We start from the raw sequence: 121,896 nt of genomic DNA on the forward strand, positions 1-121,896 counted from the left end.
GACAAGAAGGCTCTGCAGAGAGTAGTGCGTTCGGCCGAACACACTATGGGAACTTTCACTTGCCCCCCTGCAGGAACTATACATCAGGAGGTGCAACTCCAGAGCCAACAATATCATGAGAGACCCCTTCCACCCCTGCAACGGACTGTTCCAGCTGCTACAGTCAGGCAAACGCCTCCGTTGCCATGCGGTGAGAACGGAGAGGTTGAGAAGGAGTTTCTTCCCAGAGGCCATTCGGACTGTAAACGCCTATCTCACCAGGGACTAACTCTACTGAATGTTTTTCCTTCCATTATTTATTATGTAAAAGAATATGTGTGTTATGATTGTGTTTATAGTTTGTTTGGTTGTTTGGTTGTTTGTCTTTTGCACAAAAGTCCGCGAGCATTGCCACTTTCATTTCACTGCACATCTCGTATGTGTATGTGACAAATAAACTTGACTTGACTTGACTTGACTTGACTTGACTTGCACCACTGTGCCACCCACAAGGGGTATGTAAGGGACTATTGTACATGTTCAGTGTTGCCACCTTGTCTGCTGTAAAGTATGAGGGTACTTAAGCAGAAGCAACCTTAAATGATCACAATAACTATTAGAAAGGGAAAATATTGGTTCTAGATTGAGGAATACTGCAGAGGTGCCAGTAATTGGCAGTGAATTTTAAAACATCTTGCACCACACCCACCTCGAATACTGTGCACAGTTCTGTGCCATGTGACAACGGTGACATTCTGGAACAGTAGGAACTAAATCAAAGCAAAGTTAGCACCCAAGTGATGAGGAGCTATTGAGTGTCTCATATGTTATGGCAACACTGCAGGGTAAGGTGTTATGGAGGAAATCTTGCAATATCCCAAGCTAAGTCCATGCCAATAAAAAGTCTCTTGTGGCTGCAAAGTCTACGGGATCACGGCACACGGCTGTGTCAATATTTCAACATGATGCATAATTTGACTCATAGCTCTCTGACATGCCAACACAATGAATCATAAAAGAAGTGACTATTTTTGAGTTGTCAGCAGATTGTAACACGCAGAATCCTGAAATAGGTCTGTGGGTTTATTGGACAGTAAATCCTGCCCATGCAAGAAAACTTCAAAGCGGAAATGTCAAGGACTAGAGGGCAAGCTTTAATGAGAGAGGGGTAAAGTTTGAAGGGGATGTGTGGGGCAAGCTTTTTACCAAGAGGGTGCTGGGTGCCTGAAAGGCACTGCCAGGGGTGGTGGTGCAGGCAGATATGATGGTGGCATTTAAGAGGCTTTTAGATAGGTACACAGATATGCAGGGAATGGAGGGATAGGAGCCTGAAGACAGGGAACATGTACAGGAGCCTGAAGTCTGCAACGTCCAGGTTCAGAAACAGTTTCTTCCCCACAGCCGACAGGCTATTGAACTCAGCTCAAACAAAACTCTGAACATTAATAGCCCATTATCAGTTTATTTGCACTTTATCTGTTTTATTTATTCATGTGTGTATATATTTATACAATGGTATATGGACACACTGATCTGTTCTGTATTCATGCCTTCTATATTCTGTTGTGCTGAAGCAAAGCAAGAATGTCATTGTCCTATCTGGGACACATGACAATAAACTCTCTTGAATCTCTTGAATCTTGAAACTTGATATGGATCATGTGCAGGAAGATGTGATTAGTTAATCTTTGCATCATGTTCGGCATGGACATTGTGGGCTGAAGGGCCTGTTCCTGTGCTGTACCCTTTTGTGTTTCTATGTTAGAAATTTCAAATTATATCACCTGCTGGTATCAAACTAATTTTCTAGTGGGAGAAAATAATTATACAAGGAGTGGTAAGTGTGTGGATCATGGGTCTGGAGGAGGTAGTTGAGGCAGGGATCTAAACGTGCTGCCAGCTTTAATCGCAACGTTCAAGAAACAATTAGACAGGTACATGGGTAGGGTGGGTTTCGAGGGATATGGGCCAAATGCAGGCAGGTGGGACTAGTGTAGATGGGGCATGTTGGTCGGCATGGGCAAGTTGTGCCAAAGGGCCTGTTTCCACACTGTATACTGTAACTCTATGACTATGGGAGTTTGGACTCTCCTCTGTTTTTAAGCTGCACACTATTTAAGCCCAAGGGATTTGCCCATGTTGTTCACAACCCGAGAAGTTCATCATGGAAAATAACAGCTGATCACTCATAGTTCAAGCGCCTGAGATGTATGGGTGTAAAGAGGGAACATCACTACGCAGAGAGCTTTTATGTGGTTTAATAATCTTTCTGTCGAAATCAGTGATGAAGAAAAACAGATGATTCAGATGTAACCATTCTTTAATAGTTGGAAAGACCGTAAATCTTGGTTTTGTTGCATTTTGCCTTTCCTTTTTTCTATATTTGCATTAAGCCAAGAGATTACAAAGTTGATTTTACGTAGGTTGTAGCTTGACACCAGCCATTCTCAGTGGATAGCAGTCATAATGATCAGCAATTGAGCACAATATTTAGGTGTGGTGAATGCTGTGCGGAGGGAGTGAATGCTGTGGTGTCAAAGGAGCCGGATTCTGGACAATATATTAAACTGAGGCCCCATCAGGTGAAGTTAAAGGATTCTCTGCCATTATCTCAATGACGAGTTACAGGATGTTCATCGTGTCCCACCAGTATTTGTTCCTTCACCTGCGCCGCTAAAGACAGATTATTAGGACATTGCATCCTTGATTTTGAACATTGCTAAACACTGGTACTGTTTCCTCTTACAACATGCAAAAGTGTCATTAGATTTGGCATGATATGGTGTCATTTACTAGGTTCCAAGCAACCACCGAAACCAATCACACCAATGACATGTACCTGTGTGCAGTAGTGTCTTTGTGATCTAGTGTTTAAATCGGTAAGTAATCGGTAAATGCTCAAGTAGTTTTGTTTTGTTTATTGTCATGAGTAGCGAGGTATAATGAAAAGCTATTTTGTTGCGTGTTGTCCAGTCAGCGGAAAGACTATACATTCAGCACTCCTTCTATTTATATATAAATGTATCTACTCGTGAACAAAATTAAAGCGATAACAAACAGAAACAGGCCATCCATGCCGACCAAGATGGCCCATTTGCCTGTTTGTCCCATATCCCTCTAAACCGCACTGATCCACGGATTTGTCCAAATATCTTTTAAATGTTGCCTCAAATACCTCCTCTGGCAGCTCGTTCCATTTACCCCCCACCTTCTGTGTGAAATAATAGCCTCTTGGGTTGCTATTAAATCTTTCCATGTTCACCGTAAACCTAGTTCTTGATTTCCCTCCCAAGGGGAAAAAGACTCTGAGCATTCACCCTATCTATTCCTCTTATAATTTTACACACCTCTGTAAGATCACCCCTCCACCTCCTGCGCTCCAAGGAATAATATCCTAGCCTGCCCAACCTCTCCCTATAGCTCAAGTCCTGACAACATCCTCATGAATATTCTCTGCACTCTTGCCAGCTTAACGACATACTTCCGAGGGCAGGGTGACCAAAACAGAACATCATCAGTCTGAAGAAGGGCCCTGATCCGAAACGTTACCAATCCATGTTCTCCAGAGATGCTGCCTGACACGCTGCGTTACTCCAACACTTTGTGTCTTTTCTTTTTGTAAACCAGCCCCTGCAGTTCCTCGTATCCTCAAAGTCAACCAGATTCACTGAATGGCTAATGAGGTACATTAGTTGCTATGTGCTATATTTTGCTTTCAAAATTCAATGGACCTGTTAAACCATTTTTTGACATCAGGTTTAAAGAGTCCTGGCTGAAGACTGATGACACACAGGTGCATCTCCACATCTCCACCCTTGTCTCTCTGCTCCCATTGTCTTGTCATAATACTTGTCTAACATCCCCAATTGGACTGAGACACAAGGAACTGCAGATGCTGGAATCTTTTTGAGCTAAACACAAAGTGCTGGAGTAACTCAGCGAGTCAGGTGGCATCTGTGGCAGGAAATGGAGAGACGATGTTACGTATCGGGACCGATCTTCAGAGTGATGGTCAGATGACCAGCCTAAAGAAGGGTCTCGACCCGAAATATCGTCTGTCCATTTCCTCCATAGATGCTGCCTGATCCCTTGAGTTCCTCCAGCACTTTGAATGATACTTTATTGTCCCATGTACCTAGGTACAGTGAAATGCTTTGATTAGCATACCACGTATGCAGGACACACTTTGATTATTGATCCAGGATTGAATGGTCCATGTGTAGTCTCCAGACTCACCACTGTTATTTCTCAGTTTGAAGAAGGGTCTCAACCCGAAACGTCACCTATTCCTTTTCTCCAGAGACGCTGTCTGACCCGCTGAGTTACTCCAGCTTTAGGAGTCTGTCTACTGTTATTCCTGATTTCTGTAAACCTATTTCCTCGTGGAGAATCTATTATCAGTCCAAAGTAATAGCTAAATTGAAGAGTAATAATGAACAAATAACTGCCTCGTCAGTTCAGGAGGATAAGGAATGTTTTGCAAAACCTGCCATTGTCAATGACATCCCGAGCAGTGAATTAATATAGAATCTAAGTACATGAGAACACACATTAGAAATAACTCTTTAAGAAACCGACAGCCTGGATTGATCTGTAGTGCTGGCACTGAAACCTAGCTTAAGGGCCAACTTCTCTTTATTTGATTGAAATATTTCACCGTGATTTAATATACAGAGGGCTGACTGAGTATTGAGTTACCCGAAAAAAAACATGTGCTATGCCCCAATGATTCCACTTGCAATATGCGAAAGAAAACAGTATGAATGATGATTTCATATCCAAATTATAGTTTAAGGATAAATTGATGCAGTACACACAGTTCCATCATATCCAGCTATGATGTGCTTGTTGTTCTGATTGACCATTAGATTCTGCATGGCAACAGGTCCTTCAGCCCACCGAGTCCACACTGACCCGTTCACACTAGTTCTATGTTATCCCACTTTCTCATCTACTCCTTACACATTAGGGGCAATTTACAGACCATCGACACACACCTTCAACTTCAGTACATCAGCGGGTTTCAGGAAGCTTGCTTGAACGTTTGAAGTGCAAGGAGGACTAAGCAATGATTCAGCGGCACAGAATGAACTGGGGACTCCACGGATGCATGGTTTCCTGCTGTTTATGGAGGAATGGTTTTGGCTCTTTGCCTCGCGCTCGAAGAGAACAAAGGTATTTGTGAAATGTTAGACCTTAGACTTTAGAGATACAGCGCAGTACCAGGCCCTTCAGCCCACGGTGACCAGCGAGCGATCACCCCGTACACCAGCACCATTCTGCACACCAAGGACAAATTGCAATTTTTTACCGAAGCCAATTTAACCTACAAACCTCTACGCCTTTGGAGTGTGAGAGGAGTCCGGAGGAAACCCACGCAGTCGCAGTGAGAACGTCCGAACTCCGCACAGAGAGCAATTGTAGTCAGGATCAAGCCCGGATCTCTGGCGCTGTAGGGCAGTAATTCTACTGCTGCGCCACTGTGCCGCCCCAAATGACAGTGACTATTATGGCAGTGTTCCTGGGTGTGTGCCCAGACTCAGATCATGAACAAAGTGCAGCCAATGCTCCTCTGCAAGTTGCACTGAGTCCCGAACATAGACTATAGAACAGTACAGCACTAGACCAGGCCTTTTGGCCCACAATGATTGTGCCAAACATGATGCCAAGTCCGACTCCTATCTACCTTCTCATATGCATATCCCTCCATTCCCTACATATCCATATGCGTATCGCAAAATCTCTCAAAAATCACTATCGTATCCGCCTCCACCTCTGCCCCCAGCAGCGCGTTCCAGGCATCCACCACCCTCCGATGTAAAAAAATTGCCCCGCACATCCCCTTTAAACTTTGCCCCTCTCACCTTAAAGCCATGCCCTCTAGTATTTGATTTTTCCATCCTGGAAAAAAATGGTTCTGACTGTCTACCCTATCTACATCTCTCATCATTTTATATACTTCTTCTCCAAACTGCAGGCAAGATTTAATGTTTGCTGTGTGGATGACTCATGGATGTGAAGCAGCACGCTACAGACTTTGGCACAATGGGCTGCCGGAGCAATCAGGTGAATTGCCCGCAACATTCCTTTGTGAGGCCTTCTTTACACCTCCCCTCTACACTGTGATCCACACTGACGCAGCACCGTGATGTGGGATGATCGCTGAATGTGAAATGCCAGTTGACGCACTGTGGGCAACAGTGAAGACTTTCCCAGCAGGTAGACTGTTTGAGAACACATCATCGTGACAATGTTAACCTATAGCACACGCTGCGAAAATTATTCTGCAAATACAACAGGGAAGCAATCCAAACCATGCCTTGTGAAAATAGTTTCTGTGAATTAGTCACTTTAATGCTAACTTCACTGAATGTTTTGAAGAGAAGAGTTAGATATAGCTCTTCGGGCGAACGGAATCAAGGGATATGGGGAGAAAGCAGGAACGGGCTACTGATTTTGGATGATCAGCCATGGTCATATTCGAAGGGCCGAATGGCCTACTCCCGCACCTATTTTCTCTGTTTCTATGTAACTTCACATTGAGTAAAACCATGAAATTAGAATTGGACCCAGAATGAACAGAGGACGGTATCTCAAATTAAATTTAGTTTTCCCCATGATACACTGTTGCCCAGAAAGATTAGTCAGCATTAAAATTTAATATAATCTTAATTATTTTATGGATTTTGAATATAAAATCCATCTACTTTGGATATAAATGCTTAAATCTGGACTGTGTTCATAAGTTCGTAAGTGATAGGAGCAGAATTAGGCCATTCAGCCCATCGAGTCTATGCCATTCAATCATGGCTGATCTATCTCTCCTAACCTCATTCTCCTGCCTTCTCTACATAACCCCCTGACACCCGTACTAATCAAGAATCTGTCTGTCTCTGCCTTAAACATATCCATTGACTTGGCCTCCACAACCTTCTGAGCGTTCTCCTCATGAGTTGAATCTCAGTTGATTCAGAACAATGAGCCGGTCTAGTTAAATATAATAGAACATTAATATGTTTGTTTTGCTCCAAAATGCTTAAATATAAACAATAACATAGAACATTAAATGCATACAATGGGATCACTGATATTTCCAATTTGCATGGTGCAGTATATCCGGACACGAAGAGGTGATCACTGAACCAAGAACTAGACTGGTGCCTGATTCATTTGTGGAACTGAGACAGGAGCAAGCAAGAAACTAGCAACATTTACTCTTTCGAGGCTTGTGAGACATTGCCGACATTCTACGGCGCTCCTCAGTTTCAATGAGAAGAAAAGAATAGGAATTTCTTGCAGTTTTCTGCCAACAAGTGATTTTTTGTGCCTTAGGGTATTCAAGTAAGCTGAGCTTGATACATTATATGGGAGACCAATGGATTCACCCTGGCAAGGGGGAATGAAGGAGATGTGACCTTTCGGAGTAAGACATGGAATCTCAACTGAGACCATGTGAGGATTGTTAAGATATCCAGCTGCATGAGATCAGCTGAGTTTGGAACTCAGTATGTTGTACGTTGTCTTCTACTGGGTATAGCCTTAAAAGTCACAGAGACATACAACACAGAAGCAAGCCCTTTGACCCAACTCGTCCATGCATACCAAAATGGCCCATCTAAGTTTAGTTTAGTTTAGTTTAGAGATACAGCGTGGAAACAGGCCATTCGGCCCACTGAGTCCGCACCAACCAGCGATCCCCGCACATTAACACTGTACTACGCACACACTGGTGACAATTTACATTTATACAAAGCCAATTAACCTACAAACCTGTACGTCTTTGGAGTGCGGGAGGAAACCGAAGATCTCGGAGAAAACCCGCGCAGTCACGGGGAGAACGTACAAACTCCGTACAGACAACACCCACAATCGGGATCGAACCGGGGTCCCTGGCGCTGAAAGTGCTATAAGGTAGCAACACCACCATAAACTAGTTCCATTTGCTCGCATTTGGCCCATATCTCTCTAAACCATTCCTTTCCACGCCTTTGTCCATTAAATGTTGCTAAATGTTGCTATTGCACTTGCCTCAACTAATTCCGCTGGCAGCTCGTTCCATACACCCACCACACTCTGAATGAAAATGTTGCCCCTCAGGTTCTAATTCAACCTTTCCCCCCTCACCTTAAACCAAGGGGCGGGACAGTGGCGTAGCGGTAGAGCTGTTGCCTCACAGCACCTGGTTCGATCCTGACCACTGGCACTGCCTGTACGGAGTTTCTACGTTCTTCCTGTGACTGCGTGGATTTTCTCCAGTTTCCTCTCACACTCAGGTTTGTAGGTTAATTGTACAGGTTTGTAGGTTAATTGGCTTCGGTAAAATTTGTAAATTGTCCATGGTGTGTAGGATAGTGCTCGTGCACGGTGTGATAACTGGTCGGCACAGGCTCGGTGGGCCGAAGGGCCTGTTTCCACACTGTATCTCTAATGTTCACTAGTTCTTGATTCTCCCACTCTGAGTAAAAGACTTTGTGCATCCACTATTCCTAAAAGACTCTGCGCATCTACCCTAACTATCTACCCTATCTATGTCAGGCAGCATCTGTGGAGAATATGGATAGATTACTCACAACAGAACTCCTTGCGGAGAATCTAAAAACATTATAAAGAAATACATTAGTTAAAAATTATAAATGCAAAAAGCTGAAAACGATTACTAGATAAAGCATTAAATCTGTTGAAGTTTGAAGTTAAATAAAAATAACAAATATTAAAAGCTGAAAGTTAATATCCATGAATTCATTAGCTTCATGACAAATTCTTCATCTGGCGTTTTTCCAATCAAACAGCGCCTATCTCTGTCAGAGCAAAGTCTGGGAGCTTCATAAGAATTGTGACAATTTCAATTCTTCTTCTGGCCTTGATGAGATCCCAAGTGCTTCTCCACAGGCAGAGCGAGGTTAATAGAAGGACTACTTCTGGGGCCTGTCAACCTCCTGCGCTGAGCAACGTAGGGTTTGCCTGGGAAGCAGATGGCACTGAGCACACATTCAGTGAGGTGGTGGAAATCATGGAGCTAAACACAGTTCACCGCAGCTCCAGATGGATAATCCCAACTGTGTTCCACTTCGGCCTCACCTGAATGCACAAAGCGAAGTGAAATCTTAATGGACGGTGTGATCTGATGCGTTTCTTGACGTGTTTTATTTTTAGCCTGGTGAGAAATTTGTAGTGGGTTCTCCACCTGGGGCTGAGCTACAATGTCATCGGACCCTGATCACCACATCTTGGCTCAGAGGGCAGATTAAAATCAGACTTGGCAGGACTCAGGCAATGTTCCTGCAGGAAGTAGTCAGAGACAGATTGACTGGGCTGGTACTGTAAAGTTTCCAGTCAGCGACAATAAGTTTAGTTTTAGTTTATTATTGTCATGTGTACTGGGTTACATTGAAAAGTAGGGTTTTATTACGTGCTATCCAGTCAAAGAAAAAACTATATATGATTACAAATCAAGTCGTCCACCGTGTACAGGGTATAACACGGGTCTGAAGAAGGGTTTCGGCCCGAAACGTTGCCTATTTCCTTCGCTCCATAGATGCTCCTGCACCCGCTGAGTTTCTCCAGCACTTTTGTCTACCTTCGATTTTCCAGCATCTGCAGTTCCTTCTTAAAACCTACAAGATATAACATTTAGTGCAAGATAAAGTCCGATTAAAGATAGTTCAAAGGCCTCCAATGAGGTAGATGGGAAGTCAGGACGAAACTCGAGCTGGTGAGAGGATGGTTAAGTTGTCGGATAACAGCTGGGAAGAAACAGTCCCTGAATCGGGAGGTGTGCGTTTCAACATTACTGTACTTCTTTCCTATTGGGAGAGGGTAGAGGATGAAGTGGCCGGGGTGAGACTGGCCCTTGATTATGCTGGTGGCCTTGCTGAGGCAGCGTGAAGTGTAAATGGAGTTAATGGAAGGGAGGTTGGTTTGCGTGATGGTCTGGGCTGCGTCCACAACTCTGCCATTTCTTGTGGTCTTGGATGGAGTTGTTCCCAAGCCATGCATCCCAATACATGCTTTCTACGGCGCATCTGTAGAGGTTGGTGAGGGTTGTTGGGGTAGTTGTAGGTGAAAAGGGGGTGGAAGGGAAAAGGAGAGGGCCGCATAGTGGGAGAAATGGGTGCACATCAAGATGGGGCACAGAGGAGGAAAAAGGGGCGGCATTGTTGTTCTTATTTAGTTACCTAAGATTGTAGAGTTCTCTTTCCTTAGCCTAGCAAATACAGATGGAGGAAGAGGCACAGTCTGCTCCCTGGCTTGTCTTCAAAGAACACTGTCAGGGTTCTCTGTTATTGCTCAGCAATGCCAGAACCAGCTACAATTCTGTGTAGGAAGGAACTTCAGATGCTGGATTAAATCGAAGATAGACACAAAATGCTGGAGTAACTTCAGTCTGACGAAGGGTCTTGACCCGAAACGTCACCCAGGGTGACAAAAGCTTTCTTCACTATCCTCTCTACCTGCGAGGCCACTCTCAGGGAATTATGTTCTTGTACTTCTCGATCCGCCTAGGGTGGTGAATCTGTGGAATTCATTGCCAAAGACTCGTGGAGGCCACTGGGTGGCGCCAGCAATGGCTGCCTCGCCAGCAGTCTGTCTGTCCCTTCCTGCTTTATGTTTTAATAGTATGTGTTAAATGTACAAAAGTCCGCGAGCATTGCCACTTTCATTTCACTGCACATCTCGTATGTGTATGTGACAAATAAACTTGACTTGACTTGACTTGACTTGATGTATTTTTTTAGAGTTCTTTAGCTTGTTTTCTGTGGTGGTTGGGGAAATGTTTTCTAATCTCTTACTCCGACGGAGATACGATTTTTTTCCGTATTGTATCTCCATCCGCACTGCGGCCCAACATCGAGGAGTTGGCGGCCTTTGCTGGAGACCGACTTTTGAGAGCTTCACCGTGGGTAGCCTACGGGACTTTAACATCGTGGAGCCCGCGATCCCTTTGGCAGGGATCGACCTCGAAGCTCCAGCCATGGGTGCTTGCGGACTTAACATCGTGGAGCCCGTGGTCTCTGGTCAGAGACCGATTTCAGGAACTCCAAGCCGCAGGAGCTTCGACCCCCCTGACGCAGGAGCTTCGATCATCCCAACGCAAGAGCTTCGTCCGTTGGCTGTGGGAGCTTCGATCGCCCCGATGGATGGTTCGACTGCCCCGACCTGCGGGAGAATAAAGAGGAAGAAGTTTGGACTTTTTTACCTTTCATCACAGTGAGGAATGTGGGGAATCCGCTGTGGTGGATGTTTATGTTAACTTTTATGTAGTTGTGTGTCTTGCTGCTTTTTTTCCCGTACTCACGTAGAGGTGATCATGGTCAACATGGTCGGGGGGGGGGGGCGAAGGGCCTGTGTCCATGCTGTATCTCTAAACTAAACTAAACGGCTCTATGTTTCTCAGATCCAGAGCAGACTCGATGGGCCGAATGGTCTAATTCTGCTCCTATGTCTTACGATCGCATTGAGCAGTTAATTTTCTCAGCTGAAACATTATCCATCACGCTCTGAGTGGATGCAGCATGTATCATTTACAGCCTGCATATTGGCAACTGTCCAAGCTTAATTCAACAGTATCTCTCTCCCAGCCTGAGCCCGAACAGTAAACCTCAACTCACTTAAGCCTGCACTGAGTACTGACTGAGCCTGATGTTATTTTGCTATCCTACCTTATACCTTCTCCATGCCCTACCATGATTATTTACACACAAGCGAAACAGAGAAATGAAAGACAACGAGAATCAATGTTTCCTGATAATCTTCCAACTTTCAAAGATTAAACAATTAAGCGGATTTCTGTTGTGTGTGATGACAGGATGTGCGGGACTAGAATTACAGTGACAATAATGGCTGTGACATTAATCAAACCCAGAAGCACGATAACTGAACACAGCATTCAATGTGGATGCAGGCATCGGTATCCCTTTAAGAAGCTTATGAATGATTATTTTTAGAACGAAAACATGGTGACAGCTGCAGGAGAGAGATATCGACCAGTGTAGGTAATGCTTATGCTCACTGGCCACAATAATATTCTGGAAAGTTGGTGTGATCTGCCAGAGCTGAGAACACAGGAGCAGGAATGTCAGGTCCAACTCTATAAAACATTGGATAGAGGGAACTGCAGATGTGCGTTAACAAAAAAAAAAGACACAAAGTGCTGGAGGAACTCAGCGGGTCAGGTAGCATCTCTAGAGAACATGGACAGGTGATGTGTCGGGTCGTGACTCTTCTTCAGACTGATTGATAAAACATTGGTTCGGCCACAACTTGGGGGTATTGTGTACAATTCTGGTCTCCGCGCTGTGGACCTGGAGGTGGTGCTGAGGTGCCTGGAATGGAGGCTCAGCTGGTCAGTCAGTATCTTTGGAAGGAATGGCTTGGTGTCCTTTCAGGTCGAGTCCATTGCTTCCACATGTGCTGCCTGACCCATTGAGTTACTTCAACACTTTGTATTATACTTTGCATGCCAACCTAAACCAAAAATGCTGGAGTAACTCAGCGGGTCAGGCAGCATATCTGGAGAGAATTAGAATAGGTGATGTTTCGGGTTGAGACACTTCTTCAGACTGAAGAAGGGTCTCGACCCAAAACGTCACCTATTCCTTTTCTCCAGAGATGCTGGCTGACCCGCTGAGTTACTCCAGCATTTTCAGTCTATCTTCAGTGTAAACCAGCATCTGCAGTTCCTTCCTACACATTGAATCTGGGATTTGCTCTGGGAGACTCCCTTTACATTGTGTCCCCGGAGACCAAGACCATTCTATTAAATCCAAGCTGAACATACAGCACAGGGACAAGCCCTTCAAATGATAATGTTTGTGCCAAACATCACGCCAAGTTAAATGAACTTCCTCTGCCTGCATGTGATCCGTATCCCTCCATTCTCTGCATATCCATGTGCCTATCTAAAAGCCTCTTCAACACCGCCATGACATCTGCTTCCGCCATCAGGTCTGGCAGCACATCCAGGCATCCACCACTCTCTGTATAAAATAACTTTCTTCACCCTCCCCCCCCCCCCCCCCCCCCCCCCACCACCACATTAAATAAAATGACCTTAAACCTATGCTCTCTAGTCTTTGTAATTTCCATGCTGGGAAAAAGGTTCTAGCTGTCTATTCTATCGATGCCTCTCTGAATTTTAACTACCTGTACTATTATTAGGCCTCCAACACTCCAGAAAAAAAACAATCTAAGTTTGACCAACTTCTCCTCATAGCTGAGTCTGAAGAAGGGTCTTGACCCGAAACGTCACCCAATCCTTCTCTCCAGAGATGCTGCCCGTACCGCTAGGCTACTCCAGCTGTCTGTGTCCATCTCTCCATATAGCTAATGCTTTCTAACCCACGCAGCATTCTGCTAAATCTTTTGCACTCTTTTCCAAAGCCTCCACATCCTTCCTGTAATGTGGCGACCAGAACCGCACACAAATGGGTTAATCTTCTTGAGCGACAGTGTAAACAGTCATTGCATGGGAATGGTGACTGTGCAAGTATGAGCAGCCACACCACCAGTGCAAGTGTGATTCACAAACAGAGGTGACTGCTTGAATTAGTGGAGTGTTGAGATTTGACTCAGAAATGATTTACTTTCTTATATAAGTAGTGTCAAAAAAGAGAGTATGCTGCAATTAAACTTGCAAAACTATTTTGCCCGGGTGCACTGGGGTTCAGGGGGTACTGGGAAATTTGCAATAGTTATAATGGTGCAGGGAAAAAAAAAAAAAAGACGCAGTCTGAGGCAAGTTCCAACCCAAAATGTCACCTATCCATGTTCCCCAGTGATGTTGTTTGTCCCGTTGTCCCGTTGAGTTATTCCAGCAGATAGTGCAATTATTTTGTAAACCAGCATCTACAGCTCCCTTTGCCAACACCACTGTTGACCATACTGGGTGGCACGGTGGCACAGCAGTGGAGTTGCTGCTATACAGTGCCAGAGGCCTGGGTTCGATCCTGACTACAGGTGTTGTCTGAATGGAGTTTGTACCTTCTGCCCCTGATCTGCGTGGGTTTTCTCCGGGTGCTCCGGAAATCTCCCACAATCCAAAGATGTACAGGTTTGTAGGCTAATTGTCTTTGTTAAAATTGTAAATTATCCCTAGTATGTGTAGGATGGTATTAGCGTGCGGGGTGAATGCCAGTCAGTGTGGACTTGGTGGACCGAAGGGCCTGTTTCCGCACTGTATCTCTAAACTAAACTAAACTAAAAATCACCTTGAGTACATACATTTGTCTCATGGGTGACCTGGTACCATTTATTATCTACTGCATTTTCAGACCCAAGCAAAGAAAGTAAGAGATTTTAACTTTTTTTTCGCCTTCCATCACAGTGAGGAATGTGGAGGAGTCACTGTGGTGGATGTTTATGTTAAAATGTATTTTGTGTTCCGTTGCTTTGTATTGTATGACTGACTTGGCAAATGAAATTCCTCGTATGTTGCACAACATACTTGGCTAATAAAGTATTATTGTGATTGTGATTGTGATTTGTGATCCTCGAGAAATTATAGACAGGGTGGAGAGATTGGAAAGGAAGTTCCCAAATTCCCAATAGGGACGGCAAATTGGCACAGCTGGTTTGATCCTGACCTCAGGTGCTGTCTGTGGGAAGTTTGCACGTTCTCCGTATGACTGCGTAGACTGCCTCCAGATCACATAGAACTGGGTGCGAACAGGTGATCGATGGTAAACGTGAACCCTCTGGGCCGAAAGGAGTCTTTCCATGCTGTGTCTTTGAACTGAGCGAAAAGAATGGTCCTGAACCGAAACGTCACCTGACCACGTTCTCCAGAGATGCTGCCTAACCTGTTGAGTTATTTTGCAGTTGGCGTCATTTTTTTGTAAACCAACATCTGCAGTTCCTTGTGTCTTCTAAACAATTTCAGTTATTTGTATTGATCGTGAATTGTGGATGTAGAAATGGTTCAAAAATAGTGCAGATAAATTCCAAACGTTTTTGTATCATTGTAAGATTTCACATTAGCTCCATTGACGTGCTTTTAATGATCATTTATTATCCAATTGCTATTTTGGCATTAAGACGTTATTGTGCTGGTCAAAACAATTACAAAATAACATCACATGAATCAGTTTTATTGTGCCGAATAAATCATTCAAATCTGTTGAGGTAATCTCATCAATTGGTTTCGCTGGAATGTAAAATAGGATTTAATATGGAGCAAAAGAGTAAATAATCATACGATATGGCTGTCACTGTTTTGACATGGCATTATGTTGCAGGGTTACTGGGTTCAGAAGCTGGTGTATTCCCAGAGTTTTGAGAATTTCTATGAACATTTTTCCCCAGTGGTGAAGATTGGCCTGAATATTTGCTTTGGCAAAGATGTCCACTTGATTTAACACTGGTCATAGCCACAGGAATGTTTATAGTGGCAACTCCCACGGCAGCACTGGAATGCTGACTGCAGTAAAAATAATCTTTCGGACTTGTACTGCACACTAACCAAATTAAGAAAGAAAATATAGCTTGCATCTGTCTGGTGCCCTTACTGACCTCTGGATGTCTTGCAATGTTTTACGGCCAGTGGATTAGTCACAGTTGTATTGTAAACCAGAAACTGTGGGGAGGGATCCTCTCTTGTGTCACCACTGCAACAATCCCTTGCCAATAAGAGTCAAGAGTGTTTTATCGTCATATGTCCCAGACAGAACAATAACATTCATACTTGCAGTAGCCCAACAGAATATGTGAGCACAGTACTCTGTAAACAATATAATAAATGGGAAAAATGTTCAGTATATATATAGGATAGACATAAAAAGCTGGAGTAACTCAGCGGGACAGGCATCACCTCTGGAGAGAAGGAATGGGTGACGTTTCGGGTCGAGACCCTTCTCCAGACTAGTTAAGGAAAAGGGAAATGAGAGATTATAGACGATGATGTAGAGAGATAAAGAACAATGAATGAAAGATATGCAAAAAAGTAATGATGACAAAGGAAACAGGCCATTGTTAGCTCTATGTTGGGTGAAAATGAGAAGCTGGTGTGGCTTTGGTGGGGGAGGGATAGAGAGAGAGATGGAATGCAGGGGTTATTTGAAGTTAGAGAAATCAATATTCATACCACTGGGCTATAAGCTCATATGTTTATATATATATATATGTTGGGTGAAAATGACAAGCTGGTGTGACAAATATATATATATTTGTGTGTGTTTAAATAAAGAATATACATATAAGTATCAAAGTAAATGTTGTTCTCTCTCATCTAAGAAGCACTTAAGAGACACCTGCAGTGCCCAGTAGTCCCAGAGAGTGATCAAGGTGCATGTGGACACTGTGTGCTCCCTCTCCAGGGACCCGGGCATGGACATAAGCCAGGAGGAGCGGTAGGCAGTGGGCCCTCGTGATGCCCTCGGCTACCCGCTGCCATGACCCATGAACTGCCAGCTTGGCTGAGCCAAGCGACCAAGACCTGCCCTTTATCCTTTGTCATTTAATCCACCCATCAGCCAACCAAATAACCCTCAACTATAGCGGACATGATGTGTAGAAAGGAGCTGCAAATGCTGGTTTAAACCAAAGATAGACACAAAAAACTGGAGTAACAAAATGGGTCAGACAGCATCTCTGGAGAAAAGGAATAGGTGACATATTGACTCGAGACCGTTCTTCAGACTGAAAGCCGCCTATCATGCCAGGCTTTGTCTCGTTTTCCAGCTTTCTCAATCGCACTGAAGAGGCATCCTGAACTGAAATGTTGTCTATCTTTTCCCTCCACAGATGCTGCCTGACCCGTTGAGTTACTCCAGCGCTTTGTGTTTTATGCAAGATGCCAGCGGCTACAGTTCCTTGTGTCTCAATTTTAGGTTGCCATTTCCACATTTTTTGTGCTTTTCTTTCAGGGTCGATTTCAGGTCAAAGACCATTGATCAGAAGTGGAATAGAGGTGGAATGAAGCATTCTCAGTTTCGCTTTCCTCAGATGCTGCCAGACCTGCTGAATGCTTCTGGCATTTTGCATTTTATTTCAGATTTACGGCAGCTGCAGGATTTGTTTTTCATTTTCACTATTTAGTTAAGGCCCAGACGCTTTTTACGTCCATTGAAGCCCTGACTGAAAATAGGCATGGACATTAAGGACAAATGGAAACACATGAATTAGGAGCAAGAGGAAGCCAATCAATCCCTCGTCGTGCACTGCCATTTGACCAGATCATTGCTGTTCTGATCATAACCTCAACTTTGCATTATTTTCTAAGTTGGCAATTCTGCATTGTTTTCTAAGTAAGAATTTAGCATTGTGGTCTAAGTGAGGATTTTATTGGACCTATGACACCTTCCCCTAACAATGATCTATTCAACATTTTCCTTGCACTTTGTTCCCTTTGATCTCTCGGATTCACACCTTACCCTTCCGTTACTCTGTGTCTCCCTCTCCCCTGACTCTCAGTCTGAAGCAGGGCCTCGACCCGAAACGTCGCCAATTCTTTCCACTCAGAGATGCTGTCTGCCCCGCTGAGTCACTCCAGCATTTTGTGTCCATCTTTGACAATAAAACACTCTTGACTCTTGACTGCCTTACTTGTATCTACCTCTGCTTTGAATATATTCAGACTCTTCTTCTGCCATCCTCTTTAGGAAGGGAGTTGCAAAGGATCATGATTGTCAGAAATAAAATGGCCTCATCTCCATCTTAAGTAGGCAAATGCTTATTTGTATGCAATAAAATGGGCGGCACAATGGTGCAGCTGGTGGAGCTGCTGCCTCACAGCACCAGGTTCAATCCTGATCTCAAGTACTATCTGTGTGGAGTTTGCACATTCTCCCTGTGATCACATAGGTGTCATATGGGTGATCCAGTTTCCTCCCACATCCCAAAGCAGTGTGGGTTTGTAGGTCAATGGCCTCTGTAAATTCCCCCTTATGCAGCAGGAGCAGATGCGAAAATGGGACATCATAGAACTAGTGTGAATGGGTGATTGATGGTTGGCATGGAATTGATGGGCCGAAGGACCTGTTTCCATGCTGTATCTCTAAATGCCCAGTCCCAGTCTAAATCTCTAAACTCCCAGTTCTTGGATCTTCCGCAAGAGGAAACATGCCTTCCTTACCCACCCTTTCAAGATCTGTCACATCAGGGGGAATTTAACATAATGGGACTATTGATAGAAGAGTAAGGAGTTGTCAAGAATCGGGGTCAACATTATTTCCTTAACTAACAGATCAACGTGCCAACTGTTCAAAGCTGCTATTGTTGTTCCTTGGATTTAGTTGTGTGCCAAATTACTTTTGATGTTTCACTACAACAATCACTTCAAAGCAATACATTGTGTACTATTTCAATAGCGTGGCAGTGCTTCATAATTAGTTTTATTTCAAGAGACATCACAAAGGAATTAACAAATATTTATCTGGGGTGACTATGCAATAATTTAGAAATAGTGCTCAAAACTGCTAGTCTGTAAAAAATCAGTGTCGATCTGAACAAAGATATCACAGTTAGACTATATAGGTCAATGGCCATCAGTTGCTACATGGCTGGGTTTAAACTGGTGTAGGAAGGGACTGCAGGTGGTGGTTTAAACCGAAGATAGACACAAAAAGCTGGAGTCAGGCAGCATCTCAGATTAAAGAAGGGTCTCAACCCGAAATGTCACCTATTCCTTCTCTCCAGAGATGCTGCCTGAACCGCTGAGTTACTCCAGCTTTTTGTGTCTATATTCGGTTTAATGTAGTTTGGCAGGGGGGCAGGATCCAATGCCGGACTGAGAAAGCAGGAAGTCGGTGTGGAAGGTGATGAAAGAGAGTTCAGTGGCAGAATAGGCAGGAGCATGGCAGGGAGGAGGACAAGACTTTTGCTAGCCCTTGCTGTCTCCTCCCCTTCCTTAACCCTCTAGCTGTCTCCTCCCACCCTCCCATCGGGCTCCTCCCCCTCCTCCCCTTTTCCTTCTTTCTCCCACCCCCCATCAGTCTGAAGAAGGGTTTCGGCCCGAAACGTCGCCTATTTCCTTCGCTCCATAGATGCTGCTGCACCCGCTGAGTTTCCCCAGCAATTTTGTGTACCTAGGAGGACAAGACTGTTAGATTGAATTGCATTGCATTGATTTCAATGCATGAGAGCTGAGGGCGGATGAACTCAGGGTGTGGATCGGTACATGCGACTGGGACGTTGTAGTCATTATGGAACCCTGGCTATGATAAGGACAGAACTGGCAGCTCAATGTTCCAGGGTCTACAAGCCTGGTTCACACCTTCCTTTCTTATCTCTGGCCAACCATCCGCATATCACAACCTACCTCGCATAAGTTGATCTGTTACCTGCCATGCTTTGTCCTGGCTTTCTACTTTTCTAGCTTTCTTCTCCCACCCTACAATCAATCTGATGAAAGGTCTCGGCCCGAAACATCACCTATCCATGCTCTCCAGAGATGCTGAGTTACTCCAGCACTTTGTGTCCTTTTGCATATTAACCAGCATCTGCAGTTCTTTGTTTCTGCATTCTTTCATCGATTTAATCTTGTTGTTTTAGTAAGTAAATGCTGAGCTGGTTTAATGAAAAAATAGTCTGTGAACATTCACATTGATACAACACACTAATTTAGGGAAGCAACGTTCAAATAAACTACAACCTTTATTCAAACTGCATTCACTATGCTACACTCTGTGGATCTAACTGCATTCTTTGGAAAACTGTTATCCAATTGTGATGCTATCATGTTCTGCTGCCCCAGCATAATTTAATCCTTGTTCTTTTGTCGTTGTGTGTTTATGCTGTTGCAAGAGCGTGTGTCGCTATAATTAGATAACAAATGACCTCAAAGCAAAGAACCAAGAGCTGAAGTCCCAGTTTCAGCCAACATTGGCCTTTACTGAATAGCATCTGCCAACTCCTATTGAGCTTTGCGGCAGCAGAATAGTTTACTCGTGTTGCCTGAAAGAGAGGAAGAACTGTCACAACCTGCTGTATTAACGGAAAGTATCAATAGAGAACAAAGTTGTTCCAACACTTTGTGGTCCTTTTGTGTAGACTAGCTTCTGCAGTTCCTGTTTCAATCAACTGAGTGCCGATGGGAAAGACAGCACAATAAGGGAGGCAGCAGTGGGAACACTCCCCTCCCCGCCTCCTCCCCCGATGTTGTCAGCCCTTTGTTTTCTCATGCTATTGATCTCTTCATCCCCATAAAGGTTTGGGTCCTTCTGACTCCAATATCCTCACGTTTTTCCAGGTCTGAGTGCAGCCAACTTCCCAAAACTCTATCAAATACCTCCACAAATCCATCAACCACACTTAACACTCCATCAACCACCCCTAACACTCCATCAAACACCCCTAACACTCCATCAACCACCACTAACACTCCATCAAACACCCCTAACAATCCATCAAACATCCCTAACACTCCATCAAACACGCCTAACATTCCATCAAACACCCCTAACTCTCCATCAAACACCCCGAGCAATCCATCGAACACCCACAACAATCCATCAAAACCCCTCTAAAAGTGCCTGCACGTGCAATGATACCATTCCCTGAGATCACTGACACCATAGACCAGCCATTTGTTTCCTGAATCTCTACCACAACCACCCTTTTTCCATCTCTCACTTGTCAAGCTTTGTCCTGCCCCTTCCTTTCTTTCAGATTTCTCCCCCGATACCAGATTCAGTCTGAAGAAGGGTCCTGACCAAAAAAGGCTGCATATTATAGAGTCATACAGCACGGAAACAGGCCCTTTGGCCCAACTTGCCCATGTCGACCAAGCCGCCCCATCTACATTAGGCCCACCTGCCTGCATTTGGCCCATATCCCTCTAAACCGTTCCTATCTGTATACCTGTGCAAATGTCTTTTCAATGTTGTTTATAGTACCTGCCTCAACTACCTCCTCTGCCATCAAGGTTCCATATACCCACTATATGAAAAGTTGCCCCTTTAATCTTTCCTCTCCCACCATGAATGCATGCTCGCTGGTTCTTATCTTTTACTCTGGGTAAGAGACTCTGGAATCCTCGTGTCTTTTCTGCCTGCTCTAGAATGGCCTTCAGACTTTTGCATGACAGATTTCTGCTTCTGCTATTGAGAGATCTTGCACAAAAATCGGTGACTTCCCACCCACCCCTACAACCCCGGGCAATGTCACATGAATGCTGTAGAATATTTGATCTGGTATCTGTGTAGTTTTGCAAGTGAGAAGCATTGTCTGCTGCCCTCTAGTGAGCTCAACAACTGCAGATCCTCGCTGTACAATATTCCTGCCAACCATGAGTCAGGGAAACTCCACCTGCAGCGTCACGATTGCCAATGAATCATCTGTTTGAGGTCAGCTTCCAACCCGCGGGGACATTTTGTAAGTTCATAAGTCCATAAATTCATGAGAGATTGGAGCAGAATTAGGCCATTCAACCCATCAAGCCCACCACACCATTCAATTGTGGCTGATCTATCCCTACCCATTCTCCTGCCTTCGCCCCATATCCCCTGACACCTGTATTAATCAATGGGAATCTAGTGACGGAGGACATCATGAATGATGAAGGCATTGAAACCCTTTCAGTAATATTCAATGGTTCATTATTATCAAATGTACCAAGGAACAGTACCACACAGATCAGTAAGATTAATGCAGTACATAAGTATGGTGTCGGCAGAAGCTTCCTATGGGTCGACAGTATGGCGATGTCCATCAGTAGTAAGAATCGATGAGACAATGGCAGTCGAACCATATATTTGTGCGGCCAAATGGCCGAAAGAGAGATAAAGTCTTCTGCTCTTGCCCTTCTTTAGGAAGAGCAAGTTGATCTTTGAATAAACTTATCCTAAACAGTTTAGTGGCATTAATATTATCTCCCAGGAGCACCACAGGCTCAGCAACAGCTTCTTCACCTCTGATATGAGGCGTCTGAATGGTCCATCCATAAGCTGGAGTATTGTCTGATTCTCCTCTACCCAACAGCGGACAATGGACCTTGTCTCTGGAACTGAAGATAGACACAAATGTTGGAGTAACTCAGCGGGACAGGCAGCATCTCTGGAGAGAAAGAATGGGTGACGTTTCGGGTCGAGACCCTTCTTCAGACTGATGTCATGGGAGTGGGCTTGACAGAGATAGAATGTAGTCGGAAACAGTGAGACTGGTGGGAGAACATGGAAGGGGGATGTGACGGAGAGAGGGAAAGCAAGGGCAATTTGAAGTTAGAGAAGTCAATGTTTATACCGCTGAGGTGTAAGCTACCCAAACGAAATATGAGGTGCTGTTCCTCCAATTTGCTCTGGGCCTCACTCTGACAATGGAGGAGGCCCAGGACAGAAAGGTCAGATTGGGAATCGGAGGGGGAGTTAAAGAGATCAGGTAGGTTAAGGCGGACTACCCTCTGAACCCAGGTTGCCGTGCACCCAGGTAAAATTGCTTTACAAATATAATTGCATTACACTATCTCTTTCAACACTACCTATACAGAACATAATCTTTTCTGCGTCAACTCTCAACATACCACAAATTCAAGCAGTAATTTCTGGTTGGGAATCACACTCGGAACCCATCCATGTTCTCCAGTGTAAACCAGCATCTGCAGTTCCTTCCTACACATTTTGCCTGACCCGCTGAGTTACTCCAGCATTTTGTGTCTATCTCCAGAGACGTTGCCTGACTCGCGGAATTACTCCAGCACTTTGTGTCTCATTTTTGGTCCCACGTTTAGGCTGGACCAGTTTAAGATGGTTGATTCCTATCCTCACAAGGATTTCAGTGAACCACCCTGGGTTTTAACGACAACCCAGTTATTTTACAGTCATGTTGGTCGTAGATTTTTATTTCATCATCAATAATTAACCGAAGTTTAACTCTCGAGCTATGTCTGAAGAAGGGTTCTGGTCCGAGGTCCGAGAACACTAATGCAATTATCAAGAAAGCTCATCAGCGCTTCTACTTCCTGAGAAGACTACGGAGAGTTGGTATGTCAAGGATGACTCTCTCTAACTTCTACAGGTGCACAGTAGAGAGCATGCTGACTGGTTGCATGTGGCTTGGTTCGGCAACTTGAGCACCCTGGAGAGGAAAAGACTACAAAAAGTAGTAAACACTGCCCAGTCCATCACCGGCTCTGACCTTCCTTCCATCGGGGGCAGTGGCGGACTGGCCAGGGTGTCAGCCTGCCCGATGGCAAGTCGGCCCCTGATGAAGTGATGGCAAGTGGGCCCCTGTTAAATGATAGCATTGTAGTTGTGGGTGGGCCCTCTTTGTCTCCTGGCAACCAATATTTTTAGACCCAGTCCGCCACTGATCGAGGGGATTTATTGCAGTCGCTGCCTCAAAAAGGCTGGCAGTATCATCAAAGACCCACACCATCCTGGCCACACACTCATCTCCCTGCTACCTTCAGGTAGAAGGTACAGGAGCCTGAAGACTGCAACAACCAGGTTCAGGAATAGCTACTTCCCCACAGCCATCAGGCTATTAAACCTGGCTCGGACAAAACTCTGATTATTAATAACCCATTATCTGTTATTTGCACTTTATCAGTTTATTTATTCATGTGTGTATATATTTATATTATGGTATATGGACACACTGATCTGTTTTGTAGTAAATGCCTACTATGTTCTGTGTGCTGAAGCAAAGCAAGAATTTCATTGTCCTATCAGGGACACATGACAATAAACTCACTTGACTTGACTTGGTTTCAACCAGAAACGTTGCCTATTTCCTTCGCTCCCTAGATGCTGCCTTGCCCGCTGAGTTTCTCCAGCATTTTTGTCTATCTCCAGCTTTTAAATTGGGATTTAAACATGTCTCCATGTCATCAGTTCAGACTTTTCAGTGCAGATTTTTAATCTAGTAATTTAATCGCTAAGGTACATTACACCAAAAAATGAAATTTAAAAAAGTGTGTGATTTAGATTAGATTAGATTAGATATAATTTATTGCCACACAGCCAGGCTGGTGGAAATTTGGGTTGTCTGCAGCGATACAATAATAAAGAACACACAACCACAATAAAACTGTAACACAAACATCCACCACAGCATTCATCACTGTGGTGGAAGGCACAAAATTTGGCCAGTCCTCCTCCATTTCCCCCCCGTGGTCAGGACCAGAGTCCAGAGTCAGTCCAGGATCGGCTCTTCCTCACCGGAGACCGCGGCTTTAGATTGTTGTAGGCCGCAGGCCGGCGGTCAAGATTTAACGGTCAAGCAACGTAGACTGCAGGGCCGGCGGTCGAAGCTTCCCTCCAGGGGTGATGGTAAGTTCATGCCGGCCAGCGGGCCGCGGGCCGGCAGTGATGGCTTCTTCTTCCCCCGGGTCCCCAACGTGAGATCCCGGGCTGTAGACGCTGCACCAGCTGGAGCTCTGCAGACCGCGGCTTCAGGCTGCGGCTTCAGGCTGCCGGCTGCCCCGGGCCAGCGAAACGGAGCGCTCCCCTCCAGCGAGCCCCAGCGAGGGCTCACCCGCTCCACGCCGAGAGTCCACGCTGCGCCCGCCGCTGAAGCCCCGGGCGCGTCGCCGGGAAAGGCCGCGTCGATCCTTGATGTTAGGCCACGGGGGAGGCGACCTGGAAAAACTCGCCTCTCCGTGGAGGAGGCGACCGAAGCGGTTTCCCCCTTACCCCCCCACACCACCCCCCACACAAAACACACAAAGAAACATTAAATACACACTTTAAAACATACTAAAAAAATAAAAAAAGGTTGAAAAACTGACGAGCTGCATGACATGGCTGCTGCCAGAGCAGCGCCCCCTACAGATTTAGTTTTATTCATAAAGAATTGGACAATTAGCTACAAGGTGAGGTGGGACAAACTTGGACTGTTTTCTCTAGAATGCCACTGGTTGAGGGGAGACCTGAGGGAAGTATACAAAATTATGAGAGGCACAAATAGAATAGTTAGAACCTTTTTCTCAGGGTGGAAATGTCAAGGTGAGAGGGGCAAAATTAAAATGAGATGTGTTGGGTAAATTATTTTACTCAGCGGGTGGTGGGTGCCTGGAATTTGCTGCAAGGGGTGACGTTGGAGGCAGATACGATAGTGGCTTTTAAGGCACGTAGATATGCAGGAAATGGAGGGATATGGATCACGTGCAGGCAGAAGACATTTGATAAACTTGGCATCATGTTCGGCACCAACCGCTCTGTTCCTCCACTGTACTGTTCTATGTCCATTGTTCCATAAAATATGAATAATAATTGAAAGGCAAATACCATTTCCAATTGCTAGCACGCTGCTCAGGATTTTTTGCTGGAAATATTTTGCCAAATAAAGGGCCTGTCCCACTTGGCCGTCATTTGCGCGTAATTTACGCGTCATCATTTACGCGTCACGACGCATGACGCGCGCGTTGTGCCGCACACGTGATACACGCATGGTGCGCATCTGCGTGACGTGCAAATGACGCCCAAGTGGGGCTGCCCCTTAAGCCTCTTAAAATATTGATGTCGGCACTGCTTTATCTTAACATCACCATAAGAGGGCAGTCTATGCAATATATGATTCAGAATGCCAGGATGGTAGCATTGTGTTTAAGGTACTGGGACTGGCTTCTACAAATCTGCACCATTTACACTGAAACATGAGTTCAAGTCCCACCTCAGTAGGTGGGGAATTTACAGTATACTGAAATCATTAAATAAACTGGACTTTAAAAGAAGCCAGCTTCAGTGACGCTAATGAATGATTGCTCAATATAAATTTGTTATTAAAACATGTTTGGTCCAATGATGCCTTAAAAAAAAGAGAGAAGAAAATCTCCCTTCCCTGGCCTGGCCTGGCCTACATGTGGCTTCAGACTGACCACTGACTCTTATTTGCCTACAAAGTTCAGAGGCTATTAGGACCAAAAACAACCAAACTGAAGGAACTCAGCAGGTCAGACAGATTCTGTAGGGGCAGAGGGATGGTTTAGATTCAGGTTTAGGTTTATTATTGTCATGTGTACCATGGCACAGTGATAAACTTTGTTTTGCATGCTATCCAATCAAATGAGATCATACTGTACACAAATACAATGAAAGTCAAACTCAAGAACAATAGGTAGAGCAAAGAGGAAGATGGAGGATATTGTTCTTAGCATGGGTAGCACATCAGTTCCATAGACAAACTCCAATTTTCACAATGGGGTAGAGAGGTGAATCGGACAGTACTCTAGCACATGGAAGGACCATTCAGAAGCCTGATAAAAGAGGGGAAGAAGCTGTTCCTGAGTCTGGTGGTTCACACTTTCAGGCATCAGATCGACTTTTTAGATCTGAAATGTCACACAAATGCCAGTTTTGCAAAGTTTATCTTTCTTCTTAAGTTCCAATATAAACTACAAGTATTTGCAAACCTTCCATATACAGATATGATCAGGCATCCTTTTAGAAACACAAGGAACTGCAGATGCTGGACTCAAGAGCAAATGCAGTGCTGGTGGAACTCTGCAGGTTGGGCAGCATCTGTGGAGGGAATAATAATAATAATAATACATTTTATTTTCGGGCGCCTTTCAAAATCTCAAGGACACCTTACAGAAATTAACCGAAGAGAAAAAACATATAGTCGGAGTAAAATAAATAATAAGGACATCACCAATACACAAATTAAAGGCAGAAATCGCTCCAAAGACAAAAAAATCAAAAACACAACATGAAGAGAGAGCAGCGGCAGCTAAAGCGCGCCAGCGTCCACTCTCCCCTCCGACAGCCATCTTGGACACAGACTAATATATTAACTTACACACAGGAAAAAATAATCCCCCCACAATGGATACCACTGTGGGGGAAGGCACAATGTCCAGTCCCCATCCCCAGTTCACCCAAAGTCAGGCCTATTGAGGCCTCCGCTATTGCCTCTACGGAGGCCCGATGTTCCTGGCCGTTCTGGCCGGATGGTGTTGCCCTGGCGTCGGGAGAGTCCTCTCAGCGGCTGGGCCACCTGGAATGGCCGCTTCCTAGCTGGGGACCGCGGCTTCCGAAGCTGACAAGGCCGCGCCCGGGTTGGAGCTCCCAGGCTCCCGAAGTTAGAGTCGGCGCCGCCCGCTCCGCTCCGCAGACCCGCAGCCCGGAGGTGTTGATCTCAGCGGTCACAGCTCACCGGAGCTCCAGCGCGTCGATCCAGCGCGGCGACCCAGGCAAGGTATCGCCCGCTCCGTGATAGCGCTCCAGCGCTGTGCCGCCACTGAAGCCGAGGTGCTGGGCGGTCCCCGCCAGGAAACGGCGCTCCACGCCCGTTGGTAGGCCACGAGGACGGGTCGACGGGGCAGCCCGGAGAAAAAGCTGCCTCACCGACCAGGTAGGGCCCTAGAAATATTATTACCCCCTACCCCCCACATTAAAAAGTAAATTTCTCCAACGGACGAAGCACAGGACTTACTAAAAACTTCAAAAAAAAAGTGAATTAAACGGACGGCTGCTGGTTAGCAGCCGCTCCCCAAGATGGCTCCTCCTCTGAATAGGCAGGTGATGTTTCAGGTGGGGATATTTCCATGACACTTCAAAACATTGTCTGTCCATTCCCATCAAAGATAGAACATAGAAGAGTACAGAACAAGAACAGGCCCTTCAGCCCACAACATCTGTGCTGAACATAGTGCTAAGACCAACTGTTATCTGCCTTTTCATATTCATTATCTGCATTCCCTGCATATTTATATGCCTATCCAAAAGTCTCTTAAATACCACTATCGTATCTACCTCAACTAGCACCTCGCAAAATGCTACTTGACCCGTTGAGTTCCTCCAGTGCTTTGTGTTTTGCTGCAGGAAAATAATTAGTCTTAAGAAATATTCACAAATGTATATACATATATCAGGGTGGTAACTTGATGGAATTTAGATAATGCAGGAAAAACCTGAATACTTTATCTTGCTGGCAAGGCCCAGATCATTAAAAGTGAATAAACATTTGCAATGGTAGAAATAGGCAGATGTAGTGGAAATCTAGCTATAGTTGCAGTCGAAGCACAAATAATCCTCAAGAGCCAAGTCTGTGTCATTAATCACCGAAACAAAAGAGTCTCAAAATAAATCTTGTAGTTGGGTTAAAAATCAGATCGGGATGGCCCGTGACCAGCGCTGAACACAGTACTGACTGCGCTGTTAAATGGGTGAGTTTTGCTGCAGTTGCAACTTTCGGAGAATGACTGAAGAGCTTCGAATCCGATCCATTGACTACAGCAGAGAAGTGTCCCTGTGAATGTCACCAGTAGCAGAAGCATTGGGGTCAGGAAACTATGGAAGGAGCAAGAGAAGTGAGTCGGCACAGTGGCGCAGCAGTAGAGTTGCTGCCTTACAGCGCCAGATACCCGGGCTCGTTCCTGACCACAGAGTTTGTACGCTCCCTCTGTGTCCGTGTGGGTTGTCTCCGAGTGCTCCGGTTTCCTCCCACATTCCAAAGACGTACAGGTTTGCAAATTAATTGGCTTTGGTAAAAATTAAAAATTGTCTCTTGTGTGTAGAATGGAACTAGTGTATGGATCATCGCTGGTCGCTGGGCCGATGGGCTTGTTTCTGCGTTGTATCTCTAAAGTCAAAAGCCTAAAGGTGGAGATAATTATAAACAGTTGGTGGAAATGAAGTGAATAACCAAGTTTAGGTTTATGTTTTTGATGCAATTTTAAGTTTATTATTATTGTCATGTGTATAAGGTTGTCCCATGCAACTGCACTTGGCCCACGTCCCTTCAAACCTTTTCTACTCTAGTCCCTGTCCAAAAGTCTTTTAAATGTTGGAATCAGTTTAGTTTAGGTTAGTTTATTGTCACGTGTACCGAAGTACAGGAAAAGGCTGTACGTGCTCTCCAGTCAGCGGAAATACTCTGCATGGTTTCAATCATGACATACACAGTGTATAGATCCAGGATAAAGGGAATAACGTTTAGTGCAGGATAAAGCCTAGTAAAGTCCAATTAAAGATTTCTGAGGGTCTCCAATGAGGTAGATGGTATGTCAGGATGCTCTCTAGTTGGTCATACGAGCCTCTATCACTTTGTTTAATTAAGTTTAGTGTACTTTATAGATACAACATGGAAATAGGCATTTGGCCCACCAAGTCCACGGCGACTATCGATCACCCATTCACAATAGTTCTATGTTATCCCACTTTTTCATGAACTCCCTGCACACCAAGGACAATTTTACAGTGGCCAATTATCTTTCAGACCTGCACGTTTTTGGAATATGGAAGGAAACCAGATGCCCCAGAGGAAATCGATGCGGTCACAGGGAGAACGTGCAAACTCCAGGCAGACAGCTCCTCAGGTCAGGATCGAACCCGGGCCCCTGGGGGCTGTGAGGCAGCGGCTCTATCAACCATGACACTGTGCCGCCACATTTGTATGGCGGCTCATTCCATATATCCATCACTCTCTGTGTGAAAAACATGGCAGTCGGATCCTCAAAACCTGTCCTTCAGATCCCTAAAAAAAACGTTTCTCATTTCCAACTGTTAACCGAATCAAACTATTCAGCTCTGTAAAAAGATCTTCATTGTCTCCAATTCTTCACTGTAATTTTCCACCCCTTCCCATCAGTTTCTGAACTCCACCCCTTTACAGCTACACTTGTATAATTGAAACAAACATTTGATTGGATGCCCTAATTTAAGGCATAAGTTAACACACAATGGATCAGAACATACAAAGTTAATGACTTTCCTTTAATTATATATGATTATCAGTGGCAGGCTGTCCAAAGTGCTTTTATCTTCAATTTCTTTAAACCCTGCTCTACAAAGCTAATCTGTTCATTTTCATGATGGTTCCAGGTAGCCTGAGTGAAGTGCAGCAGCTGCAATATATTTTTAGCTTTAACTATCACTTCTGAAAACTGTTGTTCCCAGGATGTGTAATGTCCCAACCTGTGACATTTCAAATGGATTCAAGCTGTGCATATATTTTCACGGGATTACAGAAAACATTAAAAGATAAATAATCATAGCCAAGGGCTGTACACAGCAGGGCGTTTAAAGTTTAACTTGTCACCAGTACATGTATGGGTGTCACAGTGGCACAGCTGGTAGAATCGAGTTAATTTCGGGTGCTCACAGCGTGGAGTCTGCACGTTCTCCCTGTGACCACGTGGCTTTCTCCTGGTTTCCGGTGACTCTGGTTTCTTCCCATATTCCAAAGACATGCGGGTTGGCAGATTAATTGTGTGTGAACATTTCAGCTCACACACTTATTTCTTCTGCTCCTCCGTATTTGAAACGTTTCTTACACCTCTTCTCCTATCTCTGGACCACCACACTAACTGTCTACCTTTCAGGTCTCTTCTGAAGGGTTTTCCATTCTGTCTCCAGGATCCATCTGCCGGGTATCCTCTTGCGATGCCTCCCCCAACTCTCAGCCGCCTCAGCACATCACAATGGAACTATATATAAAAGTAAACCAGACTACTCGCCTGAAGACATACTAGACTGCAAATGCTGGAACCAGCGTATTGGATGACACAGCCACCTCTTTCACACCCCATTCCCATGTACACTCGCTCTTAACTTTACTTCATTCACTTATTCTGTTATTATACTATGAGATTAGAATTCATGTTATTCTTCTCTCACAGGGAACAGCGGAGAACAAGGGAACATCAATACTGAAAGAAAATGAGTTTCCCAGCGGTGACATTGATGGCTCCATCATAACAGCAACACGCTTGAAACCTTAAATAATTCACAGTAGCAAGGTGTTTAATTCACTGGATGTGCAATTGGTCTGTGACCACACCCAGAAGATCATAAAAAATAGATTAGATTAGTTTATTGTCATGTATACCAGAGTGCAATGAAATTCCTTGTTCACATTGAGTAAAGAGTATACTGTACATACAGTAATGAAAAAACCTGTCCTATCCATGTACAGGTGCTGACTCGTCCGACAGGCAACTGAACCATCCTACCGTAACCAGAGAGCAGTCCTGAACTACTATCTACCTCATCGGGACCCTCGGACTATCTTTGATCGGACCTTTCTGGTTTTGCCTTGCACTAAACATTATTCCCATCTCATGTATGTGTACACTGCGAATGGCTTGATTGTAATCACGTATTGGCTTTCCGCTGGATTGTTAGCACGCAACAAAAGCATTTCACTGTACCTCAGTACACGTGACAATAGACTGAACTAAACTAGTGCAAAAGAATATTAAAGTATAATAATAGAATAAGTGAATGAGGTAAAAATTAAGAGCAAATGTACATGGCCATCATCACCTCTGGGAATGGGGTGTGAAAGAGGTGATTGACTCAGGAGTCAGGTCAGAGGAGGGAAGAAGCTGTTCTCAAGTCTCATGTCTGAGCTTTTGAGCTCCTCGATTTTCTGTGGAACCAATTTTATAAATACCAGTATTACATGTCACACCACAGAGCTGTAATCCAAATTAGCCTGCCATTTTTCAGACACGATACCATTGTTAAATTCTGCTTTCAATCACCCTCGTATACAGAGACTGGTGTCTCAACACTCATCGTTGCCAGCAGAGATTCCTTTGATGTTCTTCAGGCTTACTATAGAGTATTAAACAACCATCATGAACAAGATTTGGAGTTTTATTTGTCCGTGGACAGTACACTTTTGCAATAATGGACCTCTATATAGCGGATTTTGGTTATAGCAGACTTAGGTTCCCGTTGCACCCCCAACGAGCTGGTGCCACGTGGTGTGCTTCCGGTCCTGGGAGCAGCAGTTCTCCACAGCTCCCAATTACCAGGGCTTGCAAAGATTGATTTATTTCCTCTTTAAAGCGACACAGCTCGTAGAGCCGTTGCCTCACAGCTTTCCAGGTGCAACGGTCTCCTCCCTCATCCCAAAGACGTGTGGATTTGTAGTTTAATTTTAGCTGAGAGATACAGTGCGGAAACAGACCATACCAAATTTGTGTCGACCAGCGATTCCCGCAAAGTAACACTGTCCTACATAATAGCAACAATTTACAATTTATCAAGCCAATTAACCAACAAGCCTGTACGTCTTTGGAGTGTGGGAGGAAACTGGGGCACCTGGAGAAAACGCTCATGGTCACAAGGAGAACGTACAAACTCCAGACAGCTACAGACAGCACCCATGGTCAGAATGAAACCCAGGTCTCTGGCGCTGTAGGGCAGCAACTCTACTGCTGTGCCACCCAAATTTGGGAATTAGTTGGCATTTATAAATTGCCCCAAATGTGCAGGGAGTGGATGAGAATATGATATAACATAGAACTAAGGCCAATGGTTCATTTACAGATGTGTTACAGATGTGTTGTAACTGTCTTGTGCTGATATGGGAAAGGGAGCTATTTTTCATACAGGATTCAAATGTCACCCTGAATCCAACAACTTGACTTCCAATCCTCCACCTTCATTTCATGTGTAAATATGTGATTTTGTCTGAAACAACAAGAGATCCTGGCACTTTGCTTTTCATTCTACATTTTACAGTTAAGATAATTGGCACTTTCCTTTTCAGAAAATTGCCCTTCCGAATAGAGAATAATGACATGGTTTAAATAATGTTTGCGATCTATCCGTTTTTCTGCAGAGCAACTTATAATATTTTGTATATCAGTATAATCTTTAATATCCGTCAGAGACAACATGTGCCTTGATAAATAATTCTTCTCCAAAGCATAATTCAGATGTTGATTATTAATAACTATTCTTTATGTTTACAAAACTCCATCTACAAGAGATTTAAAAATTTCTTGCAGTTAAAAACTTCAAATAACCTATAGTGCATAAATCTAAGATAGACACAAAAAGCTGGAGTAACTCAGCGGGCAGCATCTATGGAGAAAAGGAATGGGTGGCATTTCGAGTCAAGACCCTTCTCCAGAGATGCTGCCTGTCCCACTGAGTTACTCCAGCTTTTTGTGTCTATCTTTGATTGAAACCAGCATCTGCAGTTCCTTCCTACACAGTGCATAAATCATTTTTATTTAAAGATGGAAGTAAATAATTACTCATTTTTATTTTTATTTTTAATTTTTTTATTTATTTTTAATTTTTATTAGAAGTACAGTAAATTACAATAATACACATCACATATATCTTAATACATTTGTTGTACCACTTCGTTTTTCGAGCTTTAAAAAAGATAGAAATAAAAGAATTACTCATTTGAATGCATTATGATTGAGCTTGTGTTATATTATTTAAGAAATATCTGAAATACTGGTTGTTTACACTGGATAAAAACAGCAATGTGTAAACTCTATCACCAATAGATGAGGCTACGCAGGAGCTAAGATGATATCTATTTCATCAGCACCATATTTATAGATATACCCGACCTAAAAACAAATGGCGAGTTCACATCCTTAGTCTGAGTATTTAATTAACTAAAGTGCCTAGATTCCACCTTTAAATAATTGAGCAACATTGCTTTGGTTAATGAGGAAGATAATTTCACTCTATATAATGGATGATTTGAATTGGAATGATGGCAAATCTTTACAGAGCAGCAAATTGCTGCTGGTTTTTCTGACTAAATGTTCAGTGTATGTTTTCAACCATGTAAAATAAATTGAGCCATGTTTTAACCTAATCTGGCATGTTTGGGAGATTGGGTGACAGTATTAAAAATTCATGAACTTTAATTTTGAAGAAGAATAATATGTTGGTCAGTATATTATTCTTTGCTTTGGCTTCAGAATTTATTTGTGACTAATTGTACTCTATGAAAATGACAAACATTTACTGAAAGGCACCTCATGCTCTTTACTTGTGCGCTTTCCTGAAATATGTTTACTGTGCATCGTTGAAAGGAATTTGCTCGCTTTGAGGTACTCCGGGGGCGCTGTTCTGGCAGCAGCCATGTCAGCAGTGCGTCAGTTTTTTCAACTTTTTTAATTTTTTTTAGTATGTTTTAAAGTGTGTATTTAATGTTTTTTTGTGTGTCTTGTGTGGGGGGTGGTGTGGGGGGGTGAGGGGGAAACCGCTTTGGTCACCTCCTCCATGGAGAGGCGACCTTTTCCAGGTCGCCTCCCCCGTGGCCTAACATCAAGGATCGGCGCGGCCTTTCCCGGAGACGTGCCCGGGGCTTCAGCAGCGGGCGCAGCGTGGACTCTCGGCGTGGAGCGGGTGAACCCTCGCTGGGGCTCGCTGGAGGGGAGCGCTCCGTTTCACTGGCCCGGGGCAGCCGGCAGCCTGAAGTCGCAGCCTAAAGCCGCGGTCTGCAGTGCTCCAGCTGGTGCGGCGTCTACAGCCTGGGATCCCTCGTGGGGGACCCGGGGGAAGAAGAAGCCATCACTGCCGGCCCGCGGCCAACTTCTACCGCGGGGCCGGCATGGACTTACCATCACCCCTGGAAGGGAGCTTCGACCGCCGGCCCTGCAGTCTACGGTGCTTCTGGCTGCGGCTTGAACTTTAAATCTTGACCGCTGGCCTGCGGCCTACAACAATCTAAAGCCGCAGTCTCCGGTGAGGAAGAGCCGATCCTGGACTGACTCTGGACTTTGGTCCTGTACACGGGGGGGGAAATGGAGGAGGACTGGCCAAATTTTTGTGCCTTCCACCACAGTGATGAATGCTGTGGTGGATGTTTGTGTTACATTTTGTGTGTTCTTTATTATTGTATCGCTGCTGACAACCCAATCCTTGCCGGGTCACTGCTCGTGCGGTCGACCGGTCGGTGCAGAGAGTAGCTTTGAATGTTTGTCTCTTCGTTACGTTGTTTGTGTCCCTTTCTTTTTTGAAAAAGCTACTGTAATGCGCCCTTTAAATTGCCCCTTGGGGATGAATAAAGTGCTTGAATTGAATTGAATTGAATTTGTACCCGTCCTATTCTTGACACCATTTATAAGATACTAGACCAAGTGCAGACCCGTTGGGCCTGTTCCCCCAACATGCGGTTGTGTGGGGGGGGGGGGGGAGGGGAGGCGGCATGCAGCGCCACACACACTAACTATCCCCCCCCCCGCACTCACGCTAATTACCCCCCTTGATATTATATTAATATTATTAATTTGCTCCTTTTAACCCCATAACCACCCTATCTACTGACTAGACATTTCATAAATGCTGTCAGCGACTCTCTTCCTCCACTCTCTCATGCAATGTATTCCAATTAGTCACCATTCTCTGGATGAAAAACATCCACTCAAATCTCTTGCTCCTTACCCTAAATAGAACATAGAACATCACAGCACAGGAACAGTCCATCAGCCCACAATGTCCGTTCCGAACATGATGTCAGGTTCCCTCGCCACAGATGGAACAAGGATAGTGTTTCCCCTGATCCTTACCTTTCATCCCGCCAGCCTCCGCATCCAACACATCATTCCCCCACATTTCCGCCATTTTCAATATGATCCCACCACCAGGCACATCTTCCCATCCCCACCCCTTACTATAGAGACCACTCCCTCCACAACTCCTTGGCTCACTCATCTCTTCCCATCCAAAACACCCCCTCCCCAGGTACTTCTGGCTTCAACCGCAGGAGATGTAACATCTCTCCCTGTACCTCTTCCCTCACATTTATGCAAGGCCACCTGCAGCCCTTCCAGGTGAGACAGAGATGCACCTGCTCTAACCTCATTTACTGCATTCAGTTCTCCTGATGTGGTCTCCTTTGCATCAGCAAGACCAAGCTTAGACTAGGCAACCATTTTGTCAAAGAGTTGCTAAACCTATGTCCTCTAGTTTTATCTATCTCTGATAAGGAAAAGGGTTTACCATAGTCTTGGTTCTTGGTTTCTTGGTCCCCCAAAATATTCCAAATGGAATTTAAACTGGAGGTGGTGAAGGGAGGGCTTAAGCCAGAAAGGGTTATTCAGAAAGTAATCAGTGATAGCCATGTTGTGGGATGGATGATATTCACAGGTCTGTGTAGGAAGGAACTGCAGATGGTAGTTTAAACCGAAGATAGACACAAATAGTCAACGCTACTGCTGTAACGGGTATAGCTTGGACCCAATAGCAGCACAGAATCAGTCAGGTATAGTTGGTAATGAACTTTATTACGATACTGTAACACAGAGTAGTAACACAGGAATGGGTACACCATACTCACACAGAGGCTCAGGATTGAGCGAGGGTTCCGAAGAGGGGCAGGCAGGAGACGTAGTCGGGGTAGCGGAAGGTCCGGTAACCAGGAGATCCAACACACGATGCAAATAAACCAGCGAGGGACAGACGAAAGGAGAGTCGAAGCCAGGCAGGAAGTCGGGAAATCGCTGGAGAGTCTTGCATGAATGCTGAGAACAATCTGGCACTGTGTGAACGGTGAGGAGAGTCTAAATACCGGGTTAATTGGTGATCAGAGGCAACTGAGTGCAACAGGTGAGGAGAGTTGGGCTGATGAGAGGGGAGTGGCAGGCAGGCAGGTGAGGAGAAGGAGGGACCGGTGGAAAAGTACTGGGAGGTTAAGTGGATGAGAATGAGGAGAGGGCAGACTGTGACAGAACCCCCCCTCAAGGGACGGCTCCTGACGTCCCAAAATAAAAACAAAAAACAATAAAGAAAATAAACCCAATCCCACGCAGAGTTGGGTGGGAGGAGGGGGACCGGAGGAGGGCTAATATTCGTCCGAGACATCCATGTCCGCATCCTCCTCCATAGCATCAGAGGAAAGCTCCGTCTCGTCGTCACTGGGCGCCTCAGACGGAAGAGGGGACAGAGTCTCAGGGGCGGCGACCCCTCTAGGAGTGGCGGACTTGGACGGCTGGTCGGGATGACGCCGGTGAAACTCCCTGATGAGGGAGGCGTCCAGGATGTGTCGAGCAGGAACCCAGGACCTCTCCTCTGGACCATAACCCTCCCAATCGGCCAGGTATTGGAGACCCCTCCCGCGACGGCGGGAGCGCAGGAGGCGGTGCACCGTAAAGGCGGGGCCTCCGTCGATGAGACGAGGAGGTGGAGGAGGAGGGACTGCGGGGACCAGGGAGCTCTCCCGGACTGGCTTTACTCTGGACACGTGGAACGTAGGATGGACCCGCATGGAACGAGGCAACTTGAGCCTCACGGCCGCTGGGTTGAAGACCTTCTGGATCTCAAAGGGACCGATGAACTTGGGTGCCAACTTCTTGGACTCCACCCTCAAGGGAAGGTCCCGGGTCGACAGCCACACCTCCTGGCCCGCGAGGTAGGTGGGGGCCTGGGTGCGGTGACGGTTGGCAGCCATGGCGTAACGGTCCACGGAGCGGAGAAGAGCCGCCCTGGCTTGGGTCCACGTCCTGTGGCAGCGACGAATGAAGGCCTGGACGGACGGGCAGGAAACCTCTTTCTCCAGCGCCGGGAACAGTGGAGGCTGGAACCCGTAGGCACACTGGAAAGGGGAGAGCCCAGTGGCCGAGCTTGTCAGGGTGTTGTGGGCGTACTCCACCCACAACAACTGCTGGGACCAGGAGGAGGGATGCTTGGACACCATACACCACAGTGCCGTCTCCATCTCCTGATTCTTCCTTTCAGTTTGGCCGTTGGACTGGGGATGAAATCCGGACGTCAGACTCACGGTGGCCCCCACAAGCGTGCAGAACTCCCTCCAGAACACAGAGGCAAACTGGGGTCCCCGGTCGGAGACCACATCGACGGGGAGACCATGGAGCCTGAAGACGTGGAGTAACATGAGCTCGGCAGTTTCCTTGGCTGACGGAAGCTTGGGCAGAGGCACGAAGTGAGCCATCTTGCTAAATCTATCGACCACGGTCAGGATGGTGGTGTGACCACTGAATGGGGGCAGGCCGGTAACGAAGTCCAGGGAGATGTGGGACCATGGTCGATGGGGTACAGGCAGTGGAAGCAGATGACCCGCAGGAGCTTGGTGTGAGACCTTGTGCTGGTTGCAAACGGGACAGGCGTTGACAAACTCCCGAGTGTCCTCCTCCAGCGATGCCCACCAGAATCTCCGTAGCACCATCTCCTTGGTCCGCTGAATGCCGGGATGACAGGTGAGTCGAGAGCTGTGGGCCCACTGAAGGACGTCGAACCGCAGGGCAGAAACCACAAACAGGCGATCAGGAGGGCATGCGCTGGGTCCCGGCTGGTTCTCCAAGGCCGCCTTGACCCTCTCCTCCACTTCCCAGGTGAGGGAGGCAACCCTGTGCGAGGACGGGAGGATGGTGTTGGGGCCAGAGGCAGGCTCCTCCTTCGCCAAGAACTGTCGAGAGAGGGCATCGGGCTTCACGTTGCGGGACCCAGGTCGGTAGGAGAGGGAGAAGTTGAAGCGGGTGAGGAAGAGAGACCAGCGGGCCTGACGAGAGTTGAGCCTCTTGGCTGACTGGAGGTATTCAAGGTTCTTGTGGTCAGTCCAAACCAAGAAAGGCTGCTCGGTTCCCTCCAGCCAGTGACGCCATTCCTCCAACGCCAACTTAACCGCCAACAGTTCTCGGTTGCCAATGTCATAATTCCTCTCAGCAGGGGTCAGGCGTCGGGAGAAGAAGGCGCATGGATGGAGCTTCTGGTCCCCGGCAGCCCGCTGGGACAGAACAGCTCCCACCCCCACGTCGGAGGCGTCCACCTCCACCACGAACTGACTCTCTGAGTCCGGAACTTGCAGGATGGGGGCCGATGTAAACCGTGTCTTGAGTGTCTGAAAAGCTTCGTCGGACGCGGCAGACCACCGGAACGGAACCTTGGAGGAGGTGAGTGCCGTGAGGGGTGCGGCCACAGTACTGTAGCCACGGATGAACCGTCAGTGAAAATTGGCGAACCCCAGGAACCTTTGGAGCTGCTTGCGGGAGTCAGGAACAGGCCAGGTGGTGACAGCAGAGACCTTTGCGGGGTCCATCTTGATGTTCCCTTGGCCAACGATGTATCCTAGGTAGAACTGCCTGGACGTGGTGTACGTTTTCCTCCTTGGTCCGTGAAAAGATGAGGATGTCATCAATATAGACGAACACGTACTTGTTCAACATGTCTCTGAGAACGTCATTGACCAAAGCCTGGAAGATGGCCGGGGCGTTGGTGAGGCCAAAGGGCATCACCAGGTATTCATAATGTCCCATGGGAGTGTTGAAGGCGGTCTTCCACTCATCTCCCTCTTTGATGCGGACCAAGTGGTAGGCGTTGCGTAGATCCAACTTCGAAAAGATGGTGGCCCCCTCCAGGAGCTCGAAAGCAGAGGAGATGAGTGGGAGAGGGTAGCGATTCTTCACCGTGATGCCGTTGAGCCCCCGGTAATCTATGCAGGGACGCAGAGATTTGTCCTTCTTCTCCACGAAGAAGAACCCAGCCCCAGCAGGAGACGAGGAGGGACGGATGAGACCAGCAGCCAAGGAGTCGTTTATGTATTTCTCCATGGCGCCTCTCTCAGGGGCAGACAGGGAGTAAAGGCGACCCCTAGGAGGAGCGGAACCAGGCAGGAGGTCTATGGCGCAGTCATAGGGCCGATGAGGAGGAAGGGAGGTGGCCCTAGACTTGCTAAAAACCTCCCCAAAGTCATGGTACTCGGCTGGGACCCCCGTCAGATCTGGAGCAGAACTGGAGCAGGTGGCCGGTTGAGGAGCTGAGGCTTGCTTCAGGCACACTTGGTGGCAGGAAGGGCTCCAACCCAAGATGACCTCCATCCTCCAGTCGATGTTGAGGTTGTGTTGCCGAAGCCAGGGGTAACCCAGGATGAGGGGAAGACGGGGAGACTGCAGGATGTGGAACTGGATGGTCTCATGGCGATTACCAGACAGGAGCATGCGCACTGGGACCGTCTGGTGAGAAACCGTCCCCAGAAGATGGCCGTCGAGGGCGTTGGCGGGAACAGGTTCAGGCAGGGGAACACAACTGATGCCTAGCTGGCGGGCTAGTTCCTTGTCCATAAGATTAATGTCACAACCAGAGTCTATGAAGGTGGCGAGGGTGTGAGAACCATCAGACAACAGCAGACGGGCATGACAAAGAGGGCGTCGGGCAGAGGAAAGTTCAGAGGTTCGACTCACCAGTAATTCCTCCGCTACTGGTGAGTCTGGCCTTTTACTGGACACTTGGAGATGTAATGACCCGCCAGGCCACAGTAGAGACAGAGGTTCCCCCGACGCCGACGTTCCTGTTCCTTGGGAGTGAGCCTGGTGCGACCCAACTGCATGGGTTCGGGTTGCCTCGACGGTTGCCCCGACGAGGGTAGTCCAGTCTCCGGAGGAAAACGATGTTGGGTGGATAGCTGGCGGTCCGCCTGTCCCTGTCGCCTCTCCCGACGTCTCGCCAGGATGCGTCGGTCCAGACGGGTCGTTAGCTCGATAAGCCCATCCAGAGAAGAAGGAAGGTCGTGGGACACCAACTCATCCTTGATATAGTCATTCAAGCCCAGCAAGAAAGCGTCACACTGGGCCGGGGTGTTCCAATCACTCTGACGGGCCCTGGTGCGAAAGTCGATGGCGAAGTCAGCGACGCTCTGGTTCCCCTGGCTCAACCCCAGCAGACCTCCCGCAGCGTCCGGACCCATCGAAACCTCACCGAACACCTTGCGAAGCTCCGCGGCGAAGGCCTGGAAAGAGGAGCAAGCTGGCATGCGTCGCTCCCATTCAGCCGTTCCCCACAGCCGAGCTCTGCCAGTCGATTAATGGTAAACGCCACTCTCGCCGCTTCCTGGGCGAAGGTGTAGGGCTGTAGGGCGAAGAGAATGGAACAGTTCGTGATGAATGGGTTGCAACCCTCCGGGTCTCCAGCGTAGCACTCCGGGGTTCCCACCCGGGGCTCAGGTGATGGTCTTGGCGGACTGGGAGCTGGTGCTGTCGGAGCCGGAGGTGAAGCATGGGGTGTAGCCTGGGCGAGGGTGGTCGTCAGCTGTTGGACCTGGGTGGCTAGTGCAACCAATGCTTGCTCCTGGTTTGACACAGCCTGTCGAACCTCGGAGTTGGAGGCAGTGAGCATAGCTTCGTGCTGCAGGAGCATGTGCTCAATCCTCTCGAAGCGGTTTGACGGAGATGTTGTGTGCGCTGAGTCCATTGTTGGCCAGATTGTACTGTAACGGGTATAGCTTGGACCCATTAGCAGCACAGAATCAGGCAGGTATAGTTGGTAAAGAACTTTATTACGATACTGTAACACAGAGTGGTAACACAGGAATGGGTACACCGTACTCACAGAGGCTCAGGATTGAGCGAGGGTTCCGAAGAGGGGCAGGCAGGAGACGTAGTCGGGGTAGCGGAAGGTCCGGTCACCAGGAGATCCAACACACGATGCAAACAAACCAGCGAGGGACAGACGAAAGGAGAGTCGAAGCCAGGCAGGAAGTCGGGAAATCGCTGGAGAGTCTTGCATGAATGCTGAGAACAATCTGGTATTGTGTGAACGGTGAGGAGAGTCTATATACCGGGTTAATTGGTGATCAGAGGCAACTGAGTGCAACAGGTGAGGAGAGTTGGGCTGATGAGAGGGGAGTGGCAGGCGAGGAGAAGGAGGGACCGGTGGAAAAGTACTGGGAGGTGAAGTGGATGAGAATGAGGAGAGGGCAGACTGTGACAATTGCTTCTGTTCCAAACTCTACTAGTATGTGTGAATACTGATACAAACATGTTGAAGCAGAAAATGCCGAAGCTGTGTAAATACTTCACCATTCAGGCAGCAGAAGACCAATCCTTAACCATTTAGAACTCAATTATACCAACCAGCCAAATGGTATCCAATATGTTCATCAAATACAGACGAGCATTGTTAGCTGTCATTTACAGAGAACAATGATAGCTTTGTTTTGAAGCATGATTTTTAATTTAAAGTGAAATGTTATTATCTATGGAATTCTGGTATGTTTCCTGTCTCTTCTGTTGCACTAGAAGCCTCAAGTGGGAACTAATGTTAATCTGCATTATAATGCGTCCAAATACATAAAATCTGAACATTTCTGAGACAGGTGAATGGTTTGTCAAAACAAAATTATATTATAACCTAAAGCAAGTAGAATATTGTAAAATCCCACACTATCTTAAAATTCATTGTGAAGCTTAGGTTTATTATTGTCACGTGTACAGTGGTAAGCTTTGCTTTGCATGCTACATCATTAGATCAGGTCATTCTTTACATAAATACAATCAAGTCAAATTCAAGTACAAAGGTGGCACAAAGGGGAAGATACAGAATGCAGAATATAGTTCTCAGCATTGTAACACGTCAGTTCCACATCAGTCTGAAGAAGGGTCTCGACCCGAAACGTCTCCCATTCCTTCGCTCCATAGATGCTGCCTCATCCGCTGAGTTTCTCCAGTATTTTTGTCTAACTTCGATTGTTCCAGCATCTGCAGTTCCTTCTTAAACAGTTCCATAGACAAAGTACAATGTCTGCATTAAGGTAGAGGTGCATCGGACATTATCCTAGCTTATGGAAAGATCATTCAGAAGCCTGATAACAGAAGGGAATAAACTGTTCCTGAGTTTGGTGGTGTTTTTAAGCTTCTGTACCTTCTGCTGGACGGGAGCAGGGAGAAGGAGTAATGATAGGTTTGGGTCAAGTCTTTGAATAATGTATGCTGCTTTTCCACACTAGCGAAAAGTGTGGATGGAGTCAATGGTGGGGAGTCTGGTCTGTGTGATTGACTGAGCTACATCTACAACTCTCTGCAATTTTTGCTATCTTGGGCAGGACCGTTCCTAAAGTTGTGGTGCGACCCAACTGTATGCTTTCTAGAGCGCAATAGCAGAAGTTTGTAAGAGTCAATTGAGGCATGGTAAATTTCCTTAGTCTCCATAAGAAGTAGAAGCCTTGGTGTGCCTTCTGCTTATATTCTTCACATAACAGCAGCAATATCCATCATTCCCCAGAGCACATCCATTAGAGAGCAATTATCTCAATTGACATGTTTCTTCAGATTCATGGGTACATTTGATGTGCAGCCAACACTCAATGATACAAACCAATAAGTTATCAGTGTTAGCCATGTTGTGGGATGGATGATATTCACAGGTCTGTGAAGGAAGGAACTGCAGATGGTGGTTTAAACCGAAGATAGACACAAAAATCTGGAGTAACTCAGTTGGGTCAGGCAGCATCTCTGGAGACAAGGAAGAGATGACATTTTGGGTCTGAAGAAGAGTCTCGATCCGAAATGTCTCGACCCGGAGCGCAGGAGGATGAGGGGTGATTTTATAGACGTGTATAAAATCATGAGAGGAATAGATCAGGTAGATGCACAGAGTCTCTTGCCAGGAGTAGGGGAATTGAGCATCAGAGGACATAGGTTCAAGGTGAAGGGGAAAAGATTCAATAGGAATCTGAGGGGTAACTTTTTCACACAAAGGGTGGTGGGTATATGGAACAAGCTGCCAGATGAGGTAGTTGAGACTGGGACTATCGCACGTTTAAGAAACAGTTAGGTACATGGATAGGACTGATTTGGAGGGATATGTAGCAAGAGCAGGCAGGTGAGACTAATGTAGCTGCCTGCTTCCACACAGTATCACTCTATGACTCAGATGTCCCTATGTGAGTGAGTGAACCTCAGACAATGTCCCTATGTGAATGAGCGTGAGAGTCAGGGGAGATGTCCATGTGTGAGAGCCACAGTTGACTGTGTGAGTGAAAGAACCAGAACGATCCCTGTGTGTATATGTGAACCACAGAGGTCCCTATATGTAAAAGAGTGAGTGAATCCGAGATGTCCATGTGTGAGTGATGTCATTGAGAGAGTGAGAGAATCAGAGATGTCTGTAAGTGAAAGTAGGAGAGGGAGCCAGGGATGTCCCTGTCTGTGTGAGAGAAGTCCCTGTGTGAGTGGGTCAAAGATATTCCTGTAAGTGTGAGAGTAGGTGAGCCCAAGATGTCCCTCTGTGTGTGAGTGAGCGAGCGAGCGAGCCAGAGTAGATGTCCGTGTGAGTAAGCCAGAGTTGTCCATGTGCGTATGTTCAAGTTCAAGTGAGTTTATTGTCATGTGTCCCTGTATAGGAAAATGAAATTCTTGCTTTGCATCAGCACACAGAACATAGTAGGCATTTACTACAAAACAGATAAGTGTGTCCATATACCATGATATAAATATACACACATGACTAAATAAACTGATAAAGTGCAAATAACAGAAAATGGGTTATTAATAATCAGAGTTTTGTCCGAGCCAGGTTTAATAGCCTGATAGCTGTGGGGAAGTAGGTATTCCTGAACCTGGTTGTTGCAGTCTTCAGGCACCTGTACCTTCTACCTGAAGGTAGCAGGGAGATGAGTGTGTGGCCAGGATGGTGTGGGTCTTTGATGATACTGCCAGCCTTTTTGAGGCAGCGACTGCGATAAATCCCCTAGATGGAAGGAAGGTCAGAGCCGATGATGGACTGGGCAGTGTTTACTACTTTTTGTAGTCTTTTCCTCTCCAGGGCGCTCAAATTGCCAAACCAAGCCACGATGCAACCGGTCAGCATGCTCTCTACTGTGCACCTGTAGAAGTTAGAGAGAGTCTTCCTTGACAAACCGACTCTCCGTAATCATCTCAGGAACTAGAGGCGCTGATGAGCTTTCTTGATAATTGAATTAGTGTTCTCGGACCAGGAAAGATCATCAGAGATGTGCACGCCCAGGAATTTGAAGCTCTTGACCCTTTCAACCATCGACCCGTTGATGTGAGAGAGAACCACAGATGTCCCTGTATGTGAAAGTTGGTTGTTGCTGTGTGAGTGAGAGAGACGCAATTGTCCCTGTGTGTGAGAGTGAACCAGAGTTGTCTCTGTGTAAAAGAAAAGTTGGCCCTCTCGTGTGAGTGAGAGAATCAGAGTTGTCCCTGTGTGCGCGAGGGAACCAGAGTTGTCTGTGTGTGTGTGTGAGAGGGAGAGAGGCAGATTGTCTGTTTGTGTGTAAGAGAGAACCAGAGTCGTCTGTGAGAGAGTGTGTGTGTGAGAGAACCAGAGTTGTCTGTGAGAGAGTGTGTGTATGAGAGGGAGAGAACCAGAGTTGTCTGTGAGAGAGTGTGTGTATGAGAGAGAGAGAGAACCAGAGTTGTCTGTGAGAGAGTGTGTGTATGAGAGAGAGAGAACCAGAGTTGTCTATGAGAGAGTGTGTGTATGAGAGAGAGAACCAGAGTTGTCTGTGTTTGTCTGTGAGAGAGTGAGAGAAAAGGAAAGAACCAGTTTGTCTGTGTGTGTGTGAGAGGGAACCAGAGTTGTCTCTCTGTGTCTAAGAGTTGTCCCTGTGTGTGTGTGTATGAGAGAGAACCAGAATTGTCCCTGTTTGCGTGTGAAGGAACCAAAGAGTTGTCTCTCCGTGTCTAAGAGTTGTCCCTCTGTATGTATGTGTGTGTGAATGGATGAGACAGAGAAGCAGAACTGTCCTTGTGTATGAGAGGGATAGAGAGCCAGGCCTCCCTCCCTCCCCGTCATCCCGTCCCGCAGTCGGTCACCTGACTCCAGCCGGGCCGCCGCCATTTTCTCTCGCTCTGTGCTGCGAAGGTAATCGCGGCTCCGGCAAAGCAGCGGCCGCCCGCCCGCCTTCTTCCTTCCTTCCTTCCTTCCTTCCCTCCCTCTCTCGGCGCACCAGGACCACGGGCATGGTGTGATCAGCAGCGGGAGCCGGATCTGCAGCAAGGCGGTTGGGGGGAGGAAAGGGGAAGGCGCGAGGATGGCGCTGAAGATCGTGAAAGGCAGCATCGACCGAATGTTTGACAAGAACCTGCAGGACCTAGTACGTGGCATCAGGAACCACAAGGATGACGAGGTGAGTGAGTGAGTGAGTGGATGAGTGTCCGCCTTCCACCCCGCCACGTCCGCCCGCTCGCTCAGCGATGGCAAACCAAGCGCAGGCCCGGCGGTGACAGCAGGCCCCGCTCCCTCACGGTCCCCCCTCCCTCAGGAGCCCAGCTCCCTCATAGTCCGGACCCCTGGGCGCCGCTCCCTCACGCCCCCTTCTCCCTCCTCAGGGGCCCCGGGGCGCCGCTCCCTCACAGTCCGGACCCCAGAGCGCCGCTCCCTCACGCCCTCTCCCCCTCCTCAGGGGCCCCGGGGCGCCGCTCCCTCACAGTCCGGATCCCTGGGCGCCGCGCCCTCACGCCACCCAGATTTCTCCCCCGCGGAACCCTACCCGGGAGCTGTTCCACTCGGGGCCCCGGACACCTGGGTGACGCTCCCTCATCTAATGGGACCCGGGACCCTCCCTCGGCGCAGTTCCCTCGGCCCCCGGTCTCCTTGTCCCTTCCTCCTTCCCCATGTTGGGCTCTTTCCCTCTCTCTCTCCGGCCTCTACCTCTACCACTGCTGCTGCCGCGGTTCTCCTCAACCCACAACTAGGCATTTAAGCGGGTCACAAAAAAAAAAGCTGGAGAAACTCAGCGGGTGCAGCAGCATCTATGGAGCGAAGGAAATAAGCGGGTCACCTCGTTTGTTAGACATTCCTCTCCCCTCCCCACTGACAGCTCGGGGTCCGCCAGTGTATTTTGGGCCGTCAGCTGATGCTTTTGCTGACACTGGCATCTGGTAACCCGATAGTTGGGAGACTTGTCTTCAATTTTTGCGCTCGCCTCGCCAGCCAGCGACATAAAAGCGTGCTTTATTGCAGTTAGCAAAACAGGACAGTTTTCACTTTTCGTTTTTGGCATTTCAATTTAGTATTCCATTAAGTCTGCAGGCGAAATAGTAAAATGAGTAAAAATGGAAAGTGGTAACAAACGCTGTATTAAAAAAACCCATTTGGCATGGTTATAAAATGTATGCTTTCACATATCCTTCGTTAGATATGGGACACATTTTCACAAGTGATATTGAATGAATAGGCATATGTATATTGCAAGGATTGGAGGGATGTGATTCATGTGCAGGTAGATGAGATTAGTTTATCTTGGCATCATGTTTGGTACATAAATTATGAGCCGAAGGGCTTGTTTCGGTGCTGTTCCATTCTATATGTTATGAGTGTTTCATTTAACCCTTAGTCTATATTTGAAGCTCTTTGAACAATGTTTCATCTGCCAGTCAAATTAATCTTTCTGCCTACTTAATACTGCCTGGGTAGCCTTTATTTGCTTAAGAACTTGAGAGACCTTCCTAACAACTAAACAACGCAAGTTCAGTGAAGTTGATCTAGCCCAGCACAGCTCTACTTATCTGGTTGATCAGCTACCTTGTGCTCAGTCTACCGTTCAAGTTCATATTTCACTCTTAGGATCAGATGTTATGTTAATATTCATGATTTAAAATCTTTGTGGCACCTTTGGGGGAAAATGCATTGGAAAATTTGCTAGACAGGCAATGGCTAGAATTGAAAATAATGCATAATATTGAACCCCCGCCCCCCAAATCCAAAAGGAAATGGGTGAGGAAAAATTAAAGATAGCAGTCAATCGAAGAACAAGGCTTTTAGAAAGTTGCCAGTATTAGCAGCAATCCTCTGTTGGTAGCAATTTAGAACTCAGCAAAGGAGAACGAATGAATTGATTTTTTTCTTTTATAAAAAGACACGATTGGTAAAAACATAAAAAGGCAGATTAAGAATTTCTATATCTATGTAAAAAGGAAAAGGCTAGCAAGGGGAAACATTGGCCTCTTACCCTTAGAATGGAAATTTTAATGAGGAATAGGAAATTTTTAATGAGGTGGAGGTATGTAAAATAACTTTTTGGAGGTCTTGATGGAGGGATGAAATCTGTCAAATATTTAGAACCAATAGTTATTTAAGAATGAGGAACTGAAGTAAATAGTTGAGAAAGAATAGTTGTAGAGCAATTAGTGAGCTTGAAATCCAATGAAGTATGTCTCATGGTGAGAAAGTTGTGAAAGAGGAGATTATAGAAACGTTAAACCTTTTACAATACAATACAATTTTATTGTCATTTGAGCCTCAGTGAGGCTCAAACGAAATTCTGTTTCCACAGCCATACAAACAAAGACAATTCCTAGACATACACACAATTTAGTTCACACAAACATGTGTGAAGGCAAAGTCTTTTCTCTCCCCTGTTGTCCATGTCTCTCCCGATGTCGAAGCCCCAGGCGGGCGATGATAAGTCCCACGGCCATTTTAGGCCGTGCCGGGCGATTTACGGCCCCGCTCCCGGTCTAGAAGTCTCGAAGTTGGAGTTCCCGGCGGGCGCTGGAATGTCCCACGGCCATGAAGCCGTGCCGGGCGATGTATGACCCCGCTCCAGGTCGTTCCAACCCCGCGACACGGGCTGGAGAAGTCGCGTTGCGGGAGCTCCAGGAAGCGGTCTCTCTCTCCCCACGGACCCGTGAGCTCCCGATGTCCCAGTCCACCGGACCTGCGGCTGCGTTGCTGGAGATTCCGAGCCCCAGGAGTCGAGTCGCAGCAGCGAGTCACCACTGCTCCCCACACTCCAAGGCCGGCCAGCCCCACGATGGTGAGTAGTCCGCAGCTCCGCAGTCTCCCGAGCCCCCGGGTCGTTCAGGTTGGAGGCCGCTCCACGGTGCTAGGCCCCAACGACAACGGAGACCCGACAGGGAAAAGGTCGGGTCTCCCAGACAGGGAAGAGATTTAAAACAGTTTCCCCCTGCCCCCCCCCCCGCCCCCCACATATACACATTTAAAACCAGTATTAAAAAACACCAAACACTACATTTAACTAGACAAAAAATAAAAAAAAGACAGACAGGCTGTCGGGGCCGCTGCAACGGGTGAGTCGCGCCGCAAGTTTTAACATATTTGATTCTAATTTTTCAAAAATGTTTATATCCTGAAATTGCTTTAGTCAATTCGAGGATAACAAATGTGACCTCACTAATTCAGAAAGATGGAAGAGTGAAAACCGAGATTTACCAATGGGTTAGGCTAACGCATTGGGGGAAATGTTGAAATCTAAAAGGTATTTGTGGAAAAGCATTGAAGAATTAAATAGAATTTGCATGAATTTATGGAAGGAACATCATATTTGATTAACTGCTGGAGCTAATTTGAAGATCATGAGAGTTAAAAGTGTATCATTGTCATATGTCTCTAAACAGAACAATGAAATTCTTACTTGTAGCAGCACAACAGGTATGTAAATATAATACCTAATAGATAACTTAAGAAATTCGATAAATTAATAAAAGCAATATAGTTCAAAAGCAAAGCTCAAAGTTCTTAATGCAATCACTTCATAGTTCAGAGTTTAGTTGGAGTTCATAGTGTTCAATAGCCTGACGGTTGCTGGCGAGGAAGCTGTTTCTGAACCTGGAAGTTACAGTTTTCACGCTACTGTAATTGGTGGAAAAGATGAGGGGGAACAAGTGGATGGCGATGTATTTGGATTCTAGAAGACTTTCAATACGTTCTTGTGTAGGAGGTTGGAGCACATGGAATTGGGGTTAATATACAGACATGGATTGACAATTGTTTATTGGACTGTAAGCAAAGAATGCTAATAAATGGATTATTCCCACGTTGGCGGGATCTACCAGTCGGGTACTGCGGGAATCACTGTTTGGGTTCCAGCTATTAACACATTTGGCTGTTGGGACCAAATATTTGCATCTCAAGGTTTGTAAATGATATTAACCAAGATAGGATTATATGTTAGAAGAATGATGTAAAGAGGCTTTAGAGGATACGGAAATGCTGACTGAGTGGGCGAGAACATGACAAATGGAATCTAATGCGCAGAAATGTGAGGACATCCACTTTGGTCTTCAAAATAGAAAGTGTTTTATAATTGGAGTTGTAGGCAGTGTTGCTGCTCAGTGGAACCTGGGTGTCCTTGTTTGCAAATTGCTGAAGGACAAGGTCCAGGTACAATAGATGATTAGGAAGGTAAATGGCATGTTAGTCTTTATTATAAGAATATTTGAATACAGAAGTATTACATTTGTATAGAGCAGTGATGAAACAGCACCAAGATTTGTGATTTCTGGATATTTGGGGAAATAAAAGGATATGGGGATGGTGCAGGAGAACGTGTTAAGTTGGAAGGTTTGCTGTGATCTTGTTGCATGGGAAAACTGACTTGAGGGCTGGATGTCCTGTTCCTGACATGTCTGTTATCTTTGTCATTTTCCAAGCCTGCATGTCAATTAAAGTTGTAACAAATCTTGGGTATCTTGCAAGTTACCAAGTTGGCAAATAATGGGAATTTATTTTGGGAGCTAGTGATTTCTGAATTTAATTAAGTTGTAAAAGATTGAAAGCCCTGTCCCACGGTACGAGTTCATTACAAGAGCTCTCCCGAGTTTAAAAAAAATCAAACTCGTGGTAAGCACGGAGAATGAATGTAGCGGGTACGTCGGAGCTCCGGGACGTATCTTAGTGCTAACGGCAGGTACTCGGGAAAACTCGCTAACGGCAGGTAAGCACGGGAAGACTCGTGAAGATTTTTCAACATGATGAAAAATGTCCACGAGAGCCCCGAGTATCGACGAGTGGCCACTACCGTAAATCTCCGAGTTCGAATCAGGACAAACTTTGGAGAACTCTTGGAATGAACTCGTACCGTGGGACAGGGCTTTGATGAATACCAAAATGAAAGTGTACTTTTGGCAATACAGTTAATAGATTGGGCAGTGAAAATGGGATGGTTTGTGGAAAAGGAGGAGAGAAATAAAAATCAGCCTCTGATCTGTTGGATGTTTGTTATTTTAAGAGAGAACATTTTTTCAGAGTGTATTGAAATATTTTACTTCAATGAAAATAATGTAACAGTCGAGTTTAACTTAAAACTGAATTTGCAACAATTAATTTCCAGTAAAACTGAGTGAAAGGATTATCCAATTAAACCCTTTGAACTTCAGATTTTAAAGTGAAAGTGATGGACTGCTGAATTTAGAGTTTATGCATTTTCTGAAGCTCCATACATCCACTTGAACAAAAACTGGTAATTCTTCCATGTCCTGCATGGATATTTATGAGAAATTAATAGCATATCTGAGGCAGATATTGGAGAAAGTGTGAATAAATGAGTTTTGGATCGTTGTTGGAATACAGTAGTTCAAACTCGAGTCTGCATTAAACTTATACCACAATGGTTTTATGCAACCAAATAAATACTTGGATACCATTGATCGAGTTTGAGCTTGCCATACTAGAATTTGCACTGCATTGAAAACAATTTCAATTTATTTGACATTTTGATTCAATGCTTGCTGCGGACATTATTAAGGAGACTGTTCCAGGGGTGTTGTTACTCTATTACTTCCACCTTATTGCATATGTGCTGCTGGGTAAATTGGCAGTCAGACTCAAATGAATTTTTAACCCTGAGGAATCCATTGTATTGTACGGTGAACCGTTAATGTCCGATCTCCTCAGGTTGGAGACAGCGCTGTATAACATAATTTGTCTCTACATGTTACTGATTATGTTATCTCACCTCAGAAGAGCCATAACACAAATGTCCACCTTCTGTTGTTACAGTATAAAATCATATTGACTTAAAGTTGCACCCGAAAAACAAGTCAACCTCAATACTGCGTGTCTGGATTCAAAAGTAGGCTTAATTTCCTTCCTGAAGTGTACTGCTCTGCTCGTTTCACAATCGCCATTACCGATATCTGCTTTGTAATCCAAGTTTCTATTTATTTAAACAATTGCATTCATCCGTTGCTAAAGTGGGACTAAATTCTGAATTTCCAGGCCATTAGTCTAGTTCTCTATTACTGGTGCAATAGCATAAAAGCGCTACTGCACTTTTCCTTCATTCTTCTGAACTGACGCTGATCTGAAACCAATTTTAACTTTGGTTACATTTTAATTTTGAAAAGCATGATCAGTATCCATGTTGAGCTTTTAAATTAATTAAAGATAAATGCCTAAAATTATGCATTTCACATATGAACGTTTTGTCCTGTTGTTTCATTGGGACTGTTGCTTCAGTACTTTTAAAACATTGGGTAGTTTGTAATTTCCTCGATTCATCTTCTGCTGCTAATGTACTTGGGCCTTGCTTCAGCATGGCAGTGTAACCTCTCAAAAACCATATTCTGCTTTCTGCAGCCTGGTATTCTAGTACTTGAGGAAGTAAAACCTGGAAGCAGAACTGAAATAAATGGTATTTTTAAAAAACTGCCCATGCTGGAAGTCCAAAATATATTGGAAATATTCTAGTTATCAGAATTAAGATCAATTAGAATCAATATACATTTCTTAATTTCTGTTGAAAACTGCTTTTCTAGAATTACAGGTTGCTTGTGTATTACAGCCTGTTAGGAAAGGGGCAGGTAGATCAGAATCATACAGAAAAAATACAGGAACGTGGTGAGTGTATTGCACGTGATGTTGCACGAGTTTATTGCACGACAAATTTGTCAATCCTTCTGGCAATTTTTCACATCTCTAACTCACTAGCACTTTACTTCAATCATCCATGTCCATCAACTCCCAGGCTACCTTTCCTCTCAGCAGATTCAGTGTGATAATCAAAAGCAGGCAAAATACTGACCGTGACATTTTTCTTTGTGGACATTTTCCATTTCTATATAATTTTCCTGGCTTCCAACTGATCTGAATTTAAGATTGCCTTCTTTGTATTTAAATCCACTCAGTCATATTTGTCAAATGCTCCATTTCAGTGTGTAATACAAACCCATAGTACAATTTTTTGTTTCTCTTATGTTGCCAGACACTTGGTCACCCTGCTATAGGCAGGAGATTGTTAAGCTGGAAAGAGTGCAGAGAAAATTTACGAGGATGTTGCCAGGACTTGAGGGCCTGAATTGTAGGGAGAGATTGAGCAGCCTTGGACTTTATTTGTTTAAGAAGGAACTGAAGATGCTGGAAAATCGAAGGTAGACAAAAGTGCTGGAGAAACTCAGCGGGTGCGGCAGCATCTATGGAGCGGAAATGGGCAACGTTTCGGGCCAAAACTCTTCTATGATTTTATTTGTTGGAGCACAGGTATTGGGCCGAGCATCAGAAATGTGTCTAGAACCCAATTTTCGTGACCCACCTCTCTGAACTATATGAAATTTTCCACAGGTTTTTTGAATGACTGCTGCAGAGGTCCGGCTCCTGAACCAGCCTTGGATTGAATAAGACTGCTGCAGTGGTCCGGCTCCTGAACCAGTGTTGCATTGTTTGAGTATCTGTAGTTTGTGTGTGTCTGTGTATACCTGTCAAACGTGGATGTGTGTGTGTGTGGATGTCTGTGCGTGGATGGATGTATGTGTAAGTGCGGATGGATGTGTGTGTGGAGGTATATATGTGTGTGTGTGTGTGGATGGATGTGTGCGTGCGGATGTGTGTGCGGCTGTATGTGCGGATATGTGTGTGCATGCATGTATGTGTGCATACGCATGGATGTGTGTGTATGCATGGATGTGTGTGTATGCATGTGTGGATGGGTGGGTGGACTGTCGCACTGTCATTCACCAGCACGCCATTATCATAAGTAATTCATTCATTGTTTAAATAATTTGACCAAATAAACAGTGAAACGATCGACATTAAAATAAAACTTTATATAATCAGATACTACAGCAACCTTTAAACTCGGTAAGTGATCGCAGGTAGCTCTGAGATTAGATGTTAAAGAAGACTTATTAGACTTCAACAAGCTGGCATTAGTGACAAATTTTAAACAAATATTTGGACAGATAAATGGATAGTAACAGTTTAGAGGGATATGGGCCAAATGCAGGCAAGTGGGACTATTGCAAATGGGGCATCTTGATCGGCATGGGCAAGTTGGGCTGAATGCCTTGTTTCCGTGCTGTATAACTCTATCCCAGTCAAGAAGTCTATTTCTTGGTCCTTTGCAGTCCCTAAAAGTAACTAGACCATATCCTGGAATCACACATCCAAACATCTCTATGTTAAGTCCATTTTTAAAAATTACTACATTTAATTAACTTTCAATCATGTGTCCTGATCTGGCATCAGTTTTCCAAAATTATTTTTTGCTTCTATATTGCAATTTGGAGCACATAATTGGAAGTAGCTCCTGAAGTTTCTTATATCGTTCATACAATTGAATGGTTATGTCCTATCTTCAGTTTGACCATCCTTTTCAATTCCTCTGGATAAGAGAAGTCCACCCAAATGTTTAAAATCAATAATTGGTCCAGTGCAGGAGTGTTCCATGAAACCCATCATTATTTGGTGAGCTCAAAGATGGTGCATTGCTTTGTGCCATCTAGTGCTGGTTCTTCTAAGCTTTGGAGGTCTGAATTTTGGAGGTGTTGATGTGAAAGGTTTAGTAAGCTGCTGCAATGAGTTTTACCATGCTACAAGAGAGCTATGGTTTACTGGTGGGAAGAGTGAATGTTTAGAGTGTTTGACCTCCAGTTTGCTTAGTCTTGAATGATACAAAAACGTTTGACTGTGGGAGATGCACTGTATGTCGTAAGAAGGCTTCAGGGAAACTGGAGATGAGTCATTCAATCTGTATGATAATTTGGAATCTAAAAAGAGTGGGGGGTGTCCATGTATGAATTTGATGCCTGCTCATTTTACAGATGTTTTTGTCAATATTAATTATATTTAATGTCCGACAAGATTGTTTTAATGCTCGCTGGCTAATTCTTATAAAGATCAAATATTGCTTGCTTTTTGAGGTCAGTTTCGTATTGAATATTCTTGCAGTTAGCATGCTTCTAGTCCCAATCACCTATTGGGTGGTGCATTTTGTTTTGTTTATTGCTTGTGTTAATCCTGGTTTGATGATGTGGAGTGAGGAATAGGCTAAGCGCTATGATTTTTCTTATTGAGGTCAAAGATTATTTGCTTTCATCTTGGTTTTGTGGGTTCTGAGGTGACTGGTGAATGGACTGCAAACTCTTCCAGAGACGAGGTAGGAGGGTGGTTTGTTAGGTGGTGTGCGCCTTCCTTTACTTATGCAGATTCAATGTGTTCTCATGATACACGGACTCTAGCTTTCAGTATTGTCCTGAATGTTTCTCCGCTTTTGAGTAATCTCTGTGCTCAGAAACGCGTCATCCCAACTCATCCATGCTGACAAAGTTGGCTTGGCCTATGTACTCGTCTAGATGTGTTTAAGATGTAATTGTATCTGCACCTACCACCACTTCCTCAGATGGAATAATATTGAGTTTTTGTGAAATTTAATGTTTCAATAAAGTGAGTGTGCTGTGGTGGATGATGGAAGATGCATATTTTGGTGCCAAAGAAGAGTACATTGATTATCTTTTGTGGCTGTCTTTGAAATCATAACATAGTAGGTATGTTGCAAAGCCTACCTGAAGCGTCGTTGAAGATCTGCTGCTGAGGGTGTGCGCGATTTTGGTGCCGTTTAGAGGGGGCGGGTTTAAAACGCGATTTTCTCTAAGCTGTTCCAATCGAAAATGTTCAGCCTAGTTAATTATTAACGAAAAATCGCTGGAAGACCCCGTCGCAAAAGCTATTATTAGGTTTAAAGGCCTTGAATAATAGTTATAGTAGTTTAAAAATCAATCTCTAAACCCGCGACCGTCAGCAACCGCAGGGTCTCATAAAGCAAATAGCAGAAGTTAGGTTGTATATTTTTACATTAAAAAGGGCTTCTAAAGATCCCTTTATACAAAGTTTAATATTGCGAGTAGCTCAATTTGGGCCCATTATATCGCGCAGTATTTTTCTGGGCATTTGGGGCACAAATCTACTGCAATGTGAACGTTCTAAACCAGCGCGTTCCACAGGGACCCACTGGAAAGCTGATTTAAATGGGCATTTATTTACAGCAATTGAACACTAAATTCCTTCCATTTGGCCTATAAATTAATGTAAATGAGATTTAAAAATCATGTTTTATTGTGAATTATTTGTGAATATTATTTGGACATTTAGGCTATTTAAAAATGTTAATCATTTATTAAGAAATGGATAGATGTTTAGATCTAGTAATTGAAGTCTGAAATTAGCTACAATTAGGTAACTAACTAATTATATGCTTTAATTTCAGGTCATCCAAGTAAGATTATTTTATATTTGTTTCAGAATGCTTCAATCTATGATAACTGAAAATTTCATTCAGTTCTCTTAATTTTTAAGAAAGTTATGCGCTTTTGACTGTTCACGATCACAGCTTTTTTGTTATGTCCATAGAAAATCAATAGGGAACAAGATGCTCATTTCCCAGTATGAAAATGGCCATAACTTTTTAAATACTTGAGATATGAAAGTGAATTAGGTGTCAAATTAAACTTATTTTTATGCTTTATCTGATGGGATAAATTACAGACTTGATTTTTAAAATCTCAAAATTTTGTAACATTGCTAAACATAGTCAATGACTTTCTGCACTTTCTGGATTATAGGAACATCTATAGATCGTATTCCAATCTATTAAAATGAGATTCTGGCTAAATCAAGATCTGTTAGTTGTGTGACGTATATCTTGCTTTGATATGAGATTATTATTTCAAACTTGTGGCCTAGCCGAGGAAATGAATTTTGTTCTAATGTCACAAAAAGATAAGTCTCAAATATAATAATATGTCTAGTAAATATTTGGAAGCTTATCTAAGGATATTAGGTTCCTGTCTGTTGAGCTCACAGGTTGCATTGAATTTGTGAGTAATGGACAATTTGATTTTTTTGGAGGAGGAGGGGGTAGGGAACAATTCATTTAAATGATATTGTGAGGATAAACAACATTATTTTCAGTTTGACTTTTTCTGATCATGTAGGTCAAACAAATATATTGGCTATTAATTATTTATTAGTTATTTTAGCAGCCAGCTAATAGTAAGTTTCTAGGCTTTGTTGCACGTCCAGATTTTGCTATGTTTTATCTGCTGCCTTGTAAAATTGAATTGTTACTTAATTGTTGTGGTTGAAAAGCCACTTGAGTTGAGAGTTGTGGATTAACAAGCCTTTTATTCGGCACAAGTAAGCATGCAGGAGCAGTGGCATGGAAGAATCTTTTTAGATAAAATTTACTTTTTAGATACAATGTCAGTACATGACAAACAGTTGGCAGCCATCAAATGTGATCATGTCGGTCTTTGGTGTGCCTTGATGACAAAGCAGCCATCCTGGAACTTCTTTAAAATATTTTTAAAATGTTTTGTGGCTATAATGCCTGCATCATTCACCAGATTGCCTATAGTCTATCTGCATCATTGGCTGTTCTCACCTTACCCTGTACCTTTCACACCTCTGCCTGGTACATTGATCTTCCTTATTCTGATGTCATTGGTATAATGTGGCTTGGAGTTTCGATGTCAATCTCAGGGAGTTGATTGTAGTCCAATAAACGAGTTAGGTATTCCGACTGCGCTTGCCCATGTCATAGGTCACTGGAGATAAACATTGGATCGAACCGGGTACCCGGCACTGCAAGCGCCGTTGAATTGCTATTGGAATTCGCGACACTAGTTCTCCCTTCTCCACTGGTCCATGCAGAAATCTCAACAGTGACAATCTAATGAATCACGGTCCGGTCTCCCTCGGCCTGGGTGTATGGGTTCCATTCCCACTTGGCGGCCCTCTTGGATTATACAAAGTTATTATACAGGGGTGAACCACGCACCATTCTCCTGCATAATCCCAGGAGGCAGATTTGTGAGCGGAGTCTCACTACCTTCCCCGTCACCTCGAGTGTTCCATCCCTGTCCGGGGAGGGCCGGAGACTGACGGGACACCGGCCCAAGGCTTAGAGCCAGCATGGAGAAGAAGCGCTAACTCCAGCTCAATTCTGCTCCCTCCCGAGGAACCCATTCCCCGACGGCCTGGGGACCATCAGCTGCACCTCTCGCCTTATCCAGTAGCTGTCAGTTAACGCCCTCGGTGTCGGCGAAAGCCGAGCACCAGTCATCAACGGGGATACACACAAAATGCTGCAGTAACTCAGCGGGTCAGGCAACATCTCTGGAGATGGGTCTTGACCCGAAACGTCACCTATTCGTATTCTCCAAAGATGCTGCCTGTCCTGCAGAGTTACTGCAGCACATTCTGTCTACCTTTGGTATAAACCAGCATCTGCAGTTCCTTGCTACAGAGCGATATAGGGTAAAGGCAAGGCGGCGGGGAGAGAGGAATTCTATTGCGGTTTCACTGCAGGTCCCGGTCTTTAAGAACTCCCCGGCGCTAGGACAAACCCATCCATCCCATCCCCCCCCCACCCCGAATTGGAGGAAGCGACTGGGGGACATTGCCCGCCACTGCAACCAACATGCAAACCCCAGCACTCCCCGCGGAATGTTAAACTAAACACATCTATGAGCAAAACACAAACACGCACGACTTTCACCCCCCCTTCTCTCTCCCCCACCTCTCACCGTCCCTCCGCCGGTCCAGTCTCTCCCCCTGCCTTCCACTTGCATAGAAACATAGATATAGTAACATAGAAAATAGGTGCAGGAGTTGGCCATTCGGCCCTTCGAGCCTGCACCGCCATTCGATATGATCATGGCTGATCATCCAACTCAGTATCCCATCCCTGCCTTCTCTCCATACCCCCTGATCCCTTTAGCCACAAGGGCCACATCTAACTCCCTCTTAAATATAGCCAATGAACTGGCCTCAACTACCTTCTGTGGCAGAGAATTCCACAGATTCACCACTCTCTGTGTAAAAAATGATTTTCTCATCTCGGTCCTAAAAGACTTCCCTCTTATCCTTAAACTGTGACCCCTAGTTCTGGACTTCCCCAACATCGGGAATAATCTTCCTATAATCTTCCTGCATCTGCCCCCTCTCGCTGTTACACCCCGTTCTCCCGCTACCTGGCACCCCTGTTCGCTTTTTTTCTCGACTGACCTTTGACAAATCCCATGCTTCCTTGCATTTTTCGGAATACCGAGTTTGCTTATTAATAAAGTGCTTTGTCTCAGCTGCTTCGAGGAGGCTTCCTTGTTTATCCAACTGATACGAAAATACCTCAAAGACATATCATGTTTGCACTGTTCCAGTATTGGATATAAATATATATAAATGTACACTATATGCTGAGGCATAAATCATTGTATTGTATATAAGTGATCAATTTCCAAATGACTTGTATCAAGTAACTCCCTGCTGCTACGATGTAGCATCCTTTTCCTATAGATTGCAGGTTTTGCACAACTGCACCATGTGATTTCATAACCAACTTATGCTTCAAAGTATCAATACATTTTGAAATGGCTCCTACGCTGATTAAATATCCTCTGATTACGTTAAAATGTATTGAAGCCTGCCTGCCACCATTTTCCCCAAATCACCACAACCTGAAAGCAAAATTGCAAATAGCTTCAAACAAAAACAAAATTCAGATGTTTGGGAAAAAATGAAACAAAGTGCAAAGATTCTCTCATTATTTCTCTCTGCACAGATACTGTGTGAGTTGGAATTAAATGTTTCAGATTGATAACCATCAGAAACAATATTTCAGCATATTTTGCTTTTGTTGCAAATAACATCTAATTTTTGAAATATTTTCCAGAAGGGAATGGAATGCAACAAATTAAAGGGCCTTTCCCACTTTCACGACCTAATTTGCGACCTCTGCTGAGTTTGCCCTTGACTCGTACTCGCAGCATGGCCGTCAAGGTCGTAGGTAGGTCGCGATGCTAGTTGTAGGTACTCGTGGCATCAAGTAGGTCTGGCGTTTTTCTAGCCTGATGAAAAATGTCCATGAGTAAAAAAAGGTCGTGAATTAGGTCGTGAAAGTGGGACGGGCCCTTAAGCAACTTTAATTGAGATTATTTCTAAATGTCTTGCATGTATTAATATGGTCACTGTTTATGCACTGTCATATTTGAGGCATATCCGTTTTCAGCTTTTGCAGAGAGCAGTGACTTTAATGATTTTCTTGCCTTGGCTGAAAGGGATACTGTATTTTGTGTTTTCAAACGAGGTAAAAAATCACATTTATTTGTATAAATCCACATCTTTTCTCCATGTGTCTCGGCAACTTTTAAAAATGTAGAATTGGTGAATTCTATGCTTTCAGCAAACTCCTGCTAATGAATTGACTAGTTTGTCAATGATCATGCTAGTTACAAATAAAAAAGAAATGTGGTCTGAATCAAATGAGGGCAATTTAAACAGTTTCTTAATCCAAGGATTCTTAATGATTGGATTATTAAATTTTCACATGGCGAAAATCCTGATAAGAGTCACATTGTAGAAATAACGGGAGAAATATAAGAACACAAATAGAAGGGCCCTGACTCGAAATGTCCTATAAAAGTTCTCCAGAGATGCTGCCTGACCTACCCTGCCACTTTGTGATTTGCTTGGGATTCCAGCATCTGCAGTTCCTTCTGCCTGCAGTGCACAATAGAAGTTGTCCAATGCTTCTACTATTCAACGAGTTAAAAGCCAAGATAGTTTTCCGACCTGATCTTCATTTCTTCTGTGTTCTATGTCGACGTCTGTGATTTTAGCTCTTGTTCCGATTACCTTCATTGGATGAAGATTCTAGGCATATTGTGGTGTGTTTTCATTGTTAAATGAAAGTAAGCAAATTTCCCTTTTACATTCAACGGTAGATCTGATATTTACTTTTAGTGATCGGTTGTTGTTCCCTTCCTTGGATTATATTTAGTCCAACAGTAAGGATTTATTTTCCGAAAAGAAATATAAATATATATTGTTATGAGCTTTGTTGTATTCCAGTGGGTGGGGTTGGGTTATATAATATGTTTAATTAGTCATCGAGTGACAAAGTGTGGGAACAGTCCCCTTGGCCCAACTCGCCCACACCGGCCCACTCTCGCTAGTCCCACTTGCCTGAGCTTGGTCCATATCCCTCCAAACCTGTCCTATACATGTACCTGTCTAAGTGGGATAGTCTCAGCCTCAACTACCTCCTCTGGCAGCTTGTTCTCAACACCCACCACTCTTTGTGTGAAAATGATACCCCTCGGATTCCTTTTCCCCTTCACCGGGAACCTATGTCCTCTGGTCCTCGATTCCCCTTCTCTGGGCAAAAGATCTACCCAATCTATTCCTCTCATGATTTTGTATTTCTCTATAACAGAGGTTCCCAACCTTTTTCGTCCTGTTTACCCATGTTAATAGCACATAACAATGTTATTTCATTTATTTAGGGACAACTAATGATGAACAGATACCGGTATACCAGAACCAAACACAGTCAGTCAATGAGAAAAAATATGTACAAATCCAAAATTAACAAATTACCCCCTGGGTAAATTTACCCCAGGTTGGGAACCCTTGCTCCATAAGATCTTGGCTCATCCTCCTGTGCTCCATGGAATAGAGACCCAGCCTACTCAACCTCTCCCAATAGCTCACACCTCTAGTCCTGGCAACATCCTTGTAAATCTTTTCTGAACCGTTTCAAGCTTGACAATTTATTTTCTATAACGTGGTGCCCAGAATCCTATACAACTGCAACATGACCTCCCAACTTCTATACTCAATACCCTGACTGATGGAGGTCAAAGTGTCAAAAGCCTTTTTGACCACCTTGTCTACCTGTGACTCGACCTTCAAGGAACCATGCACCTGTACTCCTAGATCCCTCTGCTCTACAACACTACCCAGAGGCCTACCATTTATTATGTAGGTCCTGCCCTTAGACGTCCCAAAATGCAACACCTCCCACTTTTCTGTATTAAATTCCGTCAACCATTTCTCCGCCCACCTGGCTAATCGATCCAGATTCTGCTGAAATCTTTCGGAACCATCGTCACTGTCTGCAAAACCACTAACTTTTGTATCATCAGCAAACTTTCTAATCTTGCCCTGTATGTTCTCATCCAAATCATTGATGTAGATGACAGACAGTAATGGGCCCACCACCCTGAGGCACACACTAGTCACAGGCCTCCAGTCCAAGAAGCAATCTTCCACCATCACCCTCTGCTTCCTTCCATGGAGCCAATTTACTATCCATTCAGCTATCTCTCCTTGGATCCCATGTGATCTAACCTTCTAGAGCAGCCTACCATGTCGAATCGTGTCGAATGCCTTACTGAAGTCCATGTACACAACATCTACAGCTCTGCCCTCATCAACCTTTTTGGTCACATCTTCAAATTGTAACCACTTTTAATATTCCACTGGGTTGTTTGACTTTTTATTTGTATAAATAATAGTGGGTCAAGGAGTATAACCTTTTTACCTTTTGGTGCAGATATAAGATTGAGTAATGGGGAAAGTAAATCATTCAAACTAAGTTTCTAAACTGGAGAGAATGTTCAGCATTGGGTTGAAATGTTGCACTGACATCTACCAAGTACTGCATGATTCTATAATGTGATATTCTCTGACTCTTGTCCTTGTATGTAGCTAGGAATGATTTAACAAAAAAATCAGCTCTGTTTCTAATTTTTATCATCCATATGTCTGGATCCATCTACTATATTTCACACGGTGCACAGTATTTTGCAATGCATTTTGAAATGTGTACTGTAGCGTGCATTCTACACTTTATCATGCCATACGTTGACTTTTTTAATGTAACTAAAAATCAGAAAGCATGTGGTTTATTAGCACAATTTGAATTAATACCATGGATGGGAACTAGTTTTAGGTTTATTATTGTCACAGGTACCAAAAGCTTTGTTTTCCGTACTATCTAAACAGATCAGATATATCATATGTAGATACAATCAGTTTAAAGTCAAGTGCAATAGATAGAGCAATGGGGTAGATACAAACTGCCGAATATAGTTCTCAACATGATTGTGCATCAGCTCGTTGGACAAAGTCCGTAGTCCTCAATGGATTGGAGTAAAATGAAAAGTGTCCAGGCCTATTGAAGGACAGTTCAGAAGCCTGATAACAGAAAGAAGAAACTTTTACTGACTCCGGTGATGTGCGCTTTCAAGCTTCAGTAACTTCTCCTGGACGGGAGCAGGCAGAGAAAGAAATGAGCATGGTGGGATATGTCTTTGATTATGATTGTTGCTTTTTGAGGCAGTGCGATGTGTAGATGGAGTCAGTGGTGGGGTATCTGATCGGTGTGATGGACAGGGTACATCTACAACTCTCTGCAATTTCTGCCGGGCTTGGGCAGAGCTGTTCCCAAACCAAGCTGTGATGTAATCTGACAGTATGCTTTCTGTGCTGCATCTATAAAAATTTGCATTGGAGACATGCTGCATTTCCTCAGTCTCATCAGGAAGTCGAGGCATTAGCCTGCCACCTTGGCTGTCGCATCACTGTGGTTGGTCCACAACAGATCATTGGTAATACTTAAGCTGTTCACAGTACGCCTCTGAATTTCACAGGTTGGAAATGTCATGGTTACATCTGCGTTCAAATGCAACATGAGCTCTTCTGTTGGTTTAGCTCGTTCTACTGTTACTTTACCATCGATTTCTTTTGACTTTGGCGATTGTTTATCAAAATTGAATTAAAATTATAGCTTAATTTGCAAGTTAGATTTCTAATGCATCAATGAAAATGAATATTACAAGTTGTGTAAGAAGGGGAACGCAATGTTGATTCTTGCTGACTGTCATGCACTGCAGTCAACATTATTGGATTACAGATATCGCCAATGCTTCATTAACATGATTTATTCAGACTGTCAAGCACAATTTATGAGCTACATTACTGCTTGTTATATTTTTGGGGTATTGATGGAGTATATATAAACAAATACTTCATATGATTTTGCAATTTGGATTTGGGGTAACAGATTCGATTTATCTTTTGTATTAAAAAGCTTAAATGATTAAATTACTTTCGTATTTAGTTCAGAGATACAGCACAGAAACAGCCCCTTCGGCCCCCTGAGTCCGCACCGACCGGCGAGCACATTAACACTATCCTACACACACAGTGTTTTACATTTATACCAAGCCAATTAACCTACAAACCTGTACGCCTTTGGAGTGTGAGAGGAAACCAAAGATAGTGTCATAGAGTGATACAGTGTGAAAATGGGGCACTTCAGACCAACTTGCCCACACTGCTACACTAGTCCCACCTGCCAGCATTTGATCCATATCCCTCCAAACCTGTCCTATCCATGTACCTATCTTTAACTACTTCTTAAATGTTGGGATAGTCCCTGTCGCAACTACCTCCTCCGGCAGCTTGTTCCATACATCCACCACCCTTTGTGTGAAAATGCTACCCCCCAGTTTCCTATTAAATCTTTTCCCTTTCACCATAAGCCTCTGTCCTCTTATTCTTGATTCACCTACTCTGGGCAAGAGACTGTATATCTACCTGATCTATTCCTCTCATGATCTTATACACCTCTATATGATCACCCCTCATCCTCCTGCGCTCCAAGGAATAGAATCCGGGCCTACTCAATCTCTGCCTATAGTTCAGACCCGCTAGTCCTGGCAACATCCTCGTAAATCTTCTCTGTACCCTTTCCAGCTTGACAACATCTTTCCTATAACACAGTGCCCAGAACTGAACATAATACTCTAAATGTGGCCTCACCAATGTCTTGTGCAACTGCAACATGACCTCCCAACTTCCATGCTCAGGGAAAACCCACGCATGCCATGGGGAGATCATACAAACTCCGTACAGACAAGCACCCGAGGTCAGGATAGAACCCGGGTTTCTTGCTTTGCAGGGCAGTAGCTCTGCCACCGTGCCACTGTGCTGCCATTCTGTTGTTGGGCAGTCGGGCATGCATGTACGTTGTATATGCAAGTTGAAGTTTGCTTCAAAGGTTTATGCTAAATTCTCCTGTATCTGAAATGTGAAAAGTGCTACTTCAGACACAGGCTGGTGACTGCGTACCACATTTGCAGCATCTCAGCTAAGCGGATATGAGCTCTTGGTGCTGTTACAGGATAGATGCACAGGTAGAATTTCATCATGTTAAGGAACTGCAGAAATTGTTTTATTTCAAGGTATTGTGCTGGAGGCTGACAGTGCTGCTGAAACTAATGCCACTTAAGCTGAGTGAATGGGGAAGAGGGGTAAAATGGGAGCCCTTAACTCACTCACTAACTCAGTAATTACCAATGTTTGGATTGTATTATAGAGAGGCTTTATGACTTCATTTATCAGTGAGGATGAGGGGGAGTGATGTTAAGTTAATTTGAGGACAAATAGAATATTCAAATTTGTATTTAGAAGCTTAGTTCTTGTCTCTCTAATACAATTTATTTGATAATGCAATAACCAAGAAAATTAGTAATCCTGATGATGTAAAATGTACCTTGATTTCCTTGTGTTCCAGCATCGAAAATTGGATGAAAACAAACTAATGGGATGAGGAACTGATTAAAAATTAAGTGGGTGGCTGTTAAGCACAACAGATCGTAATGGATATTGCTTGAATTGCATTCCCACACTTCTGTGTTAATTCATATTTGAATTAGATTTACATTAGCAACCATTAATAAGTTTATTGGTGATGTAGGCGCAGGCACAGAGTGGAATGGTGAAGATGAAATGGTATATTTGGGTCTATTTAGACAATTCTTCTTTTCGTGTCCATCTTGTTACAAATGTTGACCTCGCTGTCGTCGTCCATCCTGAAAAGGACGCAAGCTTCCGGCGACAATCAGTGGAAGCCATCACTTGTCACAGTAGATGATGGTGGTAGCAGAATTAGCTCAGGATACCTCCAGTTCCCAGTCCCGTGACATGGACGCTTCTGCCATGGGGCCATTTAGACAATTGTGGAAATTAGATTTTGTGTGGTTGATGACTGAATGTGAACAAAAATAGCTTTGGAGCTGGGAATCTGAAGCCTGTTTACAGCTTGAAATTAATGTTTGAATAAAGACGATGGGTCAAGAAAATGTATTGGGGAGAATGCTTAAATCAAGTGTAAAGTGGGAAAAAAAGATGCAAAATCCATGTGAGATGCGTGTACAGGAAGGTTATATCGGTGATCAGAGTTTCAGTTTTGATCTTCAAGTGTGCGCTGAAGGATAAGATGCAGTGCAAGGCAAGAAAAATGCTCTTTCTTCATTACTCTACCCGCCCTAAGCATTAATAATATACTTTCAAGATTGCAGGCTTTCAAGATGTACAAAGTTTTAAAATGTAAATATTGGTTCACTTTTTGATTCAAGATTGTTGAAACATGTTCATGGCTATCGTTGCAGACAAATGTGCAGATGGTTACACATTGTTCTTAAGCAGAACATCAGATTTGGATTAGATACAACAGAGTGCAATGAAATTCCTTGTTCACATGAAGTTCACAGAGTAAACAAATATATACAATAAAGATAAATACAACAATGAGTTCAAAATGGCTGCATGGTGCAAGGTTGTAGTGCTATACAAAATAGTGCAAAAATTATTAAAATATAATAATGGAATAACCAAATTAGGTTAATTTGACAGTGTTCCTAAGCTAGTTAGTTTGGTTTATTGTCACTTGTACCGAGGTACAGTGAAAAGCAAGGTACAGTGTAAGCAGAGCATCTTTTGTTATTGCGGGTGAGGTGTAATCAGGATCCCTCTGAAACTTTGCACAAATACAAAATTAGAATGGAAGTTTTGAAGAATTTCCCATCAGGTTTCCTGAAGTAGTCATGCTACATTTTAGTTACAGGCTGCTGTTTTGGACTGGATCATCAGTGAATGTGTTTATTGCAGACTTGATAGTATTGCTGATCTCTTTACATTTTGTTCATTTGGATTCCCTACACGTGGCATTGTAGTCATGGATAGTTAATCTGTTCAGAAAGAAAAATTGAAAAACAATGCTGGAAATTATCCATCAGATCTGTGAGGAGTAACATCGTTAACATTTGCCGTCGATGAATTAGGGAAAAGTTTTTTTTTTTAAACTTCTTATGTTACGGAGAAATAGGAATGGAAAATACAAAAGGGATGTCTATGATGGGGTGGAGCCAAAGGAGAATGGGGAAAGCTTATATTAGTTAAAACTAATCTGTCTGGAGTTCCGATGAAGCTCTTTACACCTCAAATATATATATATTTTCTCAGATGCTGCCTGATCTGAGTATTTCCAGCATTTTCTTGTCACTGATTTCCAGTATCTGCATTCATAAAGCTAAAATAAAGGTCTTTATTGTCTTTCAGTCCTTCAGATATATTAAGTGACATGAGTGAGCTCCATTCTAATTCATGCAGAAGCCTCATTTTGCTAGACTTCTAGGTTAATTGGCATCTGTAAAATTCTCCCGAATGTGTAAGGAATGGGAATGAAAGTGGGATAACGTAGAAATAATATGAACAGGTAATTTATGGTCGGCATTGACTTGGTGGGCTGAAGGGGCTGTTTTCATGTTGTGTCTCTAAATCAACATCTTGCAATCTACAGCGTGGTACATTGTATCTGCTGCATAAAAGCTCATTAATAGTGAGGATGCATATAGTGCTTGGAGCAATAGTTCTGGGTTCTCATCCTTTTGTGTTGATCCTGTTCTTGGCCTTTTATAGTGCAGTAGCCTCCTGCTGGCCAATATTGGGGTCATAGACTCATAATGCACAGAAGCAGGTTCTTCGGCCCACAAAGATTGTGCCAACCATCAAACACCCTTTTGCACTATTACCATCTTTTATTATGCCCATATTCACGGTGACCCACCCCATTCCTAGTCACAGGGAGAACGTGCAAACTACACAGGTTTGAATCTGATTTACTGGAACTACGAGGCAGCAGGTCTGCAAGCTCCACCATTGTGCTCTTCGAGTTTATATTTCCTATTGTCATTATTCCTGCATTGCATCTTGTACAGAACATATTGCAGTGGCTTTTTGACCACGACTGACAACTGCCAATAAAATTGGTTTTTCATGCAATTTTGCTTTCAAATGCATAGAATCGATTGCAATCTCCTTTTGAACTTCATGTGTACTAAATATAATCCACATTTCACGCATCTATTGATCATGCCAAAGAAACGTGAAATATCAGATCAATGATCTACTGCACTTAACCACTTTCTCAATTACCTAGTAAAGTAAGCAACTCGTAGTTCCCATCGTTATCTATCTTTCCCTTGTAAAATAAATAAGAAATTTCTAAGGAACTATTCTCTGCTTTTATCTCTCTGCCGGGTTGAAGGAGGCATATCAAAGCCACTAATTTACAATGCACATTTTTTTCTCTCTATTTCAAATCTTGCCAATGGCTATGTTGACTCAAATCAGTGAACTGTTTCCTGAATGTTTGCTTGCCAGTTCCAAGTTAAAATACCCAGTCCACTAAATATTTTGTTTATAGCAGAGTACTAAATTGGGTATCTTTTTAAGCTACTAAAGTAAAACACTCTACATGGTGATTGCAATGTTTTGGTCGGGATTGATGGTGCCTAGATTTAGGGTGACTAGGTCAGTCCAAGAAGTGCCCTTGATTTCTAAACAAATTTGGGACAACTGATCAGAATAATCGAGCTGGATAATTTTATGACCTTGGACCATGATGCCGGGCACCTAGGCATGACTGCGATGTCTTACATACGATGTTTATCGACTTCCATTGAGCTGATGAGCTGTGCAGGGAGCTGAAACTGATTTATTTTGTGTGTGTGTAGACTGAAAACAAGCAGAATAGGACAGAAGGCAAGTGTTCGACTGAATAGTCACCTAGTCTATGCTTGATCTCACCGATGTAAAGCAGGCCATATTTAGGAGGACCGAATGCAATAGATAAGGTTGGGAGAGATGCAAGTGAACCTCTCTCTCAACTGGAAGGGTTGTGAAAGTTCCAGGGTGAAAATGAATGATGAGGTGTAGGGACAGATGTGACATCTGCCTAGATGGAAATGGGTTGTAGAGGAGGTTATATCATTAACATTGAAATCCTGAAGAAGAATTGTAACACTGTTTTGATCTTTTAGATCTGTTCTTTGACTTGCCGTCTGTAATCTTAAAATAGGATTCCAGTGCCATCTGATGCCTTGGGTATTTTTATCATATTACTCACATTGTCAGAAAGAAAATAAAACTCAGAGAAGCTCAATGAATCCCAAATGGATTTGGCAGTATTAGAACAGACTCTCAAGTCTAGATGAAGGAGGTATTTCATTACTGTGGAAAAGATGCAATACACAAATTGCATCTTTTTTGTAAGGAGAGGAGATTCTGAAAGGGAAAACTTAAAACTGCAATGTGAGCATTTAAATACTTTACCGTCTTAGAATATTGAAGTAACTTTCAGCTTCTCGTATGTAGCACTCTGAGTATAAAACCATTACTGGAATTGGTTTGTGATCTCCAGTGCTTTGTAGAGCATCTTTTAATTTCCTTAATTATTCTCTTTTGAATATAAGACGAGAGTATACAGTAATAGCAAGACCCTTAACAGCATTTATGTGTATAGGGATCTTGAAGCAAGTTGCTAGCTCACTGAAGGTGGCAGCACAGGAAGATCGGGTGGCAAAGAAGGCATAAGATATACTTGCCTTCATTGTTAGGGGCATTGAGTGTATGAGTCAGAAAGTCATGATGCAGCTCTATAAGGTTTTGGTTAGGCTGCATTTGGTGTATTGCATGCTGTTTAGGTTGTCCCATACAGGAAGGATGTGGGGGAATTGGAGAGGATGCAGATGAGGTTTACAAGAATGCTGCCTGGATTAGAGAGTTTCATCTACAAGTAGAGGTTGGATAAACTTGGATTGTTTTCTCCAGAACATCAAAGGTTGAGGGCAGTTGTCCCACTGCGGCGACCTAATTGGCGAGTTTAGAAGAGTTTGCCCTCGACTCGTACTCGCAGCATGATCAACACGAGGTCCTAGGAGGTCTTTGTAACTCTCTTTCATGCTCGAGAGTAGTCCCCGCGTACTCGAGACCTCAGCTAGGTCGCGGCGTATTTTTCAACATGTTAAAAAATGCCCGCGAGTAAAAAAGGTCACCATGGAAAAAATCTATATATTTTTTTTTACTCGTAGGTTTAGTCGTAGTAGGTCGGCATGTTATTCATAGGTAGTCGAGGGTAGTCGTAGATAGTCTTCAACATAGTTGAAGGGAGGTCGAAGGAGATCGAAGGAGGTCTTCACTCTCCACTATTCGGTGTCAAATTTTCCCGAAGCTAGTCTTCAACATCGTCGAAGGAGGCCTTCTACATAGTCAAAGGAGGTCTTCAACACGATACTTTTTCAAACTCTCCTAAACTCGCCAATTAGGAATAGAGGGATATGGATCATGTACAGGCAGGTGAGGCCCTTCTAACTTGGCATCATGGTCAGCACAAGCATTGTGGACCTTTCCTATGCTGTACTGTTTTATGTTCCATAACCTGAAGCATGCCATAATTAAAATTTGGATGCATTATATTTCAATTACATCTGCAGATATATTTTTATGGCAATGGAGTTCCTTTCTGGAACATACCCTGGCAAATCCAGTAATCATGGACTGAAAATGTTCAAGTGTAGCATTGGACTGTCATTTTATTTGAGATGAATTAATTATGCTACACATTATAGTGGTGCCTTTTTAACCATTGGCTGTAACTTGATATCAGTAATTTCATCAATAAGAAATGCTGGAAATAAGTTTGGATGCATTTGAAGAAAGAGAGGTTATGTTTCATCTGTCATCAGTGGTTTGGATCAACAACCCAATTATACTTTCCTGTTTCATTTAAAAAAATAGTTATTTTGAGTTCCCGTCCGCTTTCAAGATAATCATTTGACATGGTTGTATACCTACATTGTGTATGTGTTGGTGGGGATGTACACCGATGATAGTGAGTCATTTCATAATTCATGTGTATTTAAAATAACAGTTGGTAGTTTTTTCCAGTTTTATTTTCACTCCTTTATAATAGTTTCATTCAAGTGCTGAATTTAATTGCCGATTAATCTTGTTTTCAGGCCAAATATATTTCGCAATGTATTGATGAAATAAAGCAGGAGCTCAAGCAGGACAATATTGCAGTCAAGGCAAATGCAGTCATCAAGCTTGCATATGTAAGTATAAAATGTCATACTTAAATAAATTGTAGCAAATGTTTTACAGTATGCCTTTTGTTCAGCTTTACTAATCTCACGAGAATAATCTGCATCCTTTGGTAACATGATCTTGGCATGTGTTCAAGTGTAGAATATTATAGCAGTTTTGGTTCATCCTTCAAATCTTACCCCTTTCTTTAAAGGGCCTGTCCCACTTAGGCGGTTTTTTTCGGCGGCTGCGGCACAGTCGTAGCGGGTCGCCGAAAAAGCGGCGACTGGACCCCCCTACGGAAATGTCTACGACAAGCTACGACAACCTACCACCTAGTCGACATCAAGCTACTGACAACCAGTGACCCATTAGGACGTCCACCTACGACAAGCAACGACCCTGTCGGCGACAACTGAAGACAATTCAGTCGCCGGTACCTGTCGCCGGTTGACATAGGTAGTCGCCGATGGAATTCACCGAAGTCAGCACACGGTAACAACCAACGTCACCTGTCGACAACCTGAGTCATCCTGGAGACAGCCTACGACAGCACCTATGACAGGAGAAGACAAGCTCACAGTCGCTGAAAAGTTTTGAACATTTCAAAATCCAGCGGCGACCAGAAAAAACGTCTCGACTCTAGGCGACTTGAGGAGACTACTCATGACCATACAGCCGTCACCCCGCGACCATGTGCCGACAGCCTAATCACCTGTAGTCGCAGAAAAAATCGCCTGTGGGACAGGCCCTTTAGTTCCCCAAACCCCAGTTCATTTCTGTTTACGTTTGCTTCTGTAATTATGAAACACATGCACTCTAAATTTAGAGCTAAGATACCAAGAGTGACCTACTCTGCTGCTTGTATTTTTGCTTTGTAATCATTTCTACTCTCTGCACCTGGTCTAAACTGAACAATTTTATCTTGGAGATGCAAAACTGAGACTCGCATCAAATGTGCAGCACAGTACGAATCCTTCCCAGCAAGAGATTATTTAATCAAAGTTACTAGTCTGTATGCGATCGAAATATATTCATATTATCTCCCTGTTCCTCTTCAAAGATTTTCACGTCATTTTTGAGAATAAATATTTTATATACACCTAGGTGGGGAATTGGTAATGATTTAGAGCGGCATAGTGGTACAGCTGGTAGAGCTGCTGACTTGCAGCACCTAAAACCCAGTTTTGATTCTGACCTCAGGTGCTGTGTATGTGGAGTTTGCATGTTCTCCCAGTGGCCATATGGGTTTCCTCCAGATGCTCCAGTTTCCTCCCAATTCATCCCAATTCCAAAGGCGTGGCGGTTTGTAGGATGATTGGCATCTGGAAATTGCCCATAGTGTGTATGTAGGGAGTGGGTGCAAAAATGGGGTTACATAGAATTAGTGTGAATGGGTGACGATGGTCAGTGTGGTCTCGGCGGATCGAAAGGCCTGTTTCTCTGAACCGAAAGTTCTGTATCTCTGAACTAAACTAGAGGGATATAGTGTCTGCAAAGAGAAATGGATATACTAAATGGGAAGAAAAAGAGACTGGTGTATAATGTGGGAAAAGGTAAAGTCAATCTTGATTGAAATAATTGGTATGAGTTTTTGAATGGTGTACGAAAATGGTGAGCTGGTTCAAATGCATTAACATAAGGATACAACATGCAAATTAGACGTTTTGTGAAATGCTTGAAGGGTTTGAGTACAACCTACGAGTATAATTTCATAGCTCTTAAATGTGCGTAGTTCCAGGGTGTCTAGGACTGGATGCTCCGTATTCCAGGTCGATCATTGCTCCAGCAGAACAGACGAAAAGGGAGAGGAGGCATTATTAATTGAGTAAGGTATCAGAACAATGCTGAGTCATGATGTAAAGGCCACAAAATGCTGGAGTAACTCAGTGGGTCAAACAGCATCTCTGGAGAATATGGATAGGTGACATTTCAGATCAGGACCCTTTTGGGCAAGGATCCCGAGTCAAAAATTACCAATGTATGTTCTCCAAAGATGCTGCCTGACCCGCTGAGTTACTCCAGCACTTTGTGTCCTTTTGTGTAAATCTGCATCTGTAATTCCTTGTTTCTATATGATGTAAAGGCAGCGGAAGCCTTTGGACAGGTGGAATTAGTTTTGGTTAAAACAATGAATAGCAGCGGAAGGTAGGCATGAGTGGGAGTGGACTTTCGATTCCCAAAATGTGACCTCTCGATCAGTCAGAACATAAATGGGGAAATATCAAGGGTATTAAAGAGAACTGCACTTATCATGGGAGATTTCAATCTACATCTTGATTGATCGAACAAAACTGGCATGCGTACCATTAAAGAGGAATTTGTGGAATGCATCAGGGATGTTTTTTAAAGCAGTACATCGTGGACTTCCGAGGAATAGGCAGTATGATTTGGTCTAACGTAATGAGGAATAAGTGATCGGGGATCTTGTGGTTAAAGATCGCCTCAAGGGTAGTGAACTTAATATACTGACCACCCTATCTACCTGTGATGCCATTTTCAAGGAACTATGTGCTGCACTCCTTGTTCTCTCTGCTCTCTAACACGCCCCTGGGCCTTGCCATTCACTGTGAAGGTTCTGGCCTGATTGGACTTGCCAAAATGCAACATCGTGCACTTATCTGCATTAACCACTTGCCCAACTTTTCAAGATCCGGCTGTAAATTTTCATAACCATTAATAATGATAACCCTTAGATCAATGATGATGATATGAGGGAGATGTTTCAAATGGACTAGGTAAACAAGCTAAGAGAGATCAATAGATGAATAGTGACTGATATTCAATCAGCTGTTGCATAATGTTCTAATAAAAAAGATGAATTCCATGGGGGGAAAAGGCGTATTTATGGTTAGCAAAAGAGATAAAAGATAATGAGCAAAAAAACAAATTGATGAAGGAACTCGGCAGGTCGTGTGGAGGGAAATATGCAGAGAACTTGAAGGTCCCAATCCATAACACCATCTGTCCATTTCTCCGCCGATGCTGCCTGACCTGCTGGGTTCATTACCATGGAAATCGTTGCTTATATCCCAAAGATATCACATGGAGTTATTTCAAATAACATGGTAATTGTTCAATGGTACTTTATTATCATGTGTTCCTTAAGTACTGCAAGATGTGTTTTTTTGTGCTTATAATTCAGTGACAATCCTATTGTACATTCGGCGTTATCATACTAAGTGTAAGATAGTCGACCACACCGAGTCAAACTGCAGGAGTCGCCATGGTTATGGCGCCATCCTGTATCCTTCGAGCAGCTAACTTAGGACTGAAATGAAAAGAAAATGTTTTTGATATGTGTACTCTTTCATTGAATGTTCTGCAGGTGTAATGTAGTTTAAGATGCTTGAGAAAATTGTGTCAAGTGGGGATTGGGTTTGAAGGTCTATGGCAAAGCAGGTTGGGGGGTGGGGTGGGGGATGGTTGTGTGACTCTTTCCTAATTGTATTCCTTACATTCTTATTTTATAATATCCGCATTTTTTTAAAATATTGTCCGGTTCAGTTACATTTTAAGTGTTTCTTTTCTCTCCACAATAGCTGCAAATGGTGGGATATGACATCAGTTGGGCTGCGTTCAATATTATTGAAGTAATGAGTTCATCTAAGTTTACATTCAAGGTAGAGGTTCTTTTTTTTTAATGTCTACCATTGCTCAGATGAATGCGTAAGCTGTAGAGTACATTAATATTAATTGCAATCGTTGCTGATTATGAATCACTAAAATTTCATTGTTGTTTATCCTTGCATGATTTCAGTTTAAGATTAGCAAACTTGTATATCGGCTGAAATTTATGTATTCTGCCAAGATTATTTTAAAAAAAATGTTTGTTTGTTTACCCTCGTTCCTTTATCTTATATGGTTTAAGATCTCAAGGGGAAGAAGATTTGGGAAAGGTGATTCCATCCTGAAAATCAACTTACTTTTTTTTAACAACATCTATTTGCACAGCTGTTCCTTTTATAGTACAAAAATTATTGCATTGCCTTCTAAGATTGTGCACTGAGGTTTTTGTCGTTGTAAGTTGTCATTCTGGTAACTCTGCATTTTACCTTCCTGCAGAGAATAGGATACCTGGCGGCCTCTCAGTGTTTTTATGAAGGGACTGATGTAATCATGTTAACAACAAATCAGATTCGCAAGGCAAGTTGAGAGACGATTGATCTATGAATTTTAAATGGTGGAAAAACATAATTAATTAAAACATTGTGCCGTTTATTTGGTTTGTACAGTATTCTTAATTCTAATCCGAGCTTTCTTTCAATGCATAAACAGGATCTCAACAGCCCAAATCAGTATGATACAGGAGTTGCTTTGACAGGTTTATCCTGTTTTGTTACTCCAGATCTTGCCAGGGATTTGGCAAATGACATTATGACATTGGTGAGTTCTTTTATCTTTAAAACATGCTTGGGTTTGGGAAGGGTTGATTTTTTGATCTCTGTAATTATATTTATTCACTAACAGCTACTTTGATCCACAGATGTCTCACACAAAGCCTTACATTAGAAAGAAAGCTGTGCTTATCATGTACAAGGTGTTCCTCAAATACCCTGAATCCCTGCGACCTGCTTTCCCACGCCTTAAAGAGAAACTGGAAGATCCAGATTCGGGTCAGTTGCTTTCACAAAACATGCTAATAATTGGTGCCTATTTAATTGCACAATTTAGCATAGTAATTCATGATGATTCAAGTTTTTGGTGTGGGGTCCAGCTATTTTCAGGAAGTTTTAGTTTGTGGAATATACACTAATACATCAGTGGTCATCTAATATTTTAGTGAATCATAGAAACATAGAAATTAGGTGCAGGAGTAGGCCATTCGGCCCTTCGAGCCTGCACCGCCATTCAATATGATCATGGCTGATCATCCAACTCAGTATCCTGTATCAAATGCTGAATTATTTAATTGAAGGAATGTATTGATTCTTCAGGCCCAGTTCGAGTAGTTTAGAATTTTGACATCGGTTAATTTGGTCACCTTCATGCACTGTTGATTTTGAATGTATTGAAGTTTGAATTGATGTAAATTGACAGACAAAGAATGAGAATAAAGGGGGCCTTTTCTGGTTAGCTGCTGGTGGCCAGTGGTGTCCGCAGGGGTCGGTGTTGGATTTGCTACTCTTCATATTACATGTTAATGATCTGGATGAGGGAATTGACTGCTTTGTGGCCATTTGAGGATGATATGAAGATAGGTGGAGGGACAGGTAGTGTTGAGGACACATGGAGTCTGCATAAGGACTTGGACTGGTTGGAAGAGTGAGCAAAAAAAGTGGTAAATAGAATACAGCATAGAAAAGTGTATGGTCATGCACTTTGGTAGAACAAATAAAGGGGAAAACTACTTTCTAAATGGGGAGAGGATTCAGAAATTGCAGGTGTAAATGGGTAGAGTCCAGAACTGGAGGGCACAGCCTCAGAATAAAAGGACGTATCTTCCAAATGGAGATGAGGAGGATTTTATTCAGCCAGAGGGTGATAAATTTGTGGAATTCATAGCCCCAGGCAGCTGTGGAAGCCAAGGCTGAGATTGATAGTTTTTTTAATTAGAGTTACAGGAGAAGGCAGGTCAAGGGACTTGAGAGGGAAAAATAGATCAGCCATGATTGAATGACAGAGTAGACTGGATGGGCTGAATGGCCTATTTCTGATCTTATGTCTTGTGGTTACAACAATACAAGTTTTATCTGTCTTGATTACATTATTTAGCAGTTCATGAAGTTGATCAAATTAACCGTCAAAATTCAGTTTCTCAAATTGGGCCTAAATTAAAAAATAGAATTAATTAATTACTCCCAATTAACAGTTAGAAGACTGTGCCATTGTCTTGTCTTCCAAGTATTAATTCAGAGTTGTTTTTTCACCATTTTCATATTGCATATTTTTATTTTAAACCAATTCTATTAAAAAAAAACCCAGTGCCAATAAAGTTGCACAAATGTACTAGTTGCTGAATTTACACCTGCAACTGTGGCACAACTTCTCCAAGGTAATGGTTCAAGGTTCTCGATTTTCAATGTTTTACTTGCTTTGATCACTCGGTGAAGTCTGTTACCTCTGTTTGTTCTACAGGTGTCCAGTCTGCAGCTGTGAATGTCATCTGTGAGCTTGCCCGACGCAACCCGAAGAATTATCTTTCTCTAGCTCCACTCTTTTTCAAACTAATGACATCATCAACTAATAATTGGGTCCTCATTAAAATTATTAAACTTGTAAGTTAATTAAAAAATATATTTTATCGAAAAACAAGGAAATCAGACCTCGTAATAATTAATAGGGAAAAAAGAGAGCAGCAAGAGGAATTTCAGAGGGTCAAACCGTATCTACGGAGAGAAATGGTCAGTTGAGGTTTTGGATCGAGACCCTGCATCTGGACTGAAAGAGTAGAGAGGATGCAGATGGTATAAAGATAGGCGGGGTGAGACCTGGCAAGTGATGGGTGGATACAGGTGAGGAGAGGCGGCATGGTAGGTGAGGTCAGGCGGGAGAAGTTGTAAGTGGAGAACAAAAGGCTGCAGAATCGGGAATAAGATAGTAAAGGAAGGGGAAGAATAAAACTGAATGAGAGATGGAGGCAGATGGGAACAACGGAGGGGGGGGGGAGGGGGGGGGGGGCAGAGGTGGATCCAGATAGGAAGAAAATAGGGTATAAGGTGGGAAGAAGAGCGGATAAGGGAGTACTAGCATAGGTGAGAGAAAAGGACGGGGGTGTGGATTACCAGAAATTTTAGAATTTAACGTTCATGCCCATTAGCTTGCTGACAACCCAGGCAGAACATGAAGTGCTGCTCTCTTGTTTGCATTTTGCCTCGCCCTGACAGGAAGAGGCCGGGGTCAGCCTAGTCAGTGTGGGAAAGGGAAGGTGAACTAAAATGGCTGGCAACAGGGAGATCAAAATGGCTGCAAAATACTTTTGCTGACAGATGCTGGTAAAGTAATTGCCTCATCCAGTTTTACTATTGGAGCTGCTTGCACGTAGTTTGTGATTGTAATGGTGATGCTGTGTGGTCATTTGACATTTATTTTGATGGTTAAAAGTTTGATCTATTCTCAATTAGTATTTAATCATAGGTTGGCACTAGGCTACAATGGCATCTTTTACTGTGCTTGTGTAACTGTTGAAGCAGTAAAATATAATCATGTAATTTTCAATTAATGGTCATTACAGTTGAATTTCTGCACATCATACTTGCAAAGATATTTGATTTAAATGCAGCAGAAATTATTTTCTGAGTAGTAGAAAGTCAATTTGCTTAACTTTGAAAATTTCTACCATGATAGAATTAGGTTCAATAAAACATACAATGGATTAATTATGAGGATGAGACAATAAGAGTTTGAAATAGTTGTTTCAGATGGTAACAGAATATATTGGTTTAGGTACAGCATTTTACTTACAAGAACATTGTTTCAGACTTATCGGCATTTTTTGTTTATAACTAAAGGTGGATGCAATTGAGGTGCAATTTTTATTTATTAACACGGGAATCTTAGAATTAACTGAGATTACAGGGGACAGAATTTCCACAAATAATTTTAATAATTGCTCTTCCATGAATAAAAAGAGCAATTATTTTCACAAACTTCAGGAAAAAACAAATGTAAAGGAAAGAATGTCACTATCTTGCAGAAAATTATTTTCCTGTACATCTTTCAGATTAGATTCATTCTGAAAATGTGAACATGGGAACATATTGATGGAATTAGAGACCCATGCTCAACACTCTATACCCATGACTGTGGAGACAGACACAGCTTCAGCGTCATCATTCATTTCCCCAATGTTGTTAGATGAGCAACAGGGAATGATGATTCAGAGTACAGGAGTTTGATAATCTGATGGAATGGTGCTAGATCAACAATCTTTCTCCCAACGTTAGCAAGACCATTATTGTTTTCAGGAAGGAATAGCCAAGGATCCACAAACATGTCCTCGTGTCGAGATAGTGGTGGAGAGTGTAAACAGGTTCAGGTTGCATAGACGTGCATATTTCTGAAGATCCATCCTGGGCATAACACATTGATGCAATCACAAAGAAAGCCCACCAACACCTCTACTTTTTTTAGAAGATTGATGAGATTTGTTTTGTTGCTGAATGTTCTATCAAACTTCTACAGGTGTACAACAGAAAACTTACTGACTGGTTGCATCATGACCTAGTTCAGTAATTCCAAAGCCCAATTTGTAAGAGTCGGTAGAAAGTGATAGACAATGCCTGGTCCATCACAGGCTCTGACCTCCCTATATTGAAGGGATCAACAGGAGGTTCTGCCTCAAAAGCAACTAATATCTTCAAAGGCGCACGCCACCATGGCCATGGTCGTATCACCCTACTACCATTGGGAAGAAGGTTTAGGAGATTGAATGCTGTGACCTCCAAGTTCAAGAACAGCTTCTTCCCATCTCAGCTCTTGAACACTGCAAACAATAACCACACCCCTATCTCGGCATCTACTGCGGACTTTGTTTTAGTTGCACTACATCAGTTTTGAATTATGGTCTGGTTACCTAGCATTACTGATTATTAATTTATGGTATATATTGCTATATATTTGTTGTATTATTGAATTAATGGGCCTGGTAATGGTGCAGCAAGTAAGCATTTCATTGTTCCGCTGCTTGAATATATGTCAATTAAACATTTTTGACTTTCGCCTCTTGACTCTTGACAGTTTGGAATGTGTTATTCATTTCTTCTGCCATACAGCAGTTTCATGGTGATTTGCTTTGGTTTATGGTAGGGAAGGTCAGTAAAAACAAACTAGGATACAGAGTTAGATTGGAAATTTCTTTCACACCTGCTCATGACAAGGCTCTAATGGCAGAAGAAATGAATATAATAAATTCCTCAACCTGATGGTGTCAGAATATTAGTAGATAGAGGAAGTCCAAACAAAGCAATTTGCAAATAATTTCAAAGAAAATGAACTGATCCGTGAGTTTGCAATCATGACTGTTATATTAAAATGGCTTATTTGCAGTAATATTTCGTCTGTTCAGGTTTTCTTGGCATTGCATTGGTAACTTTGAGTGTTTTTCAATGCAGAAGCATCCAGAATAATGAACTGTTCTAGACTAAATGATTTTGTTCAATGTTCGGACGGCATGATGATTTAAAATCAATAATTAAGTGATAGCTACCATTGATGTGCACTATCATGTCATACTAAATGCCTACTTTTCTGTTAGTTTGGAGCCCTCACCCCACTTGAGCCGCGGCTGGGGAAGAAACTCATTGAACCACTGACAAATTTAATACACAGGTTAGTGATGGCATCGATTGTTCTATTTTTGATATTTTGTTGAATAAACAACCATAACCATCCAAGAATATACGCAGATAAGTTGCAGACTGTAAAATCTCACGATCTGTGGCGGACAGAAAGTGGCATTGTTCAGTGTGCTTGGCAAACTTGCTTTGTATGAGTAATTATCTTTAGTATAACAAATTGAAGGGTTGCAGTCTCACTTATAAAATGTCCAGCATAAAATCTCGATATCATGCTCTTGTAGTGGTGAATCTTAAAATGATACTGTATTTCAATAACGTCTCTGACTGATGAAATTATTCGCAAAAAGGATCTTAAAATATCTAATCTATCAAAATTAGATTTAGTTGTGATTTTGAATATCTGCTGTTATTTGAATATAAGACGCATAAAACGTTGAAGTATTTTGTTAGTCAACATATTTTGGCAAACTTTGTTTTTTCATTAGTCTGAGACTGAATATTGTCAAGCTTTGTTAATTTGGTAGAAACATTATGTAATTTAAGTGTTGTAAGGGTTTTGTATATTAGATATAGAGGGCTCTCTGTTCATCTTCTCTTTTGCCTGTAGAAAAAAACTTGAATGTTTCTTGATGAAATAATTGCCGTTATGGTGAAATAATACGCTGTCAGTAGAATTCTATTTTAATATGGGCCAACTAATTTGGGGATTTCTTATTGCTGTTTAGCCACTGCATTATAAGAGTTATTTCAAAAGCATGCTAGTATATAACAGCAAAGACAATTTTAATGGTTCGATGATTCTTTCTTCTCACTGTGGTTCTTTATTGTCACATGTTCAAACGCACTGTGAAATTCTTTTCTCACAGACTGTCCAGTAAAGTACTGCCATACCTAATCACAATCTCCTATTAGCAAAGTGTACAGAAATAATCCACTGAGCCCGCTTGCACGAGGCACCAGGTTTTGGCGCCATTTTTCAAAATTAAACTTTGGATATATATTTTGCAGAGAACCATGAATGTCGTCATAAAATCGGAGAGGGGAATCTTAGAATCTAAAATTGCAAGAGAGCAGGATAATATACTGCATTATTAATACAAAAAGAAAATGTATAATTGGCCAGGTCCTGGTTTTCTTCTCTGTCCGCCAAACAGGCTGATTTTTCAAGTGACTGCAGGCTATATGGTAGCAAGTTAAGTATCCCACGAAGAAAATACCTGGTATAGTTGGCATTGGGATGTAAAATAACAATTTGGCAAAAATAGCATTCTTTTTTTTCTTTGCAGTACCTCAGCCATGTCCCTTTTGTATGAATGTGTGAACACCGTGATAGCAGGTAATATCCTCTTGGTGATCAGCTGTCTGTTTGCTTTCAAGTGCAAAACTGATCATTTAAATAAAATGTTTTAAGATAATGACCTGTTAGAATAGAAATGTTTGTATCTCAGCTGTTAGACTAGTAATGCAAAATTCTACCTTTTTTTCCCTTTTAAATTTAAAATACCCCCAAAAAACTGTTGCTTTGTCAGAATTATCAAAATATTAATGTAATCATGGCGTGATATAACTCTAAAGGAATGCTTATTGGAAGAAATTGATTTGGACAAAATTATCATAAATATAGTAGTTTCCATAATGTATTTTATAATTGTTTCAAAAATAATTGATATCTTAGTTTTGTGCAAATCCATTAGCTTTAGTATTATTAAACATGTGAATATAGTTTCAATGTACACTTGCAGAGTACTTTGGCAGAGGTGAGAAGAAAAATTGCAAATTTCGTGCTGCCAATATTATTGAACTGGGTGAAGATTTGAGATTTAATGGTTTTTTTAAAAGTAAACATCTTAATTGAAGCACTGCAATTCTGCTGGAGATTTTCCTTTGAACAAGGGGATAAATTAAGAAGTCTGATAGCCCCTGAGTCTCCCGAGACTATTTGAAGAAGAGCCACAAAGGTGTAGCCAGTGTTTACCAATCTTTCCTATCTAAATATGCTCCGCTCAAGCATTATTTCATGAATTGGAGGCATGATAATCTCAGGAAAAAAATAATATAGTCATAATAATTGACTAAAATGGTATCACCAGATGCAGCCTTCATTATATTGCTGTCTGAAATACCTGGGTCCAAGGTAAATGCCGTAAATTAGTGATTGTAATCCTTTTGATGTAATGGATGTTCTGCCCCCACCCCTCCACCTTAGCTTTTAGTTTTTACTCGAGGTTGGGCACTGTTGGTTATAAGACGTTATCTAATAATTTAGTTATCTTTGTGCGATCAGCCACAGTTTCACATAGCTTTGGCCACGTGTATGGAGGTACAGTGACAAGCTTTGTTTTTGTGTGCTATCCAGTCAAATCAGATAATACTACACAAATACAATCGAGACCAATGCAAGTACAATTGGTAGAACAAAGGGAAACATACAGAGTGCAAAATATATTCTCATCTTGATTATTGTTTCAGGAAGTGTTTGACTACTTAAAGCCTGTTTTTCCATTTGAACTTGTCGTAGCTTTTCCTGAAATGTTCACTGTTTCTGAAGATGCAGCCTAACTTGCTAAGTTTTACGAGCATTTTCAGTTTACCAATTAAACAGAAAACGCATACTGCTATTTTCTATTACCAGTATAGTTCTTTCAGATTTTCAACATCTGTGTTTTTTCATTTTCATCTAATCCTTATGATCCACATACAGAACATTTTATAAATTAACTCAAAACTAAAGTAGTTGTGACAAATAGAGATAATTGGTACGGCAACATTCATAATGAGTGCTCTTTTTGGTACTTTAGGAATGGTATTCAAAGTAAACTGAGATTATGACACCAAAATATTCAGAAATAGACTGGAGAAATTGGGACTGTACACCGAAACAAGTGATTAAGGGGAAAATTGATAAAGTAAGGTTACATGTTGCTATTAAACATCGCCTGTAACTGGAGCTCACATGCTATGAATAAGGAAAGAAGATGGCAGAATGAGAGTTAGTGAACACTTGATAATTAAGTTAGCCCAGGCACAACTGCATTTTTATGGTGCAAAGTGATGTTATTGCTATTGGCATTTAGGATTTCATAATTTAAGCTGCTACACTATAGAATTGAGATGGTATTCAGTCAAATGGTGTATTCTCAATTGCCTTTCAAATGTAAATTCTTAAATATTCTTATTAGATTCTTCTGCAAGAAAATATTTACCAGATTGAGGCTAATATTTTATTCCTTGTACAGTTCTCATCTCCCTCTCTTCTGGAATGCCGAATCATAGCGCCAGCATTCAGGTAACTGTTTTTCTCAGCAGTATCATCCTCTGTCAGAATACAATATGTGCATATTTTTCATCAGCTAATAATTCTGCATAATTTTCCATTCTTTTTTCTGGACTCCCGTTGACGGTTTATTTAATTTGTTTTATGTGTTTGGGTTTTAGTCATGGAATATGTTTTTGGTTCCTGCCCTAACAGTGATTTAATATTGAAAATCTGTCAACAACATTTAAATATTGAAGTCCTTTTGCAAATTCTTAAGGACACATTTTTAATGCCATTTCATTATGATGTGTTTGTTGGAATCCTGATCATAATCATGTGTGGCAAGTTATGTTTGGTGTAGATTTGATTTTTGCTCATCTTTCTGCTTAACAGTTATAGATTATTCAGGGTTTTCTTAATATTACAACATATGACATTCTTTTCTTCTGTTCAGCTTTGTGTGCAGAAGTTGCGAATACTTATTGAAGATTCTGACCAAAACTGTAAGTAGGTAGTTTTGTACTTATTTCATTAGTTTAGAAGTGAAAGTATACTGCTAGTCCTTAGTACTCCCACTGTTCACAGCTTGCCCAATTGAGAGAAGAGCATTTTGTTTTCATGTTTTGCTACAGTATATTTCCGTCAACCAGTTCTCAACCCATCCATGTTCTCCAATTCTCTGGTCTCTTTGTCGGCCAACCTTCTGCATGGGAGGCATCCTTGAAAACTTAATGAAAATCGAAATGCACCATGTCCACTTTTTTTTTTTTTTTTTCTCTCTCTTGCCTATTTGCATGTCAAATTGTTAGAGTTCCAATAGAAGCGTCCACTACCTTTCAGAGGGTCTGCATTCTGAGAAAACTGTCCGTATCCCAATTTTCTGTAATGTGGACCCCCTTTTCCCATTGAATCTCATGTTGTGGGTGGAGATGTGTTTCCACATGATGTTTTTCCCTCATATGAAGCACATCATTTTTACCGATGACTTAAGCTTGGAATGTGTATTTCCGATGCCTTTTAAAAAAAATAATAATAACTTGTTAATTTTCTGGAAGTATAACATTCTTTACAGGCAAAATTGTTGGTATTTAAAATTGTCCCTCATATGAAGCCATTTTGTCAGCAAAGACAAAATGACCTTCCACCACTATTTAACAGCTGAGGCCAAAATTAGTCTTGGGGGATAGACAAGGTTCATAGAAGGAAGGATTCAGCAAGTAGGAATATCGGGGAAAGGATTTACGAAGTGGGGATATCAAGGGATGGGATTAGAGGATCGGGGTTCAAAGTGAAAAGGTGTTGAACAGGTTTCTGGAACTATACACTGTTCTGCGTTTGGACCTCACTAGGCTAGGACATTGTTGGGCAACAATATTTTGTCGTAGTCACATTGTGACTCTTGCCCAGGAGATCAGATGTATGCTTGTAGACTATTCTTAACTATTGAATCGGGGATGAATTTTTTAATGAAATTTAATTCAGTACAGGTGATTTTTCATTTTGAAACTTGGTTCTGAATTTTGGTTCCTTAACCAGAATATTAATGCGGAGTTTATTTAATAGAGCTTAATATTAATTAATAGAGCTTAACAGAAACAGAGCCTCAAGGACCCTGAGCTTTTGCAACTGTCGGTTTTTACTTTATAAAAAAGTTACTTTTTGTAGATCATTGATTTTAATTTTTGTTGTTTATATATTATAATGATGACAAATTGCCAAAGATTCTAAACTGTTTCACAGTGAAGTATCTGGGTTTGCTGGCCATGTCGAAAATTTTGAAGACTCATCCCAAATCTGTACAATCCCACAAGGATCTAATTTTACAGTGTCTGGATGACAAGGATGAATCTATACGACTCCGAGCTCTAGATCTTCTATATGGAATGGTAATTTACTTCTTCTTTCTCCGCTCTTTTGATGAAACATGTGAAAATTACAATACACTGTTAACCAACCATCTTTGCTAATGTATTGGGCGTTTTAAGTAGTAACTCAGTGGATTGAAAACATTTTACGATAACTAAACTGAAAATCTGAGAGTATTATAATCTTGTTGTCTCTCTATGTTGGCTACCCGTTCTTATGGATGGTAAATGTCACAATATTTCAGAAGAATCGTAGCATGTGTAGAACTATATCTCAAAATAATTTGGTATTATTCAAGAGAAAAGCATTGTTGAGATAATGGGAACAAACAGTATTTTTGTGACAACATGCAATAGGAATGTGTTGCACTGACTTTATTTGGATCCTAAATGATACATTGCCAAAGATCTTGAGCTTGTAAGTGCACTTCAGCTTTATAATATGTTTTCCTGCTTAAGCACAACTGATTATGGACAGCCTGGACTTATTGTGAAAAACTGCTCTAGTTTTTGTAAACATAAGTTGTTGAACACAGCTTGATAGGATAATATAAGGCCTGTTATTGTACATGCAGTACATTTTGTGCATTTGAATGAGATATAAATTCTTTAAAATGATATTGTATGTTTAAAATGACTTGCAATCTATATTGTTATTAACTCTCCTGGGCATTAAGTTTATTGGAAGTCAACCAACCTTCAGACCTAAATTATAATTTCTTATTATCTCTTATGTATTCTAACTCTTTCTTGGCATAGTAAAATAATTTAATTAGCATGCATCTACTCTTACAATTATGTAGGTGCTCCTTTTGAAATCACCAGTTTATTTCTTAACTTTACTTATAAACCATACAAGTGTTCAGAATGCATTCTTTTCGTTTGGCTGGCATTCGAATACTTGATCTGAATGATGTAAACTGAAAGGTTAATTTTAATAAGATAGTTTTCTGTGGACTCTTCACTTAAGTCCTTAATCAACTTTACAAATAGAATTTCTTAGTTTCAAGACCACCATCTGTATCCTTTAACCCACTAAAAATCAGTTGCATTGCACATAATTGCAGAAAAGTTAAGCTGTTGGTTCACTTGGAATACGTGTCCAATTTTCTAATTTTTCACTTATCAATCTTGAATTCCATATTGCTGCTTGGACCGCTGGTTTGGAGTGGGTAGCTTTATTGCTAACAATGGGGGGCAGTGTTAGCTGTGATGGGGGGCAGTGTTAGCTGTGAGGAGGATGCTAGGAGACTGCAAGGTGACTTGGATAGGCTGGGTGAGTGGGCAAATGTTTGGCAGATGCAGTATAATGTGGATAAATGTGAGGTTATCCATTTTGGTGGCAAAAACAGGAAAGCAGACTATTATCTAAATGGTGGCCGACTAGGAAAAGGGGAGATGCAGCGAGACCTGGGTGTCATGGTACACCAGTCATTGAAAGTGGTCATGCAGGTGCAGCAGGCAGTGAAGAAAGCGAATGGTATGTTAGCTTTCATAGCAAAAGGATTTGAGTATAGGAGCAGGGAGGTTCTACTGCAGTTGTACAGGGTCTTGGTGAGACCACACCTGGAGTATTGCGTACAGTTTTGGTCTCCAAATCTGAGGAAGGACATTATTGCCATAGAGGGAGTGCAGAGAAGGTTCACCAGACTGATTCCTGGGATGTCAGGACTGTCTTATGAAGAAAGACTGGATAGACTTGGTTTATACTCTCTAGAATTTAGGAGATTGAGAGGGGATCTTATAGAAACTTACAAAATTCTTAAGGGGTTGGACAGGCTAGATGCAGGAAGATTGCTCCCAATGTTGGGGAAGTCCAGGACAAGAGGTCACAGCTTAAGGATAAGGGGGAAATCCTTTAAAACCGAGATGAGAAGAACTTTTTTCACACAGAGAGTGGTGAATCTCTGGAACTCCCTGCCACAGAGGGTAGTCGAGGCCAGTTCATTGGCTATATTTAAGAGGGAGTTAGATGTGGCCCTTGTGGCTAAGGGGATCAGAGGGTATGGAGAGAAGGCAGGTACGGGATACTGAGTTGGATGATCAGCCATGATCATATTGAATGGCGGTGCAGGCTCGAAGGGCCGAATGGCCTACTCCTGCACCTAATTTCTATGTTTCTATGTTTCTAAGTGTAAGCGGAAGGAAATAAGACCATTTCGTTTTTGAAGTACAAATAAATGTAATGCAATTTATCGTTTGTAAAGATTGTACTTTGTTGTATTGGATGATAAATGCTGAAGAACATCAATTATGTTCAAATTTTGGATACTTCTAATTAAGCTTATAGTTCGACAGCACCTAAACATTTTTTGAAAACATATTGTAGGTTTCAAAGAAGAATCTGATGGAAATTGTGAAGAAATTAATGATTCACGTCGATAAAGCAGAGGGCACAACGTATAGAGATGAACTCCTGACAAAAATCATTGACATTTGTAGTCAATCCAACTATCAATACATCACCAATTTTGAATGGTGAGTTCTCGGCCTCTATAAAACACATGTTGGTTTGTTTACCTCCATCTAGAAACCTATTCAAAAATAAATAAAAATGAATGCTGATACTTGCTAATGGTTTATGAATGAATCATGTTTTTACTCCAAAACATTTTTAATATACATGAGCGTCCCTTTTTTAAATCATAGGTACATTAGCATTCTGGTGGAACTGACTCGACTGGAAGGCACACGACATGGTCACCTAATTGCAGCACAAATGCTTGATGTAGCTATCCGGGTGAAAGCCATTCGAGCCTTTGCGGTGTCACAGATGGCTATGTTGTTAGATAATGCCCATCTACTTGCTGGCAATATGCAAAGGAATGGAATTTGTGAAGTTCTGTATGCTGCAGCGTGGATTTGTGGTGAATTTTCAGAGTAAGTACTGCCTAAAATAAGGAAATGGTGTCACAATGTGAATGCATGTATTTGTGCTGAAGATGTAAAATTTGTAAACCAAAACCCCGAGAACTGCACAGGCCTATTTGAGTAAATGTGCATGGTTTTTAATGCTAGATTCTTGTGAAACTTTATTAGATAAAAATTACCTTAGCAGGATGGCACAAAATGGGATAACAAAGACTCAGTGTGAGTGGGTGATCGATCGTCAGTATGGATTTGGTGGGCCGAAGGACCTGTTTCCATTTTGTATCTTTCAATCAATCAATCAATTAATTAATCCATTGTTTCATAAGGCCATTGACTTGGGGCCACATCTTGGTTATCTGTAGGGGGAAAAAACAAGTTGCTGGAGGATCTCAGTGGGCCACGCAGCATTTGTGGAGACAAAGGGGTAATCACACTTTTGACCAAGACTTTGTACCATGACTGGGTGTGTTAAGAGGCGTCGCTACATTTATGTCGTTTGTTTCATAACTCGTACCTGTTTAACAAAAGTGATCTTTCAATCAGTCAAAAGAGAACTCCGTTTAACCTTTATTGTGTCAACTAGTTGAAAACCACTTGCAAGAAATTGCACTTAATATTTCAACTTGTGCATTTACCAGACATCTTCAAGAGCCTAATCAAACACTGGAAGCTATGCTGAAGTCCAAAGTCACAACACTACCAGGGCACATACAGGCAGTTTACGTGCAGAATGCTGCAAAACTATACGCATCAATATTACAACAACACGAGCAAGCAGGTGACAAGAAGGCTGCTGTGGAAATAACACAAATTTTAATTGACAAGCTACCCCAGTTTGTTCAGAATGCAGATCTTGAAGTGCAGGAGCGGGTACGTGAGCAGCATTTCCTTTCAAAGTTTCACTGTGCACATTGTAATTCTCCTGCTATGTCCATTATTATATTTTCTTTGTCATATTCTTCATTTGTTGTTATAAAACTACTATGAATTACTTTAATTGATAGATGTTTAGCTCTTCTCTCATCACCAAAATAGTAAGCCACCAAATAAGTGTGTATTTTCTATTGACCATTTTTCCCATCGACAAACACTGAAGTTTTGCTTAACTGCCCTGTCTCGTAGGCCTAGGTTTATTATTGTCACTTTACCGAGGTACCGTGAGGAGCTTATTAGATGATACTATACACAAGTACAATCAGGCTACATACAAGTACAGAAACTTCCCGACTTGCGCAAGGGTTATGTTCCTTAAACCCTTAGTCAGTCAGTATATCAGATTTTATACAAGTTTGAATCATCTTAAATCTAGGTAGAAACAAAGAGTGCAAAGAGTGGCGGTAGAGTTGCCTTACAGCGCCAGAGACCTAGGTTCGATCATGACTAGGGGTGCTGTCCATACAGAGTGTATACATTCTCCCTGTGACCAAATGGGGTCTCCCCAGTTGTTCCGGTTTCCTCCCATATTCCAAAGATGTGCAGGTTTGTAGGTTAATTGGCTTCTGTAAATTGTCCGTAGTGTGGAGGATAACGCTAGTGTATGAGGGATCGCTTGTTGGCGTGGACTTGGTGGGCCGCAGGGCTGGTTTCCACGCTGTATCTCTTCCACCTTGGAATATGTCAGCGACTCTGGAAGAGGCGGTGATGGAGCGGGGAGCAGCGGAGTGGATAAAATGACGGTTGGAGACCGTCGGGGACTTTCGAGGAGGAGGAGGAAGAGGCCGCGGTGGAGTGGACAAAATGATGGCCAACAGGAAGAATCGGCTGCTGGTGATATGGGAGGGTGGCCCATGGTGACCAAGTGCGCCTGGTCGGAAGCGGCCGCCAGAATACTGTCGGCCAGGGGCTACGACGTGAGCAGCAACAACGGTGTATTTTTAATGTTACGCATTGATGTCTTTTGTTCAGGCTTCGTGTATTCTTCAACTGATTAAATACATACATAAACTTCAAGCTAAGGATATCCCCGTGGCAGAAGAAGTCATGGCCTTATTTACTGGAGAACTAAATCCTGTTGCTCCTAAAGCACAGAAGAAAGTCCCACTGCCAGATGGGTAAGACTTCTATTTTCACCATTTGTTCTTAATAGCTGTTCACTGATCTACCTGATTCCCTGTGGTTTGGCCAAATAGGGCTGACAATCAAATTGGATTCTCTAACATTTTCTGAACAGCAGATTTATTGCTCTGTATATATTAATCTTGATTATTAATATCAACACAGCTACTTTTATGCCAAAGCGATAAAAATCCATCCTTTTCCAAACCAATAAGAATAGCAGTTTCTATAGTGCTGCCAAAGGAACATTGAAGATAATGAATTTTTTGTTCATATTGGTAAACATTGATAAATGTTAGGATCTCTATCTTTAATGAGAAAACTTGCTCTATAACTTATTGGAATTTATTAATCTACCCCCAGGTGATACTTGTAAAATTGAGTTGTAATTGGATTTTACAATTTTTAATACAACAGAACAGCCAAATAAACTGATTTAAAGGTGTATGTCAATTTAAGCATATTTACTCTATAATTTGGTAAATGCCTGCACTAGTTTTAAAGGTGTATGTTCATCGATAAATTGTCTGCCTCCATCGTTAATTTGGACAATAAATGTCTCGGTAAATGCCTAAAAATATTAATTTTAGCTTTCCCCTTTGTTATAATCTACTTCGCACAATCAACAGAAATAATGAAAGATTTATCAGAGTTTCCCCTTAAAATCCCAACTCAGACTTTGAAATTAAACAGAATAACCATTCTGGGTCAAAAGTGCAGAATCCCTAATAGGATTAGTAGTAATTAATTTACTATAGATATCCTATAGAACATACTAGTCGGAGAATGCTGAAAAAGATTTTGGATTGGGTCTTTTAGTATTAAGGGGCTGCCCCACTTGGGAAACCTAATTGATGAGTTTAGAAGTGTTGAAAAAAAAATGACATGTTGAAGACCTCCTTCGACTATGTTGAAGACCAGCTTCGACTAGCTACGACTAACTTCGGGAAAATTGGACACCGAATAGTGGAGAGTGAAGGCGATCTCCTTCAACCTCCCTTCGACTATGATGAAGACTATCTACGACTACCTTCAACTACCGTTGATTACCTACAACTAACATGCCGACCTACTACGACTAAATTTATGAGTTAAAAAAAAAGTATTCATTTTTTCCGTGGCGACCTTTTTTTAAGCGCGGGCATTTTTTAACTTATTGAAAAAAACGCCGCGACCTAGCTGAGGCCTCGAGTACGCGGAGACCACTCTCGAGCATGAAGGAGAGTTACGATGACCTCCTACGACCTCGTGTCGACCATGCTGCAAGTATGAGACGAGGGCAAACTCGCCAGAACTCGCGTATTAGGTCGCCCAAGTGGGACAGGCCCTTTATTCTTGACTAACTGAGTTCCCTGTATCTGAGAGAACAATGATTAAACAGCCACTAGTTCTAGAGAAAATACAGGTTACCTTGGTCAAAATTAGATGCTCCTCCTCCGCCAAACCTGGTGCGTCAATATGCATGCAGTTGCAGTTGTCTACCAAATTAGAAGACCACTTTGAAAAGGTAATTAAGTTTGCATGTGTGTCAGAGATGGCAAGACAAATAAGGTAGACACAAAATGCAGGAGTAACTCAGCAGGACAGGCAGCAATATATAGGTTTGAGATGGAAAAATACCTTTATTTAACTTTTCTCCCTTTCCAGGTTGGATCTTGATGCCTGGATTAATGATGCACCTTCAGAAAGCTCTTCAGACGATGAAAACACTAAGAAAACAATCTTCCATGAGGAGGAACAAAGAAGTATCAGGCATAGACAGCCAGAAATGGATGAAGATGAGCTTGCGAGGGTAATTTCTAACTTCAACATCTAAATGACCCTGGGTTGTTAACAGATTTCTGAAGTTACATTGAGAGAGTGTTGCATTTCTCTGAATTGGATTTGGAAAATTCACATTGATAGAAAAGTTAACATCGCAATCACAAATAAATATTTGCACAAATTCCCGTTTTTTGACCCAGAATCTGTACATTTTGGTAGTTTGGGGACTTTTCGTACAATGGGAAGGCTTCAAATAATAAACAATATATTGCTTTTAATATGAGAGTTTTTTTTTCCTCATCCTAGAGGCGAGAAGTACGAAAACAAGAGCAGGCAAACAATCCATTTTACATCAAAAGTTCCCCATCTCCCCAGAAGGTGAGTTGAGCACACACAATTTTATTCTTGCTGTATTTTCTCTTCAGTATTGTGATTTTGATGCAGCTTCAATTTTCTTGGATGGAATGTGGATGTTTTATTTTCAATTCAGGGCTTCCATAAATCTAGCTGGGCCTGAAATTTAACCTTCAATCTGAATTGTATATTTACTCTCTTCACTTCCAACTGGCCTTGAATTCAGACTGAATATACTGTTTGTGATTTGTCATTAAAGTAAAGCAAATGGAACAAATAGATAACATGAGAGTCATTCCTCTGACTTGATTCAAGTACAGTGAGGTACAGGTACAATGAAAATGCTGCTAGCAGCAGCATTTTAAGGACATAGACACAGGCACATAAAAACATAAATTATGCATACATTGCTCATAGATTCTGCAAGACAAGAAACCAAGACTGTTGAGGGGGAAAAAACAAGATAGTGTAAAACACAAATTAGAAACCAAGACTGTTAGCGCATGAGGTGGTTCATAGTGTTACATTCCTACAGCAGGATTAGAGTTTTACAGGTTGATTCAAGAACCTGATAATTGCAAGAAATAGTTGTTCCTGAACCTGGTGGTGTGTGACCTTGGGTTTCTGTACCTCCTGAGAAGTGGGCCTTAAAATGGGGATCCTCTGATGATAAATGTCGTCTTGTGGTAACGTCCCATACAGGTGTTTTCATAGGTGGGAAGGGCTAAAGACTATCATTCCAAGTCGTCGTATACTTGGAGGCTCAAGGGTTGATTTATTTGTATTGTTTTACGTCATCGGTCGAGAGCAGAGTTTGAAGGGTTGCAGTTGGCTTGGATTTCTTGGAAGAATGGAAATAATCCTGGATTTCCATCCTGATTTGTGTTCATTAATTTAGTTGAAAACATGGATGATGGCTACAAACAGAGTTGGACTTTGGATAGAATGTGGGATACACACGCCTGCCGGCCATTTCCGCCTAGACTCTCACTGAGTTGCCTCTTCTAGCTTTTGGAAATTTTAATTTCATTAAAGATAAAGTCAAGTGAGCTTTAATTGAAATACTTTTGTTCTTCACATTTGATAAGCATGTGAAGCTTTTCCATTGATGGCAACATTTTAGAATGCATGAACTTGCATAACTGTGAAGGTGAGAATCATGATCAATTGATCTGTTTAATTTCAGAATTACCAGGATGCTAGTGGGGTGGACCACATACCTGTGGTCCAGATTGATCTTACGGTGCCATTGAGAGTACCAGGTAATTGTGTTCCATGTACTGAATGTAAGGTAGTTGTAGATAATTGGTGGTTTCCTGTACAGAAGAAATCTAGTGGAGTTCATTTTATTAACTATTATTTTATAGCTAAGCATTGCATGGACTAAATTTATTTGTTTAGCAAGAACCCCACTTCTTTGTGAAGTAGCATTATATTTGGCAAACTATATTTAACGTGTGAGAACCTGCTGACAAATAAAATAAATGAGATCAAGAGCACCACCGATTCCTCGAGGCAGAGCTGACCAATTGTCAGCCAGAATGGGATGTGTAATTTTACATGTGTAATTAATATAGCCAACCATCTAAATTATTTGATAGGAAAGATTCGATATCCGATGACAGTGACGTCTGCAAATGTTGAAGCAGACACATTAGAGTTGAAGGCACAAGGATCTGCAGATGCTGTCATCTTTTGCAGATTTCTGGAGGACATTTTGCAGATTTCTGGAGGATAGGAGATAATAGTAAGAATCTGAAGAAGGGTCACAACCTGAAATGTTACCTATCCATGTCCAAAAATGGTGCCTGACCCCCCACCCCCGAGTTACTCCAGCACGTGTTCCAATTAGAGTTGAAAATGTCTTGATTTGAGAGGTTGTGATCTAACTTACCTTAAATTCTTTATAGACAGTTATTTGTATATTGTTTAGATGCAGTGATCTATGTTGTATTGATGTGCACAGGAATGCCTTTGTCAGATCAGTATCTTAAGCTGGAAGAAGAACGCAGGCAACAACAGAGACAGGACAGAGAGAAAAAGAAGAAGAAACAAAAGAGAGACAAGAAAGGCAAACGTCGCCATGATTCACTTCATACAGAAAGTGATGAAGACATTGCTCCAGTTCATCAAGTGGACATTATTACTGAAGAAATGCCTGAGGTTAGACTTAAAACTTCTGTAGCACCGTTTGCTGTCAGATCAATTTAAGTGGTTGAATTGCATGAAGCCAATTGCATGAATTGCATTGGATAAAGCACAGAAACAGACCCTCCAACCTTATTTTTTTTAATAACCATCTTCACTCTCTATGATACCGCCCAGTGTAGTGTCATCTGCTGACGTACTAATCATGCCTTATACAATCTCATCCAAATCGTTGATATAACGGTCTTATAGAAACTTACAAAATTCTTAAGTGGTTGGACAGTCTAGATGCAGGAAGATTATTCCCGATGTTGGGGAAGTCCAGACCTAGGGGTCACAGTTTAAGGATAAGAGGGAAATCTTTTAGGACCGAGATAAGAAAATCATTTTTTACACAGTGGTGAATCTGTGGAATTCTCTGCCACAGAAGGTAGTTGAGGCCAGTTCATTGGCTATATTTAAGAGGAAGTTAGATGTGGCCCTTGTGGCTAAAGGGATCAGGGGGTATGGAGAGAAGGCAGGGATGGGATACTGAGTTGGATGATCAGCCATGATCATATTGAATGGTGGTGCAGGCTCGAAAGGCCGAATGGCTTACTCCTGCACCTATTTTCTATGTTTCTATAAACCATAAACAGCAATAGTCTAGTTCTAGCACCAATCCCTGAGCCACACCACTCATCACAGGCCTCCTGTCCCAAAAGCACTCTTTAATCGCCACCCTCTGCTTCCTTCCATGAAGCCAATTCTTTATCCAATCTGCTAGCTCCCCCTGGATCACATGCGTTCTAACCTTCTGGAGGAGCCTAAAAAAGGCTATGCTGATGACCATGTAGACAACGTATACGGCCTTGCCCTCGTCAAACATTACCATTTCAAAAAGCTCAAACAAATTTGCAAGATATGATCTCCCATGTACAAAACCATGCTATCCCTAATCGGCCTCTGATAATCTAAATGCATATATATCTTATCCTTCAGCATCCGCTCCAGTAACCTACCTGCCGCAGATGTTGGGCTCACTGGTCTATAGTTCTCTGGGTTTTCCTTGCAGCCCTTCTTAATTAGAAGTCATCTGGCACATCATCAGTGTCTAATGATGATTCATATCTCTCAACTAGGGCTCCTGTAATTTCGTCTCTCGCTTCCCACAGTCACCTTGAATATATCAGAACAGGCCCAGGAGATTCATCTACCTTCAGAAGCCCTAGGACATCATGTACCTCCTCAACCTTAATACGGACTGTCCTTAATACATCTCCATTAACTGTCCCAAGTTCCCTGATTTTCATGTTTCTGTCCTTGGTAAAAACAGAGAAAAAAACTCGTTGAGGCCATTGCCCATCTCCTGCGGCTCCATATGTAGATGACCGCTTTACTTTCTGAGGAGCCCTATTTCCTCTCTAGTTACCCTCTTCCCCTTAATGTGCTTATAAAATCTCTGGATTCTCTTTCATTTTATCTGCCAGAGTGATTTCCTGCCCTCTTTTTGCCCTCTTAAGTACGCTTCTCAGTCCCCTAAACTCCTCCGGGTATATACTTGATCTATCTGACCAGAGCCTCAATTTGTCTCATCATCCAGAGTTCCTTTTTCCCAGCTGCCATGCCCTTCGTTCTAACAGGAAGATGTATACCTTGAATTCTCACAATCACTCTTTTAAAAGCATCCCATTTTCCAGACTTCTCTTTACCTGCAAACATCCTACTCCAAACAACTCTAGCCCAGATTCCTGTGTAATACCATCAAAGTTGGCCTTGCCCCAATTCAGAACTTTAACTTGGGGGCCTCTCCTCGCCCACAATTATTTTAAAGCTAAAAGAATTCTGGTCGCTGGTCCCAGAAGGATTGTCACTGACACTTCCGTCACTTGCCTTTCTCAATTTCCTAAGTGTAGGTTAAGCTTTGCCCTCTCCCTTGTAAGGTCCTTCCGTATTGCCTGAGGAAACTTTCCTGAACATATTTGACAAATTAACTCTGCACAAAAATATAATGTATTTTTCTGAAATGTTCCTAAAATTTCTCAATAAAATGTTAAATATAAGTTGCACTTATTATTTTTTAAAAGTATTATTCATCTATCTTTTTGGTGTACCCAGTAATTATAATTTTACCGCATTGGTACATCGACTGGCGAAGGAATCCCAGATTCATTGTGGATTGCTGAACTAAATGTAATTTTAATGTGCTACTGCTGTGGTGCATCATGTATTTAATTGAGATTTAATCCAAACTATCTTTTCTGCGCACTATCTTTTAAGATCCTGTCTCACTTTTTAAAAGAAGTCCAGGTATTGTAGCCTCAGTCAGATAACATCTAAGAAATAGATAAATTAGTCAGGCATTACACTTTTACTTTTGGGGAATCAGCGTGCATAGTAGCAGCCCTATTTGCCTAATCATATCAATTCACGTCAAAATGTTTTTGTGAAAATATTAGGACCAATTTTTCAGGACGTGAAGCAGCCCTATTCAAAGGCAGATATTCTCTCTCCCATCCCCCCAACTTGTGCATGAATCTTTCTGTCCTTGCATTCCCTCGTGTACACGGTTATGAGCTATACACAGTTCTGTGCTCTGTTCAGTAATGCAGGCTCCATATGATACTCACTCTCTCCACTTGTTCTTACTTTTATTTGCATTCTCACTTGCCTTCATTCTGCTGTGCTCACTTGCTCCTTGCATTTGGTTTCCCCCACTGTAACGTTCACATTAACGTGAAATTGATGGATTAGGCAGGGGCATTGAATGACAAAGGAAAGTTTAAGATACTGTTTCGTTGGTTTTCAAACAAAACTTTACCAAAATATAATTTTCAAATGCTTGTTGGGTTTTGTTTAGAATGCCTTGCCAAGTGATGATGATGATGGCAAAGATCCCAACGATCCATACAAAGCATTGGATATTGATCTAGATAAGTAAGTATACGTTAATAATTTTTTGTGAGACTGATTTTGAAACAATCTTTATTTTTTTGCAATTGATGTTTATGAATGCTTATGCAAATTATTTATGCTCTTTTTGGTCTTGTATAAGTTAGGTCATTCTTGAGTACTGAAGCCGCACATTTGTATAATTAACCTGAATAAGATTTTATTTTAATATTTGATGACAATTTTTATGGACTTGACTAAATCCAGGCAGTATTTTTACAACAGATGATTTCCTTTATTTAAAAAAAAAGACATGTGTAATTTTTGATCATCAAATTTAAATGCTCTATAAAAGATATAATTTCACATCTATTTCTCTCAGATACCTTTTGTCTCTTTGGTTCTCTTTCTCTTGTTTTCCTTCCTTGCTCCTTTTATAGCTTCTCTCAGAGCTTTTAGTGACCAGGTTTACATCTTGAGATGGCTGCCTGTTATTGCATCAAATGAGTCACATGAGCTGACTTTCTATTTTTGTTTCCTCTTATTCCCTTTCTCTATTATGTCTTTGGCTTGAAGCCCCCAGGGTGTGCATCCACTGTCAAATCTTTGTTAAATAGGAAATTGCAAAGCACATGAGCTGCTTTTAATGAAATACATAAATATTTTAAACATGTGTTGAACCTGCATCACTTTATATAATTTAACAAAATCCTTCTCCATTTGCATAATAGTACAAACAGAAAGCCATTCAGCATGGAAGCTGGCCCTTCAGCCCATTCATCCATGCCAGCCAAGATGCCCTATCTAAGCTAGTCCCTTTTGTCCATGTTTGGCCCACATCCCTTTAAACCTTTACCACATTATTTTTTAAATGCTGTCGTAGTACCTGCAAATCTACCTCGTCGGCAGCTCGTTCCGTATACGCACAAATCTCTTGAGTGAAAAATTTGCCCTTCAGGTTCTTATTAAATCATACCTTGCATATCAATTGACCTTGGAATATAATTAACTGAATTTGTAATACTTCTTAACATGTCATTATTTTTTAATATTGAATGGATCATTTAACGTGGCTTATGTAAATGCACATATAAGTTTTGACGCATTAACTTTCTCAATTTTCGCCACTTTCCTCCCCCCCTCCTCACCGCCCCCATACTCTCGCACACACCTCCATCTTAATATTGAATAAGTTATTAACTTCTGGCGCTACAGCCTTTTGTTTATAACTGTTGATTTGTAATGTAACTACAATGATAGCTGAATGTGTTATGGTAACACAACACTTTATTGCATCAATGATAAGTTCTATAATTGATCCTAAATGAATATCACATTTATGGCTATTTAATGGTTCTGTGACTTTTTTTCTTTCTCTCTATACATTTAATATGCCGCTCCACGTTTCTCTGTCATTCTCTCTCTGTCATTCTTTCTCCTGCTCGCAAAACCATCCTCTTTGTGTCCCAACAAAAGTTTAAAACCTCTGAAAAAAGGAAGGTATGTAACATTGTGTTTGCTCTTGACCTTGATTCAATCCGTTTGAGTTGAAGATGGGTTTGATGTGTTTTTAAAGATTTAACCCTTTGAAATCAAGAGCATAATATTCATAATACAAAAAGTTTATTTTGTCAAAAGCCAAGTAATGGCAAGTGCAATCAGTTTTCGGCGACTCGATTTTCTTAACACATTCATATTCACGATTTCAATAATCAAAGGGTTAAACACAGGTTTGGTATGGGCAAATGCCATGCAGTTCATTGGAAATTCTTACAGTTAGTTTCAAATTTCTATTATCTGACTTTCTCTCGTGTCTGACAACATCACAAAATAAGTAATTTCTATTCTGTTTATATTCACCCCTTAATGCCCATGAATACTTGATAACTGGCTTTGTTGATTCCTATCCTCCTTTTGTGTATTAGGCATGTTGGTGTTCTGACTGTTAGTGCAGTATTGATATATTTAAGACCTAAACTTAGGTGTTCATATTTTCTCCCAGTTTGATAAACTGTTCTCAGCATTCTACCTTCAAAAATCTCTAATTATTATGTGTCTGATTATATACACACAGTAACAAGATGCCTGTTATTTTCTGTTGTCAACCAGGTTACACATGTTCAGCTGTTTTACCATACCATAGAAATGTTAATGGCTTAAACAAAGTAGCAGTTTTGTAGACAGTGAAGATGTTGATCAAAAATTACAGCAGGATCTTGATCAGCTGCATAAGTCAACTCGGGAGTGGCTAATGGAGTTTAATGCAGATACGTTCAAGGTGTTGCGTTTTGGGAAGCCAAACCAGGTCAGGACCTTCACAGGGAAGGTCAGGCTGTCAGGAATAGAGCAGAGGGTAAATAGGGAGGTATGTAGGGTGTTAAAAAAAGGTGTTGGTACATTGACCTTCATCAGTCAGGGTGTTGAGTATTGAAGTTGGGACATTATGTTACAGTTGTTCAAGATGGCGGTGAAGCCGCATTGGGCACCTTGCCATCGGAAGGATGTCTTTAAGTTGGAAAGAGTGCAAAGAAAATTTACGAGGAAGTTGTCAGGACATGAGGGCCTGAGCAGTAGGGAAAGGTTAGGCAGGCTAGGAGTTTATTCCTTGGAGCATAGGAAGCTGATGGGTGATCTTGTAGAGATGTGTAAAATCATGAGGGAAATAGATGGGGTGAATGCAGGGTCTTTTACCCAGGGTAAGGAAATAAAAAAACAGAGGACATAGGTTTAAAGGAGAGGGGCAAAATTTAATAGGAACCTAAGGGGAAACTTTTTTTGTAGAGAGAGTTGTGGGCATATGGGACCAGCTGCCAGAGGAGGTAAGTGATTCAGGTACCATAACGGAGTTCTAAAAATGCCAGTGTAGGAAGGAACTGCAGATGCTGGTTTAAACCGAAGATAGACCGAAAATTAAAAATGGAGTGACTCAGCAGGACAGGCAACATCTCTGGAGAGAAGGAATGGGCGACGTTTCAGGTCGAGATCCATCGTCAGACTAGTCTGGGGAAAAGGAAACGAGAGATATAGATGATGATGTAGAATGATAAAGAACAATGAATGAAAGATATGCAAAAAAGTAACGATGATAAAGGAAATAGACCATTGTCAGCTGTTTGTTGGGTGATGAGGTGAAGCTGGTGCACCTTGGGTGGGGAAGGGATGGAGAGAGAGTGAATCCTGGGGTTACTTGAAGTTAGAGAAATCAATATTCATACCACTGGGCTGTAAGCTGCCCAAGCGAAATATGAGATGCTGTTCCTCCCATTTGCGTTTAACCTCACTCTGACAATGGAGGAAACCTTGGACAGAAAGATTAGTGTGTGAAAGGGGAGAATTAAAAGTGTTTAGCAACCGGGAGATCAGGTAGAGCGGACTGAGCGAAGGTGTTCAGTGAAAGTGGAGAAGGTAGAACCGGATGTGCAGGGCTGGGAAACAATAAGGTTGGAGGCTATGGAAGGCAGACAGCCAGAAGTGATAATCAGAAACCTCTCTGTCCTGGGTCTCCTCCATTGCCAGAGTGAGCAACAGCGGAAATTGGAGGAACAGCACCTCATATTCCGTCTGGGGACCTTGCGTCCGGATGGCATTAACATTGAATTCTCCCAATTTTGCTAGCCCTTGCTGTCTCCTCCCCTTCCTTAACCCTCTAGCTGTCTCCTCCCACCCTCCCATCCGCCCGCCCTCGGGCTCCTCCTCCTCCTCCCCTTTTCCTTCCTTCTCCCCCCCCCCCCACCCCCCATCAGTCTGAAGAAGGGTTTCGGCCCGAAACGTCGCCTATTTCCTTCGCTCCATAGATGCTGCTGCACCCGCTGAGTTTCTCCAGCAATTTTGTGTACCATCAGAAATGGTCTGTGAGATTAAGACTTGGACAGATAGATGGATGGGAAAGGTTGAGAGGAATTTGTGCCAAACCCAGGCAAATGGAACTGGAATAGATGGGCATCTTGGTCAGCATGGACAAGTTGGACTGAAGAGCCTGTTTCAATTATTCTATCGACCCAGCTTTATCCTCTCAAGCTTTGGTAATAAAAAACACCTGGAAACCACAATTCATTATTGCGATTATTTTGATTATGTTTTGTATTGTTCTTCAAGTAGTTCTCTGAGAGAGCTATCTTGTCAAAGATGCTTATTTTGGCCAAACAAATAATTTCAACAGATGTGCTGAGAATTGTCTTATCATACTGTCTTGCAAGTGTTGTCTTCGATTTTCCAACTTGTGCGACTTCACTTGTTCCATGAATGAGTTAAAAATATTTTTGAATATGTTTGAATTTTAAGTTGTGGAAGAGTGAATGTAAATTCAAATCTTTTTTTTCATTTCTTTCGTAGCTTTATGAAGCTAATAGCCACTTAATTGTAAATCTTAATACATTTTAAAGGCCTTTGACAGATAATGAAAAGCTGCCTGTTAGGATGCACCGAATAAGTGAAAAGAAGTCACCAGAGATTGAAGCTGCTCCCGTGGAAGAAAAAAGCAAAAAACCTTCCAAGAAAGCGAAGAAAGAAAAGAAAGATAAAGAGAAACGAGTAAATTGAAATTGTTTAATACTTTAAGTAGTTTATGAAATTATTGCTCCTTGGGATTTTCAGAAATTGTTTAAATGATAGATCTATATTCTCTGAATCTCAGAAATCTAAATTTGATTCAAGTCAAGTCGTGAAGAGAGTTTATTGTCATGTGTCCCAGATAGGACAATGAAATTCTTGCTTGCTGCAGCACGACAGAATATTTTAAGCATAAATACAGATCAGATCAGATCAGTGTGACCCTATAACCATAGAATATATATATATATATATATATATATATATACACATAAATACACAGATAAAGTGCAATAGGCTGTTATAGTTCATAGTTTGTTTGAAGTTGTGTTTAATAGTATGATGGCTGTGGGGAAGAAGCTGTTCCTGAACCTGGATGTTGCAGATTTCAGGCTCCTGTACATTCTACCTGATGGCAGCGGAGAGATGAGTGTGTGGCCAGGATGGTGTGGGTCCTTGATGAAGCTGGCAGCCTTTTTGCCTGCCCTATGTAAAAGTAAAATACTAGTTCTGATTTGATGCAAAACACAAAGTGCAGGAGTAACTCAGTAGGTCATGCAGTATCTGTGGAGGGAATGGAAAGGTGACACTTTGGGATGGGCCTCTTTTCCAAACTGATTGTAATAGGAGGGACAGACAAAGGGTAATAGGGGGCAGGACAAAGCCTGGAAAGTGATTGGTGGATACAAGTGAGCGGGGTGGGGTTGAATAGCAGGTGGGTAGAGTAAGTGACAGGCTGGAGATGAAAAGGAGACGATAAGGTGTCAGATAGGGAAAGAGGAGGTCAGGGTGATACAGTGTGGAAACAGGCCCCTCGGCCACACCAGCCAACAATGTCCCAGCTACACTAGTTCTACTTGCCTGCGCTTGGTCCATATCCCTCCAAACCTGTCCTGTTTAATTGTTCTCAAACAATGGGATCGTCCCAGCCTCAACTACCCCCTCTGGCAGCTTGTTCCATTCACCCACCACCCTTTGTGTGAAAAAGTTACCCCTTGGATTCCTATTGAAGGTGTGAAATGTAAAGCCAGAGAGAGGGATATAGATCGAAGGGGAGGAGGGAGCAGGGGTTGGGGGAGGGAGAAAGAGCAACGGGATAGTGGGAGGAATGGTTGCACACTGGGGTAGGAATGGGGAAGGAGAGTGTTGGAGAATTTGGTATTGATGCATTAGGTTGTAAGCTACCCAAGCAGAATATGAGGTGTTTAGTTTAAAGATACAGCAGGGAAGCAGGCCCATTGACTCACCAGGTCCACGCCGACCATCGATTACCCGTTCACACTGGTTGTATGGAATCCCACTTTTGCATTCACTCCCTACACACTAAGGGCAATTTTACAATTAACACACACACACTGCACGTGTTGGGGATGTGGGAGAAAACCCATGCAGTCACTGGGAGACTCTGCCAACTGCACACAGACAGCACCCAAGGTCAGGATCAAACCCTGCTCTAGTTGCTGTGAGGCAGCGGCTCTAGCGGCTATACCACCATCCGCATGTCTTGTTCTTCCAGTTTTCACATAGCCTTAAGGGCCTGTCCCACTTGGGTGTCATTTGCGCGTAATTTACGAGACATCATTTACGCCGCACGTCGTGCCGCGCATGTGATGTGCACATGGTACGTGGTGATGTAGGCAGTGATGCGCGGTCGCGCGCGGGGCCCCAGGATTTTGGGGTGCACAAAATCTTCGCGCGCCACCTGCGTGACGCGCAAATGACGCCCAAGTGGGGCAGGCCCTTTACTCTTGTTATGGAGGAAGCCCAGGACAGTGTACCAGTGATTACTAAGCTACATAGAACTTAATGATTTATTGCCCATCTATTCCCAGTGACTGGAGTAGTATGAGTGCGTTGGGGATGTTCTTCTATTGAAGTTTGGATCCCATCTGACTCTCACTGCAGCTCATGCCTGATTTTCTGTAGAACTGCCAGCAAGACATCAATATATTGCAAGCCACCACTGGAGAGTAGAACCAAAGAGCTTTACTCAGCACATATCCCGTGTTAATGACCTGACACATCCTGTGTGAATGTGAAATCAGCAACAAAGTTAAATCTTTCTCCTGCTCTTTAAGCTGGCATTTCAAAAATCCTTTGTTCATAAAATATTTTAAAGCTACTGCAAGATGTTATTTACTGTGTTGACTCTGAATGTTAATTCCGGTTATGTAAATTTATTATTTTAAAGTCAGTTCTGCTTGGACGTGTACGTAGATTAGTGGATCTGGGATTTTACTTGTAAAACGCGCGCTTAATGAAGCATGAGATGCAGTGGCCTGCATTTAAACAATTCAAAGTTCCCATTTGCTCTTAGCACAATGACAAATTTATTCTTGCTGAATGTCACCATTTCAGCAGCAGTAAGAATTCTTACGGCTGTTAAAACTGCGGCTAAGCACTCCTGTTTTTATCACTTCTCTTTCTGAAAACTTAATGAACCTTTTTCCTTGAAGTTTGTTGAAAGTCTTTGCAGAATTTATTGGGAACAAATATTGTGTGTATTGCGTAAGTCAATGCTAAAGTTGCAGGAACTACCCTGAAATGCCTTCAGAGTTGAATGACTTTCAGATAAACTGGTGGTACTTGCCAACCAGTAATGTTGCAGTCACTTAATAATGCCTGTTCAATACGTTCCACTTGATTTATACGTTTAAATCTGACCCGTGATTTTCAATTCAAGCAACAAAAAAGGTAGTTGATAGGCATGCTGCTTGTGATCACTTGGACCACTGGCTTGCTGTGAGAGAGAGAAATGTTTGAGTTTGTTCATGTAATTAATGTTTTGTTTCTTTGCTCTCATTTCTCTTATGACAGAAAAGTAAAGAGAAGGGTGGCAAAAAACATAGGAAGTCTTATGAAAATCCAGAGAATGAATTTGCTGCACCTGAAGAAATTATTGCACCAACATTGAAAGGAGAAGCAGAAAATGAAAAACCTACAGAGGTAAGTATTGTACTGTAACTGTGACAGTGGTACATAGATATGAATAACAACAGAAGGACTGAATGCTGCTCAGGCCACAGTGTAATGGAGGAGGCAGATGACACTAAAGTGGGTGTGATAAAAATATAGTGAAGATGATTATCAACAGTTCTCCTGCCACCTCCCTCCTGTCTGCACCCAAAGAATATTTTCATGATGAACTTAATAAATGCGTTTTCAAATTTATAAGGACCTTTAGTGCTATTGCAGAGATAGAAATGTCGGTGAAGAGATTTAGAGTGATTTTGAGCAAAGTTTCATGCTGGGATGCCTAGTTAATTTGTGCATTTCATTGTCAGAAATGGCGATGATCTTGAATATATTTTCATTTTCCTTATTCCCATGTTCAGGGATCAGATCTCGACTTCTGGCTGTCTAAAGCTCCAGTACAAAGTAAATCACAGGTTAGTTTACTTTAGAGGTATAGCATGGAAACTGGCCCTTCGGCCCACACTAATTATCAATCACACAAAACAAGACACACAATGCTGGAGTAACTCAGCAGGACATGGATAAGGTGACATTTCGGATTGGGGCACTTCTTCAGACACAGCCGCCTAAATTAGAGTCCCATCCTGGAATGTCACATCTTCATGTTCTCCAGAGATGCCGCCTAACCCACTTAGTTACTCCAGCACACAAAAACTGGACAATATATAACCTTGGATATATTTCCCATATCTGAGGAAAAAGTTAACTTTTATTGTGTTAGCATTAAAACATTATATTATTAATTTGGTATTCCATTTGCAGGCCAGTTGATTGCTTTTTTAACAAGATCTGAAATAGTGATGAAATTTGTTGAATAATCAGATAATATTCAAGCAGGTTTTGGTGTTTTTACAGACGGAATCACTTAAAAATGAAGAGGCTTCTGTCATAGAAGAAATATCTGAAACAAAGGAAGAAGAGGAGGCAGTAAGTTTCACCGTATTTTGAAAACTGATTTTGAAACTGCGCTTTTGTTGTAAATAACCTTTTTTTCAACAGTATAAAAATCCCATGATAAAATTATACACTGTTGTTACTCAACTATTTACTGTTGAAAATTAAATCCTTCAACTTTTTTGTTGCAACCAACTTCCCTTGGTAATGCTAGAATTTGTCATTCTATCTTTAATGAATGGCAGTTATGTAATTTAACCTTTCTTAGCGTCAACTTAATATTTGATCAAGTTGGGTTGCTTCTGAAAACTGTTAACATTAAAACAGTTGTTGCATAAACCAAAAACATCTGTATATTACTCTGCAGCTATTCAAATATTTTACTCTAAAATACTTAAAATCTAATGCGCCAATGCTTAAATAACCTGCAAATTCTTTAAATTATTTCATCTTGAATGTAAAAGTTAGTGAACAGTTCTGAAGTATGTATTATTAGAAAAATATTGGAAGTAATTTTAAGTTAATATATAAATATATATATTAATAAAATACCCTATTTTCAAGTCAAGGGTTGCCATCAACTGATCATGTTTGCTTGATAACCGAACAACTAACAATAGCATGTGAGGGGAAAAAAGAAACTAGATGCTGGAAATCTGAAATTAAAAAAAATTGCTGGAAACGCTCATATCAGGCAGTACCATAAGAAGAGAAACAGAATTAATGTTTCAGGTCCAAGATTCGTAGAACAGTTTATACTTCAGCAATACCTGCACTTACTTATCTGAGTTCAAAGATGCATTGAGTTCAACCGGATGAAATATGAAAACACGTGTTTTTTTTCCTCCAAAAAAAACATGATCTGAATTGCAGTGCCTGTGACTGTAGTGTTTACAGGTTCTTCTGTGGCCTTTAAAGGTGAATTGCACAAATTCTTGAAGGTTTTTTCAAAAAAATTATGCTTTGCGGAAAGGTCCCGGGCAAAGGATTGACAACTGGATTGGTGAAAGTGTTGTCTGTGGGACAGAGAAAAGGAGCAGCTACTCAGGAGAATACTCCGATTGGGTTATTTTGCACTTGCAGGAGCGGGGATACTAAGACAATGGAAAGTTAACAAGAGAGATTTTTAAAGTGGTTTGGATACCCTTGAGAAGAAGGTGATGGAGATAACTTATTGGATACATCAACAGGCTTAGAAGAGGTGATGTTGCTATGAAATGGTCAGTGGGAGGTTGTTGATAAGTTTGAATGGTCTAGAGGTGAATATGGAAACTAAATTGGAACCCCCTTTTAGCTGAGCTGGCGTCAAGATAAAAATCATGACCAATGATGGCATAGAAATTACTTAATTGGCTGAATTTGTAAGTTCACTTCGGTGGAACTGAGGAAGCTGAGATTGTTTTCCTTGTTTGAAAGGCAAGTTTATGTTTTCAGAACAATCAGGATTCCACACAAAGTAAATTTAAAGTGATTGATGAAAGTACCATGGGTGATAGAATAAATCCTTGTACAGATTGGAGCTGTGCCCAGACGGGCTGTGGTGAGTGGGTAGTTGTGAGGTTTGAAAGGGGAGTTTGCGACTTTGAATGTCGATCAGTAGGGATATCAGGAAGGAAAGTTGAGTGAACTGTTGAGGTGTGGACAACGATCTTGAAATCAAATAACTTCAGGAATTAATTGGTGATGGAGAGAGAGATGACAACAAGGGGAAAACATGGACTTCTGACTGGCAAACTTCAAGTTTGTGTAAGAAGGAACTGCAGGTGCTGGTTTATCCCAAAGATAGATGCAAAATGCTGGAGTATCTCAGTGGGTCAGGCAGCATCTCTGGAGGAAAAGAATCGGTTACGCTTTGGGCCGGAACCCTTCTTCAGACCCTTATTCAAATCTATACAAGTTATGTATTGAATGTCCGGTTTTTGGCATAAACTTAATTAAAATATAAAAATATGCTTCAAATATATTTTGTACCTGTTAATTGTACCGCTGACTTAGTTAGATTCTATTATAAAATGTTCAATTTGCTAAAATGTTACTTCATGAATGTAGTGACATACGGACAACAGTCTGAAGAAGGGTCTCGACCCGAAACGTCACCCATTCCTTCTCTCCAGAGATGGTGCCTGTCCCGCTGAGTTACTCCAGCTTTTTGTGTATTATCTTCGGTTTAACCCAGCATCTGCAGTTCCTTCTTAAACTTTAGAGTTACAGTTGTCTAAGAAGGAACTGCGGATGCTGGTTTAAACCAAAGATATACACAAAAAGCTGGAGTAACTCAGCGGGCCAGGCGGCATCTCTGAGTTACAGTTGTATTGGGTTTAGTTGGTGAAGGAGAGAAGCATATTAGTTTCTATTGGCTCAACAGCTCCACCAACAGGAATTTAATTCTTCCTTCGATATTTACAAAATGCCTGTCGAAAACAGTTTCCACAATTTAAAGGAGTGGCGTTTGTACAATGGAGATGTATTTGTTACGCACAATTTGTAAAATATAGGCATCTGAAATTTAAAGTGTTTGCGGGGTATAGAATCAGTGAGTTTGTCTAAATTGCCTTTTTTACCACAAGGACATGGATTTCAATTAAACAAACTTCATGAGAAAGACAAGGCTGTAATTTTTTCTGAATCTTTTTATCAACACCAGAATAACGATAAAACCAGCAGACCAAGATACAATTCATTCAGTCTCTGCATGGTTGCTTCTAACCCATTTAAGCTTGGTATTGTTTTATTGTTGTCATATGTACAGAGACAGAGTGAATAATTGGTTTTGCATGCTATCAATTCATTCATACCATACCCGAGTACAATCAAACCATTCATGATGTAACCATGTAATATGGTGTCTAAAATGCGACGTAAGCCACACATAAATTGTCAAAGATAGACACAAAGTGCTGGAGTAGCTAAGCGAGTCAGGCAGCATCTCTAGAGAAAAAGGATGGGTGACGTTTCGGGTCGGGACCCTTCTTCAGACTGAAAGTATAGGGGAGGGTCTGACCCAAAATGTCCCCCATCCTTTTTGAGGAAGGACCTTCTTGCCATTGAGGGAGTGCAGCGTAGGTTCACCAGGTTAATTCCTGGAATGGTTGGACTGTCATATGTTGAAAGAATGGAGCGACTGGGCTTGTATACACTGGAATTTAGAAGGATGAGAGGGCATCTTATTGAAACATATAAGATTATTAAGGGATTGGGCACGCCAGAGGCAGGAAATATGTTCCCGATGTTGGGGGAGTGCAGGGGCCACAGTTTAAGAATAAGGGGTAGCCTTTTAGAATGGAGATTAGAAAAGACGTTTTCACCCAGAGTGTTGTGAATCTGTGGAATTCTCTGCCTCAGAAGGCAGTGGAGGCTGATTCTCTGGATGCTTTCCAGAGAGAGTTAGATAGAGCTCTTAAAGATAGCGAAGTCAAGGGATATGGGGAGAAGGCAGGAACAGGGTACTGATTGTGGATGATCCGCCACGATCACAGCGAATGACGGTGCTGGTTCGAAGGGTCAAATGGCCTACTCCTGCACCTATTGTCTGTTGTCTAGCTCGCTGAGTTATTCCAACACTTTGTCTATCTTTGGTATATACCAGCATCTGCAGTTCCTTTCTACACACAAAATCAAGTCAAATCCTGGCGAAGTCAGCCTCAGAGATCCTTAATTCTCTAAAGTACCATACTACTCCATGCCTGGATGTTTATCCTCTCACTGGCAGATATTAATAATAATAATAAATACTTTATTGATCCCCTCAGGGAAATTCAGATGTCCAGAAGCCCCCAACCAACATACCCACACATTCAAAACGAACGCAGATAGAAAATACATAAAATACAATGTGGACACTACCTGAGAACAATAAATACTTAAAAAGACCAATAATTAACAATTAAAAATTAAAAAATGCAAAAATGCATCCCCCTACAACCCAGCGGTCCGAATTATAAAATCTAATGGCTGCAGGGGTGAAGGATCTCCTGAACCGCTCTGTTCTACAGGGCAGGGATAGGAGCCGGTTGTTGTTCCGAGTGCTCTTTTGACTCTCCAGAATTATATGGAGGGGATGCCCGGGGTTTTTCAGGATGACCTGCACCTTGTGCCTCATATGCCTCTCAAGCACATCCATCCCAGAGTCCACTCTCCCCTCCAGCACTGAGCTAGCTCGTTTAACCAGTTTGTCCAGCTTCTTGTTGTTTTTTGCACTAATGCTGTTGCCCCAGCAGACAACAACGTAGAAAATAACACTTGCAACCACAGTGTTGTAAAACATGTGCAGCATATCATTACGCACATTGAAGGATTTGAGCCTTCTGAGGTGATCAGACCCACCTCAAATGTAGGCAAGGAAATCCCTTGATTATCTCTACCATCTTTAGTGTTTCTTAATATTGAAAAATCAGCTTGCTATGTCGGTACCATGCTAATTAGGTAATCTGTATTTTATAGAGTATAATTTAAAAATCAGTGACTCAATTAATGCAGGAATTACATTTCCCCTTTTAAGATGCCATGCCAATTTTTTAATTTTTTATTTAAAGATTGATCTGCAATTTAAAAAAACGGGAATATATTCAGCGTTTTAAATGTCTCATTGTTAACTTTAGAATTTTAACATTAATACAGTAAGGTCACACTCCTAGTAAGCAGCCAGTATTAAAATTTTGTGATTTCTTTATCATTACTGCTTTAGAAATCATCAAAGCACAAGAAGAAGAAGCATAAGAAAGAGAAGTCAAAAGAGGAAAAGAAATCACAGAAAAAGAAACGCCACAGTGCTGACGATGCCCCAGAATCTGTACAGAATGGCAGCATAGATGATGAGCTGTTACCAGTAAGTTAAATTGTACATTAATACAGGATTAGAGTTATTTCATGCAAAGAAATGTTGTAAAGTAACTCCAATAAAATATATATTGTGGATGATTTTTGCTCTTTATTGTGGGATATTTTGCTTATTTCTGTAAGATGTTGCAGTTTTAATGAGGAATTGTTTTAAGATGAACATTATGTCAGAGTGATATAGTGTGGAAACAGGTCCTTCAGCCCAACTTACCCACACCGGCCTACATGTCCCAGCTGCCCAAGTACTACCTGCCTGTGTTTGGTCCATATCACACTAAATCTGTCCTCTCCATGTACCATGTCATGTCAAGTATTAGATTCAATTATTTTCAACTAATATTTTATGCTTTTTCTGTATTTTCCCCCTTTTCAGTTGTCCATACAATCTGCGATGCATTTGGGGAGGAAATGTAGTGTTTAAATAACCTGATTTGCCTATAATGGCCTTTCTACTTAATTAGATCCTAAAATTGATTTTTTTAAATGTTGGAATTAAAAATTTGCAAACCGAATGTGGAGATCATTTGAGAAAAATATACAACAGTTAATTGAACTCTAGCAAACCTTACAGAAAAAGGCAAAATATTCTTTATAAGTGGTCATAATTTATGAGGCTGTACATTGATACATAGGCTTTAATTCCAGAGTAGTGGGTTTCAACTGACCCTGACTTGGTTGAAACATACCATCAGAAAATTTCTAACATGTTTTTTGGCCTGTCATTTTTTTCACAGGCCAAAAGTAGAATTACCCAGCTTAATCCCATTTTCCAGCACTAGGTCTGTGGCTCTTCAGGTCATAACTCGTATATCAAGTATATATTAAATGTGATGAATATTTCTGCCTCAAGCACCTACTTGGGCAGCAAATACCAGTGCCCTGACACCCTCTGGGTGAAAACATTTTTCCATATCTTCCTCTACAACCAATTACTTTATATCTGTAACCTAAGCACTGGTTGTGCACTCTGAAGTGATTAAAAAAACATCCTTTCTGTTTTATTTTATCGAGGCCCTAATTTTTTACACATTGATTAAGCCTTGGCATTCTCTGTTCTGTAAATAAACAATCTTAACTTATTAAATCTTTACACATTGCTAACAGTGTACAGTCCAGCCAGCATCCTTATTAAACTTGAATATTGTATTCTCAGTGTGCTTTCACATTTTATATTATCCCGTTAGAAATATTGTCAGGACACGCATGACAGCTGTGAAATATTTTGACAATGTATTTCTGTATCTCATTTTCAATTGGGGAAAGTTGTTGATTGAAGCTTTAAAGGCTAACATCAACTGAGATTGGTACAATAGCCAAGATTCAGAAAGGTACATTTAGCCATGAAGCTGCAATTGGTGGGAGAGGGCTTTTCTCTATGTATCAAAGCATACAGCTTTATTCTCATACATAACCTTGGTGAAGCCGCGTTTAGAATCGTACAACTTTTGCATTGTTTATTGCACGTGGCTAGCAATATTGTGTCATTGAAGAGACATAAATAGCCCAAGAATAATTCCCAATTCGTAATTGTCCAGCTAGATTAAGTTAGCCTTCCTGTAGTTGAAGTATTGATCAATGGATTAGTCGAATGAGTGCGAAAATACACAAAGAAACGACTGTGTTTACATAATCTCATCATCAAAGAAGATGAAGGGTGAAGTTTATGAGGCTGGTAGTTGAGCAGTTATTTTCCTTGAGAATTGTGAACATTACCAGCCTATGCTAGAAACACTAGTTTGCTGTATTTCTCCAAGGTCATGCAGGGTTAGTGTGATCTGCACCAATGTGCACCACCCAGTGCTGGTCAGAGATTAATTTTACTAAATCAGCTCACAGCCCTCCGTGTGGTTTTTACTTATTTTTCCGCAGTAAAGAAATTGATGACATTGAAGGGCACCATTTGTCTCCTAGTGTTCATTAATGATCAACGACGAACCAATTCAATCCCATTTTCCAGGTCTTGGATGGATAGAAATAATTATACACCAATGCATGAATATTGCTACTGTGTTGTATAATTGAACAGACCAGTGGGGAACTTCTTGTTCATATATGTAAAAATCATTGGTACTGATGTTCTCAATATTTTGCAGCCAATGTCCAGCTACTTCCTCCTTGCAGAAAGTTCCTTTGTAAAAATGGTGAGTGCATTAATTCAGTATTTTTGTGCAGTATATATTTTATATAGTTACTTTTTTGAAGAAAGTTCTGAACATTATGATTTTATTTGATATATTATTTACAATCATATAAACCAATTTACACTCCTAAAACTTTCGAGGTGGAGATACCTTCATGTAAGCTGTGGCTTGTTCAGTACTTTTATGATCTGGCTCCAATGCAATGGATTTTATCAAAAATACGTGGGATTCTGTAATTTTTTTAGTTTATAACACACATTATTGATATAATGCACGTACAACGGTCTAAGGTTGCCTGAGTCATTATACTTTCAGTACAATCTGGATAAAATTAATGTTTCACCCGGAATTATAACTACTGCATAGTAATTATATACACCTGTAAAGTAAATCAACAGAGAAAATCTCAAGCTTGCAATTTATGCAGTTTCAGGGCAAGGGCTGTACATTCATGTCTATAATTTAATATTGGAAGCAAAACAATGTCAAGGAGTCATTGTGTGCACATTATCTCACCAACAGCTGTAATAAAGCTGTGTAGTCTATGTATGAATAGGAGATTTTTTGTGAGCATTTTTTGTTTTTGTTATTTTGTTTATAGGTAGTGCTGATTTTCTTTTCAATATTATGCCGTAATATTGGATGCTAAACTCCCCTAAACCAATTGGGGTTGTGGTAAAACAATTACCTTTATTGCTCCAGAACACACTGTGTTTTTAGCAAATCATTGCTAGTGTGTCCAGTTTAGTTGCAATCAGTCTGTTCCGTTAATGATATTGGTTTGGGAATGCTGGATACAAATTGACTGAGAAAGCAATCTCCAAAAGCAGTATTAGAATGTTAAGCTATATTATTTGCAGAAACCCTTGTTATAAACCAAAGAGTCTGCACCGTTCCAGTTTATTGGGCTTCTTAAGATGAGACCTAAACTCAAGAATTCCCAATGTAGATCCATCTAAGGCAATACTGACAAGCAATCTAGAGGACTTGACAATAGAGAAACTTCAACTCCAAGTTGGAGGCACAGTGTGATTAGAAAATCTTACTTGCCCCTTATTCTTTTTGTGATTAATTAACTGAGTTCACTTTGCAAGGTTATCACTGTATTGCTTTGGATGCCATTCTCAACATTTAAACTACCTCGTCAACACCAGAATCAGAGTGAGAAATCAAGCTTGAGATTCTTACCATTTCTGCATTTCAACAGATTTTGCTTTGAAAAAGAAACTTAAAATACATGGTACCCTTTGTTAATTTTTTTTGCTAGACGTATGATATTCAAGGAAATCTTCAGGATGGAAGTCAAGTGGTTGTATCAGTCATCTTTGAAAACCAAAGTAGTGGTTATCTTAAGTCGATGGACTTCAATGTTTTAGATTCTCTGAACACTAAACTCATTCGACCAGAAGGTTCCTCCAAACATGATGGTATATCAGTTCCTTTCCAACTTCCACCTGGTAAGACATTTCATTCATCTGCTGTAATTAGTCATTTTACTTACTTAGTTCTTGTGTATTTGGAGATAGCACGTAAACAGGACCCTCGGCTCACCGAATCCACACCAATCATTGGTCACCCATTTGCACTAGTTCTATGTTATCCTACTTTCTACAAACCTGCACGTCTTTGGGATGTGGGAGGAAACCGGAACACCCGGAGGAAACCCACGAGGTCACAGGGAGAACATGCAAACTCCACACAGATGACACTGGAGGTCAGGATCGAATCCAGGTCTCCATGGCTGTGAGGAAGCAGCTGTACTAGCTGCGCCACTGTGCAGCGCTAATTGTCACAGAGTGTTGTCGCACTTGTTTTGTTCCCAATATATGTGGAGGAGTCCAACCACAACGGATAAAAAAGGAGCAGCTATGTATAACTTATAATAATGGAACATTGTGCATGTTGAATGCTTGCAAGACAATCCATTTTTTCTTTCAAAATTATGAAATATTTGAGTATTTTACATGTGTGTGTCTAATGCATTTGTTTGAATGGATCAATTCATATAAAAACCTTGCAGAGATCATGAGGGGATGGTCACCGTCCTTTTCCAGAGTACGACCGTCTAAACCTAGAGGCCATTTAAAGGGACAATGTTTTCACACACAGGGTTGTGGGTATAAGGAACAAGCTGCCAGAGTAAATGGTAGAATACCATAAGACATAGGAGCAGAATTAGGATATTCAGCCCATCGAGTCTACTCCTCCATTTGTTCATGACTGATCTATTTTTCCCTCTCAACCCCATTCTTCTGTCTTCTCTAACTTTTGACACCCTTACTAATCAAGAACCTATTTATCTCAGTTTTAAAAATACCCAAAGCCTTCACAAGTGGTAATGAATTCCACAGATTCACCACCCTCTAGCTAGATAAATTACTCCTCATCTCCAATATAAAGGTATATCCTTTTATTCTGATGCTGTGCTTTCTGGTTCACCTAGGCCTTTCATTATTCGGTAGAATTATTAGAGGCGTGTACAATTACAACACTTGGAGAAGTACAATGGTACAAAATGTTTTGAGGGATATAGGTCAAACACAGGGAAATGTGGACTAGCAGAGATAGATGACTTAGGCCAAGAGGCCTGATTGACACTCTGACTGGTGTTTCTTTGAAAACGAACCTTTTGCAATTTATTGTTCCAGATGTTTCAAACGAAGCTCGGTTTGTGTTTATTGTGGAAAGCATCGTCATGCCACAGAAACTAAAAGGAACACTTACATTTATAGTCAAAGTAAGTCCAGTCAACAGCTCATCTTTATTTCTCTTTCTTTTGGGTATTGTTCAGTCTTTTATATTACTTCTTTTTCCAGACGGATGATGGATCTTCTCATGAAAAACTTGATTTCAAGTTGCACTTCACTTGCACTTCGTACATGATCACGACGCCTTGTTATAGGTGAGCTTTCATGTTTTTTTGTTTTAATGTGACTTCATTTCTACGTAAACTTCAGAGGCTCCCAGGAGTGCCACCACATCATAAACCCTAATATAGTTGCAGGTAAATAATGTCCCCAAATGTGTTGACTCATTCCAAAGATGGTTGCAGATCAACTTGTGCATGGTGAAAGGCAGAATTCCCAAGAATGGCTAGAGATACAAAGGCTATCTGCTTTACTGCATTGAGCCCAGTAGTGGAGCAGTGACATGCTGAAGAGGGGGTCTGCATGCAATTCACACCAGGGCCTTAACTGAGGTGCTCCCAATACACTTCAACAAGATCACCGATTCAATTGATAAAATGTTTGATTTATTATATTTTCTTGAATTACCTCTCAGTATTTTAACATGTTGTCAGAGATGTTTAAAATAGGTAATGAGCCTTTGATAGCAGGCCCAGCGGTAGAGTTGCTGCCTTACAGCATCAGAGACCAGTTTTCGACCATGACTATGGATACGGAGTTTGTACATTCTACCTGTGTCCACACGGGTTTTCTCCAGGTACTCCAGTTTCCCCCACATTCCAAAGAGGTGCAGGTTTGTAGGTTAGTTGGCTTCTGTAAATTGTCCCTAGTGTGTGGGGTAAGAAGTAGTGTATGGGTGATCGCTGGTCGGTGCGGACTCGGTTGGCCAAAGGGCCTGTTTCCATCCTGTATCTGTAAACTAAACTAAGATATAAATGGCTGTCATTGATGACCTGAGAGCAGATCCACCTCCTAGATACACCTCTTGGGGTCTACTCTCTGCTCAGGAATCTACCACTTTGCCAGATGTCTGACATATGTTCAGAATTGACTCGATTTGCCTTTCATGGCTCAAAGTGCAGCTAACGTCCAATGACAGAATTGCAGAGCTTTTAATTTCTAACAAAATAAGTGGGAACTTGCAAACTTTTCAACTTCCCAATTGTCAAAATGCAGGCATAATTTGTAACGAAACTCAAAGCGCCAGAGAAACTTAGCGGGCCAGGCACGATTTGCCAAGGGAATGGACAGACAAGGTTTTGGGTTGAACCCCTTCTTCAGACTCCAGCTTTTGCTCAAGATTTCAGCAGTTGCATTTCCTTGCAGCACCATAATTTGCTGGGGTTGAATACAAATACAGCAGTGCTATTTGACCATCATGGTACAGGGCAAGCATCGACAAGAAGATAAAAATCTAATAGCTTACTTCCTAAACAAACAGGAGAAAGAGTGCCTCTTAAACCTCTTTTGTTTTGTGAGAATCTAAATGATTGATTAAAGTTCTTCAGCAACTGATTCTGGCACTGCTCTTCTACTTAGGTTTCACCATTTAATTGTCTCTTGATATCCAACTAAAAATATCTAAGAAAACGGTTATTTTTTTGTGAAGGTTTCCTCTCGCCTACTAGCATAGGGTTACTATCGATGGGCAATAAATGTGGCTTTGCCGTCGAATGAGGACTTTAGGAACTCCTGGACATTCCTGCATTGTGTTTTATATGTACTACTGACGGGAGGTTTAATGTTTTATGTCTTTCCTAACTGTCATTGTATGTCATGTTGTCACTTGCGCGCGGAGCACCAAGGCAAATTCCTTGTATGTGAATACTTGGCCGATAAACTTATTCATTCATTCACTTATTCATATGAGCAGAATGATTCTAGTAACATGTTGATAAGTAATAATATACTTATAAATTAGAACTTTCTCCTGATTACGCTGGTTGGGAATGTTTGAGATGTGCTTTAAAGTATTTTTTAATTTGTGATCTCTTATGAAAAATATACATTGCATTCTCATGTGCCTTTGTTGCGTTATCCTTTTATTGAAAGATTCTTGATACTGTTTCTAAAATGCTTCCTCTTTTGCAGTGACGCGTTTTCAAAATTGCTAGAATCTGGTGAACTAAAGATGAGTGCAATAAAAGTGGACAGAATAAGTATTTCATTCCAACTTCTTCTGGCAAAGATTTGTTTTCATCACCACTTCTCTGGTACTTAATGCAGATTTGTTTCTTGAGCTTCCTCACAACCACTTGAGATTCCCTTGAATGTAGATGGCACGTATACAGCTGACTCTGTACTTTTTAAAGAGTCGGTTGCAGATGCATTGAATAGAAATAAGCTGTATAAAGTGCCGGCTGATCAGTTCAGAGCCATTGAGGAACAATCCAAACCCATAGAAAACACTCTTAACTTTGTGATAGAAATTGAAAGCAGTAAGAACTGTACTGGCTGAATGCTGTTCTCTGTCATCAGTTTCTTTCAAGTGGACAAAATGTTTTTTGAGGTTTTTTTCTGTGATGTGCCCTCTTATTCTTAGTCAATAATACACAAATTCTACACGTTTGATTTTGAATGTATGCATGCTATGTTGGGCATGCTATGCCCCGAACTCTAGCTCCCTTTGAAATTGTCTGAATCTGTTGCATTGTTTTGTATGGTACAATTGAAACTAGCCCTAACTTTCGTTCCCAACACAACGTGACAAGATGCACCATCAGAGTTCTCCTCAGACTAGACAATTGAAAGAGTTGCAGAGGCATTCTTTGTATAGTGGCTTGAAGATTACAGCTCTTAGAATTTGCCTGAAGCTGACTCACTGTTAAGTTCCTGTGAAACAGCTCTTATTCTAACCAGATCAGACTGACCTGCCCCGTCGATCCTTTCTCAATTTTGATGATTTACATTCAAAGCAATGCCTATTAATTCTGCTTAACGTGTTCTTGCTACATTTATATTAGTTATACTGCATTTTTTTAAATAATTGTATAATTTTTTATCATTTATGTAAGCAAGTTTGGCCACTGTTGTTCAAAAATGATTTTAATAGTCATCTCAAAATTCTGGCCAGAACAGGCTTCATTCTTGCACAGTGGCTAGAATTGTGCCAGAAATACATTACTTCTAAATAGTATAGAAACTGAAAAGTCCCTAACAAGTCTTTAGTCAGAAATCTATCAATTGATCTAATTTTTGATTTCCCACACTTGTACTTTGGTCACCCAAATAGGCTTCCAAACCTTCATACTTCTGTTTTTTGAGAATTACCGGTATGTTGGTTGATCAAGGTTAAAACCATATACAATTTGATAAGGGTATTATTACTGGAAAGGGATCTATTGGAGTAAAGGACTATTTTATTTTAATCTTAATGTTAAATCAAACTTTCTATTGGTGTATAAATTCTGAAGCTGAAGGGAGACCCAACAAAGTATATTAAATTATGAAAGGCATAGGTAGGATAGACAGTCAGAACATTTTTCAAATGCAACCAGAGTGAAAATGTCAAAGATTAGAGGGCACAGCTTTAAGATGACAAAGTTTTTAAATGTTCAGGACAGGTTTTTTTACACAGAAGATGATGGGTGCCTGGAACTCACTGCAAGGGACGATGGTGGAGGTAGACATGATGCTGGCAGTTAAGAGGCTTTTAGATAAGCATATGGATATACCGTGAAGGGAGGGATGTGGATCATGTGGAGGCAGAAGAGATTATTCAACTTGGCATCCTGTTCAGCGCGGGCAATCAGGGCCAGTGTTCTTTTATGTTCTTCCCATTGTTATCTCAATATAATGTGGTTCATGATCTTCTAAAGAATGCAGTATCTCGGTTAAATACCAATGTGGGATTGTAGGTTACAATGAAAGGCAGTCTTGCTTCCTTTTGTACCAGTCCTGCAATATTCACTTGCTGGGACTATCTGCACCATCTTTTTGTCTTCCCAAACGACATCATAAATTTCGACAATAATTTCATAATATTTAGCAGTTTACTGCAGCACACTTTGCAAAGACTCCACATTTTGTAACCAAAGATTATTCTAAAAACAGTACAATACATTATATGTGTAAAATGTGATTATTTCCATTCTCCTAGTTGTGGAACGTATCAATTCATGTGCATCTATGTATAGCCGCTCTATCCAGGGTCATCACATGTGTCTTTTGGTGAAAATGGTGAGTATGAATCAATAACCAGAATATTGTGATGCAAGTGTTACCTTGACCTCCATCACCTGTTGAAAGCTTTTGTGTGACATCATATTAGCACAGTTGCCAAGTAGTACGGATTTTCCGTATTTTGTACGGAAATGCGATAAGAATACGGACGTAAGGATTTGCTTTGTATATCACCCTGGAAGGGGTGAGAGGGAGGGAGGGAATGTCCTGGCAACATCCCTGTAAATCTTCTCTACGCTCTTTCCAGCTTTCTTCAAAAACTGCATAGAACTTGTGGTCTGAAACCGGTTAGCCCATTTTGGGATTAAGTGGACAATGGTGAGACAACTATTCTGCAGACACTGTCAAACTTGTAAGCAAGTGAAAGTCTTCATTGTTGGGGAAATGATTACTGTTCTATATACAAATCCTGTTTCCCATCATACTGCTCGAAAGCAAAAAATGATGTTCTTCCTCTGCTGCCTTTGATTAAAGCTCCAGAGACTAGTTGCCTATTAGGTCATCTTAGAAACAGGTGGTTGTGTTACAGGCATTTCAGCCACAATGGGCATCACCATAGACCATAGAACATCAGTAGAAGTCTAGACACAAAATGCTGGAGTAACTCAGTGGGACAGGCAACATCTCTGGGGAGATGGAATGGGCAGTAGACGTCTCATTAGTTCATTCAGTGGAGACAAAGTTAACATTTGACTTTAATTGCTCCGGATAACACTGTTACTTCATTTGCTGACTTGATTAGAGAGTTCAAGATTTTGAGAAATTATTATCAAAGTTAAATATTGAATACAAAAGGCTGGCTTATCAAACTAGTTTACTTGGATGCCAAGGAAGGTGAGAGGTGAAAGATTTAATAGGAACCTGAGGAGCAACTTTTTCACTCACAGTTTTGGGTATACGGAACAACCTGCCAGAGGAGGTAGTTGAGGTAGGTTCAATAACTACATTTAAAAGCCAAAAGCAGACAAATGGGACTGGATTCGATCCTGGTCAACGTGGACGGGTTGGGCTGAGTGGTTTGTCTTTTTGGGGTATATCTCTGAGCGAGAATTGACCGGTCTATATATTTGAAGAACTCCAATTTTATTTTAAACAGGGTGATAACTCCATCTCGGTGGATGGGAAATGCAGCGATTCTACTCTTCTGGGAAACTTGCTTGATGAATTGAAGCAGACATTGACAGAAAGCTGCTGAGCTGTTGTAAATCCCACTAGAATTGTATTATGTTCTTCCTTGAAAGCATGAACTACATAACACAAGGCATGTGCATTATTTATCTTCACAATCATTTGCCGTTAGACATTCTGATCGCGTGTTCAAGGTTTTTTTTTTGTTTCCTTTTGGCCGCTCCAAGACACGGTTTCGAACATGATCTCATGATGCAGCCATGTGTATTATGTACTGGTTACTGAGACCAGCAAATGTTTAAAATATCCAGACCCTTAGAGTGTATTGAACCGGTTTGTGTATTAAAAATTGATACTGCATTCCTGAAGATTTGAACTGTAGTGATTCTGTGGAAGCAGCTTTGAACCCAAAGTAGCCTGCCACTCTTGTGTCCAGAGACAGAACATTTACTTTCAATTTGTCTTTCTTAAATGTTTATTCCTCAAATAGTGGTGTTTTGTTTGATGGTCAAAACTGTCAAATTGGCATGTAGAATACTCTTGTAGAATTCTGTGTGTTTATTCTAGGATTTTGAACCATGTGTTTAAAATAATTTACTATCAACATTCCCTCTTGGAGAAAAATTGACAAGCTGCTGTACCTTTTTGTGTCGATAAACAAATAAAAATGTAAAATCTATGCCGCCTTTTGTTTTTTCATACAGTGACCCTTTGTCTAATTATTTTCCACTGTGCTGGATGTTATTTTGTTCTTTGCCAATCGGCTAACAAAAATATTTCAGCAGTATGACAGAGAATGCAGGAAATATGTGGGTCAGGCAGCATCCGTGCAGAGAGAATCAGTTAACCTTTCATCAACCTAAAGCACTCTTGTTTCTTTCTCTCTCCAAAGATGTTGAGTATTTCCAGCCTTTTGTTTCATTTTCTGATTTCCAACATCTGCAATTACTGTTTTTTTTTTTTCAATGTTTGTGAACTTGCTTTGTTGTATTTTTCTCAACATTTGAGTTCGAGAGATGTCACATTTATATCCTTCGTGTAAAATCTTTAAACAAAAACAAATGCTCACACCATATCAAGAACAGGTTTTACTTCCCTGTTTTACCTTGCTGTATGGACTTGTTACTAAAATAAAATGTACACACGCTAGCCACACCTTCCTGTTGTCAATTTGTAGTCGATTTCAACATTAATGTTAACATTAACTCTTGCCGACTGGGTTTTTTTTTTGGTGTGAATTTCTGAAATAATTGAACTCCATCACAAAGCCTAGAGGGTGAAACGCATTTTATAAGAACAAAGGATGGATTCTATAATACTTGTAATGTTCATGTTCATTAATCATAAGAGCAGAATTAAGTCATTTGACCCATCGAGTCTACTCCGCCATTCAATCATGGCTGAAAATGTGCTTTGTGTGTGTGACAACATGACGATTACTTGGAACACAGATCTGTGATTCAGCGAATAACCAATTTACAATGGATCTGCTCATCATCATACAGAGGCAATGTAGTTGCGGGCTTAACATGCATCAGATTCTATCGTTTAGTTTCAGGCTATTAGGGGAATGATAGAAACAAATATAATTAAGGGCTTCATTAGAGTCATACAGCATGGAACAGACACAGGCCCAACTTGCCCATGCTGACCAAGATGCCTCGTATGCACTAGTCTCATCTGCCCACGTTTGGTCCATCTCCCACTAAACCTTTCTTATCCACGGTACCCCGACAAATGTCTTTTAAATTTC

The 121,896-nt window shown here is 42.0% G+C and overlaps 1 protein-coding gene across 6 annotated transcripts; it reads left to right on the forward strand.

Annotated features, from left to right (window-relative positions):
* The first annotated feature begins 45,117 nt into the window (after window positions 1–45,117).
* ap3d1 (adaptor related protein complex 3 subunit delta 1) lies at window positions 45,118–121,298 on the forward strand. 6 transcript variants are annotated; one of them, XM_033046924.1, is made up of 35 exons: window positions 45,352–45,444; window positions 46,456–46,539; window positions 70,262–70,357; window positions 73,871–73,951; window positions 74,394–74,474; window positions 74,607–74,714; window positions 74,815–74,944; window positions 76,407–76,546; window positions 79,525–79,598; window positions 80,854–80,903; window positions 82,804–82,853; window positions 83,278–83,326; window positions 84,564–84,709; window positions 87,018–87,166; window positions 87,338–87,568; window positions 88,198–88,429; window positions 89,465–89,610; window positions 91,262–91,406; window positions 91,685–91,756; window positions 92,919–92,994; window positions 93,699–93,895; window positions 96,720–96,796; window positions 98,228–98,251; window positions 101,134–101,281; window positions 104,117–104,245; window positions 104,635–104,688; window positions 105,131–105,202; window positions 109,854–109,994; window positions 112,099–112,146; window positions 113,414–113,603; window positions 114,795–114,883; window positions 114,963–115,048; window positions 116,925–117,046; window positions 118,933–119,012; window positions 120,112–121,298. In XM_033046924.1, the coding sequence occupies exons 4-35, from the start codon at window positions 73,877–73,879 to the stop codon at window positions 120,208–120,210; spliced, it is 3,510 nt and encodes a 1,169-aa protein (XP_032902815.1). In that variant the 5' UTR covers window positions 45,352–45,444; window positions 46,456–46,539; window positions 70,262–70,357; window positions 73,871–73,876; the 3' UTR covers window positions 120,211–121,298. The 6 variants fall into 6 exon arrangements, with proteins under 6 accessions (XP_032902810.1, XP_032902811.1, XP_032902812.1 ...); XM_033046919.1 differs by lacking the exon at window positions 46,456–46,539 and having other exon boundaries at window positions 45,118–45,444; XM_033046920.1 differs by lacking the exon at window positions 46,456–46,539 and having other exon boundaries at window positions 45,118–45,444; window positions 93,714–93,895.
* The last annotated feature ends 598 nt before the right edge of the window (window positions 121,299–121,896 follow it).

This window comes from Amblyraja radiata, chromosome 29 (assembly GCF_010909765.2).
Source record: "Amblyraja radiata isolate CabotCenter1 chromosome 29, sAmbRad1.1.pri, whole genome shotgun sequence".
Taxonomy (NCBI): Eukaryota; Metazoa; Chordata; class Chondrichthyes; order Rajiformes; family Rajidae; genus Amblyraja; species Amblyraja radiata.

What these genes read in the sequence shown, in the direction of transcription:
- ap3d1 (XM_033046919.1), top strand. Translation starts at nt 45,349, where the DNA reads ATGGCGCTGAAGATCGTGAAAGGCAGCATCGACCGAATGTTTGACAAG. An exon ending in CAGTACAAAGTAAATCACAG is followed by an intron (nt 104,689 to 105,130) that starts GTTAGTTTACTT and finishes GTGTTTTTACAG; the next exon opens with ACGGAATCACTTAAAAATGA. An exon ending in TAGATGATGAGCTGTTACCA is followed by an intron (nt 109,995 to 112,098) that starts GTAAGTTAAATT and finishes AATATTTTGCAG; the next exon opens with CCAATGTCCAGCTACTTCCT.